This window comes from Marmota flaviventris, chromosome 7 (assembly GCF_047511675.1).
Source record: "Marmota flaviventris isolate mMarFla1 chromosome 7, mMarFla1.hap1, whole genome shotgun sequence".
NCBI lineage: Eukaryota > Metazoa > Chordata > Mammalia > Rodentia > Sciuridae > Marmota > Marmota flaviventris.
The window spans coordinates 1,214,707-1,342,343 of NC_092504.1; the positions used below are offsets into that span (position 1 = coordinate 1,214,707).

Here is a 127,637-nt window from a genome sequence, read left to right on the forward strand (position 1 = left end):
GGAAGGGGAGGGGAGGGGAGGGGAGGGGAAGGGCAGGGTTGGGGGAAGCCGGGCGGCCGGGAGCCGGAGACACTCGGGGTGGGAGCGCTGGTGCTGGGGAAAGGTTGGGTAGGGGCCGGAGGTGGCAGCGGGAGGCAGGCGAAGGGGCTGGAGGAGCAGGGGGCGGGTGAGGGGTAAGGGTCAGGGGATGGGACTGGGAGGAACGGCGCGGAGGTGGGGTAGTGGGCGGGAGAAGCGGGCCGTGAGCAACGCCAGGGGGACTGAAGACTGGGCGCAGGCGCACTTGTTCCCACACATTCTGTGGTAGCTGCACCTGTCCATGATCCCTCCCCACTGCTCACCTCTCCCGCCCTTCTGGGCCACCTCCTCCTTCTGACCTCCCCGCACTTCACAGCCAACTTGAGGAACACCTGGCCTTAGCAGCTGCACACCTGTTGGAGCTCTTCACAAACCTGCCTGTGAAGTCTAGCCCTACCCCGTGCTAGCCCAGACCTCTCCACTCACCTGCCCATTTCGTCCTGGAACACCTGTCTGTGAGACCTAGCCTCAGCCCAGCAGTCCTCAGGTGCCCCAGAGGCAGGGTCTGTGGACTGCTTCTGAGATAGGGCCCTCGGGTGCCAGTCTGGCTTCCTACATGCCCGGGAGGACTGCCCCATGGGCACCTAGACCTTAACCCAGGGTGCCATAGGCTTGCCTCCACCCACCTACCACTTGCCAAACTGGCCCAGAGATAGGATTCTGGGTGAGGACAATGGCCTGCAGGGCCTTCCCCAGCTCAGTCTTCCCTGGAAGGCTTCCTGGAAGAGGGGACCTCTGAGCCCAGAGAGGCGAGGCTGGGTTCTCAGGGAAGAGCAGCAGGCAGAGGTCCCTGGAGCATGGAGAAGGCCCTTGGCAGAGGGTGATTTGGTCAGAGTGGAGGAACAGGAGACATTGTGTGGGTAGGCCCCAGGCTTCCAGGCCCTCAGAGAGGTGATGGGCTTGTGTTGAGGAAGCCAGGAAACACCTTGTAAAGTCTTGATTGTGACAAGGTAATGAGAGGAGACACCATAGGGAGTTAGCCTGAGAGGCCAGAGAGAATTTAAGGGGTGGGTAAGGGAGTCCCTGTTGGAGGGAGGTGGGGAGGCTGTGGAGGCAGTGAGTGCCTGTGCTGAGTAGGTGCAGCGGAGTGGCTTGAGTCTGCGCCGTGTCAAGTCGTGGGTAACTTACCTGTCCTCTCTGAGGCTGTTTCTTCATGGGTACCAGGGGACACCAAGACACCTGCCTGGTGGAGAGGACAAAAGAGAGTGTCTCTCACCTCTTCCTCCCATTTATCATTGTTCTTGTCCTTGTGATCACTATCTTTAGTTGGTGAATGGCAGGGAAGCCTCCAGGGGGCTGTGGGACCCTACCTGCCCTGGTAAGGGCACTAGGTAAAGCCAGGCATCTGGGGGAGGACCTCTTTGACCTGCATCACCCGAGACTTGTCATCCCCGTCCCATCCAAGAGTAGTTTGAGGACACCTCGCCTCCCAACACTCCCCAGGTCGCGAACTTCCAGACCCGGGAGCTCCGTGTGGCTGTCCAGATCGCCTCCTCCCGGGCTGAGGATCGCCGGGACTGGAGATGGAGCGGCAAGGGCCAGCTCCCGGACAGAGGGAACTCGGACCCGGGCGCGGGTCGGTGCGGTGTGGGGTGGGCGCCGCAGCCCTGGACAGCTCTGGTGGCGCTCAAGGCCGCGCGGGGGAGCTGGGGGCGTGATAGGCTCAGCGGGGCGCTCCCCAGGGCGCTCCCTGGGGAGCCTCCCGCCCGCACCGCGAGGGTTAAGCCTGTAGCCCAGCGAGCGCGCTAGCGGATTGGAGCAAAGTTGCGGGGTGGGGCGGGGCGCGGGGCGGGGCGGAGCGCGTGGATTGGCTGGAAGTTGTGCGGGGCGGGGCGCGCGGCGGGCTCGGCGCTCGCTCCGGGAGAGTTGACAAAGCCCCGCAGGGAAGGACGCCTCGCGGCGCGGCGCCCCGGGCCCCTCGCCCCGCCGCCCCACGTCCTAGCCCGCCGCCTGCCGACCCGGACGGCACACCCCGCGCCCCAGCCCGGCCCCGGCCCGAGTCACCCGCGCCCAGGTAGCGCCTCCCCGCCCCAGGCCGGGCCCGGGGGCGCGGGGGGCGGGATGCGGCGCCCGGGGCGGCGATGACCGTGGCGCGCTGTCCGCGGGCCCGGCCCTGACCCGCTGCCCGCCGCGCGCTCGCCCTACCGCCAAGCCACGCCGAGGTGAGCCCTGCCGCGTGCCGGGGACCCCGGGTGGGCGTGCTGGGAGGGGCGGGGTGCGGGCAGGGACAGGCGGTGGTGATCTGGGTGCGGGGCGGGGGCCGGGCCGCGGCCCTGCCCTGAGCCCCGCCCCCCCGCACCCCATGTGGGCCCCCCAGCGCAAATTTGTCCGCTAATGGCGCAGGCGATTATCTGCGGGGCCCTCGGTGTTGTGTGTCCCGCGGGCAGGGCCCAGTTACAAGCGCCAGGAATCCAGACGGTGTTTGGAGAGGGGGCGGCGGGGGCGGCCGGTAATTAGTGTAAACCCTTTGTCTGCCTTTGATACGCACAGCTTCTCGCTGCCGAACTTCCTCCGCCTGGAGCTCGGGCTCGGAGGGGGGCAGACCCCGACCCACGGCTGTACAGGGTCTCGAGGCCCTGGGCCCTGCGCCGGTGACCGCGCCCCCACCCTAGTGGAGACCTGCGAGATGTTGCCGAGCCCCACGCTGCCGCTGCTGCTGCTGCCGCCGCTGCTACTTGGGGCCCTCCCGCCGGCGGCCGCAGCTCGAGGTGAGTCCTGGCGCCCAGCCCGCGCCCTGGTCTCTGCAGCGCCGCCCCTTTCCCGCCAGCCCTGAACCCTGCCACAGTGCCCGCCTGGCACGCGCCGCTCCACCCTGCCTGCCCCACCTTACCAGGCCCCCTCACCCTCCTGGTAACCTCAGCTTACCCCTGGGGTTCCCTAGGCTCACCCTGGTGGTATCCCTAGCTCACCTGAAGGGTCCAAGTCTCACTTGGTGGGCTCTTACGACCGCACCCCCCCCACACACACACACCACATTTCCACACATACCTGCAGTAGAGGGCAGCTAGTCACCATGTGGATTCTTGGGGAGTGGGCTGTTTGTGGCCACATCCCACACAATTGGGTCTAAGAAACCTGTAGAGACCCCCCACAGTTGTCAGTCCATCTTATGGGAGACATTGGTGACATTTTTGCCATCTGGGACTCTTCCTGACCTAGCCTCCCAGTCAGCCCAGCGCCCTGCCTTGGGCCTGGTGGCCCCCAGCAAGCAGTACAAGATGGGAGCCGTGAGGAGGTTGGGGGAGGCTGCAGAACAGCAGGGTGGACCTTGACGCAGACACCTGCGGACCACAGATTTCAGGGTCACACACTGCCCATGTAGCTCAGGCCCACAGTGGCCTGGGCATAGCCTCATCCATCTGATGTCCAAGTGGGCAGTCTCACCCAGGACCTGCCCCTGCAAGGGGCATCTGTGGCTGATGGTTGTTGCATGTCTGCAGACTCCTGCCCGCCATATTCAGGATCAGGAGGGCAGTGTTGGCCTCCCCCATGGTTAGGTGGGACTGTAGCCAGGCCAGCCCTTTGGGTGTGTTGACCACTCAGGATCGTCCTTGCTCTGTCCACCAGTCCTCTGAGGCCTCGCACCCCTCCCCCACCACCCAGTGAGCGCACCGAGCCCAACCTGGCCTTATATGGCCACATTCGGGCGCGGGCGTTGACCCAGGTGGGCCTTATGCCACCGTACAACCCCCCCCCGCCCTCCGCCTGCTGGGGACTGGCTGGCTGGAGGGTGGGGGCTGCCCAGGAGGGGCAGGGCTGGGCACTGCCCAGGGCACCACGGGTACTCGGGCCATGCCGGGTGAGCCCCACCAGGGCCAGTGGCCCAGGCTTGGATTCCTCTTTTATCTGCTTGGACTCCCCTATCTTTGCACCTGCCTGTTCTCTGACCACTCAGCCAGAGAGGCTCTGGAGGCCTCTGTCCTGCCATGGTTACTGGCCAGACTTTGAGGCTGACTGGTGGATGGTGGTGGGTAGACAGGGCTTGCCCCTTTGCTGAGGGACTCTGAGGGGCCACCCTTGCTACCCTTGTCCCCCTTGGCCACGGCCTTGGGGCTGCCCCTCACCTCCGGCCCTGGCAGCATAGGGAGCCAGGAGGGGCTGCTTTCCAAGGCAAGGGCCTCTGTGGTTTGGGGTGGAGGTGGGGAGGACCGTGTTTCCTGAGTGGTGCTCACTTCCCCTTCAGGCCCAGCCTGGACTGCAGGGGTGAAGTCCTCTGTGTGTTCCACTCCTCAGGAGCAGGTCCAGCATGGACCTTCAGTGGAACCGTGGAGCTGGACGTGGTGTGAGGCCGTTTTGAAAGCTGTTTCCCTGGGGTGGCACAGTTTCTGGACTGGGTACATCTCCAGATCCAGATTCTGCTTTAAAAGTTCCCCTTTGCCCCGAGTTTCACAATCTTGGTGGGTTTGTCTTAGACTGCTTTTTCATATTTGAAAAAAGATAGGATTTGGCTTTTTCCATTCCATTTTATTCCTCGCAGTGGGGACTCCAAGGTTTGGAGTGAAACACCTTCCACACACAGCTATGAAAGAAGTCCAGTTGGGCCTTCTGAGAAGTGCTGCTTTGCCTTTGCAAGGACACCCTGGGGGACAGACACTGAGTAGCTGGTCCCTGGGGTCACTCCCTGCCCTGTGGATCTAGCTGCCATGCTCGGGGCAAGCTGGTCCTAACCCATGTCAGAGTTAGGAACTCAAGTGGCCATGGTGCTGTGGCCACCCATGCTGCAGGGCTGGTGTGTTATGGACAGTGGACATTGAGGCAGATGGGTGATGGCCAGTGTGGTGTGCAATGCTGACCTCTGCCTCTGGCCTGGCTGCAGGAAGCCTCCTCCTGTCCAGGCAGCGGCTGACCAGTGTGTAGCTGGGTCTGAACTGGGCGTATGGGAGCAGGGCCCAGGCACTGTGGGGTGGGGTTGCGGGCCAACCTCTCCATTCACATCTGGGCCCCACTCCTGTGAAGGAAAATGAATCACTGTCCCCTTCAGGGGAGGGGGGTCGGGAACAAAGTCGCCTTTGGCTGGCTTCTTTGTCCTTTGTGCGGGAGTCAGTGGGCCTCCGGGATCTCGGAGCCGCCTTTCAGCCTGCCTGCCCTACGCGTGGCCCTGACTGGGGAAATGTTGGTTTTTCCCCAGCTGAGGCCTCCAGCCCCGGGCTGCCTGCCCCCAGCTCAGGCTTTGCTGACGGTGCTGGGGCAGTGGGCCGTGGCCCCAAGAGCTTGCCCACGCTGCTGACCACCTGCCTGCCATTCAGCAGGGCCTGGTGCCTAGCCCATGCTGGTAGGCTCTGCCCCATTCTGGGCTTTGTTTGGTGACGCCCCCCCCCTCCAGTGGGCGGAGGAAAAGGTGTGCCCAGGCCACTAAACCCAGACCTGGAGGATGCCCTCCCCTGCCTGCCACCCACTCTTCGTAGCACTGGTCACTGCATACTCTTGGCCAGGCCTCACAGTGCCCAGCCTGGCTACCCTTGGTGGAGAAGAGTAGGGGCTGCTTTGGGGTGGGTGCTGCCGCCCCAGGCATCCACAGCCCAGGATGGCTGAGTGGGGGCAGAGCAGGGCATGGGAGTGGAAAGGGGTTCATGGGGTGAGGCCAGGCAGGCCTAGGAGAGGTGTGTCCCTCAAGAACAGGAGGCAGCCTCAGCCAGACTGGTGTCTGCCAGCCTGGGAGCTGTGTAGAAGGCTTCCCATTTGGGAGCAGGACCCCTCTTCTTCCCTCCTGGAGAGTTTATTCCTGGAGAGGTTTATGTGAGCTGGCCAGGGGCTATGGAGACATGGACAGGGCCCTAGGCAGTGGGTGGGAAGGGAGCCCTGTTCTGCCCTGTCTGTGTGCAGGGCTAGCAAGCAGGGGAGGCCCAGGCTCAGGGCATGGTGACAACTTAAGGGGCCCCTCAGGGAACTTGGGCTCCTTGTCCAGAGTCCGTCTGCTCCCTGCAGCCTACCCACCTGGCTCCCAGGTGACTGTGGGGCTCCAGCCCTTTTCCACTCACTGGCGGCAGGCAGCACTGTGTGCTCAGGACCCTACGCCCTTCAGGGACCCAGGGAATCCCTGCCTGGGTGGCTTGCTAGCCTGGCACCCTCACATCCTCAGCCTGTCCTTGAAGAGTTGGTCACGTGAACAGGACCTGGGCTGGAGGTAACTAATATGCCCAGACTGCTCCATGGGTCCCCTGGTCCCACCTGGGAGCTGAGAGCCCCCGTAGGGGACTGCACATCAGCTCAACATCTGACCTCTGTCCGAGAAGTCTGTGCTCAGGAAACAGCCTTGTTGACATGTCTGAGGTTTGAGGCTGCTGGGGCTAAGGGTCAAGGCTGTGCAGGAGGTGAGGCCCCTCTGGGTGGCTGTGATAGGAGGCCTGAATTTTAGGATGTGGCCTGACTGGTTGATGTTTGTGGCATGGGGGGAAAGGGGTGGGTGGCTCTTTGTCTAGTGGGCCTGCTGAGGCCTGGGCCTGGGCCTGGGACTGCCTGGCTCTTTGGGACATTCCCTGGGTAGGTACTGTGGCACTAGGCTGTGGGCAGGGTGTGTGCATCCCCTCCAGGGAGTGGCCCATCTGGTGACGTGGGTGCCTGCTCTGTGTGTGGATCAGTGTGTCAAGGAAAAGTCTCTGGGAGCCCAGAGCCCACAGATGTGCCAGCCGAAGGCTCCCAGGAGGACACAGACCTGGAGGCTAGGCACTATCTTCAGGGTGCCCCCACATGCCTACTGTCTTGCCTGGTGGCCACTGCTGGGCAGCAGAAAGGGCCAACCACTTTGCCAGCTTGCTGGGCACAGCCTCCCTTTGCCATGCCCAGAATGACCTGGTTTCTGGGGCAACCACCTGTCCTGCGGGTCCTACCAGTTCAGCAGCAGATCCCGTGGGTCCAGCCCCCAGGGTGTCCTGGGCTCCTGGTGACTGGCTCTGGGCTGTGCACATGTGTCTGGCACGCGCGCGTGTGTGTGTGTGTGTGTGTGTGTGTGTGACCCACGTGTGTCTGGGCCGTTCAGGGACGGGTAGAACCTGGCCCCAGACACCTGATGGGCAGCTGGGCCTGTGATAGTCACCTTTGCCTTCTCTCCTGGGGGACGGCCCTGTTCTTGTTTCTCCCGGCAGTGGCTTCCTAGTGTGGGTGCTGGCCCTGGGGACCTTGTATGTGGGACTTCTCACCTCACTCCTGAGCTGGAGCCCCAGGTATGGGTGACGAGGTGCCAGCTGCAGAGGCTCACACCTGGCAATCTGATCCCATTGGGAGATGCCTTGGAAGCCCTACTGGGCTGGCTTGTGCTGTGGCCCCTTCTAGAGGCTGGGTTCAGGGTGGGCCCGCCTCTCCTCAGCTTCCTGAGTCCCCTACCAGGCCATTTTCTTCTCTAGGAGGGGCCCACAGGTTTCTGGCTGGTTGACCCCACCCCGCAGCTAGGCCCACTGGCTGACCAGAGAATTCTTTCTAGCCTGGGAATTCCTGGGGTTGTGCAGGGCTTCTTGGGTACCAAGCTGGGCTTGAGCCGGGTCTCATAGGCTCACACCTCCATGGTGTCTGAGGCCCCTGTGCCCACACCTAGAGCAGCCTCTCTGGGAGGGAAGCTCAAGGTCCTCAGGTGAGGTCCTGGGGTGGGGGACTGCTCTATGGTCCGGAACCCACTCCTCTCCTGGGGCTGGAGGGGGGCCTGTTCCCCTGGTTACCCCCCCCCAGGCCTGGTCAGGTGTCTGGACTCTGATGCTATGGCCACGTCTGCCCTCCAAGGGAGGCTCCCACACGGACCCAGCATGCCTTCTGCCTAGAAGCTCCCTTGTCGACTTGTCGATCGGGCATCCCAGCTGACCTGGCCGGGCTGCGCTCAGCTCTGCAGAGGTGGGGGCGAGGCTGACCTGGCTCTGGAGGCCAGGCCCCACCTGAGCCTAGCCTCCAGGTTCTGAGTGTTGCTGGGCAGCTCCAGCAAGTGGGGTAAGGCGCCAGCCCTCCCCCGGGTCTGGCCTTTGTCCCCGCAGACACAGTGGTGTGCGTCTAGCTGTGCGTGCCTGCCTTGCTCACCCTTGCTGTGCCTAGGTGTGGGCCTCACAGGTGGGTTTTATCCTGGGGCAGACTCTCCTGCCTCCCGTGCTGGAGCTGGGCCTGACACTCCAATGTCCAGACCCCACTGTCCTCATCAGAAAAGCACCGGATCCTGTTTCTACCCCATGCACAAGCTTCTGCATCCTGCCTGTGTGGGCCTTCCTGTGCCTTCGCCAGGAGGCTGGGCAGGCTAGGTGCTCCTGCGTTCATGCAGGGCCGGGGCTGGGCTCGGCGAGGCTTTTGGACCCCAGCCCCTGCCCCAGAGCTGTCTCCCAACCAAGCTGACCTGAGGCAGAACATGGGGTGGTCAGTTCCGTTGCTGGCTGTGGACCTCAGGTCTTGCCTCAGTTTCCTTGTGGGCTGAGTGGGTCCACCAGCCAGTCCAGGTGGAACAATGAGGCTTGTGTCTCCTGAGCTAAATATAGAGCCGAGGCAGCCATGCTACAGGCACAATTCCCAGGAATCTGGGGGGCCAGGCTTCCTGCCGGGCGGGCCTCGCGTGCAGGGTGAGGTGGGTAGGGTCAGGCCCAGGGGGGTTGCTGTTTGCTTTAGGATAAGGCTGGCTCCTCTGGCCAGGCTGTCGCCAGCCTATCCCCCAGGATTGTGTTCAGGCTGGCCCTAGGGGCCATGCTTCCGGCCATCTGGTGGTCACTTGGCTCTGCCCTTCTTCTCAGCAGTGACAGTAGGCAGGGGTCTGTCCGTTCGTCCTCTAGGCTCCTTCCCACACATGCGTCCTTCCCCAGGCTTTTCTTCCTTCTGACGGGTGAGGAGGGCCTGGGGCTGGGCAGACCCTCCTGATACTGGCTGTGCAGCAGCCTGGCCTTGGGCAGCTCCCAGGGGTGCCCAGGCTCTTTCTAGCAGTCATATGCACGTGCACATGTGTGTGTGCTGCCTGGTGTGTGGTGTCTGTCCAGGAGACCCTGGGCACTGGGCCAGCTGGGGTGGCCAGGGCAGGGTCTTGGCCCCTCCTTCATTGTCCTGTAGCCTGGGAGCCCTGTGAATGGTGGAATTCCAGATAGTGACAGGTGGTGGGCAGGGTCTGCCTGGGAATGGGGCTGGGATCCTGCGAGGGCCGGGGCGGGACCTCAGAAGGCCCCTGTGTCTGTGGGCCTGGTAGCCCCTCCCACTGGGAGCTGTGGGCTCTGGGTCCCTGAGACAACTGCATGGGCTGCTGCCAGGGGTGGTCTGTGGGGGTGAGGTTAGTGGGCAGGCAGCTGGCAGCCCCTTCCCACCTCTGCCATCTCTCCCCTTGCAGGGGAAGCAGGGAGGCTGGTGAGGAGGGGTGCTGTGGGCCCACGCAGGGAGGGGCCCATGTCAAGGGGGAGGGGTGGGCCAGAAGAGTCCCAGGAAGGCAGGAAGGGGCTGGGCTGGGCCATTTTGTGGGCAGGAGAGCAGGGGCCAGGAGAGCTTCCTCCAGGGACCCCGCCCCGCCTCCTCAGGGCTGCACTGTGGCCCTGGAACCCCTCCCCTGGGCTCCCACACTGTGGAGAGGAGGAGAGCTCCATCTGGGGATGCCCGTGGGGCCCTGGGCCACGCCCCACGCTGCAGCAGTCAGCTGGTCATGAAACGCACTGGCCCTTGGTCCTTGCTGCCACAGCCACATCCTCCTGGTGCCTCTGGCACAGCCTGACCTGGGTGCCAGAGATGCGCCTGGCCAGGGGGTAGCCACAGCATGGGTGGACACCCTCATCCTGAGCGGCTGTGTCTTCTGTTCAGGGGTGCAGAGGGGGAGAGGACCGGAAGAGTGACATACACAAAGGTCCCCAGCCTCTGTGGTCCTGGTTCTGGGCTCCCTTCCCGGAGGTGCTTGTGTAGCCCATGTTTCTGATGCCCACAGGTCCTGCGTTCTGGACCTTCATCCCCAGCCAGTGGTCACCTGTTCCCGCAGTTCAACCCAGAGGCACCTGGCTGGGACTGGGTGGGTGGGGAGGAGGCTGAGCTGGGGTGGGCGTGTGGGAGTCTTTCTGCCAGCAAGGGGCACCAGGCCCAGGAGGTGGCTTCTCTCATGGGCGGCGGCCTGTGGAGCCTGGTCCTCTGCCTCGGGCCCCTCCTGCAATGCCACATCAGGGGCGGCTCACTGGGCCTCCTGATGCTGCCATGGACTCAGAGGGGGCAGCAGAAGGAACTCTGGGCATGTAGCCTGCCTGTGGCACCCTTGCTGCTGTTGGCACACAAAGCAGTGACCGCTTTGAGCACCCTGGGCTCTCTAGTGAGTGGCATCTCCAACTGACCCCTGTGCCCTCCAGGTGTGGAGGCTGTGAGGTTGCTGCCCTGGCCCAGGCCTGGCTGGCCCCAGGGTGGACGTGCCCAGCCTGGAGCTCCGCCTGCTGTCCCATCCCTAGGACCCCATCCTCCTGGCCTGGGGACCTTGGCTCCTGGCCCTGTGACCGGGAGCTGGCCCTGTTCTCTGGGTGTGTACTTGGAAAGGCATTGTTGAGCACGCTGTGCCCACCCCTTCAGGGACCCTTCCTCCTGGGTGCTGGAAGCTGCCCCAGCCAGGAGCTGGGTGGACAACCCATGGGCTCTGGTGGACGTCGGCTACTGTGGTCCAGGAGGCCTGTGCTTGGGGCCTCCTTGCCTCACTGGAACTCCTGAGGGGAATCAGGTGGGGGCCAGGCAGGGAGAGCCCTTGTCCCCTCACATGCCCCTCCCTGACCAAGCCCTCTGGTCCCCACAGGCCCTCCAAGAATGGCAGACAAGGTAGTCCCACGGCAGGTGGCCCGGCTGGGCCGCACTGTGCGACTGCAGTGCCCAGTAGAGGGGGACCCACCACCTCTGACAATGTGGACCAAGGATGGCCGCACGATCCACAGTGGCTGGAGCCGCTTCCGGGTACTGCCCCAGGGACTGAAGGTGAAGGAGGTGGAGGCGGAGGACGCGGGCGTGTACGTGTGCAAGGCCACCAATGGCTTCGGCAGCCTCAGCGTCAACTACACCCTCATCGTGATGGGTCAGTTAGCATGGGCCAGAGGTCGTGGCTGGCCAGAGCTGGTCGGGCCGGGGGTGTGCAGGAGGGCATGGTATAGCTGGGGAGTCATGCCTGGGGGCCACACCTGGGCAGGTGAGCCAGCATGGCCCTGAGCAGCATATCCCTGTGTTGCCCTGGCCTGCTCACTCAGCCTGCGCTCCGCCCACTGGGACATGACAGGACCCAGGAGGACCTGAGCTGCCACCAGCTGAGCCTGCCTCAGGCAGCCTGGACCTTCTTCTGATCCCCAGGCCCGGCCTCAGCCCCTCCTCTGGCATCAGGGGTAGGATGGGAGGCCCCAGGCGGTGGTCCTCCCCAGTGAAGGGCCACCAACGGGCCCTGGGCTTGGCAGGGTGCGCCTTGGCGTGGTCAGGGCTTTGAGGATCGGGTTTCGGAGTTCAGAGGGGCCGCTGGGAAGCAAAGGGCCTTTCTGTTCTCTTCTGCCCCTGGGGCCCGGGCACTGGGGAAGGGACAGGTGTCCCAGAGGCACGCCCCTCCCCTTTGGCCCCCCGGTGTGGGGCCCAGGCGGGCCTGTGTCAGTGACCATCCAGGGTGGCAGCCTGGCCTCGGGTCCCAGGCTCAGTGGAGGCGGCTGCTGCTACAGGCGGGTGGAGGGACATTCCTCAGCACTCCCTGTCCCCGGCACTCCCGAGGCCGCCTCTGGTGGTGGAGTGGGAATGCCACGCAGCACCCCCACTGTCCTCAGAGAGGGGACGGTGACCAGGCGGAATGTCAGCCACGTCTCCTCACCAAGCCCTCGGCCCCTTGATGTGGGCTAGGGTTACTGCAGCTGCTGGATGGGCCCACCCCTCCTCTCCCTGGTCCTGCAGACCCCTGGAGCCTGGGGCGGGGAGGCCCTGCAGACACACCCATGCCTGTCGGGGTCACCTGCATGCAGGCAGTGGGCTGGCGGGGGCCCTTGCCCAGCTGTCCCTGGATTCTGATGTGGGTGTGCCCAAGCCTCCGCCTGGGTTCCAGGGCATCCCAGCTGGGGCGTGTCAGGCCTGGTGGGGCTCTGGCGCCCCGTCACCTGCCCCTGTGGGCCCCTCTCTCTGCAGATGATGTCGGCCCAGGGAAGGAGAGCCTGGGGCCCAGCAGCTCCTCAGGGGGCCAGGAGGACCCCACCAGCCAGCAGTGGGGTGAGTATGGGCAGGGTGGTGCCATCTGCCTGGGGCAGGGTGATGCCCTTCCTGGTACCACCCCTGACCTCAGGCGCCCTGCCCCGCAGCGCGACCCCGTTTCACGCAGCCCTCCAAGATGCGGCGCCGGGTGATTGCCCGGCCTGTGGGCAGCTCTGTGCGGCTCAAGTGTGTGGCCAGTGGGCATCCTCGGCCTGACATCATGTGGATGAAAGATGACCAGGCTTTGATGCGGCCGGAGGCCAGTGAGCACAGGAAGAAGAAGTGGACCCTGAGCTTGAAGAACCTGCGTCCTGAGGACAGTGGCAAGTACACGTGCCGCGTGTCCAACAGGGCAGGCGCCATCAATGCCACCTACAAGGTGGATGTGATCCGTGAGTGTGGCCGGGCAGGGTGGTGGGTGGGGCCCAGCGAGCCGAGGAGCCACGCCAACCGCCCGTCCTTGCCACAGAGCGTACTCGCTCCAAGCCTGTGCTCACGGGCACACACCCGGTGAACACGACGGTGGACTTCGGGGGCACCACCTCCTTCCAGTGCAAGGTGCGCAGCGACGTGCGGCCCGTGATCCAGTGGCTGAAGCGTGTGGAGTACGGGGCTGAGGGCCGCCACAACTCCACCATCGACGTGGGCGGCCAGAAGTTCCTGGTGCTGCCCACGGGCGACGTGTGGTCCCGGCCGGACGGCTCCTACCTCAACAAGCTGCTCATCTCACGGGCCCGCCAGGAGGACGCGGGCATGTACATCTGCCTGGGTGCCAACACCATGGGCTACAGCTTCCGCAGCGCCTTCCTCACCGTGCTCCCAGGTGCGCGGCCCCCTGGGGCGGGTGCTCCCTCCCTGGTCCCCGGCACAGGCTGCCCTGCCACCTGGGAAGTCCTGGGGAGCTGTCCACGCAGCCGCCTTCCCCTCTCCAGCTCTTCCCTCGGTCTCTCTTGCAGACCCCAAGCCACCGGGGCCACCTGTGGCCCCCTCGTCCTCGGCCACCAGCCTGCCGTGGCCTGTGGTCATCGGCATCCCAGCGGGCGCTGTCTTCATCCTGGGCACTGTGCTGCTGTGGCTCTGCCAGGCCAAGAAGAAACCCTGTGCCCCCGTGCCTGCGCCTCTGGCGCCGGGGCACCGTGCCCCCGGGGCGGCTCGGGACCGCAGTGGTGGTGACAAGGACCTGCCTGCCCTGGCCGTTGGGCTGTGTGCAGAACACGGGCCCCCGGCTGCCCCCCAGCACCTGCTGGGCCCAGGCCCGGCAGCTGGCCCCAAGCTGTACTCCAGGCTGTACACGGACGTGCACACACACACGCACACACACACACACACACACTCCCACGTGGAGGGCAAGGTCCACCAGCACGTTCACTACCAGTGCTAGGCAGCAGCCACCTCAAGGCTGGGTCCCCGGGTGGGCAGGGAGGCCGGAGGGAGGCAGGTCAGGACTGAGGGAGAGAGGCAGCATCCTAAGTGCCCTGTGCAAGGCACACGTTGGCCACGCACATGGACATGCTGGCAAATGGACACACACAGGCCATGGACACGTGTGGACCAAGGGGCACACACACACCAGGGGACACATGTTTACCAGGAGACACATACACCAGGAGACACGTGCAGATCAGGGATACACACATCAGGGGACACACACACAGGACACATGTGCAGACCAGGGACATACACACCATGGGACACACACATACCAGGGGACACATCCTCATCAAGAGACACACACACACCAGGGGACACACATCAGGGGACACACATCAGGGGACACAGGCTTAGCAGGGGACACACCAGGGGAAACAGGTTTACCAGGGAACACTTCCACCAGGGGACATGTGTGCAGACAGGGGACACACACACACACCCTGGGGCATACGTGCAGACCAGGGTACAAATCCTCACCAGGGGAGACATACACACCAGGAGACACATCCTCACCAGGGGACACAAGCTTACCGGGGGACATACATACACCAGGGGACACATCCTCACCAGGGGAGACACACACCAGGGGACACGGGCTTACCAGGGGACACATACCATGGAACACATACACACCAGGGGACACACACACAGACCGGGTGTTGTGACCGTGGTGACATGTGGCCATGGCTAGTAGATGAAGGACTCTCCCTGCCCTGTGAGGAGGGCTTCACGGTCGCCAGGGTCACTCTCCCACGCCTCCACCTGTGTCCTTGCCCAGCTTGGTGCTGGTCTGCCTCTACCACTGTGTGCCCAGGCATCCACCAGCACCCTGGCCTGGTGGGTGGAGGGGCTGGGGGAGGCTGGGGCTGGGGGGACGTGCCGTCCTCCCCCACTGCCAGAGGGAGGGGCCTTGATATTTATGTTTAGATGAAGGAGGTCTGGGCTGCAGGACCCTGGCCTGGCCTGCCGCCACGCTGGTGCCCACACCCACAAGCCCTGCCCGGGCAGCCCGGGCCTCTGTGAGTTCATGTAGAGTCTGAGCTGAAGCCTCGTATATTTAATTTATTTTGTGAAAGCCGTGTGCATCTGTTCCTCAGTGCTGTTTCTGCCTGGGCTGGCCGCGCGTCTCCTCCGGGGTAGGCGTGGGCAGGCCTTCCTGGGGCTCACCAGGGTGGCCCAGCAGCAGTGTGGGACCTGGGGCTCAGGCTGGTGCTGTGTGGGCCCAGCCGCATCCCTGCACAGTGGGCTGGCTGGTGCCCGCTCCGCCCTGGGCCAGACCCTGCCTCTGACTCAGAGGTGCCCTCTCTGCTTCCCTTCCCTGGGGCCTCCATGGCCAGGCCCAGGTCACAGTCACTGAGTGCCCCCCCCACTTCTGTGGCAGTGGGGTGACAGTCCGTTTTTCTGCTGGGGAAGCGGGCTCCAGTCCACTGGACCACCCTGGAGGTAGGCGCCTGCCTGCCCTGGCCCAGAGCCCCTTGTGAAGAGACACTGCCCCCGTCCTAGGGGCAGTCTGGCCATGTGGCCAGCAGGACGGCTGTGTTCTGGTGTGCAGGGGCTGCCTGGCCAGAGGGGTAAGGCTTCCCCTGTAGCCATTACCGTGTCCTCGAGGGGTGTGTGGCTGACTGGAATGTGTGAGGTCTCTGGGGGGCTGGTGGGTGCTGGTGTGCCCTCACGTGGACGCCATGCACCCCAGGACAGTCCCTGTTCCCCTGGCCCTCCCCAGGCCATACTCACTGCTGTCCTGAGTACACAGGCCAGCCCTGGGAGAAGCGGACAGGGGTGTCCTGACTCCGTGGGGATAGGAGCCCTGTGTGCCTGGCTGGCAGATGCTGGAGAGGCCTGGCCACGGTGATGAGGGCACAGGTCGGTTCCAGGCGGCTCGCAGCTGGTGACCAGCAGATGTTGTCCAGATAAGACAAGCATCGCCCGCTGCCTGGTCGGGTTTCAGTCTGGAGAGGGGGATGGTGTCAGGGAAGACCCCGGGGGTGGGGGGCCGTGCAGAGCTGCATGTGGGAAGCAGTGAGCTTCCTGGAGTGGACAGAGGGGAGGCACCTGAGAGCCCAGCCCCAGGCCCTCACTGGAAGGAGGTAGCCCTGGTGAGCAGGCAGACTGGCCCAGGGCCTGTGTTCTCACCAGCCCTGGCTGGGCCCTTTGGGGTCCTGGGGAGAGATGGCAGGTGGTGGGCTGGCCTCAGCTCCTGGTCAGTTTGTGCCAGGTGCTATGCAGGGCAGGGAGATCCCAAGGGGGAGGCCCCTCCTTGCCCTCATGGGGCCCTTGGTCTTTCCAGCCCCCTGAGTAGCTGCGCTGGGGCTAAGACCCTTCTGTGATCGGCCTCTTCTGGCTGCCTGAAGGGGTAAGCCCTCCTTGGCTGCTGCCTCTGCCGTGAGCCTAGAGACCCTGGCTGGACCCTCCTGCCACGCCACAAGGACACCTTGGCTGCTGCCCCAGCCCCAGCCCCCTGGCAGAGGTGCACACCAGCACCCCACCTGTGCCCCTGGCCCTAGCACCCCAGGTCCCTTAGGACACTCATGGCTGCCTGCGAGTACAGGACGCAGTTGGGACATGGTGGCCCCAGGCTGAGACTGTGTGCCTTGGGCCTGGCAGGAGGTAGGGACCATGACCTTTCTGAGGGGGACAGTACTGGAGCCCAGCTCCCCTGGCTGGGACTCTGGGGCTTGGCTGCCCATGTGCAGCCATACCTGCCCTGAGTACCTGTCTCACCAGACATCCCGTCCCTCTGGGGGCTCCCAGGCCTGGGGGGAATGAACGCACTGCAGGCTGGGTGTCCTGGGGAGTGGGGTGGGGGCTGTGGTCAGGACACTTCAAGGCCCAGGGCTGAGGGACGAGGGACCCCGGGAGGGGACAGGGAGCCCAGAGCAGAGGTCCCCTGAACCCCTCCACTGGATGAGGCCCCAGTGCCCTTGGCCACCATGAAGGTCAGTGCCTGGGGCTATGAGACAGGGCAGGGTGCATGTCTATGCCACAGTGCTCCCTTCCCTGAGGGTCCAAGCTGGGGTCAGAAGAGGGGCTGCAGCTGTGTCCTCGGGGTGACCCCCGCACCAGGCCAGGCGGGGTCCAGGGGCTTCTGAGGGACCTCAGGAGGCAGCTGTCCTGGCAGGCACGGGGGTGGCCAGCGTGCGTGCAGGTTGTGGAGCCAGGCCTGGTTCCCCTCCAGCAGTGTCCTGGCCAGCGAGACGCTGGTTGCCTGTGAAGGCCGGCAAACTTGAAAGGACGGCTGGGTCTGACACCCTCGGGTGTGACCGTCCCCCTCCCAGCCCTCCCGGCTTCAAAGGGGTGTTGAAGGCCAGTCTGCAGCTGTCCCCAAGGGAGGGGCCTGAGGTGACTGCTGGGCACAGGGTGCTGTGTGAGGCGGAAATGAGGGGGCATGTGTCAGTTCCACCCCTGGACCTGTGGAAGTGCCCAGCCAGGGGTCAAAGCCTATCCCCAGGCCTAAGATGGAGACCCAGGAGACCTGGGATACAGAGGAGGGAGCACGGGGCGGGGGCCCCTCACAGCATGGACGTGGCTGAGGGACACGGGGGTCCAATGTCGAACAGGGAGGGACCAGCCAGGGTGTCCCGAGCGCCTGGGTGTCAGCCATGGGAACTGGTCCGCCCAGTCCCTGGGCAGGACAAGGACCTGGCCTACAAAATGGACACCAGTGCAGGCCCAGGCTGTGAGGCTGGACCCCATGAAGTGGGCTGGCTTGGGAGACAGGTAGGGCCAGGAGGCTGGGCTCCTGGGGGCTGGCAGCTGCTCCGGGAGGGTCTATGGAGTGCAGCGAGTGGGGTGCAGGGCCAAGGCTGCTCGCTGCAGGAGGGTCCCGGGTCTGGGTCCCCTTGGCCGCTCGGAGGTGGACCCCGACCTTGCCTTGACCAGGTTGACCATCCTGGGCTCAGCCACACAGGGCCAGGCGCGCTGCTGCCTGTGCTTGGGCTGAGGACCTCGGTCCACGAGGGGTCTGTCCTGAGGAGTGCAGTCCTGGGTGAGGGTGTTGGTCCTGCCTAGGCCACAGCCAGGGGCTGGCAAGGGCCCTGTCAGCCACCTGCGTCCTCTGCCAGTTGAGCTAGCCCTCTGCCCCACCCTTCAGGGCCCCTGATGATGCTAGCAGAGCCGGCTGGATGGGGCATTTGGTGAGAGTGGGCTCCCGGGGGCCTGCAACCACACCCCCAGTCCTCATGGGGCCCCACTGGGTCTGTAGGGAGAGGGCTCTCATCCTAACGGGGCAACCTGGTCAAGGCAAGGTCGGGGTCCACCTCCGACTGGCCGTGGGACCCAGACCTGATGCTGCACCCCTGCGCCCTGACCTCCACTGAGAGGTGCGTGCAGCTGTGCAGACAGCTCTGGAGCCACCAAGGCCCTGGCGTGGCCGGAACGGCTGGTGCCCATGTGGGTCCTTCAGCTCCTCGCGCCTTGCAGTCCAGCCAACTTCTTGCCCAGGACTCTGGGCGCTTCCTGGCCAGCCTGAGTTCCACGGGCCTCCTGTCGCTCAGGTCTTGCTGGTGACTGTAGCCCTGGTTCTCTGTGGGGGCGGGACCTCCAGCACCAGCCCCACCTTCCAGGGCCCCGTGGTCCTTTGATGCTGTCCTTCCCTGGTCCTAGCCAGGGCATCTGCAGCCCTCGTGAGCCTTCTCCAGTCTTGGCCTGGGCTGGGGTCATTCAGTCCAGCTGCCCTGCCCACTGACTGCTGGGCCTGTGAGGGATGGAAAGGGAATGTCGCCCCCCCCAGGCTGGCACACCTCGTGCCCAGGCAGGGCTGGCCGAGGCCCAGGAGAAGGGGAAGGAGGCCAGAAGCTGTGGGAGGACTGGGGACAGCTACCAGGAGTGGCCAGCCTCTGGGGCCTCTTCATGGCTATGGGAAGTCATCAGGACGGTGGGTCAGCAGGCAGCACCCTCCACACCTAGAGTCAAGGGGTGACTCCACCTCTCTGGCCCCATCACCTTGAGCCTCAGCTGAGGGGGAGCCTCTGCTTGGTGGGGTCAGGCCGGCGCGGCAGGGGTGTGCTCAGGGTGCGCTCCTGCACACAGTGGAGCATGGAGACTGGCCGCTGGTCACTCTACTCCCTTAACAGGGGGTCCCAGCCACAGTTGGGGAAGGGGCTGTGATTCTCCACTTTCTACAGCAGGGCTGGGGGTTGGGGGAGAGCCAGGTGTAGGGGCCATGGGCTGTCCTGAGCTGCCAGGGTCCAGCTGCTGGGAGCGGGGGTGCTCCCTGATGGGCACATGGGTCAGCCTGCCTCCTGTGGCAATGGCTGCCCTGGCCAGCTGCCTGCAACCCCAGTGTCATTGGACTTCTCCAGGTAGGACTCACACTGGCCTGGTTCAGTGTGCCTGTCCACCCCAAGGCTGCTGCCCACTGAGGCCCAGCCTCTGGGCCACCCTCAGGGTAGCCAGGAGCAAAGTGGGGCTGTTCCCAGCACAGGCTTGAACCCAGCTCACGCTGGCAGACCTGGGCCGGGACTCGCAGCCCAGGGAGGACCAGCGGGCTCGTCTTCTTCAGGTGACCCGACTCTGGAGTGTGGGGGTGACAAGGCAGTATGGCGGGTCAGGACCAGTGGCTCAGGGGAGCTTGGGGTAACGGCCATCCTGCCCTAGGCAACTACAGGGGCTCTGCCGCCCCCGTGGCACCAAGCCTTGCCGTCTTTCTAAGGGCTGGCCAGCCTAGGTTCTGCTTGGCCAGCGAGGCTGCCAGGGAGGCGGGAGGGATGTCAGGAGGGACGTCCACCCTCAGGGTCAGTTGTCTGTGGCCTAGGAGGCTTGGCGCAGGGGACTGGGGAGCCTGACCTGAGGCTGCAGCAGCCCAGGCAAGGGCAGCAGAGGGGAGGGGGCAGGCCCCAGGCCCAGGCAGCTGCAGGCCACCTCTGCTCTGCCCTGACAGCCCCAGGCATCTGGCGCTAGGCCGGCAGGTGGTGCCAGCTGCCAGCGCTGGCCGGGGGCTCCCAGGCTTGGGTGGGTCTGGCTGGGTCCACAGTCCACAGCCTCCTTCAGACTTGTGCCTGGAGAGTGGCCGGGAGGTGGAGTGGGCAGGGGCAGCACAGTTGGCCTGGCTGGGCCTGCGGAGGCTCTGTCTGTCCCCGAGGCCCCCCAGGGTCTGGGCCTTCCCCAGGAGGGGCAAGGCGCAGCAGAAGGCGGATGAACGGGGAGCAGGCAGAGGGCACCCTAAGGAGTGCCCCCTGTCCTCCCCGAAAGCCGCCACCTCCCTGGGCCCCAGGTCTCTGCCCAGACTGAGGGGGCAGGCGGGGCAGCTGCAGGGCTCATTCTCCTGGGGCTGGGACCCCTGTCCCTCCAGCCAATGCACACATGCCCCAAGTGGTCCCAACCTCCCTCACCTGGGCCCCAGCCAGCCACACCCTGGAACAGGTTGGGGGTGCCAGGAACTCAGGAACCCCTGATCCTTAGGCAGGACCCAGTGATGGAGGACAGATGGACCTTCTCGCTGAGTGGACGTGCTGGCCTGGGCCCCAGTGCTACTTGCCATCTGCAGATGACAATGGCATTGCTGCCAGATGCCTGAGGACCCACAGTCAAGCAGTGGCCCAGCGTCTGCCCTGCCACTACTCAGGGGTCAACTCCAATGGCCAGTGGTCTTCCAATGCAGCTGGTGCTGGGCCTAGACCCTGACCCTCTGACATGTGGCAGAGAGGTAGGGGTCTTGGGGGTCACCCCCACTGGCCTGGGCTTCAGTGGGCAAGGACTCATCATCGTCTGTCTGCCCTGCCGGGTCAGCTCCCTATCCCAGGGTACACAGCTCCCTGGGCATGGGCCCCTCCTTGTAATGGCACCCCACACAGCTGCCCAAACACTGGGACCCTCTGTATCCTCATTTGTGACAGAGGCTGGAAGGAGCTGGTGGTGACCACATGGACTGAGGTGAGTCTAGGCCCAGGGAGGGGAGGCGGCTGGGGCGGGCCAGTCTCCACAGAGGCAAATTCCTTCTCAGTTCACAGCTTTTTCCTGTAATTTTTTCCCTCTTTCTTCCAAAAGCGGTCCTCTGCGTTTCCCTCCTGGAGCACCTCCAAGGCAGCCAGGGCCAGCTCGGCTCGGCAGTCCACAAAGCCCCTTTGACAGGCAGCAGGAGCTGGACCCACAGCGAGCAGGGGCGGAGTGGCTACAGGGCCAGGAAGGGGGCAGCCAGTGGTAGGGGGCCCGGGCAGCGGTGAGGACCTAGGGTACACACACATCCAAGTGTCTTCTGGAGAGTTCCATGGGGTCTGAGTTGGCTTGGGGGGAAGGGGAGGTATTTCTTGCTGGCGAGGGTCAAGCCAGCGCTCCCCTGCCCAGGCTGTGAGGTTGCCAGCCCCCGCCTCTCCGCCCGGCCTCGGGGCTCAGTGCCCAGAGCCCAGTGCTCCATCTGTGCTGTGCTGTCCAGGGCCTGCACTGCGACCCCAGCCCCAGGTTGCTTGGGGCTTGCCACCTCCTGTCCTTGGGCTAGGTGTTCCATCCTGGGCCTCCTCCAGAGGTGCCCTGCGAATGGGCATCTGGCAGATAGGACCTGGACTGCCTGCTGGGGCTGGAGTGGCTGCAGCACAGATCCGGGTCCACCTGAGAAATGGGGTGCTGTTTCCCTGCGGGTTTTATGCCCCAGCTAATGGCCCCGACCTCGGCTTGGGCAGGCTGCCCATAGTGGCACTCACTAGAGGCTTGCGCAGAGGAGGAGCTGATGGACCCACTGATGGGGTATGGTGCCAGGAGCATTCATGGGGCTGTGGCCCCTCTAACCTGGGAGCAGGGACCTGGCTCCTTCGGCTCCCCAAAGCCAACATCCAGCACGGCATGGCCCCAACACCTGGGCAAGGGGAATCTGGCCACAGATGGGCAGCAAGGGCTCCTTTGCCCCTGGTCTGCCCAGGGCAAATAGACAATGGTGGGGCAGAGACCCCTGGGGACTCCAGGCTGGGGTGGGCTTGGCTGGACGTCTTGGAGTCAGGGCTTGAGACAGGAAGTGGCTTTTGGGCTGGGTGGGGGCAGGCTCAGGGTGGGGGGCAGGCTCAGGGTGGGGGGCAGGCTCAGGGTGAGGGGCAGGCTCAGGGTGGGGGCAGGCTCAGGGTGGGGGCAGGCTCAGGGTGAGGGGGCAGGCTCAGGGTGAGGGGGCAGGCTCAGGGTGGGGGCAGGCTCAGGGTGAGGGCAGGCGCAGGGTGGGGGCAGGCTCAGGGTGGGGGGCAGGCTCAGGGTGGGGGCAGGCTCAGGGTGAGGGGCAGGCTCAGGGTGGGGGGCAGGCTCAGGGTGGGGGCAGGCTCAGGGTGGGGGGCAGGCTCAGGGTGGGGGCAGGCTCAGGGTGGGGGGCAGGCTCAGGGTGGGGGCAGGCTCAGGGTGGGGGGCAGGCTCAGGGTGGGGGGCAGGCTCAGGGTGGGGGGCAGGCTCAGGGTGGGGGCAGGCTCAGGGTGGGGGGCAGGCTCAGGGTGGGGGCAGGCTCAAGGGAGGCAGCCCGGCCCCTGCCACTGCTGGAGTGGAGGTGCCAGGAGGAGCCCAGGGCTGCCGGACGGGGTCCCAGCTCCCAGACTGCGGGAGGCAGTCAGAGCAGCCTGCTGGGCTGGAGGCAGTCACCCCCAGGCCCACAGGGGCAGTGGCAGGAGCACCTCGCCCAGGGCTAGAGAGGCACAATCCACCCTTTGTTCCCGAGGCAGCCGGGCCTGCGGGCCAAGAGGAAATGAGAGGAGCGCCAGCCAGCAGCCCTCGCCCGCTGGGCAGCCTGGGCCGCCAGCTCCAGCCCAGCGAGGAACTGTGGGGGCCCTGCTCCAGGGGGGGCCCGGCTGTCCCACCCTGCCTCCTGCCCAACTCAGCCCAGGCGTCCACAGGGGAACTTGGCCTGGGGGCTGGACCCCAAGGAGGGGCCTGGGATTGTTGCTGCACAAGTGGCCCCAGCCTAGCCCTTGGGCAGAGACTGCTGGACACGCCTGAGGGAGCTTCTTCCCCACTGTGGCCCGGGGTGAGTCCAGCTGCATGAGCTTGGAAGCTCCTGTTCCCCACCCCAGGGCTCAGCCCCTGTCCACACGCCCCTCCTGTGCTCAACCTGTGGGCAACTCCGCAGGGGCACCGGCGGGTGCCTGGTCTCAGGCTGAACCTGCAGAGGGCATGAGGCCCGGGGGCCTGCTCTGGGTGGCCACGTGCCGGCTGTGGGCTGCTCCGACATGCTGGACGGGTCCCAGCTCCCTGTCTCCAGACTGAGGACGCCCCATCCTGCTGGTGGCCTCCTGGCTCTTGTCCCCTCTGCCTTCTCTGACCCCAGGGTGAATGGTTGGGGGTCTGGCAAAGTCAGGTGCTCAGCCAATCCCCAGGGACCCCTCCTGGGCAGAGTCCCTTCCACCTGACCCAGCTCCCACTCAGATGGCCTGCAGCCGCTGCAGAGGGGAGCGTGCACGTGTTCCAGCCCTGGGCACACATTTGTACACATGTATACCCGCACACCACATGCACAGTGCCCCAGGGTATGTGTGCATGGGTGCTGTGTGTGCTCGCATGTGCATGTGCATGTACGTGCCTCTGTGGGGGACCCCTGCTTCGCCTGCTTCACACCTGCCTCTGCTCCATACTCTCCCACGTGGGCCTGGGCAGGGCTGTGAGGCTAGTGGCCGTTGGTGGGCCTTGTCCAGGTCGAGTCCACCAGATGCCCCTCATATAACGGGTGCCCTAGGGCCCCACATCCACAAGGCTGCCCTTTGGGTCTCCTGGGCAGGGTCTCCGGCAGGGTCTCCTTGGTAACAGCCAGGAGGCCGTACTTCCTGCCCCAGGACCCTGCTCAGCCTGGCCTGTGCAGGGACTGACCCCTGGGCTCTGATGCCCCTCGTGGGGCTCGATGCTTATCTTGCGGCTGGGCTCCTTCCCAGACCTGCTTTGCCAAGCGGCGGGCCTGGCTTTGATCCTGGCCGACAGGTGCTACTAAGGCCAGGTCACCCGAGGGGGCTGGCCCCACCTGGAGCAATGGCTTTCATGTTTCTAGTCATGGGACCTTGGACCTCTGTCCTTGTGCTGGATCCTCTGGGACAGCCTGGGGCCTGAGGCCCACCAGGAGGTGGGAAGGCTGGGGAGGGGCAGGAGGGCCTGAGGAGCTGGGGATTGTCACTCATCCTGGTGGCTCAGGCTTGTGAACAAAGCCAGCTCCTAGGACTGTGCCCCGAGGCCAGTGGGAACCCCGAGATGCTGAAGGCCCACCCAGGCAGGGCAGCCAGTGGCCTGAGGAATCCGTGCTGAGAGGCCTCAACCTCGACCACCCTTGGGCCCAGGCCGACCCCAGGCCCAGCTCCAGCAGCTGCTGAGAGGAGGTGCCCGACCAGGGGCCCAAGAAGGGACCCCGCCCTGTTCCCACAGGGCCAGCTCACCAGACTGGTCTCCCTCTGGCTACCACACTGCACGGCCCACCTTGGACAGCAGGCCACACCTGGGTGGCTTCCTGGCTGTGGGGGCCCAGCCCTGCATCCTCTGCAGCTCAGCCCAAACCTGAGCGGGCAGCCCTCAGCTGCATGAGCAAGGGCAGAGCTGCCCGGCACCCCGGGGCCACAGGGGGGCGGCCAGAACAGTTGAGCCTGCCATGAGGGCGGGCCCAGGTCTGGGCCAGGCGCCCACACTCGGCACAAAGGCCTGTGTCCCCATTTCAGAGCAGCATGGGGGGCATTGGTACCCTGCCTGCCTGGGGCTGGTCCCAAACCTGCTCATGTATTTTAAAGACAGTCCCCTTGTAACCTATGCTGAGCAAGAGTAGGTCCTGGACAGGGGTGTGGGGAGTGGACAGGTCTCTGGAGGTCCCAGCAAGGCAGAGAGCGTGGGCTTTCCCCTCATGCCACAGAATTTTAAAAACTCTGGAAAAAACTTCACTGGGTGGCTTGAACCATTCTCCTTGGGCCACCTGCCAAGAGAGGCACCACCTGGGCCTGTCCTTGGGGGACTCCTGGTGTCTTGCTTGCTGGCCTGTGGCCCCATGCATATGCACACTGTCTGTGGTGCTGGGCATCATTGGGCCAGGAAACGGGGGAGGTTGTCACCCGGATCCTGGGGACCCAGAGACCCCCCTTCCCACGTCCAACGGGCATCTCCATTCTGAAGGGCTAGGTGGAGGCCCCGAGTCTGGCAGGTGAGAACAGAGCCCACCTGGGGGTTGGAGCCTCTGGCTGTAGTGGAGTGGACCCCAACCCTTCCTCTGGGACTCAGGCTCCTTCAGGGATTCACTCAGGTGAGGGCCCAGGACCAGGGAGGGCCCAGATGAAGCTGAGCTGGACAGGCCACCCCACTTGGCATGACCCAGGGACCTCTGCTGATCCTTGGCCAGCCGCCAGCCCCTGGGCTGCAGAGGGCCAGCATTTACTCAATTCCTTCCGCCGACACCCAGGAGGCCCCCGGGGCTGCTGCTGTGTGCCGAGGTCTGCATCGCCTCTGTCCTGGCTCCTGCTCTAGCTGCACAGGGTGGGGTGGTGCTCGCAGGGGGACAAGCCGGCACAGGTTTGGCCCAGTGGGCGCAGGCCTCTACCCAAGGGCACAGCAGCCACGGAAGGTTGGCTGGACACATGTGTTCTTGCCAAGCCATGGCCTCGCCCTGGGCCAGGGCTGCACACCCTCACTCTGCCGGCTCCGTCCAGAGTGTCTTGGCCGTGAGGGCACCCTGGAGGTGGGGCTCCACCCAGCTCTTCTCAGGGGGTCTTCAGGATCTCCTTGCCAGCGCCCTGCCTGCCCTGGGCCCTGCCCTCCCCACGCCTTCCTGCACCCCGCTTGGAGGGCTCCAGTGTGTGCAGGGAAAACAGGTCAGGGGCCGCCACGGGTGCAGTAGCTGCCCTGTGTGGCCTGAGCAGGGGTACTGGCCTTCCTTTCTGTGAAGGTCACCAATGGCCTGGGTTCCTGTTCATTTCCACTGGGAAAACTGCCCCATTTCGGGTGCTGGCTGCAAGCTTTTGAAGATTGCGAATGTCTTCTGCTTCCCAAGTGCGTTCTCCCAGGAGGTGGGTTGTCCCTGCCTGACCTCCCCAGGGTGGGTGGCTGGCCCCAGTGGACAGATAGGCTGGGGCCTCAGGAGGGGTGAAAGTCCAGTGGGCAGAGTGGACACCACAGTTCTCAGGAGATACTTCTGTCGGCCTGGCCAAGGCAGACTGGGTCTCTGGCACCTAGATGGGCACTCAGGGCCTAAGCCCAGCTCCAGGGAAGTGGGGACATTGAGGATTCTGTGACCTGAAGCCAGAGGATGAATACCGAGTGGTCATCCATGTGTCCTATTCAGACAGCATGTGGGGCAATGCTTGCCCACAGCATGTGGTACCTCTTGTGAGGAATTCACCCCACGCTGCAGGCACAGTCCCCAGTGCTGCTCCATACTGTGGGCATGTGGGAGACCGTCATCTGTGACCTCAGGGCATCCTGCCTGGACAGCCTCACCCAAGACCCAGTTCTGCCCAAGCTTGTCACCTGGTGCTGTGCTGTGGCTGGAGTGTTGCTTGTGTGTGTGAGCATGGGGCACACACGCATGTGTGCACAGGTGAGTGTGCACACGTGTGTCTGTGCACTAACATGCGTGTGTGTATGTGGTGTCGAAGTGTGTGCTTGCATGGACGTGGGTGCCCCGTGTCTGTTCCTGGCCTCTCTTGCAGCACAGGGGCAGGGCAGGGCTCAGGACCCCTGTGCCCTGTGAACAACAGGGAGACCAGGCTGCGGCACGATGCACTGGGCAGGGGCCCAGGCGAGCCGGCTATGCTGGGCGCTGCTGGCTGGCTCCCGACTGGTCCTGTGTCCTTGGGAAGGTGGGTCCCAAGGGCGTCTGCTAGGCTGGGGCTTCAGGCCTGTAAAAGCCGCCGAGGCTACGGCCTGGCCCAGGCCTCCCACCGTGGCTTGATCTCTTCAGAAGAGCTCCCACCGGCACCCGGGGTAGAGGGGCTCCCCCCAGGGGATGTTCCAGAGGACATCCTTGGTGTGCAGGGCTGGGTGTACCAAGTGACCAGAGCCCTTGGCAAGCTGGAGGCCCTGCTGGCTGCGCCCTGGTCGCACAGGAGCCCCGTCGGCACACAGACGTCTGGAAACCCTTCAAGGACCAGATCAAGCTCCTGGCATTTGGAAGTCCAGCTGCCCCAGGGGGCTGGGCAGTGGGTCCCAGGAGGGCCAGGTGGTGGATCCCAAGAGCAGGAGCTGAGGTGACGGGGGTTTACGAGCAGCATGGGCCTCGGGCAGGCTCGGGGGGCGCTGTCACCGGCCCTCCCCTGGCCTGCTGGGGTCAGATGGGAGGCCAGCAAGCCCTCCACAACGCAGGTCAGACCCTGCCGGCTTGGGAGCAGGAGCCTGGGAGCCCAGGAGAGGTCCAGCAGGCCATCCCTCCACAGCCCCTGCCTGCAGCCAGTCAGAAGGACCCAGGAGAATCCCTGGGCTCATTCTTGCTCCACGGCAGGGCCCTCCCGCACCGGCGCCTGGCCATACCCTCAGGTGATCATCGCTGTCCCCCCAGGGGGCTTGGCTCGGGGGCCCTGCCGTGGACAGCTTTCCTGCCAGTTTCAGGGGGAGAACTCAGAAGTGCTGAAGATGACGGTGACGAGAGAGCTGTGGGCAGCAGAGAGTGCGTCCTGGCTGTGGCTGGGTGTGCTTGAGGGACCAGGGGCCAGGTCCATCCTGCAGGGGCTGCACAGGAGGATGCTGGAGGTGGGCATCCCTCAGAGGCGGGCCAGGGCGGGTGGTGTATGGGTGGGGCATATCTCCCTCTGCAGCCCCCAAGACAGAACATGTCCATGCCACCGTTCCTGTGGCTCCGGTACCTGCAAGTCCACGATTGGACTCCTCTCGTGCAGACGGGTGCCTCAAGGGATGAGTCACGTCCCTCCATCGGCCTCCGGGTGGGGGCTCCTGGCCCTCCTGGACCCTCACGAGGGAGGTGAGTCACTGAAGTGATGCAGCCCCTGCGTGGGCTAAGCGCTGACTCACCCTGCACCCAGTCCTGGCCTCCCCCACCCAGCACAGGCCTGGGCTGCAGCTGGGCAGGACAGCAGGGCCCGAGGGGAGGGAGCTATGGGTCAGGGAGGTGGCAGGAGGGCAGCAGTCTTTGTGCCCGAGGCTGGCCTCTGCGCCCCCGACCCGTGGCCCATGTGCTTCCTCAGCTCTGCTGCCGATGAGGGGCCTTCCCCCCCTGTTGAGAGCCTGCTTCCCAGGGTTCCTGCACAACACTGCACCAGGGACCCCGTGGGTGCCGGGCTACACCAGGCTTGGCCCCTCCGCCCTGGTGTTCTGACAGGCCCCATGGGCACCCCGACCCACCAACACCCGATGCCCCATGCACACTCTCCATCCCTGGGCCTGAGGGCAGACGGCCTGTGCCCAGGGAGCCTTGGGTCACTCCCAGTGTTTCTATGGGGGAGAGAAATGCTTCCTGACACGGCTCCGAGGTTCCTAAAGGGCCCCGACTGGCACACTCTTCCCTCTCCTCTGAGGTCTGCATCCCCTCCCCTCCCCTGGGGGAGAACCCCCCTCAGCTGAAGACCGCAGGAGCAGCCCTAAGGGTTCCCTGGTCCAGCCACTCGAGGCTGCTCAGTGGTGCCCTGTTTTGTGCTGGGGATGGGAACAGGGACTTTAACCACTAAGCCACACCCCCAGCCTTGTTGCGTTGCTTACTGCCTCACTAAGCTGCCGAGGCTGGCTTTGCACTTGCCATCCTCCTGCCTCAGCCTGTTGAGCCTCTGGGACACAGGTGTGTGCCACTATGCCTGGCCAGAGCCGCCCCTTTAAGGTGCATCTGCGGCAGGAGCCAGTGTGGGTGCAGGGCAGGTCAGCCACACTGCCACGGGGTGTGCTTCATGATCCCAAGACCTCACAGCCTCTTCTGAAGGCAGTTTTCCTATTAGGAATCACGGTGATTGAAACACACCGCACTCAGAAAAACGCGGAGCCCAATCCTGCAGCCCAGGTCCTGTCTCGCCAGCAGCTCTTTGGGAATCTGTGGCTGCCTCTGGACTCTCTCGCCCCACCCAGGGTTGTCCAGTGCCTAGTTCCCATGCTGAGCCTGTGGACTGCAGCTACCACCCCTGGCAGCAGCTGTGTGAAAGCTCCAACCCTCAGCCTCCTGCTGACCTTCTGGGGTCGGGGACACCCCTGGCCAGGTGTCTGCCTGAGCCCGGAGGGCAGAGCAGTGGCCCTGGAGGGTGGGACCCTGGATTCCCCACCACCTGAGCAGGCGGGCGGCCTCGTCCCCAGCCTGGCTCTGCTCCTTGTTCTGCTCAGCTCGCAGACTTGGGCAGGGACTCCCTCCCACAGGTGGGGACCCCAGGCCCCATCCCGGGGTGCACTGAGCCCCAGTGTCACCCTCAGGGTCTCTACCTGTCAGCCTTCTTGGGGGAAGATGCTGCAGAGCAGGGTCTGGACCTGGGGTGGCTGCCTCTGCAGATGGACCCGGCCTATATGTCAGCAGAGGGCAGAGGAGGGACCAGCCATGCACAGGTGAGGAGCAGAGATTTCAGGAGCACAGTCTTAGAGCATCGTCCTAAGTCATTCACTGCTGTTTCCACTCAGATAAATTGTGTTAAAACTAAAAAGTTTAAGGTATTGCTGAGGATGGACCTGGGACCTTGCTCATGTGAGTGCATGCTTCCCTCTGAGCTACCCGCCAGCCCCATGAGCTCCTGGTTTAAAATATTCACAGAGGAACCATGTGAAGAAGTTTTGGGAGGAGCCAAGAGCGCGGTGTCACTCACTGCCTCAGACAATGGCCTGAGTCCCCAGACGGGCTTCACGGGAACACTGTGGCTGGTTAGGACCTGGGACCTGGGCTTCGGCCTCGGCGCCTGGGTGGACCTGCACACGGCGGGAGGCACAGGCCTGGGCGACACTGTCGCTGTCACTCGTGGTCACACTGCCCCCTTCCTGGCTGTGCTCCAGGGGAGGGCTGGGCTCGCCCTCAGGTCATCACACCCCTTTTCCTGTGCCCAGCGCCCAATCCAGCAGGGCTGGCCCTGTGCTCCACTTTCTTGGCTCTCTGAAGGCCTAAGGGCTGTGGAGCAGCGGGACCCACCCAGGTGCCACTGACCGGGGATGAGTCTCACTCTCAGAATTCATCTGCACGTGGCAACCCTCCTGTCCTCGGGGCACATGCCTGTACGTTTAGGTCTCCCTCAAAGGTGCTCATGGCTTTGGGCATTTTCAAAGTCATCTGATGCACCTGTCCACAAACTCCCTGGGCTGGTCCCTATGGAACATCCTGAACTTGGGGCAGACGCCACCTCCTGTCTTTGGGATCCTGTTTTGCCAATGTCCTTCAGAACTCGGACTTCTTACCAAGCAGCCTGGCAGTGACAGGGCCTTCTCATCAGCTCACATCGAGGAGCCACGCAGGACAGCCACAGCTGGGAAGGTGAGCCTGCCACAGGTGCTGACCTGTCCCCTTCCCCAGCCCTTGGCCCTGCTCCCATCCGAGGTCACAGAGAGTGGGACTGGGAGGGACCTGGGGCCACAGAGGTGTGCTTAGAGGCAGAAGTCCTGGTGAGAAGGGCTGAACCTCTACACTCGCCCCAGCAGGACACCTGACCCACTAGCCCAAGAAGGCCTCGAATGACAGGCCTGTCTTGGCAGAAGCGGTCAGTGTCAGGAAGACAAGCTGTGGCAATGTTCCACGTCCCCACAGGACAGAGGCCTGCACAGCCGGGGAGGAGCCCCATGTCCATGGGGATGTGGGATTCCACTGGGCTGTGGAGGCTGATGTGCACTGGTGCTGGAGGACCTCGGGTGGCAGAGTGAGCCAGGCAGTGGGCACGGGGCTGAGGCCTGGCTGGGTCCTTGTGGGGATAGCAGGAAGCAGGGGAGCAGCCAGCGGCCGGCCAAAAGCCCAGGGCATCTTGAGCTGCAGGGCTCACACTCACCAGCAGAGGGCGCCCCGGAAGCCCTCACCGCCTCCTCCCAGGCTCCCCTGGGGACTCCCTCCTCTGCCAGGACACCCGTCGGTGCTACCTTACCCAGGACTCAGAACCAAGGCAGGTGGAGTAAGGCGTGGATTTACCATCCAAGAATTTCAGGAATTTCCTCTTGGTCTGAAAACTTGTTCAGAACCTGTGTTTACGACAGCTGGGGTTGAGCAGAGCTGCGTGGCTTCCCCAGTCCCCGCGTGTATTTCTGAGGAGTGGGCTTGCCCCTTGGGTTGCTGGCCACAGCGCCACTGTGTCTAGGTTCCAGGTTGGGTGGGCATGAAGGTGATGCTCTGGGAAATTGGCAAGGACACACAGATCTTCAGGCCTGGCTGGGGCAGGTCCAAGTCTGGCCATGGGTGATACTCCTGCCTGGAGGGCAGCCACAGGGGCTGGGACCCCTCAGGCCCCGGTGGGGAGGGAGCTGCAGTGTCCAGTGGATGCAGTGAGCATTCCTCAGCACGGGGTCAGCCTCGGCCAGGTTCGGGACCCACCTCATCTGCCCGCCCACTTCCTGATCACGGCTCCTCCATTGGTTCCTGGGCTTTCTGTATTGTTCTCTCAATAAAATGCTCTGCTGGGGCTGGTGAGGGGGAAGCTTCTGGGGTCCCAGGCTCATCTCTGCAGGCCTCGCTGTGGTTGGAGGGAGGGCTCTGGTCTTGTAGGTCCACCCTCCCGTCTCTCCACAGCTGCTCTGCCTGTCTCCGGAACAGTGCTGTGCTATGTATCCTTTCACGTAGGAAAAGCACAGTTAACAACTGTGAATCAATACCTCACACCACGCTCTTCACCCACGGAGAATTTAAAGCTAAAATTGAAATTCCTGCCAGATGGCAGCCAATTTTGACTCTCAGAAATGAAAGCCAAGAAGGGTGGGGGTGGCAGTGTGCAGCCGCCCCATAGGAGCAAGAGGGCCCGCACGCTCTGGAGAGCTGGGGTGAGGAGCAGTGGCCTCTCTCCAAGCAGCACTGGGGGCCTTTGTGGCAAGCTGGGGAGGGAGGTGAGCGGGGGAGGTGGAAACAGTGCAGAGCTCAGGGCTTCTGCCCAGGGAGGTGCCCTCTGGGCACGCTGGCCCCACAGTGTTTGCAGGGCTGAGGGGACCGGCATTTGCAGGGCATGCTCCTGCTGCCAGCCAGAGAGACCAGAAAGTGCACAGCAGAGAAGGGCACGGTGCCGGGGGTGGGGCCTGGGCTCCCGGAGTTTCCTGTGGGCTCCCTGAGTCTTCCGCTGCCAGACTCCGACAAATCAGGTTGAGAACCAGTTCTGGACGAGAAGAGCCCAAGGTCACCCCGTAGGTGCTGGCTGGAGGTGTCCCGGGGGAGGCTGCAGGGAGGGACTCAGAGGTGGCCTCAGCCCTCCTTGGCCCCGTGACTTGTAGGGAGTGTGTCCCCCCACGACACTCTCCCCTCCATAGACCAGCAGGCCCACTCTGGTTCTGCCACCGCGTCTTCGGGCCTGGGCCTGCCCCCCTCCTGCCCTGGCCCACCTCACCTGCCATCTTGGCTGGACCTGGGGTGTGGCTGGTGACCCCCTCCTGTCCCACCCATTCTCTTCCTTCTCAGCCGGGAGGGTGGCAGAGGATCAGTCAAGCCAGCAGCCCCTGAATGGGTCCCTGGTCCCTTCTGCACACCCAGGTCTTCTTCACTTCAGCTGCTGGCTGTTTCCCTCTGAGGTTGAGTGACACTCAGACCCATCTCCCCACTTGTGTCCCCAGGCCTACTCTCCCGCCACATCCTGCTTTGGGGATCCAGAACCTCTCGGGCCACTGTGGAGTCCCTGATCACCCTCGGTACCTCTAGACTGTCTAAATCCTCTGCCACCCTCCTGGCTGAGCACCGTGACCTGGTCCTGTCTGCTGGGGTTCTGCCAGTCTTCACCAGTGCCAAGCAGGCGCCCTGCTCCTCAGGTTGGGAGCCTGACAGCAAGCCCCAGGCCTGGCTTTCCTGAGGTGGGGCTTGGGGCACCTGCTTATGACCTGCTGGATCTCAGCCTGCCCCCAGCTGTACCTCCTGTGTCCTCAGGCTTTTGCTCTCCTCAGGTGTCACTTGTGGCTGCTGGGACCACAGGCTGCAGGCTGAGGGGCCACCTATCTGCTCTTGGGGCACATCCTGCACCAGTTGCCAAGCACCCCACACGGGTGAACGAGGCAGCACCTGGAGGAAGACCAAGGTTCAGCGCAATGCCCACACCTCGCACCCACACCCCATGGGTGCCTGAAGGAAAGGATGTTCTGTGACAGGCAGTGCATGCTTGGGACAGGGAAGGGTGAGGGGACATGCAACCATGCTCCCTCCGTGAGCCCTGGCAGGAGCCCAGTGGAGGGCGGGGCTCCATTTGTATTAAGAAGACATACAGCCAGACCCCACACAAACAGGAACCATGAGAGAGGAGGAGTGGGCCTGAGGAGGCTCTGCCCCAGGAGAATGATGCCCGTGCCCGGGGGGCTGGGGCGTCCCTCAGCCAACGCCAAGACCCGCGAGCTGGAGTCCAGGAGGATCGACCGCTACTCACATCTGCAACAACATCAAGACAAAGAAGAGACCACGGCAGACCCATGGTCGTGTCTACTGAGCACCTGCACCAAGAGCATCAGGTGCAAGCTCGCAGCAGTGGGCAGTCTGAAGAGACCACATCGTGAACAGCAGCACGGGGCCCAGCTGCCTGACATGACTCCATGTCCGGGCCTTGTGCAGGCTTCCTAAGGAAGGACTCCTGTGAGAACTCTGTCTAGAGTGGTGACCCGAGGCTCAGCTGGGACTGCTCCGTGATACCGCATGCGTCTGGCCACTGCCTCTCCTCTCTCTGGATGCTGAGTACCAGCCTTCACTTGAGTTTCCTGCCCAGCCCCTCCAGGGGGTGCTCTCAAGGTACACCTGAAGGGACACCCTGTGGCTCCCCGGAGTCACTGATGACTTAGCAGCAGTGGGCAGGGACATGTGGAGCCTTCCCAAATGTTTCCATTTCCTCCTGGATATTGTAAAGAGCAGCACTGGAGAGAGGGTTTTTTCTCCTGTGGAAAGAAGCCCACTGGACCTGTGGCTCTAAGCGCTCAGGCCAGCGCCACCTAGTGCCCCAAAGCCGCACTGCAGCAGGGCCCCAGAGCAGGTGTGTAAGTGGCGAGAGGCCACTGCCAGCCAGGAAGCACTCCACCTGCTCAAGGAGATGAGCCCTCTCACAAGCACTGGAGATGGCGGTCTTCACCTGTGTGTCAGGCAGCACTGGTGAGTAAACCCTCGGAAGGGAGCAGCCTGCTCAACTTGAGCAAGAGTCACGTTATTGCCCCCATAAGCCTCCTGTTCACTCCCTGATTCTGGTTCACTCCTGGCACGGCCTCTCCTGGGGTGTCTCCCCAATCCCATGTGGTATCAGTGACATCTGTCAAGCCCGAGCTTTGGTCTGAAAGGCTTCTTCATCCCAGAACTCGGAAGTGCAGCAAACAAAGAACAAGCATGGGGCAGCCATGTCAGCCCCCTGGCCTTCAGAGCCCTTCCCTGACCCCTGCTCCCAGGCCACCTCAGTCCAGCCAGAAGACGAGCCCTTGTGCAGAGGGGATGGAACTGGGGAGCCACAGCTGGCAAGGGGGTCCATGCATCCCCTCTAAACCTTCTGCACAGTGCTGGCATCTGGTGGCCAGTGTGTGACCATAGGACGGCCATTGTGCCTGGGAGCAGAGCTTGGTGGCTAAGCACCAATGGCTGGGACTGCAGGGCAGCAGGAAAGGTGCTGCCTCCTCCAGCCTGGGACAGGCAGACCCTACACAGGCTGCTTCTGTGCCCATAGCTGGCCCTTGGCGTCCACATACCTTTGCTGCCCTAGCTGAGACGTCCCCTCTGTGCCCACAGGCAGCGCTTGGCATCCATGCACCTTTGCTGCCCCAGCTGAGAAGCCCCTCTGTGCCCACACATGGCTGGGCAACTATCTGGGTGTTTTACTACCTTGGCCCTTTCCATGAGTTACTGGAAAAGAAAAGGTGCTGGAGTTGGTGCTGATACGCAGGGGTGGAAAGGCCAACCTGACAAGCATCCCGCCTCCACCAGACGCCTGCTGGACCTCAGCAGCTGGCCTCGTCCACTGTACAGATGACCAAAAAGATAAGTGTGAAGTGCTGAAAGCATGGCATTCAAGTTCATGTCTGGAAGGCAGTGGGAGAGGTCACTGGAGAACATGGTCAGCCACCAGCCCCAACAGGGACCCTGCTGGCCAGAGGGCAGAGCACGGACCTCCTGGGAGGTTTTTAAGAAGTCCCTAGAAGCACTGAGCTCGAGCACAAGAGCCCTTCTGCTCCCCTGCAGAACGGCCCCCGCCAGTCCTCAGGTCCGAGGCCAACTCTGCGTCACTGTGCCCGTGCCCAGGAGCTTGAGGAAGAGGCAACTCAAATAATCATATTCATTTTATAAGACGCACAGAGAAAACTCCATCATCAGGGACTCTGTAACACTTAAAGTCTCTGAACCCACCTACAACACACACTGTCCAAGACCTCAGGACAAAGTGCACTCCAGGGGGACGGCCAGCCTTGGGCCATGCACAGGACACAACCAAGAGGGCTCCTTCCTGCCCAGCAGCCCGGGTGTCACAGAGTCTTGAGGTCCAGGGGAAACACTGGTGGCTGCAGGTGGCCCCTGTTCCCTGGACAGTCAGTGTGCAGCCCGCCTGCGCCTCGCCCATGGCAGAGGCACTGCTCCTTCCCGCTCCACAGCTGCTGTGGGACCAACCCATGTCCTTGGCAGTTTTTAGGTAAATGCAAAACAGAGAACCAGAGTTGGTGCCACAGGCCTTTCTCGCCCTCGGTGGGCAACACCATGTGTGAGGCAGCTGCACGGCAGACCTGGAGGCTCCCACACCCAGGCCTCGCCTGCACAAGGCTCGCCTCTGCAGACAGGGACCGTACGTGTCCCACAGCAGCACAGGGGGTCAAGCATGCCAAGAGCAGAGCTGCAGGGCTGGCGGTGCCGAGAGTGGCCGCTCTCCCCTGTGGAACGCGAGCTGCGATGGGGCTCAGGTGCAAGGCCCCTGGCAGGGAGCCATGGACAAGGGTGCCCACTGTGCCTCCGCACCACACTCAGGGAGGAGCCTGGGCTCAGGAAGAGTGAAGCCAAGATGCGTCACATAGGAGGCCAGACGATCAGGTGGAGCTTTATTCAGTTATGCTACTTAATCACCGCATCCAGAAAGAACTGCACAGTCACCGTGGAGCGCACGTGCTGGGGCGGCTGAAGAGCAAGAGCTGGGCAGGTACAGGGCAGGGATGTGCTCACCGTCCATGTGTCAATCCCCCGAAGGGAGCAGACCCTGCAGGAAGCATGAGAGTTGCAACAGAATGCTACCTTTGAAACTCCTTCCCTTCCCGATTCCCCCTGCTGAAGGAGACAAGAATGCAAATGTCCAGATGGAGTGCCAGACCTCAGGCCTTGGGCATGACGCTGGGTGTGCCTGGGCATCATCTAAAACCAGAGCGAGGAGCAGGCACCACTGGGTTCCCACGTGCTAAGGAGAAGCACAGACGCACTTCTGGAGGACGCTGTTCCCGCTGCCCTCGTCACATGCGTACTTAGCTTGAGAAGCACCACGGGCGGCTGAGCACTTACCTAGGCACTGTCTCTGCAGCAGGCCAGAGATGCTGATGGGCGGCCGGGGGGGCCGGGCCTGGGCAACACCGCCGACGGGGGAGCCGCCTGGCGCCGCTCTGCCTGGTCGCCAGGACGCTGGAGCTGGCGGAGCTCCCTTGCAGGGCATCTGCACTGGTGGGACCCTAGCAACACAGTCACAAGGAGTCATGAGCACCTGAAGCCTCTAGTGCCACCATCGTTTGAGCACTGACTGCATGTGGCTTTAGAGGCCACCGTGATTCGCAGCATGTCCTGAGTACCCAGGAACTGCAGGTGAGGGGCAGTGGTGGCACACGTGGTGCCCACTGGGCAGCCTCTCAGGGGAGGACTTCTCTGGGCTCAGGTGATCAAGGAGGATCTGGAGAGGAGGCTGTTGGAGCCACTGACAGCCCCCTACACAACCCTCCACTGTACCATGCTGACCAAAGTCAAGAGCTACGCTCCATAGCTTTCCCTAAGGTCACTACTAATAAGCAGCTGAGCAGGAACAGCAGGGGGCCCAGGACCTCTGGGACCCTGTGACCACTACCCCCTGGACCCGCTCTCTCTCTGAGACCAACTTGAAGCCTGTGCCCCAGCCCCTCCTGCCTACATTCTTATTGGGCCTACCTACTGACAATTCTGGCCCCTTCTCTCCACGGGTCCCCCCACTGTCCCTGCCGCCTCAGTCCTGTTGGCAGCTCACCCTCGGCTCACCCTCAGCATGCAGAAGGCTCTGGAAGCTCATCCGTCTCACACTTCGTCTGCGCTCTCCAGGGTGGTGAACCCCAAACCATGGGTCCCCGCCTGCAGGCCCTGCAGCCTGCTGGTGCTGCCTGTTACTGGGCCTCCTGCTCCACTCTGCCCTGCCCTGCTGTGGGCTGACCTCCGGCCCTCGCTGGTCCTGCAAGCCCGGCTCCTCGGGGCGGTTTTTCCGGAGCCAGCAGGCCTTTCACAGGCAGCCCATCACCCGCCTTGTCTAACCACCGCTGTCCAGCGTCCTGCCCACATGTGCGTCCCAGAGACCTCAGGCCACTCCGATGTGCTTGCCCTGAGCCTTTCCCAGAAGGCACAGTGCAGGTCTCTACCACAGCCCCTGTCCCTTCCACCTCCTTGAGAACCCCTGCGTGCCCTTGCCTTGGAGCTGTGAGCAACGGCCTCCTCCTCTAAGGCAGTGGCCTCCGTGGTCACCTGCTATACCCAATTCACATGAAGCCTAAATCCCCAGCTTCTCTCCTGCCAGGGCCCACTGTGCTCACCTTCTGTGTCCAGAGGACAGACAGAGAACACGGGGTCCCAGGGTGCGATGACAGCACCACACAGTCCCACTGGGGACGCAGTGGCAGGCAGCGAGTGCCAAAGACAGTGCTGCGGGGCTGCCTCCTGGGTGGGCAAAGCTTTGCATCTTGTCAGGCAGCCTGGCGTGGACAGCCTCAGGGTCCGAGGGGGCAGAGTGCCCAGGAGTAGCTGCATGGGCCAGGCCACATGCTCTCTGCAAGGCGGGCAAGCCAGTGGGCAGTGAGGGGGCACTTGGGCCCAACCAAGGGGCTGGCAGGACAGTGTGTGCCTTTGGAGGCTGGCTACCCTTCCCACACTCAGAAGACATCCGTGTGCCGAGAGAGCAGGGCAAGCAGGAGACCCGCCTGTCAAGAAGCAGGGCATGGCGGGCGTCCTGTCTACTCAGGGTCAGCAACCTGAGCCCTGGGCCTGCCCCTGTCTCTAGATGAAGCCTACTGAGACAGAGCTCCTAAACCTCCTCGCTGAGGACCTGCCTTGGGCCAGCATGGCCCGGCCGAATCGTGAGCGCACTTCACTGGCCTTTAGTCCCACACTCTGCCCCCTCTGTAGGACCAGCCCCCTCTCCCAGCCTGATGGTTTTCCTCTTGATGTGGTTTGCCTATTTCTACGCAGGCAAGGGGCCGAGCTGCCAAGGGGACCTAGGTAGCTCCCAGGCTGGCTGTGGGACATTCCTGTGGAACATTGTCCACTTACTGCCATGCCACCTGTGGCCAGTTTCTCCACAGAAAGGCAGGGATGAGAAGGCTCCAGAGAAGCAGAGCATTCACTTCCTGACCTCTGCAGAGAACACCTGTGCCCCAGCCCCCTCCCGCAAGGAAGCCCTGTGTGGCCACTGGGTGGTTCTTGTGGGGTTCTCAGCAATGGCCAATGCCTCCGTCACACCTCAGCTTCAAACACGCCAGCCACCAAGCAGTGCAGACAGGTTACCTGGCTGGAAGCACACACGAGCAGGAGCCAAGCGCAGAGTGCTGACTCTAGCAGTAGCCACTCCTCCCAAGCAGGTCACCAGTGACCTTCTTTTGTTCCCATTTCCCCTCCAAACATCATGCACAAGCCGTGCTCGGGACGCTACCTGAGAGCCGCTGCCATGCCCACTTGTCTGGGTGTCAGGCTGGGATGTGGAGGGCCTGGGTAGGAGACGCTGCCTGTGGGGGAAAGACACAAGGTGCTGGAGGGCGGTGCTGCAGGCTGCCTCCTGGGTGGGCAGGCTTTGTGCCTTGCCAGGGAGCCGGGATGCATCAGGTCCCTGGAGGCCAGGCTTCTCCAGCTGTTGCGAGGCTGAGGACAGGCAGCACCACACACCCCCTTCCTGCCCGCCCGCACCCTGAGTGTGCAGCAGCCGGAGTTCCTCCTGACCACAGAAGCAGCAAGTGAAGCTTGTGTGCCTGGGACTCGGCTCGTAAGCCCGAGGGAGTCGTGCCTGCCTTCCGCTCCCCTGGAAGTGGGCGAGGGGAACATGGCAACTCTCCCTCCATGGGGCGCCTGAGCCTCGGGACACCCTGAGCATGGTGGCCCTGTGCGCTGCAGAGTGGACAGAGGATGCTGGCCCATGGGGTACGAGACAGCTCTGCACCGGGACGGCTTTGTCTCTGTTCCCTGGACCCTGAGGCAGCATGGTGATGCTCCCTCAGAAGACCCTGCAGAACAGCCAGGGACCAGGAAGCCAGGACCCTGGTGGGCTGCACCCACCCTTCCATTCTCATGTGGCAGGGCCTGGCTGGTCCGCAGGGCCTGCCCCTCCTGGGAGAGCCTGCTCTGACTCAGGAACTGCTTGCCTGTGAGCTCCCCTCTCGTGGAAGCCAGCCTGTCCACATTCCCCAGCCCTGACCACTCCAGGCCATTTATCGGACATCCAGGGGCAGCCCACACCCTGGAGCTGCTCAGTCATCAAACCTGCCAATCCCAGCGGTCGGCCTGTTCTGTCTTCCCCACTCGGTCCCTCTCCAAGGAACCACAGAGAAAGCCATCTGACAGCCACTGTCCCTCATGGCAGCTGTCCCCCCTTGATCTGCTGGTCTCACTACCATGATTAAAATAGATCCCAGGTACATCTCAACCACACATAATAACAATGGCAGGTAACTGCATGCCACACAGCTGCACTGGCTATCGGGGACCCTGCTGAGATAACTCATCCACACAGGCCCAAGTGGACAACCGCCCTGGGTCCCGGGGCCTTTGGACTGAGGAGCAGCCCCATCTCTGTGTGTCTCACAGACAGCAGCCCCCAGGCCAGGGGAGGGCACAGCATAGCCCTCTAGACACACCCCAGAGGACAGCAGCACAGACGGCACAGCCAGGAGCTGTGGAGGAAGCTGGCGACTGGCATGTCACCACATACCCAGGGCACAGCAAGGTCAGGGCAGCAGGATGGGGTGAGCCTCCCAGGCCTGAGGGGCATGCTGGGAGATCAGGGTAACCACCCTCCCCAAGACACCCTCAAGTTAGGTGTGGGAAGCATTGTCGCGGGCAGTTAGAAGAGGTGTGTTGGGGAGCTGAAGCAAGAAGCACTAGTGTTCCCAGAGGCAGGTTTGGCTGCTGCTCCCAGAGCAAGCCTCTGCCTTCTTGGGCAGGACCAAGTGCTGCACTCGGCGTCCCCAGACCAGTGCTCAGGGCTTGGCAGCACAATGGGACACTGGACAGACGTGCCTGGCAGCCTGTGGTCATCTGGAGACGGGAGAGTGTGCACATCCAGTTAGCCAATCCATTCGCTAGGCATTTGCTGGGGTGGGGCTGCTGGTGTGTTACAGTAGGAACCAGCAACTATCTAGAAAACCAAGTGTGAAACTGGAAAAAAACTGTAAAGCAATCAATTTGGGGTTCAACTGCATTTGGGGTTCAACTAAAGGCAGATGACAGATGGAAAAGCAGTTATTCTTGAAAGCCTCCTACAGTTTTGGGTGAGCAGGGGGGCTGTGGAGAGGACAGCAGTCCTGGGCAGGGTGCCAGAGGCCGTGGGCTCAAGGCAGGAGGAAGCACTTCTGTAGGACATGGCCTTAGCTGAGGAGGGCAGGGCCAGCCTGGGAAACCGTGAAGATCAGAGGAGACGCTCCCCACGCCACAGTAGTGGGCAGGGCCAGCAGGTGTGAACTGGGCCTCCATCCCCACATCTCATCAGGGTGCAGCCTTAGGGACACAGCTGCTGAAGCAAGTCTCAGACAAGCCCCTCCTGGCCCCTAACTTCTAAGGCAGGGGAAACCAGGAGGACACAGGACCATGGCAGGTCCACGTCCGTGGCTCAGTGCCGAGCAAGTGCATGGCCCTCACGCTCATCTCAACAGGCGCAGAGAAAACATCTGGGAGATCAAGGACCACCCTTGCACAGGCATCTCCAAGAAACCCAATGTCATACTTCAATGCTGAAAATGGGAAGTTTCTCTCCTAAGGCCAGCAACAGGACAGGCAAGAACTTTCTCTTACCATTGTTTTGTTTGTTTGTTTAGTAGGAGGTGGGTCCTCACTCAGTTGCCCAGGCTGGCCTTGCACTTGTGACCCTCCTGCCTCAGCTCCAAGGAGCTGGGGTCACAGGCATACCCCTATGCCTGGACTTGCTCTTGCCACTTTTATTTAACATTGTACTGGAGGTTGTTGCTGAGTATTTAGGCAAGAAAAAAAAATTATTCGGGTTAAAAAGGAAGAAATAAAGCAATTTCTACTTGTGAATAACATGACATAGTATATAGGAAATCCTAGGGAGTCCACAGAATGTCCCTAGATAACAAATGAGCTCAGCAAATTTGTAGGACACAAGATAAATCTACAAAAGTCAGTTGTACTTCCACACACCAGCAATGAAAATCTGAAAAATGAAACTGAGAAAACAATTCCATTTACAATAGTTTTAAAAGAATAAAATAGGGTTGGGGTTGCAGCTCAATGGTAGAGCACTTGCTTACCATGTGTGAGGCACTGGGTTCGATCCTCATCACCATATAAAAATAAATAAAATAAAAGTATTGTGTTCCTCAACAACAACAAAAAAAGAAATACTTAGGAATAATTCTTACCAAATAAATGTCAGTTTTCTTCACTGAAAAGTACGAAACATAGCTAAAATTAAAGGACCCCAAAAGGGGAAGTCAGCCAATGTTCATGGACCGGAAGACCTAATATCTTAGGATGGCAATACTCATAAAGTTCGTGTTCAGAGTCCATAAATCTCTCACCCAGACACCCACCCCTTCTTAGCAGAAACAAATAGGCTGATCCTAAAACTCACAAGGAAGTGCAAAGAACTCAGAATAGCCAGAGCAATCTTGAAAAAGAACACTATTTCAAAAAATCACGACAGAGTTACAGTCAGCAAAAGACCAAATTAAATGACGATAAACAAAACCAAGAGCACCGACAAACGTTAAAGCAGTAAGAGGAAAGCAAGTCATCATGCACAGGAGTGCAACTGAGTGGTGGCTGGCCCCTCTTCAGAAGGAGCAGAAGTGGAGGTGATGCTCACAAAGCACCTCACACAGCTGCCACTTGGTCCACTCAGTGAAAGCATCCTCAAGGTGGAGACAAATGGAAGCTATTCCAAGATGAACAGAAACGGAAAGACCTAATGCTAGCCAATCTTACCTATGAGAAATGAAAAAGTGCTTCAGCCAAATCTGCAGGACGCAAGGTAGAACCTCAGAAGTGGCAGATGTGCTGCAGATGTGAGGCATGCATGTGTGTGCACGTGCACGCGTGTGTGCACACGCGCACACATACATGTGTGTGTGTGTATTTGCACATGTTTCCAAAGTTTTAAGGAATGTAAGTTTGTTTAATTAGAGAATAATTGCAGCACTGCCCTGTGAAGCTTGGAACACATAAATCACACATACACATGCACATACATGTCTTAGGGAGGAGGGAAGGGGAAGCGGGCGATGCTGCGCTGGAGCACCCCGCTGCCCCACCTGCGTTAGCCCAGCACTGACCTTGCACATACTGTGGTAAATTTAAGATGCATGATACAATCCCTGGGAAAATCACCAAGAAAGTAATACAATCCACAGTTAAAAGAGCAGAGGAGGAATTAAAATGTGCACTTGTCTGCCTGGGCGGCATGACAGAACACCAAGCCTGGGTGCTTCAACAACCATGATTTGGTTTTCACAGTTCTAGAGACTAAGAAGTCCAAGATGAAGGTGCTGGATGATTTGGTTTCAGGTGGCTAAAACCGTCTGGTTCACAGCCTTCTCTGCTCTCAGGTGAGGTTTTGTTTTTCTGAGCTGGGGGTCAACTTCAGGGCCTCATGTGAAATGAAAAAGTGCTTCAGTCAAACCTGGAGGACGGCAGGGGAACCTCAGAAGTGGCAGATGTGCTGCAGACAGGCTCGGCAAGCATTTCACTGAGCCACACCAGCACCTCCTTAGCCCCTTGAGTGCTTGTAAACAGAGTGAGCTGTCTGGTGAGCACTTCAGTGCACCATCCAGGGCCTGAAGCCCTTCACTCCCTGGTGCAGCATCTCCACCACTGTCTCCAGGAAAGCAAAGCTGAAACTCCATCCCCATAAGGCACTGACTCTCTCATTCTGCTGAGCCCCTCGGGCCCACCGCTCTGTGCAGTCTGTCCTGTGACTGCTCCTGCACTCGGCACAGTGCCCTTGGAGTCCATCCACACAGGAGCATGCATCAGAACTGGCTTCCTCTTAAGGCTGGGTGGTACTCCACCCAATGCAATGCCAAGTCTGTTCATCCATCTTCTGTTGGCAGACCACAGGCTGCTTCCAGGCATTAGGCTGTGCATACTGTGCTGGAAACCTGAGTGGACGGCATCTCAGCAAGACCCAGGCACAGGAGTGGACGCAGCCACCACAACTGCGTGGAGTCCCATTCTGTGGCATCACCTCATCTTCCCCCCAGCGTGCACAAGTGCCCGGCTTCTCTCCACACCTTCACCAGCAGTTGATACACGTGTTTCTGAAATAGCAGTCCAGGAGGCGGGAGGTCTCTCTCACTACGATTTGGTTTGCATTCCCTACGAGTCAGCGACGGGCACCTTATATGCTACTGGCTGTCTGTATTTCTTCTTAGCCCACTAAGTCCTTTGCTCACTTTTGAACACTTTTGTTGCTGTTGTCCTTTATATATTCTGGGTCTTAATCTCTTACTAACTATGATGTACAAATATTTTCTCCCATTTTGTGGGTTGCTTTTTTTTAAAAAATCTATTTTTAGTTGTTGGTGGACCTTTATTTTATTTATTCATATGCGGTGCTGAGAATAGAACCCACTGCCTCACACATGCCAGGCAAATGCTCCATCACTGAGCCACAATCCCAGCCCTGAGGGTTGCTTTTTTGACTCTATTAATAGTGAATTCTGTTGCACAAAAGTTTTAGATTTCCACGAGGTCCCATCTGCCTACTTGCTCTTTTGTCATCTGTGCCTTTGATGCCACATCCAAGAGGTCATTGCCAAGTCTAAGGGTCATGAAGCTTTTGTCCTGTTTTCTTCTAAGAGTTTTATGGTTGGGGTGTTTGGCCCATTTTGAGTTAATTTCTTGTATAATGCTAGGTAAGGGTCAAACTTAGCTTATTCATTATTCTGCACATAATGATATCCAGTTTCCCAGCACTGATGGTTGAAAAGATTTCTTATCCCATTGAAAAGTGTCTTTTCTTTTTTTAATGTTATTTTTTAGTTATAGTTGGACACAACACCTTTATTTCACTTGTTTATTTTTTTAATGTGGTGCTGAGGATGGAACCCAGGGTCTTACATGTGCGAGGTGAGCGCTCTACCGCTGAGCCACAATCCCAGCCCCGAAAAAGTGTCTTTTCTTATACAGACATTGATCCTACTTAATTAGGGGTCAACTTTTATGACCTCATTTTATCTTAATAATCTCCTATAGGTCCAATCTCCAAAGATAGCCACATTGAGGGTTAGAGCTTTAAAATATTAATTTTGGGGGAATATTATTGAGTTCATAACAAAATGGTACTCTAAAAATATCTGATGCAAATAAGGGCAGTAAGGATACCCAAATAAAATCTGTCTTACATAACACACCTTGCAAGACCACAGGCATAGGTCAAACCATGTTAACAGTTACATTAAATATCTAAATAGTTACATTAAATAGTAGTCCCAACCACTTAACCAGAGGGCACAGATTAAAAGAACGGATCAAAAAACAAGACCAGAGCATACAAAGAAGTGCACACCTGTCATCCCAGTGGCTTGGGAGGCTGAGGCAGAAGGATCACAAGTTCAAGGCCAACCTTGGCAACCCACCAAGGCCCTGTCTCAAGATCAAATTTAAAGAAAGGGCTGAGTATGTAGCTCAGGGATGGAGCACTCACTTAATACGTGCAAGACCAACGGGTTCAATCCCCAGTACCACCAAAACAAGACACGAGGAACCAGGATTATCACTGCCGCAACCTACCAGGGCCTCCTTGGATGCAAGGGTACAAAGAAGCTGAAATCTGAAGCATGGGTGAGGCTGACTGTGTGGTTTGGATCTGCAGTGTCCCTGAAAGGCTCACATGTTGAAGGCAGCAGTCAGAGGTGGGGATCTCGGGGACTCTGACCTCAGGTGGATGAACCCACTGATGGTGTTACGAGAGGCGGCGGAGACTGGGGGAAGGAAGGTTGGAGGAGGCAGGTCCCTGGGGTATCTCATCCTGGACCCTTCTGCCCCTCTCTCTCTGCCTCCTGCTGCCATAACTGACCAGCTCTGCTCTACCACGTGCTCCCCACGTGATGTTTTGCTTCACCATAGGCCCAAGAACACAGGACTCAGCTGTCTGTGAAACCAGGAGCCAAGGAACCTCTTTCCTCCTCTAAGTTGATTTTGTCAAGTTTTCTGTCACAACGACAAAAACTAGCACAATAACCATGCAAACTACTACCAATCTAAAAATTAAATGAAGAAAACTCCAGAATAAGAAACACTTAGATATGAATTTATCAGTAAAGTATAAGACACTGTACACTGAAAACTACAAAAAGGTTCTTGAGATAAAATAAAGTAAATGGAGAGACAGATACAGCATGTCTACAGACTGAATTACTCAAAATTCTTTAAGATGGCAATTGTCCCCAAACCGATGGACAGACTGAATAAAATTCCTATCAAAATATTGGCAGGCTTTGTACAATTTGAAAAAAGAATCCTAAAAATTATATGGAAATGCAAAGGACTTAGAATAGCCAAAAATTACTTTGATAAGGTAATAACAGAGTTAGAAAGACTTACACCATCTGATTTCAAAACTTACTGTAAAACAAAAATAATCAAGATCACGTGGTGTTCATGAGAAGCAGACATCATTGCTCAACAGAACGTAGTCCAGAAGTGTTTTAGTCAGCTTTTTCATTGCTGTGACTAAGGGACCCAACCAGCACCAGTGTATGGGGAGGAAAAGTTTACTTGAGGACTCACGGTTTCAGAGGGCTCAGTCCATAGAAAGCAGAACATCATGGTGGAAGAGTGTGGCAGAGGGAAGCAGTTCACATGGTGATCAGAAAGCAGACAGAGATACTCCATACTCTATAGCCATACCCCAATGCCCACCTCCTCCAGGCACACCCCACCTGCCTCCAGCCACCACCCAGCTAATCCCATCAGGGATTAATTCATTGATTAGGTTAAATCTAGAACCCAATCATTTCTCCTCCAAACCTTCTTGCATTGTCTCAAACGTGAGCTTTTGGGAGCCACCTCACATCCAAACCATAACAGGAAGGAAGCCCTCAGAACTATGATCCAGATTGCTTCCTGTGAATAGAGTTGACTTTTGTGTGTTGACCTTGAAGCCTGCGACCTAACCACCTCCACGAATTCTAACAGTGCCCACAGAGAGTCCTCCTCATGTCCTGCTTATAATACGTTGTCAACAGCCACCTGTCTTTACCTCCATGACTCCCTCCCTCCTCCCTGCTTCAGGCTGGCCTTGAACTTGCAGCCTGCTCAGCCTGGGCCCGGGGCTGCAGGCACAGCCCGTGCGCACGCTTGCCATTTCTTTCTTTGCCTCACTGTACTCGCTGGAACCTCTGGACCAGTCCTTGATTCATTCCTGATCTTGGAGGAAAAACAGTCCATCTTTAACATCATTTTTAAAAGAACTGTTTTGAGATGGGATCTGGCTATGTTGTCCAGGCTGGCCTCAAACTTGCCATCCTTCTGCCTCAGACTCCCAAGCAGCTGGGATTACAGGCATGGGCTTCAATATTAATTTTGATGTTGGTTGTAGGTTTTCTAAAGATGTCCTTTTATCAGGTTGAGGATGTTCCCCTTTATTAAATGTTGGTTGAGAGTTTCTACCATAAGTAATTATAGAATTTTATCCAATTGAAAATGTTATTCAGGGGCTGGGGATGTGGCTCAAGCGGTAGCGCGCTCGCCTGGCATGCGTGCGGCCCGGGTTCGATCCTCAGCACCACATACAAACAAAGATGTTGTGTCCGCCGAGAACTAAAAAATAAAAAATATAAAAAAAAAAAAAAAAAGAAAATGTTATTCATTTTTAAATTTTGCTAATATGTGTTAATCTATGTTCAGATGTCAAATAAACCTTGAACACCTGGGATAATCTCCACTTGGGAATGGTATAATAATTACCCATTTATATGTTGTTAGATTTGACAAAATAGTTCTGTATCTTTGTGAGGAACTTTGGCTCAAATTTTTTCCCTCTTGTGTTGCCTTTGGTACCGAGTATTGCCGACCGTATAAAATGAAGTGCAAAGTGTTTGAAGAGTCATGTAGGACTGGTATTATTTCTTCCTTAAATGCTTGATAGATTTTACCCATGAAACCATTAAGAAACAGGATTTTTCCCTGTCCAGTTTTACGACTTCTTCTTGAGTCAGTTTTGATAATCTGGTCTCTTTTTGAAGAACCAGCTTCGGGCTCCACGGGCCATTTCTATGTTCCTGTTTGCTGCTTCATGGACTTCTACTCCACTGTCCTGGGCATGAGGCTGGGTGACCGAGTGCAGGTGTTCCTTCTAATTCAAGTGTTTAAAGCTATGAGCTTCCCTCTGGGCTTTCCCTGCATCATCTCCAGGGGAGTCAGCTTTCTGTCCCTGGGACAAATACCAGAGAAAAACAATCTAGGAGGAAAGATTTATTTTGACTGTGGGTTCAGAGGTTTCAGTCCATGGTCAGCCGGCTCCAGGGAGAAACTTCAGGAACGATGCTCACCCCATGGCAAACCCAAAGCCGGGATGGGGAGGGGCTAGACAAGCTAGACCCCGGGAACCCTTCCTCCCACCGTGCGCATCTCCTGCAGCCTCCACCACCCCCCACAGCCTCCACCACCTCCCACAACACCGTCGTACTAGGACTCCATCCATGGATTGACTCACTGTGGAGGTCGGAGCCTCGGGGTCCAGTCCCTTCACAAGAGCCCACCTCTGGATGCTGCAGCTTCAGGGGCCAACCTTCAGCCCAGGAGCTCCTGAGGGATGTTCCAGGTCCAAACCATAATGACGTGAAATATGCTGTATTTTCATTCAGTTCAAGATACTTTCTAATGTCCCTTGTGATTTTTTTCTTTGATCCATGGAGTAGTTTGAGTTGAATTGTTTAATTTTGAAATATTTGTTTTAATCTCAGATTATTTTGTTGATTTGCATCTTAATTCTCTGCAGTCAGGGTACACACTGCATGATCAAAATCATTTGAAATAACTAGAAGTTGTCTTAGGTTCTGATACATGATTTATTCTAGAACATCCTACTTTCACTCAAAAAGAACATGTACTCTGCTGCTGCTTGCCCGGGAGTCAGTGGTTGATGGTGTTGAGTCTTTTATCTCACTGCTTACTCGTCCAGTTTCCAGTTGTTTTATCAGGTATTGGGAATAGGCTAGTGAAATACCCAAATCATAACTGTTGAATCAGTGATTTTTAAAATTCTGTCAGTTTTGTCTCATATTTTAGAACTCTCTTTTTTTGGTGTGTATACAATGATTATTCTATCCTAATACATTTAGATCCTTTTTGTCATCATGAAACGGCCTCCTTGGGCTAGGGTTGTGGCTCAAAGGCAGAGCGCTCACCTAGCACCTGTGAGGCACTGGGTTCGATCCTCAGCACCACATAAAAATGAAATAAAGATATTGTATCCACCTACAACCTAAAACATATTTTAAAAAGAATAAGAAAAAATAAATGGACTCTTTATCCCTAGTAAATTTCCATCTTAAAACTTATTTTGCCTGACATAAACAATAGCTACTCCAGTTCTCTTCTGGATCTGTCGCTTGACACATCTGGGGTATAGTTTGTCTTCAGACCTATTTGTGACTTTGAGTGGAGTGTCTTTCTCATAGACAACTTACCAATGGGTCCTTCTTTCTATATTAGAGGAGGAAAAGTTTATTTCAGCTCCTGGTTTCAGAGGTCTCAGTCCATAGTTAGCCAACTCCAGAACTCTGGTCCAAGGTGAGACAGAATGTCCTGGCACGGGGGACCTGGTAGAGAAAGCCGCTCAGGACATGGCAGTCAGGGAGCAGGGAGAGCTCCACTTACCAGGGACAACGCCCTAGAGACCACCCGTCTACCATATCAGTGGATCAGCCCACAGATAGCTCTCCTCATCTAATAATTCACCTGTGACAACTCTTCATCGTCTCACACATGAGCTTCTGGGGGACACACCCTGTCTAAACTATACATTCCAACCTGGCCCCCAACAGCTCATGACCATCTCACAATGCAAAATACAATTAGTCCATTTCCAACAGCCGCCACAGTCTTAAAAGTTCCAGCACTGCCTAAAAGTCCAAATCCAAAATCTTACCTGAGACTCAGGGCAAATTCTTAGCTATTTTCTCTCGTAAAGATCAAAAGAAGTTACATATACCCAATATATAATGGCAAAGAATGAGCATTTCCATCCCTAAAGGAAGACACAGAGGTATACAGAATGAAGAGATAGGAACAAAGCAAGACCAAAAATCTGGCTGGGCAAATAAGTCCTGTAGCTCTGGGTCCAGCATCTGGGGCATACGGCATTGTGATTGGTTTAATAAGCTTTTTTTGCCGTTCTGACTAAAATATCTGACCCGAACAACTGTAGAGAAGGAATAGTTTATTTGAGGGCTCACAGTTTGGAAGTTCTTCGTCCACAGAAGGCCGGCTGCATTCCTCAGTGCTCACGGTGAGGCAGAGCACCACGGCAGAAGACTGGCAGAGGGAAGCAGCTCACATGATGGCTGGGAAGCAGAGAGACTCTACTCACCAGACACAAAACACACACCCCACAGCCACGCCCCACGGTCCTACTGGCATTCCACCAGCCACACCCTACCTGCTCAGGGATTAACTCACTGATTAGGAAAGCCTATAACCCTATCATTTCTCCTTCAAACCCTGCCTGGTCTCACGTGTGAGCTTTCTGGGGACACCACATCTGAATCATAGCAATGATGTTCTCTCCAAAGGACTCGTGTCGCTCCACCCCAATGACCTTGTTGGTTACCGCCACAAGCTTCTCTCTGGGCTTGTCTCTGCTTGATTCCTGCAGCTTTCCTTGGCAGACAGTCCATGGTATGGGGGTCTCTGAACCGTGGGGGTCTGCACTGCAGCACTGGCTTCCTTTCCACGTCTCCACACATCACCCTCTCAGGGCAGCCCCAGGGACTATGACCCTGCTGCACTCTGCCTAGCCTCCTAGGCCTTGCTTTGAAAAATCTCGGTGGAAGCCTCCATGACCCCCTGATCCAGCATCCTATAGTCCTCCAGAATCAGGACCATATCACTGAAACCAGCGCCTGCTGCCATATCAAGCAGTAGCTGAGCCTCCTGGGACCCTGAGTGCAGTGGCCTCTGAGTGCCTGGGCAGCTGAACACGGTGAAACAACATCTTAAGCCCCCTGTGCAAGCAGAGTGCCCCAGTGGTCTCTTCTCAAAGGAGTTTTTACTTTTATAACCATGAGCCTAAGATGGGCATGGTTTTACCAATTCCTGAGTGGCACTCAAACCATCCTTCTTCTTATTTCTTTTTTTAAGTATTTATTTTTTAGTTGTAGTTGGACGCAATATCTTCATTTTATTTATTTATTTTTAGGTGGTGCCGGAGATCCAACCCAGGGCTTCACATATGGTAGGCGAGTGCACTACAGCTGAGCTCCAGCCCCAGCCCCGCTTCTTATCACTTAACCTATGTAGAGTATTTAGCATTTCTTTAGTGGTTGAAATCTCTTTTAACAACCACAATTTTCTTAGTCCCAATTTTACTCCCACTGTCTAGCCAAACTTGAAGTTTTTAAAATCTTTGCTCTCTGCTTCTGATTATCACAGTATACTTGGCTAAAAACCACCAGCAATGTTCGTTCCACTGCCTGAATGCTGCGCTCCCTTGATATTTCCTCTGCCAGATTAATCAGTCCATCACCTTTAAATTGAGCCTCACAGAAAGTCTCAGGGCAAAAGTAGAGAACTGCTTTGCCAGAACATAACACAAATGGCCTATAGTCGTACTCCAATGGAGTCCTCCTCCTCAGAAACTTCATGATCCCAGTCTTTACTGTCCACAGTCCTACTGGCATTGAATCTGTGATCCTCCTGCCTCAGCCTCCTGAGTGGCTGGGATTGCAGGTGTGCACCACCATGCCAGGCTGTATCTGGGAGAATCTGAGCGGAGAAACTAACGCACTGAAGAAAACAGAAATCTGATTCCAGAGTGTAATGAATCAATAAAGCCTGACTTGGGAAATTGCAGTGGAATATGGAGAAGAAATTATGGACACAGAAAAATGCCGTGAGGCGGTCCTGGGAGCTGGTCCTGGGAACTAAGGTTGAGTGTGGTTGGAGGCCAAACAGGCATCACTGTCAGGGAGACTCTGAGATCCACTCATTGTGGGCAGATGGAACTGCAGTGAAGTGACCAATAGATGGCAGTGTGGTCAGTGTCCCCAGGGAGGGGACAGGGCAACCTGTATGCCCTGGTGTGAGTTACCAGGAAGAACTGGCACATTCCTGCCACAACAGCACATGGGGTCACAGGAGGAAACTCCAGACAGCCCAGGCTCCAGGTCATCTTCAGAATTTAAGGTCTATATTCTTTAAGGACAAGAAATGGAGAGCCCGGGGGAAAGTGTGGAGGATGATGGAAAGACACTCTGTTGAGGGCTCTGGCTGGAGGGAGAGCAGGGCTTTGTGGAAGCCAAGGCTGGGCCAGAGTGCTGGGTGCTCTGTTTTCTTCAGGGGCCTCAGGCATCAGGTTTGTGACATGCGAGACACCAGTGACAACAGGGACCAGCTCTGACAGAGGTTAGTGGTCAAGGAACCTGGAGGGGATGTTTTTACAAAATTTCTGCGTGTCTGGAGTAGTTTCCAGTAAATTATTAAAGAAGCAAGGTGGATTCTCATCTTACAGTATGCTTCCAGACAGAGGCCTAAGAATCTGGACAAGTTTCAGAAAAAAAACTCAAAGAATCCTGCTACGCAGAAGACAATGTCAAGGGAGTAAACAGACAAGCCACAGACAGGAGAAGATATTCGCAAAAGACACATCTGATAAAGGACTGTTACCGGAAACATACACAGAATTCCTCAACAGAAAACAAGCAGCCCGATCAAAAAATGGCCAAAGACCTGACACATGTCAACAAGGTCGTCCAGACGGTGAACGTCCACGAGAAGATGCTCACTGTGCATCACCAGGAAACGCCAACCGCCATGGCAGGACTCCAGGAATCGCCTATCAACGCGGAGGCCAGCTCATGCTGCAGGGCGGCACTGCTGGTGGAGGGCACCGTGGCAACCTGCAGCACGGCAGTTTCTTTCAGAACCAGCGTGCTCTCCAGCAAGGCCCAGCAGCAGCCGTCCTACTTGGTGTCGACCACAGGAGTTGAACACTGGCAGCACATTACTGCAGCAGTATACGTAGTGCCTCGACTGGTGTTGAGGATTGAAGCCACAGCCGAAGGGGCCCCAGCAAACTTCCAGCTGCCAGCAATCCAGCTGCCGGCTGATGACTGGGAAGCAGCTGGGATGGCTGCAGGGTATCCCCACAGGCAAATACGATGCAAGCCTAGAAAGAAAAGAGCATCGAGCCTCGGAAGGAGAGGCGCAGCACTCAAGAGCACAGACTAAGCCAAGAGGACAAACTGAAAGGCCACACTCAACTCCAGCTGCAGGCCGCACTGGACAAGGCAAAACTGGGGACAGTAAAAAGACCAGGAGAGACGAGGGGCAGCAGGGCACAGAGGGCTGCTGCCACAGTGGAGACACGCGTCATCACAGCCCTGTCCAGACCAGAGCAGAGAGTCCCAACTGGGGGCTCCCATCCAGGCTGGCTCTGCTCTCACAGCACTCTGGTGGCATGCTGTGCGCTGCGGCCACAGGCAGACAGCAGCCCTCTACCTTTAGCTCAAAACCACTGTAAAAAGTAGTCTTAAAAAAGCCAACTAGGAGAATGATTTAGTTATGCACTTGACCACCTTATCAAATGAAAAGGGCAACAAATTTGAGTACACAAAAATGTTAAGTTTCTAAAACCCAAAAGTCAAATACAGAAGAATTGCAAAGCAAATTGGGCAAAAAGGTCAATATCATTCATATCAAGGATTTCATATTCATAACGTTCAAAACATGAAAATAGATAATTCAGAGAAAAAAACGAGAGGTGAATAATACCAAGACACTCAGAACCATCAACACTCAGGGAAATGAACATCAAAATAATGTTTTTCTCTCTCAGGTTGGCACAGAAGAAACAAGGGCATCAGGTCTGTCTGAGGGCACCTGGGTGGTGCTCAGCCTGGAGCAGTGGCGGCCAGTGGGGGCAGCCCTCGTATGACTTCTCAGGACATCACTGAGCATCCAGAGGCTTATGTGCTAAGCAGGATCCTGTGAAGACAAGGGTCCGTGCCCCAACATGGCCAGGCCCTGGCAGCACCACACCACGATGAGTCAGCCACTACCGCCCCTGGGAGGCACAGTGAGAAGTGTCACGGTGGGGGTGGCAGCCTGCACAGGAGGCCAGGGACTGTGCAGAGCCCACCAGGGCCTGGAGGCTCAGCAGTCCTCGCCAGCAGGGAAACAGAGCAGCCACAAAGCCACTCCCTGCCAGCAACCTGGCATCACAACTTCCAAGTGAGGCCAATGGGGACAGAGTGCCACAGGACCAGCATCTTCCAAGGCAACCCAAGAGCTTCTCCCACAGGGCTCTGGGGCCACACCCTGCACCTGTGCAGCCTTCTGCTCTCTCTGCCAGGACAGCCCTCACCTGGGGACCTTCTTACGACTCTGCCAACATGGGGCTTTGGAGGAGCGGTTTAGTTGGTGTGTGGATCTGGAACTTTTACTTACCCATGCGTCCACCCTGAGGTGGACTAATCAAAGAGATTCTTGTGGGACCAGCTGCTACTTCAGGCTAAGTATGAAAAAAGAAAACAACTATTAAAATTCCAAATGCCACTTGTGAGGTTTAGAATCTGCTGACGAGGAACCTCTTCCCTCGAGCTCTGCCTCCTCAGTCCTTCCAGGACAGGTTCCTGTCTGACGTGGCTGGGCATTTGCCTCTGGCCCTGGCCCAGGCTGGCAAGGGGCGAGGGATTCCCAGCTCCACTCTCTCTGTCTCACCGGGGCCAGAGGTGGTGAGTGGAAGCAGAACTACACTCCGTGTGGAAGCGTTTCAGGAGAGACAAAGTCAACAAGTCCTGATAATGCTAGGGACTTATCTTGGGAGGAGCCTCCTATGCTGAACCCTGCTCAGTGCCCCCTGTGGCAACATGAGCCAAGCGCTTCAGCTTCCCAGCTTGACCTTCGAGACTGCCCAGGTCACGCAGCTGTGACTGAGACCCTTCACGCTTGGTGTGACCTAGATGCCAGTCCTAGGCACCTGGTCTTGGCACATCTTATTACATGAGCCCAGGCCAGAGACAAAAGGCCAGAAACAATAAGGCTGCACTCCAGCATCTGAGCAGGCCATGCCCTGGGGCCACCCTCCATACTCCCTCAGTGTGTCCGCCACCCTGGGCACTCGAACCTCTCTGAATCCTTTTGCTTCAACTGTTACCAGGCTGTCTCCCAGACAGGGCTCAAGAGCTGATCCACAAGTAAGACCTCTTTCTCGCTAGGTGCAAGATGAGGAAAAACGACTCACCCACCCTAGTCTTAGCTTTTCTCTGTGAAGTTTCAAATTGTACGGCCTGTGCGTGCCTGGCTGTGACCTGTGGAGGGCAGAAGGTAAGGCACAGGAACTAGAGGGGCCGTACGAGTAGCAACTGAATGCTGCTGGATATGAGCTGTGGATCTTTGCCTCACTCCCCATCGCATGCCCAGGCCTGCTGGAGATGCCTTGGTACACAGTGAACCACAGGCACCTGGACACTTGGACCCACTGAGTGGCCACAGTTGGGGAGCCCACAGAGAAGGGAAGGACTGGCTGCAGCACTCAAGGATGACTCCCAGTGGAGCAGTGAAAGGAACCCAATTCAAAGAGGAGGTGGTGTCAGGGCTTCTTCAGCAAACCATGTTAAACTCAGCTGGCAGATGGGTGTAGCAATGGTGGAAGGAGGGTGGGCGCTCCTGACAGGTGAGAGGGAGTGTCCAGAGCTGCCCCATGAGGCCAGAGCATGTCTGCCATGTCCACAGTATGCAGGCTGCAGCTGCAGTTCAGGGAGAGAAGCTACCAATACCCCATGTTTTGGTCTTGTTGGGCGTGGGCGAGGTCACCAACTCCTAGTAAATGGGGAGAAGATGCAGGTGGGAGTAGAGACAGGGTAGGGAACATGCCAGGGGCCATCCAGTGGACAAGTGGCCTGCTCAGCAGGCCAGAGGCCAATGACATCCCTATCCGCTGCCCAAGTCAGGGCTCAAGTAGGGTGGCTGGTCCCTCCAGGGCGGGGTCACCCCTGAGCCAGTGGAGAGGTCATGGGGACACAGGCAACTCTCTGGTGGCTTGGAAGTACCTGGATCACAGCATCTGTAGGGTAGGGCCAGGGAAGATGGTGCCAGGAGGCCCAGGTGTCTGGGGTGTCTCTGGGAACTGCCATCCTGGTCTGGGGCACTGGCTCTGCCTTCAGCTGCGGCAGTCTCAGCTGTCACTAGAACCCAGCCAGAGCATGTTCCTACTGCCTGTTGGGCAGCCAGGCCAAGGCAGAGTGCAGGACCAGATCCCTCCGAATGGTTCTGGGAACAGAGAGCTGAGAGCCCAGGGAGGGGTCCCACATTGGGGCCACCTTCTGGGGAGCAGGTCTTCGAGCACGGAGGCCTCTCTATAGGAAGCTAGGCAGCCCCAGGAAATACGAGACAACTCAACCCATCCAGAGCACAAACAGGTGGCACAGCAGACCAGCACCCCCCAGCCTGCGTGCCCACCTCAGGACCAGCTTCCTGCAGTGCCCACTTGGCCCTATCAAGCACCTGGGAGTCTTGACTCATGGGTGATCCAGCAGACTGACCTCCCTCCCTGTTCCCAGCGTGCTTGGAGCAGGTCTCTGCTGGGCACTCCTGAGGCCAGAGAGCAGGGGAAGTCCCTTCGGCTGGAGCTTCCCGTCCACGGCCTCAGGGGCTCTCCGCCTCTGCGGTGCTTGGTTCCCCACACCCGACTTGCTCTTTGGGCTCCTCCATGTCAGAGTCCTCATTCTACTGCCTCCCCTCACTGATGGGTAGATGAGGCATGTGAGGAGTGTCTGCTTTATATCTGGAAGATGTATTTTACTTCAGGTCACTACCACTGCCGACTGCACAGGAGGAAGTCCTTCTCATTAAGGTGAGGCCTGGATGGAGAAGTCACCTGGCCGCCTCTGCCCCTGGAGAGAGGCATGACTGTGCTGAGGGCAGTTAGAAAGACCTGGCTTCAGGCAGCACTCGAGGGCTCTGCAGAGCCTGCTGCAGCAGGGCTCCCAGAAGTACCTTGCCTGTACCCACTACAGGAGAGCACCCACCGCACCCAGAAACCTCCACACACCCACTCCAGCGCCACAGGGGACTTCAAGGGAGAAAAACTGGTCTTAGACGTTTTCCTTGAAACTTCGTATCTTGCTGGCAAGCCATGGCCCACGTCTGGTTTGCGTTGACAAAGCCTTTTAGGGATGGCCGTGCCCATTCATTTGCACATGGCCTGCGGCTACTGGGGTGCCAGTGGCAGAGCCAAGAAGCTGCAACAGACTGCAAAGCCCTTCACTTTCACCATCTGGTCCTCTCTAGTAAACATCTGCCAACATCTGCCTGGGCACCTGGCTCTGGAGTTCCATTCACTGTATCTTGGCCCTTCAGCTACCCTGTGACACCTGGTGACATGCTGCTCAATGGAGCCTGTCAGTCTTTCAGTGTCCAGCCTGGACTAATTTCCTGGTCTTGAGGAAAACCGGAAGCTGACCCAATAGGAGAAAACCCTTCATTACCCTGTGGGTCTAGGAAGCCTTGGGCATGGGGTCATCTCTGAAGCAGGCACAGATGGAAGCAAGTGTCTAATCTCTGAGGAGCCAAGGTGTGCTGAGGCAGGTGGGCGGCAGATGCCTAGAGCACATGGGGTGCACCACAGGAAGCAGGCATGGACAGAACTGCAGGAGGTGAGCTGGGCAGGGAGGGGCAGCCGTCGCCCACACTAACTGCCAAGGAACTGGAGTCTCTCCTCTCCAGAGCTGCAGGTGGCTCCACGTGCCCTACTAAGCGAAGGCCCCCTTCCTGGAATCCAGGCTCCTCCACAGCAGGTCCAGGTGACTCCCTTGGAAGTGGCGTGATTTCCCACCAACAAGCCCCCAGGACTGTCACACCCACAGAGTATGTAGGACAGTGCCTGCTGATAAGCAGCACCTCAAAGGGCTCAGGAAGCTGCACATGCTGACAAGCACACATCAGAGTGGCACCCTCCCTGTCCCCAGCCTACGGTGTCCTGCCTTCGACCTTCAACCTGACTGTCCCACCAGCTCTAGTGCCCTCTTCCACCTCCTCTGAACTGCCTAGTGCCTGGCTGACTTGGCTGGCTGCGTAGGAGACCCAGTTCTGACTGAGGTGCCGCCCACCTGGCATGACCAAGGGTTCCTGTCCAACCCGCAGCCGTGTCGGTTTCTCAGTCCTCAGATTTCTGACCTGCTTCCCTTCCGGGCTGACAGGGTTCGCTTTTCTCCAGCAGTGTGAAACAGGTGAAGCCCCAGCCCCTGCGGCCGCCCCCTCGGTGACCACAGGCCTGGCCATTCAGACAAGATGCATTCTCAAGTCTTTCAGGACGCAGTTCACTCACCCCGCCTCCCAGGGGCCAGCAAATGGCAACAATCTGACAGAAGTCAGGCTACTGTTCAAAGCATGGCCAATTCACAAGTACCGAGGACAAGGGAAGACAGTAGCATGTGGGCTTAGGACAGGAGAGACAAGGTGGCCTGCTGGACTTACTTTTCTCATTGGGGAAGGAGAAAGGTCAACTTCCATCGACTCCACTCTGTTAAACAGTGAAATGCATTAGTGGAGCCCAGGACTTATCTATAATTTAAAAGACACCAGTTTAAGCACACTTGCATGTACAGACCCCGCGAGTAGGTCTGACCCTTCCGCCCATGATGCCTCGATCCCGCTACCCCTGCACTCCCTCTGGCTGCCCACTGTCTGTCAAATCAGTGCAGCCTCTCCAGGACACAGGGACCTTGGCAGGTTCTTCTCTGCCCTGGCTGCCCACCTCTCAGCTCTCCCAGCTCTTCCTGGACCTGCAGGACTGGTCCACCACCCACTGCCTGGCCCATTTCCCAGCATTAGAGCCCAGTATGTGCTCACCCTTCACCAGGAGAAAGGTGGACAGGAAACATCACTTGGATTTGTTTGGGGGCTGGCCCTCCCCTAGCCCGGCCATCTGACAGCCAGTGACTCCAGAGCAAAAAGACCAACTCTTTTCTGACAGCCTCAGTGGGAGTCCAGGGTAACTCCCATTGGTCCAGCCTGAGTAGAAATTCTCCTAATCTCACTTTGCTCTGGCATGTATTCTCAACACAAGTTTAACTTTCCCACACCATATGCAGAACTCTCTTCCTGGACAGTTCACAGTTCTCCACCTTCCCCAGCTCCAGGGTGCTGGTCCTAGATACCTGCTCTGCATGACTTGCTCGTGGTGACACCTTCCTATGGGACTATGAGGTACAGCCTACCTGACCAGCCTGCTGACTCTGCACCCCACATCGACTGCATGGATATGCCACAGTGACCACCTCTCAGTCACGGTGTGACCTCCTGGAGCTTGTGCCTGCTTTCTCTAGACCCACCAGCTATAACTCCCACAAGAGACCTGTCTGGACAGTGCCCTGACCCCCATAAAGGCCTGGCCATGGGTGCCTCCCTCTGTGCCTTCATTTCTGCTTCCTGGAGCCCAAGGATGGAGGCCTGCCATCCTGACCTGTCCTCCCTGCCCAGGATCTGTAAGTAAAACCTTTGTTCTTGTCTCCTATTGTGACAGTGCACCCTTGGAAGAATGGGGGGCTGCCCCAGGCTAGGTTTTCCCTAAGACACCAGGGGAGCACAGTTGATTCCTGTGCTAGACGAACGGTCAGGCAGGCATAAATGGAGCATGGATCAGCCAAGTGTCACAAAGGTGTGTGCCAGCGTAAACAAATTCTCCTGGAAGGACCCTGGTCAAGGTCAGAGGAGAGTCAGCTCCTTGATTCCCAGGGGGGCCCAGAGTCTGCCTGCTTTCACACCACCCCACAGCCACACACCTGTCAGGGGCTGAGGAGTGAGGTGGCAGCAGCTGGCATCCACGTGGCTTTGCTGGAGGGGTGACAAACGCATTCAGGTTAGTGCGTGTTAGTGTGGTCGGCAGCATGCATTTTCTGACTGCCCCCAGCGTTGTTACTCACTTGAAATGGAATTCTTTGTTGTGCTGAAAGCTGTGTGCTGTGACGATCTCATACTGAACAGATGGAGAAAAGGTACTGAATTAAATGACAAAAATGCACTCCTACTAATTCAACCCTGCTAAGAGTGTGAGAAGACTTTGAAACAGCACTTGGTGCTTGCAAAAGGGCTCTGGACAAATCTAACAGCTCCCACACACTGCTGGTCTGCCTGTCCAGCTGCCCCTATCCTGGAAGCAGGAGGAAATCAAGCTCCAGCCATGCATGTAACAGACTCCTGCTGCTGCAACTGTGTGACGAACAGCCACTGGAAGGTAGGTGCCAATCATGATCATGACAGACAGCAGGAGCCATGAACACACCAGGCTTCAGAGGCTAGTAGAGAAATGTGGGAAAGTTAATGGGTTGCTTTTTCTGGTCCAGCCAAGCCCTGGATTTCTGACAGGCACTGCTTGAGGCCCGACACCTGGCCCTCCAGTTCAGGCCCACTGTGTGCTACACTTTCTACCCAGGCAGGCTGTGCACCCCAGGCTGGCCTGTCTGCCCCCCTGAGCCTGGCAGATGTACTGGGCATGTGTGTGATGTGCACCCCAGGCTGGTCTGTCTGCCCCCTGAACCTGGCGGATGTACTGGGCATGTGTGTGATGTGCACCCTAGGCTGGCCTGTCTGCCCCCTGAGCCTGGTGGATGTCCTGAGCACGGGTTTCCACAGACAGAGGAGGTACACCCAGCGCAGACAAGAAGCACCATGGCCTAGGCACCCTACTCAATGTTCTGGACTGCTGTGCCCACAACAAGTTCTGTTGGGCTGAATGAGCCAGGACAGGCAATTGTGCAACAGTGACACAGCTTCTGCTCAAGGGTGGCCTCCCAGGGCCCTCCCAGGCACCTGTGCCCAACCCCTGCCTGACATGTAAGCTCATTCCCTGTGCCGCCCTGAAGCAGAGCTCAGGGCACAGGCCTGATTCACAGGAGAACTGCCGAACCCCAGGACTGAAGAATGCACCAGGCACTCCCTGAACTGCTAAGTGAGCAAGCCCCTACCGGCTGCCTCAGGAATCGCTGGGTGCCTCCAGAGCCCTGCTTTTTTTGTTACTTTTTATTCCACTTTCTTCTTTTTGTCTCCCTATTTTTCCTCTAGCTTTTGCATGGATTTTTTTTACCTTGACAGAAGTTTCTAGTAAATGAAATGCTCTCTCCTTGGCTCCCTCTTTCTCGGTCTCAGAGGTCAGAGGCGGCTGGCTGCCCACTGCTCCTAGGGAGGGCCTTACCTTTGCAGCTGCTCCACCTGCAGTGCTGACTTCCTGAGGGACTCTTCCAACTGAGAGATCTAGACACAATGAGAGGACTTCTGTTCTCAGCCAGACGCGCCAGCAACCCTGTGAAGAACCCATCTGGCTGCTTCTTAAGTAAGCATGACACCATCCACATTAGCTAGCAAGACTTGGGTCACCAGCACAGCTGAGCCAGGCGCACACTAGACTCAGCAAAGCCCTGGACACCACTAGTGCTGAGGGAGTGGGCAGAGACCAGGAGCGCCCCCACTGTGGGGTTCCTCCTGGGGACTCAGTCCACGTTAGGTGTACCTTCTACACACAGGTTATTAAATGGCTCGGAAAGCAAAATGTCAAGATCTGGACCTGTCACCTGCCAAACTACAGAAAGAGACTTAATGATCAGGTCCCAAGGTCATGTCTGTGCAGGTGGCTGACAGCACCTGTCCTCTAGGTGTGTAAGAGGACTGAGAAGGTAAGTCCCTTGGTTATGTGTGTGCAGGTGGCTGACAGCACCTGTCCTCTAGGTGTGTAAGAGGACTGAGAAGGTAAGTCCCTTGGTCATGTCTGTGCAGGTGGCTGACAGCACCTGTCCTCTAGGTGTGTGGGAGGACTGAGAAGGTAAGTCCCTTGGTTATGTCTGTGCAGGTGGTAATGATCAGGAGGAGATAGCGACAATATTATGTTGCCTGATAACTCATCTTCACGGTCATGAAATTTGAATCAAATATTAAAGGTGCTCCAGTGGCAACAGGTCATTTGATTTACCTTTGCTCTATAGAAGGCTAACAATCTCTTCCTGTGTTTTTCTTGAAATTCTGAAACCTGAGGAGACAATAAGCTCAATGTAGGTGCTGCTCAGGCTCACCCTACACTTCCCGAGGACACACTCAGCTGCAAAGGACTGCAAGTGTGGGGACCAACACACTCCGACTTGCCCTTCCCCAGCAGACCCCCTTCTTTACCCACAGGCAGGCTCCACTTGGTAGGGAGGCTCCTGCCTGCTGCCCATGGCCAGCTGCTATCCAGAATGGATGCTTGGCACAGATGTCCCTCCATAGGGAAGGCCAGCAGGAGGCCAAATGCAAACACAGATGAGCCTGTTCCCTGCCAAGGGCTGTGTCTCCCTGGTGATGTTCCTGTTGCTCTCATGTGGAAAGGCACAAGACCCCACTGACTGGACCTCAGCATGTCGTCACTCTGACAAGGGGACTAGCTGGAGGGACGGCCTCCTGGCCAACCAGGATAGCCAGAGGAGAACCTGAACTTAGTACGTGGACTGGGGTGGGTGGGTAGAAGAGCAGGAGCAGAAGCCCAGGGAGCCTGTGGCTGTCTGGACTGGAGGCAGCTCCAACTGGAGCCAACACTGCTGTTTCACAGGCTTCCGAGCACCCATGTGGGAGATGAACAGTGCTCTGCGACACTGAGGAGTGAAGCTGTGACCTGCAAGCAAGGCTTCAGACCACGGGTCACACCCGACACATGCACCCGCTACCATGTGCCCAAGTTCTACCACCATCTGGCGCACCTCCCCAGGGAACATGGCTGCCTGGGGGCTGAAGTGGGGTCAAGTCGGCTTCCTGTAAATCTCTCATGTCACCAACCTCGACCATCTGCTGGTGACAACAGATACACTGGAGTGCTCTGCATCTCCCATGATCCTTAATTTGGTATAAACAGGATCCAACTCTGCTGTGAACAGATACTGCCCTGACACTGCGCCTGCGTCCTAGGGACAAGCTGTGCTGGGAGCCACCTCCAGGTCAGTGGGGTCAGCATCCTCCTCAAAGCCTCTGAGCTTAGGACTCAGGATCTAAGAGAGCCCATGGCTCTAGAAGACCAACTGCAGAAGACGACCAGGTGCTGCCCACCAAGGCTGGTGAGGAGTCCTCATGATGCCGCAGGCCATGACCCTGAGGGCCATCCGTGACTGCGCTGGGAGGTCTCTAGTTCTCTGGTGGAGGTGCCTACCTGTATCAAACACTCCCCACAGCCCAGCTCCTGCAGCTTGTCTCATGAAGCCACTCCAACCCTGCAGGGTGGGCCCCGCTCCTCTGGCTGCCCAGGCTCACGGGGCAGGGGGCTCCGTGGCAGACACACCTGCCTGACTGTGGAGGGCCTACTGGTGTCATGTCCACACTGGCAAGACTTGACCACAGGAGATTTGTTTCTCCTGTCTTCTCTGCCTCAGACTTGTTCAGGGAAGGCCAGATAGAGCCCTCCGGGCTCTAGTCCTGACTGGGGCCAGTGGAGCTGGGAATTCCTGGCAGCAGACTGATGACCACACACAGCTGCCTGTCTCCCATCCATCCACAACAGGTCCTGCGCCTGCACAGGACGGAGCTTCATGTGATGACCTAAACCACACAGTGCTGTTAGCTTTGGGGAACCCTTAGGGACCAAGTGTGTGGGCTCGGGGCAGCGGGCACTGGGGCAGAGGAATGCTGCTCCTGCTTTGTCATGGTTGTTTCCAGGAAAGGACTGGGGAGGGCAAGGCCTCAGTGGTTGACCTGCCCTGTGTAAGGCACATGCTGATGGGGTGACAGGACCACAGGGAGGGTGTCCCTGGGTCCCAGAAAGCTCACTGAAGGGAGGAGACAAGCACAGGCCTCAGAGAGGCTGGTGAGCTGTAAAGGGACTGTGGTGTGGAGTCCAGGGAGTCTCTAGAGCAGATGGGGTAGACTGGACCCCAGGCATCCAGGCCACCAATCTGTATCCCTCTGAGGCCTCACCCAGGCCTGCAATCTCACATCGTCCCCAGGGTTTCTGTAGTCCTGACCGTGGAAGGATATTGAGCTCCACAGACTAGAGATGCTAAGAAAGAAACTGAGGGCTGGGCTGTGGCTCAGCGGTAGAGCGCTCACCTGGCACATGCGAGGCCCTGGGTGCAATCCTCAGCACCACATAAAAATAAATAAAAATAAAGATATTGTGTCCAACTACAACTAAAAAATAAATATTAAAAAAAAATAAGAAAGGGGCTGGGGATGTGGCTCAAGTGGTAGCATGCTGGCCTGGCATGCATGAGGCCCGGGTTTGATCCTCAGCACCACATACAAACAAAGATGTTGTGTCCGCTGAAAACTGAAAAATAAATAAATAAATATTAAAAAAAAAAAAAAGAAAGAAACTGAGAGTCTCATTTTGAAGAGAATATGCCTTCTGGGTTGGATGGTACTGGGTCAACCCCAGGGCTGAGGAGGCGCCACACTGGACCAGCCTGCTCAGAGCGCTGCCCAGGGCTCACACACCCCCACACGACAGCACACAGCCTGGCGAGAGACTGCAGGAGACCGAAGGCCATGAGGTAGAACAGGCCGCAGGAAGAGCAGCATCCCCAGAGGCACCTCAAGGTCCTGGGCACGGGTGCTGGGTGTTTCTGGGTCGAGAGCAGTGGCTGCTGGGTCAACACATGCCCAGGCTGACTGGCTGGCTGTTCAGCAAGAGGCACGTGTGCCTGGGCTGCAGAGCCAGAGCTGGTAGGCCCTCCTCAGGCAGAGGCCGCCACGGGAGGAGGAGGTTGGGAAGGCAGGGGGCCCAAGGGCCTCTGGAGGGTCCTGGCCCAGGTGATCCCTTGATGCTGTCCTGGTGCAGGTCCCAGGACCTCAGCGATGGCGCTCGGTTTGGTCTCCAGCCAGCTTAGCAGTCTAAAGTTGCTGAGGACCCAGAGAGCTTTGTGAGGGTTTACCTGTCAATATTCACCCTACTAGAAATGGAGGCTGACAGAAATCTAGGAATACTGTTTGGAGGCAGTAAGCCCGTTACGTCACGTAAATAACCACTGCACCATCGGTCTCTGGAGAACTCCACCCTACGCTTACAAGAAATGTGAGTGCAGAGGTCAGCACAGCCACAGCTCAGCTATGAGGCAGCCACTCAGAGGTGGGGGGAGGTCACCGGGCCAGCCTCTGCCACCCAGGCTGGAGCCGCAGGCCTCCATGGCTGGCCTGAAGCCCATGAGGCACAGGGCAGAGTGGAGCCAGGTGGGCATCCCAGGCAGCTCTGGTCCACTGTCTTCTCTCCTGAGAGGCACTGGCCCCTGTGGAGGCTGCTCGGGGAAGTGCCCAGGAACCATACTGCCTGTGGTCCTGAGTCTGTGAGGACCTTCTATTTCACCAACTCACATAACTTCTGGCCTGCAGGGACTCAGCCTGAGTGTGGGGCCTGCAGGATGGAGCGGAACAGGTGGGCAGGAGTGTCCTGCTCTAGGCGTCCAGGTCATGCTCACCTTGCATTCTGGGGCCTGTCTACCTGTGACTCAGCTTTTGTGTGTCCCTCCCTGGAGGACATGACTTTGGCACAATTTGAGAGGGGAGTCGCATTGGAACAGCTCTGTCCTGTGGGAAGTTCAGGCATCATTTTGGAATGGGTTCCTGGAGAGGGAGAGGTGGTGTGGAGGCCTGGCTGGCCACAGCCTGAACACAGGGCTAACAGCCAAGGAGGACGCTGCTGAGGTCTACTGAGGTGGCTGCCTGCTCTCCTTGGCCTCCTGCACTGCTGGAGGCAGTTCCTGGCTGTCCTGCACTCAACCTGGCCCCAGGTGGGGTAGACAATGTCGGTGTGCACCATATCTTTCACAGAACGGGTGCAGGAGGGATGAGCTGGGGCAGAGGATGACCCTCCTTCCTGGATAGTTCCCCTGCAGACAGAAGACTGCAAGCTGTTCAGTGACATCCAGGGCTGGCAGAGAGGACAATGACACACATTAGTCCACACTGAGGTAGGAGGGCATGGACTGAAGCACAGTGTGTGTTGGTGGGAGGAGGGTCTGGAATAAACAGGTGGAGGAGCTCCCGGGAGGCACTCCTCAGAGGAGCTAGAGAAGGGGTGTCTGGAAGGGAGGGGCCCTGGAGCCAAATGCCACCAAGACTCAGACGAGGTGGGGACTTGGGTCCTGGGTGAGCATCAGCAAAGGACAGTTTCAAGAAGAAACCTACTGCCTGAACCCAGAGAACCCAGCCCAGGAGCTTCTCAGGACACAACAGAGGTGGGGAGTCTCAGTGTGCCACCTAAACACAAACAGCAGCAAAATGGATCAAACACTGTGTCAAAATCTAAAGTTTTGTGCTGGAAAGGCTGCACCTCCAACACGGTGAAAGGCATCACAGATGTAAGTACCTGCTGCCCTACCAGGGACTGGCCCTGTCTCGGAGGTGAGCAGCACCACGGCTCACCTGGGCGGTCTCCTGGGAGTACTTCCTGCAGAGTCCGTCAATGCCCATGAAGAAAGCCTGTATGTCCGAGTCGGTCTGAAAGAGAAAGCAAAAGACTGTAGGCTTACTGCTTCTAGAATTAACCACAGATGACCATCCCTGGCCTCCAGGTGCACAAGGAAGGTGGCTGCCCCTCTAGGACTGTGCAGGGCAGTGGGAAGGACTCAAGTCAGAGCCAACTGGCAACCCCTGAGCCTCAGGGCCACACTCCTTATATGCCCAGGGAGAATATGCTCCAAGACAAGGGGAAGAAAAGGAGGGGAACAGGAGGTTGTGGCTCAGCAGTAGAGTGCTTGCCTAGCATGTGTGAGGCCCTGGGTTTGATCCTCAGCACCACATAAAAATAAATAAATAAAATATAGATGATATTGTGCCCAACTACAACTAAAAACAAGTTAAACTGGTGTCTTCTGTAGACAGGACCAAAGGCATCATTTCAGGCCATCCCCAGCAGGGTTTGGACTCCTTCACCTACAGGACCGCAGGGAGAGCCTTCCCCTCTCAGGGAGCCGGCCTAGGCTGGAGCCATCGTTCCAGCCCACTTCCACATCCAGGGGCACAGCACAATCCAACAACCCTGCACAAGGCTGATCTGGGCCCAAGAAAGGAAGCTGTGCTGAGGTTTTAGAAACAGGATCCTAACTGAACTCTGATTACCCAGATAGAAAATCCAGTTAAGTTAGTAGAACAAATGAAAATTTTAGTACCACACATGACTAAAAATCTCAAATTAAAAGTACTACTGTGATTAATACTTGAATTCCACAGATTTCAACTTACATGTTTTGAGAGCAAAACTGTACGGCAAGGAACTTTACAAATCAAGCATTCATCCTTTTTACCTATAAAATAAAACAGACTTTATTGCATTACATTGCAGTGCTTCTAAAGACATACAAATGCGGACATGCTAATGCTCCTTTAAGAGACTTGCAGCACCACAAGTCCAGACTCGGGTGAGGGTAGCTGTGGACAACTAAACACTTTACACAACCATCCCTTTCCTCCTGCTTTGCAAATACGCCAACACAGAGCCCATTAAGAGAGAACACTTAAGTTAAATCCACCACAGTTGCTCCTTGCAACTAGATCATACAGTGATGTCCTAATTTAAAATTCCAACTATTTATAATGAAAATGACTCCTACAACCCACCCAAAAGATGAAATGAGTTTTGTTCTTCCCCACTGGGCTTCCCCACATGACATCACATGAGGCCTCCACCCCATGGAGGGCCACGTCCCCACTCACTGGGCACCATCTCACTGCTGTGAGCCGGTCCTAGGGCCTGAAGAGGAAAGGTTAGCATGCCTCGCCTGCCCACACCCAGCTCACCCAGCTGCCCAGCTCCAGCTCCAACCCAGCCCTGGTTCACCACCTCCTCTCCGTGACACTCACTGTCATTCTGGAAAGTGGGGCTCCAGTAGCTGGCCCTCAGCACTGGCTCTCCATGGAGAGACCCATGCCCAGGTCAGCATGTTGCCTGGTCACACCTTGGACCCCCACAGCACTCAGCATCATTAAGAAGTCAGCCCCTCCCAAGCATGGTGGAAAACCCCACCGGCCACCTCCTCAGACCCTCTGGTTTCAGTTCTCCACTGGTCAGCATGGAGCCTGGGGCTGACAGCCATCACCAGTTCACAAGCGCCCTGCCCTTCTAGGGAGCACACTCCACCCAACTGGACGAGCCCAGCTGGTCAGTGTAGCTGGGAACGGGGCACTCCACTGGAAAGGTGGTGCGGCAGATCTGCAGACTCCAGTCTCCTGGGTCCGCCACACTGTGCTGCAATCCATCTGCTTTTCTTGTGGTTTTAAACAGCGTCTGTGGGGATGTTCAATGAGGGGCAAAAGCAGACCCCACTTGCAACCCACTGTTTCCCTGCCTTCTGCTCTGGACTCACCAGCAGAAACTCCGAGCTCACTGCCTCTTTCCTCTCCATCTTGCAAGTCTGTGTGGTCATCACTCTGCCCCAGTTCCCTGCACTGAAGGGGGCAGGGTGTGCATTAAATGGTCCCTTCCCCAGCCTCAGGAATGGCCTCCTTCCCTCTCTTTTCACACTCAAGGCACCCCCTCCTAAGAACATCCACCTTCGACAGCATGCCCCTCCCCACTTTCTTTCTCTGCAGATTCTGGAGTTAGGAAATTCCTCTTGTGCAACCCCCAAACCAGAAGCTGCTCAATTAAGATTACAGAGCTGTCTCATAAAAACCCAAGTGTTCTGGAGTGGGAGGAGGGCTGAGGCTCAACAGTGGAAATCATTCACAGCTCAGACAAAGTGGCTGATATCTGATACACAGGGCTTCTGAGGCAACTAAAAAGAAGCAGTCCAAGAAGAGGACCCTGATGAGCAATCAGCAAAAGTGCAAATAGCCGGTAAGCGCATAGAAAGAAAATCCAAGCCACTAATGAACTGCGAAAGCCAGCATGACATGTCATGACATGTGACAGGCACCCACATGTCATTACTGGGGATCTATACGGATACACCTTCTCTAGAGGGCAGCTGGCCTACCTTAAAATGTACATACCAAGCTGGAAATTCCACTAGGATGTATATATTTCAAAGGAAAAAATCAAGTAGGTGAGCAAGTAGTGTGTAGCAACAACATTTCAGGAGATCTAAATTTCTAGTAGAGAATCAAATAACTCAGGGCACAGTGACTAAAGATCTTTTAAAACCTTAAAAATGATGATACAAACTTATTTTAAAGGGGAAGATGCCCTAGTAATTAATGAAAGCAAATTACTAAATGCCATACACACATGTATCACTCTTTATTTAAAATTTTGCATCCATAGGAAAAAGTCTGGGAGGAGGTACACCAAGAGCTTAGAGGGCTTATGAGCAGTGGATCGTGGACAGCCATCTCTTTTCACCTTTTATTGTGTGTCCCTGAACTTGTTGTGCCCCCAGCACTGTGTCTATGACCTCAGCCAACTGGAACCTGCTTTAGCCTCAGGCTCCGAGAGCCAGAAGTCCCTGGGAATTTCCCTATGTCCTAGGACCTCTACCAAGCAACTGCTAACAGGGTACTGTGGCCTTAAGAGTTGACACTGAGCCCTGTCTCTGTACCTCCCAACACCACAAAGGCAAGTGTCTTTGTCATTCTAATGTCACCTTAGATCATCAATGATGGATGCCACAAGTCCAGCAGATACATCCAAACACTGATATTTGTCTTCACTGGGAAGTCCAGTTCATTGACACCTCTACTTTCTACCCGTCCCCCCCCCCCAACAACCTTTGGAGGAAGCAGGCAGCTGAGGGTGTGTTTGTGAAGGGTATATCATTTCCCCAGCCCCCAGCTTCCCATCTGCCATGAGGTGGGCCACTTTGTGCTTCCAAGTGCTCCCTGACATGATGTTCCTCTTTACCATAGGCCCAGATACAATGGGAGACAGATGATCATGAACTGAAACCTCTAAAACCATTAGTCAAAGTTAACATTTTATCCTTTCAAGTATGTCTGGCATATTGTCACAGCAATGGAAAACTAACACAGAAAACTGGTACCAAGAAGTAGGGTTGTTGCTGTGACTGTACGGAAGTCTTTGTAGGTGGTTTGTGAGGAGATTCAGAAAAGTCTGAAAATGCAGGCTAGAAAAAACTTAGAATGCCATAAGCACAACTTAATGGGCAACTAGTAGGATCTCAGAAGATCAGAATGCTGATAGGAATAGATAGTAAAGACTATGCTCATGAAGTTTTGGCTGGAAATGAGGATTCTACTGGAACTGAACTAGAGGCCACCCATGCATTCTGGCAAAGAACTTGTCTACATTTTGCTCATGGCCTGAGACTGTGTGTGAAGCTGAGTTTAAAGGTGATGGACTAATTAATCTGGTGGAAGAAATTTCAAGGCAGCATTCAGGCTGTGGAATAGGCATTGCTGGCTTCTTTTAGTCAAATTTATAGTAAGAATTGGAAGCAAAAAGCTGAGTGGAAAGATCTGAAAAACTTGCAATTTGGCCAGAAAAGGAGCAAACATAAAGTTGCAGGCAAGAAGCGTACAATTGCTAAAGGGCTTAGCACCAACAAAAAGAAACCAAATGCTTTACACTAGGACAATAGGCAAGATGCCTGAGGACATCTCAAGAACTGGCCAGACCCTACCTATAGTAACCCAAGAGTATGAGAAGAATAAAACTTGTTTGAAAGACTTTTTTTTTTTTTGTGAGTGCCTGAATGCCCTGCCGCCCCCCCCCCCCCCCAGGTAGGAAGTTGTTTCCCTGGGATTTGTTTAACTGTGTTCAGCCATTCAAGCACTCAAAGGCTACTGCAGCCACAATCTGAGGGGGCCCAGCTGCTGTTCAAACAGTCCCTGTCTTTGTTCACGAGTTGCTGGTTTTGCAGGCATGCAGAATGTAGGAGTTGTGGGGTTGCAAAAGTTTCTACTCAGGTTTTAGGCAGTGAGGCAGGCTTACAATGCCTGAAGGCAGTCTCAGAAAAGGTAGTATGTGGAGCTTTAAGAATAAAGCTAAAGATGCTATGGAGAGCCCAGAAAGAGATTCCAGAAATAGACCATCTCCAGAGCAAAGCCACAGATAAGGAGCAGAGCCAGTGCAAAAGAATGGCCATGTAGGATGGATGCAGCTAGCAAGGCCACAGGGGCAGGGCTGCCCAACACCTTTGGGGCCCACATCCCATTACCACACGGACATATGCTGGACATGGAGCTACTGGATTTAATGTTTGCCCTGTTATGTTTTGGTCTTGTTTTGTTCTGATCCTTCCTTGGCATTCTCCTATTCCTTTCTTTTGGAATGGGAATGATTATCCTGTGTCATTGCTTGTTGGAATAATGCTTTTGATTTTCACAGGGCTTATAGCTAAGAGTCTCAGAGGAGCCTCTGGACTGGACTTTGGAGTAATGACGGAACTGTTGACTATGGGAATTCTTGGAGATGGACTGAATGCATTTTGTATTGTGAGGAGGACATGAGCCTTTGGGGACTAGAAGCAAAATGTTAGAGTTGGACCTGGAATATTCGCCAAAGGCTCATGTGTTGAAGGTTTGGGAGGTGGTGAAAACTTTAGGACTTGGGCCTTAGGTGGAGGAAGTAGGTAACTGGGAGCATGCCCCTGAAGGGTATATCTTGTCCCCAGTCTGTTTCCTAAAACCAAGGGTGAGCTTCTTTTCTGTACCATGTGCTCCTCACCATGATATTGTCTCACCACAGACTCAGAAACAAAAGAGTCAGGTGACCATAGACTGAAACCTCCTCTTTTTGTTTTACTCAGGATCACAACAAAGGAAAGCTAACCAACACAGCTCCCAGAATACGCTCCAGGCTAATTCCAGATCCACATGTACAACTGCCTCCGTTTCCTCCCAGGACAGTGCTCACATATGAAGTTGTGAGCCTCATTCCACCCAGCTGGTCCCTTCTCCAGAGTTCAGCAGGGAAGCCCCTGCTTAGTTCCCTGCCTTGCTTAACTCAAGTCTGCTGAAAATCCACTTAATCTCTTCCAAACCCATCACTTCTCTCCATCTCACAGTCCCATCCTATCCTCAATCACTCTCACATGTTCCATTGTACAGTTTTTCCTGAAAAATCTTCTCACTCCAAAATACTTTTCCCCAAGCTGCCACAGAAACTTTGGATTTAAATACATACCTGAAATTCAGCAACTCTACTCTTGGTCCTACCTACACCCAACAGAAATCAAACATGAGCAAGAGTGTTCACAGTAGTACCATCTGCCAGACAAATCTGGAGGCAACCTACATGGCCATCAGTCCATCCGTTGAGTAAGGTGTGGTGTACCATACAGCAAGGAGAGCAGATGAACCACAACACGCAAACTGAGAGGAATCTTGCAAGGAAAGCATGCATGCTGTATGACCCCACTGGTGGTATTCCAGCCTACGGTCATCCAGGAGGGAGTCAGGCAGCAGTGCCCAAGGGCCTTCCAGGGTTGGTGCTGGACTATATCCCTGACCTTGACCCCATTTCTCAGGTTGTGCTGCTTTGCGAATTTTCACAATTGCTCTTTTTCCTTGTATAAACTCTACCTCATCAAAAAAAAACATTCTCAGAAAGAATTTAGCTCGTCCCTGGTTGTGTAACCACCTAGCCTGCTCCAAACCAGGAGTTCCCGTCCCCTGCGGGGTTTCCTCCTTCCGCGGGGGCTTTGTAGTTCCCATACTCCGGGTTCTGCCCTTGGAACCTCCACCCCATACTCCTCACTCCATCCGGTCCCTCAGGGACTTCTGCTCCTGGGGACCCCCGCCCCACACTCCCCCGCCCTGCCCCTCAGGCACGCCCGGCCCCACCGAGACCTTTGCCGAGGCAGGCGTCACAGTACACGTGCCCACAGCTGGTCAGGCTGAAGGACGATGTCCTTCTAGGCGACTGGAAGCAGTAGTTACAGAACACCCAGCTGGCCATGCTGCTGCAACTGCACAGCTGGTGGCGAGGCCCAGAACAGCGCGAGGTCCTCGAGGTTGGGATATGCTTCCAGGCCGGCAGGCAGCTCTGCGCCTGCGCACACATGGCCCTGCGCCTGCGCACCCAGCGCGTCCCGCCCAAACCCCAAACCCACGCTAGGGTGTACCTACAGCGTGGGTCGGGAGGCAGGTAGCTCTGCGCCTGCGCACACACACGCCCTCGCGCCTGCGCACCCAGCGCGTCCCGCCAAAACCCACGCTGCGGCCCTCTTCACTGTTTCGATCCTCGCCTCCTTGGCCAAGCCCATGAGGAGGAAAGTTTTTGCTTTGTTTCTTGGTTATTGTTTTGTAGTTGTAGATGGACAGCATGGCTTTACTTGTTTATTTTGTGCAGCGCTGAGGCTCGAACCCGGGCCTCGCTCGTGCTGGCGAGCGCTCTGCCACTGAGCCCCGGCCCAGGAGCAAGGGTTTTGAGGAGGAAAGAAAGCGTTTTATTGAGCTGTCCCAAGGCTGGTGCTCCCTGCCCGCGGCGCAGGCTCGGGTCTACTACCCAGCGCCTGCGCCCGTCCGCGGTCGGGTTTCTTCCTTCCGTGGGTGCTGGGGCTCTTCCGGGCAGCGAAGGACAGGTGGCTTAGGCTGGGAGGGGACATGTGCGTCTCGCTTTCCTGGAAACCCCTCGGTTTCAGAATGAGCCCCTGCGTCCTCCCGGGGTGGCCCCCAGTGTGCGCCAACGGGGCCTGGGTGCTCGGTTTCTGGCCATCAGCCTGTCCCATTGCGGGGTAAGCAGCAAGGGGCGTGGTCTCCATGGCCACCATGACTGGAGGATAGCCATAGGTGGATGGCCAGAAGATGGGGCAGAGGGTGGTATAGCCTTGTCTCCGTGCGCCCTGGGAACAAGTGGACAGGGTGACAACCACAGAGACTGGCCAGAAGGCAGAGCACACGTGAGCTCCATGCCCACTGGGACCTGGGGTGGATGGTCATGGCGGTGGCACACTGGGCCAGCCCTCCATGCCCACAGTGAGAGAGTGGATGAGGAAGAGTGGATGGCCAAGTTGGGGACGGGGGGCTCTGCATCCCGTTGAGGGTGGTACATGGGGGGTGGATACCAGGCTGATCAGGGGCCAGAATTAGCTATACCCATCTGGATGGAGGCTCTCTCGCCCAGTGAGGAGGTCCATGGGAACAGGATAGAGGAGAGTGTGGCTGCGGAGTGTCTAATCAAGACCTCCGGAGACCAAGCAGGAAGCAGATCTGATTTTATTGCACCTGTATATATACTCAGGCAGTAGCTAAGCAGATTACAAGCAGCCACCAGTGCAATTTCTGCTAACTGTCCTTGCAGCAACCAATAAGGAGTGGGCCATAGAGCAAGTGCAGGGACTGCAACACACGGCCTCACGCACAGGGCTATCCCTATGGGGTAACCAGCCTGGGTCTCACGTTCCTAGCTCAAGGGGAATGGCCTGCCACTCAGACGCCCTTAAGGTATGCCATGTTTGCAGTACTCCATGTACCTGTTCCCACACCCATCCTAATGGGAAGGGGCAGGAGATTAGGGGACCAGAGAGACTGAGGGAGCTACAGGGTCCTAGCCTTGAAATGGTGGGAGACCTGGAGATTACCAGGACAAAGAGGAAGGAAAGTGAGTCAGGCCAGGGGACCAGGAGGACTGAGTGAACCAGGATCTGGGAGTGACAGGCCCACTGTCTGGGCTGGGGACAGAAGCAGATTGGGATGGGGCAGAAGCTCAGCTTGCCTCCAGCATATGCATATGAAGGGGCTTGAGAAGATTGTTTCCCTTTTAAAATAGTAGTTGGGGGAAGGGACTCAACTGTATTTGCAATTTCTATTTTAAATATTTTTAGTTGTATTTGGACAAAATATCTTTTTTTTTATTTTTTAGTTGTAGATGGACACAATATATTTGCTTATTTATTTTTATGTGGTGCTGAGATTTGAACCCAGTGCCTCATGCATGCAAGGCAAGTGATCTACCACTGAGCTATAACCCAAGTCCCACAATATCTTTATTTCATATATTTATTTTATGTGGTGCTGAGGATAGAACCCAGGGCCTTGCATGTGCTAGGTTAGCCCTCTACCCCTGAGCCACAACCACTGCCCCACAAAAGTAATTTTTTAAAAATTTTGAGTTGTTGATAGACTTTTTTTTTTTTAACTATATATGCAGTGCTGAGAATTAAACCCATATCCCAGTCTCAGTGTCTCAGACATGCTAAGCCAGCACTCTCCGCTGAGCTGCAGGCCCAGCCCCCAAACATTACTTTTAAAATAAGAGGTCCATTCCTTGACTAATGCTGGACCTGCCTTAGTTTGTGCTGTCTGCAAGAACTGGTGGAGACCTAGTGAGAAAACATGGCTCAGGAAAATTGCCTTGTTTGTGTGGGGAAGGTGCCTCTCAGGGAGTTAGGAACTAGCAGAATGGAAGGAAAGGGTGACTATTTCTTGGATGTGGCCTGGGGACAGGGTGTATTTGCTCTCGGTAGTACTGTAGCTGTGAGCCTCAAGTGACCACTAAGTGCTTGGAAGGTGGCTGGTCCAAATCAGCGATACTAAGAGTGCAGCCTATAACCTGGTTGTATGGTTGAAAGACGATAAAATATCTCATTAGTAACTATGTTGAGTATGTTTTAAAATGGTAATATTTTTTATATATTGGATTAAATATATGTCACTAGAGTTGATGTTACTTTTCTTAAACACCCTTTTTATTGTGGTGACCAGAAAACTTAAAGTCACATATGTAGCAGACATTGTAATCCTACTAGAGAGTGCTGATTTAAACCAAGTTTAAAAAAATAAGATAATGTGCTTACTTTATAAAATTCAGAAGCTACATTGTTAAAGAAATATTTGATCAATGTTGCAATCTATAACATTAATTTCAACCACTGGTATCTTTGAAATTATAAGTAATACATATTATCTCAGTAGGTAGAGTGTTTGCCTCACATGCACAAAGCCCTGGGTCCAATCCCCATTCAAGCCCCAGCACCATAAAAAAAAAAAAAGTTATACATATTTATGCATGTATTTGGTTTATTCATTCAAACATTATGCAGATTATTTGCCTTTACCTGTAATGTTTTACACAAGCTTCTTAGCTATAAAAAAGTCTTTAAGATACTTCATTTGGAAAACTCCAACTGAGATGAAGATCAACGTTTGTGCAAAAGCCCACCATAAAACATTGCTGTTTGTATCTTCACTGGTCTTTCGAAAAATTTCTTCACGGTCCTATGCATAAGAGAGATGGATGGATTTAGTTTCTTAAAGAACTTAATGTGTGATTTGGAGGGGAAGGTTGCTGTATGTGTTCAAGATATTTGATATTACCCAGTTAATATATTATACTAAGGTGTACTGTAATTTCCTGAGCTTGAATCTGTTGTTTAACTGAGTATAAAAGAGTAAAAATCAACCTTATAAAACACACTGCATTTTGGAGTGAAATACACCAAATACGAACTGTATGAAATACGACTTCATACATTTTATTTGCTACCATCAAGCAGAGCAAACACTGCCTACCCAATTGGGGTGATTCCCCTGTTGGAGTTCTTCCTTTGTGCCACATGCTTGCCTTACTTAAGTTCAGTCCAGTCCTTATTTTCCAGATCATGACACCCAAGCTTAGTGAGGACACAAGGTGGTGAGTGGTAGAGCAGATTTGAGCCCACTGAACCCAGTGACTCAGGAAGCAGGGTCGAATGACAGACTGATCCAGAAAGGGGGCCCACTTGGCCCTACAGACATATGGAGTGTGTTGGGAGCATTGTTCATTCCCTCCGTAAGTTCCCACCTTCTGCTGCGGGTGCTTTGCTGGTACAGGGATAGGAAGAGAGCAGTGCCTTTCCCAGCAGAGCCCAGCCAGCACCTCTCTCGGCACTGCCTGCCCACGTGGTTCTACTCAGGACACCAGGAAACAACTGGCAGTTCCTTCTTTCCCTGGTCCAGGGGCTTTGTGTTGAGAAATGCATTCCCGGCAGGAAGAGATCAAATAAGCTGAGTAGGCAGACTGACCCTTTGATAGTTTTGTTCTTTGAGTATTTGCTCAATTTGTTCCATTAGATGTTCAAGCTTGAAGGTAACTTCATTAACTTTGTCCTTTGCCTGAGCAATTGCAGCATCAAGGTCATGTTCTCCAACTCGAATATCCAAGTGGATGCGCTGCTTAAACAGTGAAGAGGAGGAAACGAGCATTGAAGACAGCTCAGTGTTTCCTGCATCCTCGCTCCCTCCTTCCACCTCCCTTCCCTTCTTGATGAGTGGGGGAGTGGGGAGTGGGGTGCCGCTTTGTGCCTGGTCTCCCTTTTGTCCCTGTTCTACTCAGTTGCCTTTTTTAACAATGATGCTGTAAGTGCCAGCCTAATGACCTGAGGGTGTATTTATACCTTCCTGCAAATCAGATTTACTATGAGGTGCTGAGAAGATTTGATGGCTGCTCTCAGGAAACTTTTCTTTATGTATAACAGAATTTTTTATACTAAAGTACAAATTCTCTTCATCTGTCCTCAACACATTTAGAGAAGAGCCACCCACCATCCTCCTGCATGGGTTTCATTTATTGGAATCCATTACTAACTCCCCCTCAGCCTTCCCCTGCTGTCAAGTCTGAGGGACCACAGTTCTGTTCACCTTCCCTCAGCTCTCACTTCCCCCGTCAGTCGGCTTCACGGCTCCCTTTTGAAAGCCTTCCTAGAGACCAGAAGGGACCTTCACGAGTTTCTCTAAGGTGTCAGCAAGGCCTCCAGAGGTGCACACTCACCAGCCTTCTCTCTCCAGCAGACACGAACCTTGTTGAATTAGATTCTAAGCAAATGATGTGTTCACCAGGTGAATATGAAGTAAAATAGAATGTTCCTTCTGGACCAAATAATTTTGATAGTAGTACCTAGGGTTAAGGATTTCCATAGTTTAAGATTATCATTCTCTACATTTTAAAAAACAAATCTCCCTACATAAATCTGTTCAAAATAATGCAGTTCCCAGAGAAGAGACCTAATAGCTAATAAACATGAAAAATATTCAGCCTTGAAAGTAATAAAAAATCCAAACTAGAATAAGGCATTCCTTGTGTATTATCAGATTGATAAGGGTTTAAAACTACTCAGGTAGTATGGAGACATAAGAACTCTCCAAATGCTGTTGGAATGTAAACAGAACGACAGTTGTAGAGAGTAGTTAGGTGATATGTATCACAAATTTAAAAGTTTAAATCATAGAATCATAAATTCTGCCTATATAAACTTATTCTAGTAAAATACATGAAAAAACAAAGTTACACGTAAAAGGATATTCACTGTGATGTTTGTAATAACAAAATTGTATTCTTGAAATAACGAATACCTTTCAGTAGGGAATTGATTAGATAAATTTAGGAAAGCCCCTAAAGGAGCACTGTGTGTCAGTGAAAAGGATACTAAACCCATATCTCCACCAGAGGTGTCCCTCACACAGCTATAGAGGATGCTGTTTTATAAAAAGTATTTTTTTATAGAAGTATACCTGCATGCATATGTTCCTTTATGCATAGAAAAGAATGCCGGAGAATACTCACCAAGCTGTAAACAGTGGTTACATCTGCTAGGAAACTTTAGTTTCCTACTTAGAATATTTTATAGTGAAATAAATGTCTCAGGATTTCCATAGAAAGTCACAGGGCATGCTGGACAGCAGGAAACACAGTTTGAAGAGACAGAGCAAGCATCAGAACCAGATACAAATATGGTAGAGATGTTGGAATCATCAGGTCAGGAATTAAAAAGCAACTCTGATTAATATACTAAAGGCTGTAATGGGAAAAGTAAACAACATGCCAGAAAAAAATGGGAAATATAAGCAAAGAAATGGAAATTCTAAGAAAGACATTATAGAAATTTTAAAATACTGTAAAAGCAATGAAGAATGCCTTTGACAGTAGGTTCCTTAGTAGACTGGGCACAGCCAAGGAAGGAGTTTCTGAGCTCGAGGCTCTGTGAATGGAAACTTGCAAAACTGAAATGCCAAGCGGGAAGAAGGGAGGGAAACCCAGGAACTAGGGCATGGCAGAAAGCAGACTTGGGCATGATGGGGAAACTAGGAGGAGAAAGAGAAAGCAGAAGGAATACTTGAAGCAATAATGGCTGAGAGTTTTCCCCAAGTTAATGTCAGACCAGGAAGCTCAGAGAACACCTACAGGATAAATACCCAAACAAAACAAACAGTACCCCCCACACAGTCTATACCTCAGCATGTCACACACACGTCACACAGAAGGTCAGAGCTAAAGAAGACCTTGAAATGAGCCCAGGCAAACCTTGCCTAACAAGGGGGAAAAGGCTCGAATCACATCTAACTTCTCAGAAACTGAGCAGGAAGAGATGAAGTGATGAAATACTGTACTGGAAGAGAAAGACAGACCCCCAGCCCAGGCTCCTGTGTCCTGCAGAAGCACCCTTTAAGAATTAAAAATAAAAACTTTGTTAGAAAAACAAACGGAGGAAGATTGTTACCAGTTGAACTGCCTTTCCAGACACGTTAGAGTAAGACCCTGAGAAAGAAGGAAGATGATGTAGGCAGAAGCTCTAGTGCATAAAGGGCAGCCCTTCTCTCATTTCTAACTGACCGACAGGTAACAGCCTGTTCAGTAAGACAGCAGCAGGGCCTTCCGCGGTGAGAGTTCATGAAAAACAGGAGAAGAATCAGAAACACTGTATCAGAAGGCACTTGCACACCTATAAAGTGGAACAGTGTGCTCTCTGAAGTGGACTTGGGTTTGTTGTAAATGGGTGTTGCAAGCTCTAGGGCAACTACCTTTAAAAAGTTGTTTAAAAGTACAATTGATATGTTAAGGAGAAAGAAAGGAGTCATCGAAAATGCACAATTAAAACCATAAAAAGAAAAAAGTTGAAAATTGGAACAAAGAACAAGGGCGATGAATAGAAACAGAGCAAATCTTAGAGAATGTGATCAAACTACATCAGTGATCACTTCAAATGTCAGTGGTCTGAACGCACCAGTTAGAATGACAGATTGTCAGAATGGGTCAAAAAACAAAACCCAATTACCTGTCTACAAGAAAAATACTTAATAAAGACATATAGATTAAAAGTAATGGTACAGAGAAAGATATGCCCTGCTAACCTTGAAGAAAGAGAAAGGTACAGTAACTATATTAGTACAGACATTTAACTTCTGAAGCAAAGGAAATTATCAGGGCCCAGTTGTGATAAGGGGCCCAGTTCTCCAAGAAGATGTGTGATCCTCAATATGCATGCACTGAAGAACAAAGCTTCAGAACACGAAGAAAACCGATAGAGCTGCAAGAAATACATTAATTCACTGTTTTAATTGCAGACGTCAACACTTTTATCAGAAATGGATCTATCGTGGAGAAAATCAATAAGGACATAGTTGATCTCATTGGCGTCATCAGTTGGCTGGATGTAATTGACATCTGTGCACTGGTGCAGCCAACAAAAGCAGAATACAGGGTTTTTGTTTGTTTGTTTGTTTGTTTGTGTTTTGGTCAAACTCTCATGGAATATAAACCTTCTGGGCCATAGGTACACTAAACAAGTTTTAAAGAATAGAAATCATAAATGTGCACTCTCAGACCACAATCTAATTAAACTAGCAATCAATAGCAGAATGGTAGCTGGAGATCCCTGAAGTCTTGGAAGTTAGCATGCTTCCATCAACACATGGGTCAAAGAGCAAATCTCAGGGGATATGTACATGTGTCTCAAAAAATTAAAATACAGCTTAACAAAGTTCGTGGGATACAGTGAAAGCTGTGATCAGAGGGAGATTTAAAACACTGAATGCATATATCAGGAAAAAAAGGTCTAAAGCCAGCAATCCAAGGAAAAGAAGAGCAAATTAAATGCAATGTAAGAGAAGAAAACTAGATTATGAACAGGAAATGAAACATCAAAAAAAAAAAACTAAAAAGCTGGTTCTTTGAAAAGATGATAAAACTGGTAAGCCTCTTGACAATTTAACTATGGGGAAAAAGGAGGACACAGGTTACTGACATCAGAGGTGAAGAAGGGGCATTTCCACAGACCCCAGGGACACCGTGAGATGCTGCAGGAGTGCTGTGGGTGACTCTGTGCCTGCTGGTTTGATACTGATATGGCTTGAGTCTGAAAGTTCCCAAAGGCTCCTGTGGTTTGGGCTGGGGTCTCGATGCAGCAGTGCTCAGAGGTGAGATCTTAGAGGCTCTGACCTTGTGGGAGGCCAAACTAGCACGTGACCATGTCTGTCTCCCCTTCTGATTGGTGTGGCATCGTTGTCCGTCACTCTGCGATCTGGTGCCTAGGGAACCCAGACGATAGCCTCAATCTTTAGGGTTCCAGTGACTGTCTTCTTTGTGCCTGGGCTCGCCTTCCTACAGCCCCATGGGTGGAGCTATGCTCACCTGTTCCTTTGTAATATTACCCCTTGCCCTGTTTGGGATAGAATGTTCCATGGAAACACCTTTGTGTGTCCCCTTCTCTTGCTTTGCCCTTGGGTGTGGCCTACCTAGGTGTCAGTTAACCTGCTGACAGTGGACATCAGGAAGCTAGACTCAGCCCCTGAAACCTGACCCCTTGCCTCATTTGAATGGCTTCTCCTCAATAAAAGGGGTCAGCACGTGTGGGCTCTCTTCTCTCTCTCTCTCTCTCTCTCTCTCTCTCTTTCTGCTGACCCTTAAGATCAGAGGAGCCGTCACAGCACCCCCAAAGAAAAAGGTATTTCTGTCTCTTGTGTGGTTATTTCGCACAGCCCAATTAGCCCAGGTCCCCTGGAGTGACCCTGAGGGTTTTAGTCGCGAGCAACCCGGCAAATGGCGTCCCTGGGTGGGCAAAAGGTCTGAGTGTTTAAGTCGCCGGGAACCCAACATGACCTCACCAGTAGATGAGTCCATAATGGTTCATAACTGAAGGGACCATTGGACGGTCCATTTTGAAAGGGTAGGAGGTGGGCCTACCTGGGGAAGCTCACTGGGTGTCCTGGCGGGTAGATCTCGTTCCTGGGTGGGTCTCGTTCCTGCCCTTTCCTTGCTTGGATCTCTGCTTCCCAGCTGCCATGCATGAGCAGCTCTGTTCTGCCACATGATCCCAGAGGTGACATTCTACTTCACCACAGGCCCAGACATTGCAGGAGGGGCCAGCAACCATGGACTGAGACCATGAGCCAAAATCAATGTCTCCTCCTTTGTTGGTTTTCTCACTATTTTGTCACAGTGTGAAAGTTGACTAACATAGATGAAATGGACCAACTTCTTGGCAATCTTCCAAAACACATGCAAGAAGAAATAGATGATCTGAATAACCCTGTATCTAGGGATTGAATCAAGGATGAATAACATGGTCTGTGGCTATAGCTCAGTGGTAGAGCACTTGCCTTGCACATATGAGGCACTGGGTTGGATCCTCAGCACCATATAAAAATAAATAAATAAAATAAAGGCATCGTGTCCATCTACAACTAAAAAAAAATTTTTAAAGGATGAATAACCTTTTAAAACAGAAAGCATCAGACTCATATGGGTTCACTGGTGAATTCTACCAAACACTTAAGAAATAAATTATGACAATTAACTAAAATCTCTTTCTAAAGAATAGAAGCAGAAAAAATACCTCCTGATTTTTTTTAACACCTTAGCCCCCCCAGTGTTGGAACTGCAGGTATACACCACTGTGCCTAAGTCTTACTTCATTTTATGAAGGTAACATTACCCTAATACAAAACCAGACAACATTATAAGAAAAATCTATGGATGCTTCTCTCTCCTGAACATACATGCAAAAATCCTTCCCAGCACAGGAGCAGAGCAGATCTAACACCATGCGAAATGAATCGTACATGTGAACAAGTGGGGCTTGTTGCACACACGCAAGGCTGGCTGAACATCCAAGTGCTACAACCATCCCCACAGTAGGTTGAAGAACCATGTGTGCACCATCTGAAAAGCCTTTTGACAAGAGATGCTGCTCATTCATGATAAAGACTCATTAAATCAAGAACTGAATGGAACTGATTCAATTTAAAGAAGATTGTCTACAGAAAACCCACAGCTAGTGTACTGAATGGTGAGAATCCAGAGGCTTTTCCACTAAGGTCAGGAGGAAGACAGGATGTCATCTCTCACCATTTTATCTAGCATACTACTAGGAGGTCTAATTAATGTGACAAGAAAAGGAAACAATAGGAAAACAGACTGGCAAGGAAGAAATAAAACTTCCTGACTCACAGAGGATATGATGATATACAAAATACAAAAGGATTCCCAGTAAGTTGGGAGGCTGAGGTAGGAGGATGGGAAGTTCAAGGCTAGCCTCAGCAACTTAACAAGACCCCAGAACAGAATAAAAACAAAAAGGGTTGGAGATGTGGCTCAGTAGTTAAGCACCCCTGGGTTTAATCCCCAGAACAAAAAAAAAAAAAAAAAAAAGAAAAAGAAAAAGAAAATGACATTGTGAAGAAGAAAATGAGACGACGAACCACAGACTGGGAGAGAGTCTCTGGAAGACATATCTAACAAGGGATGACTGCTCAAACTACACAAAGAGCTCTTAAAAGTCAACAAGGGGAAGGCAGCCCAGCTTTTAATTGGGCAAATATCTGAAAAGACACCTGGCCAAGAAGAATGCAGGTAGCACATAGGCATATGAGAAGAGACTCAAAGCATGTGGAGGGCCCTGCAGTGAGATGTCCCCACACACCTATCAGAATGACCCAGATCCAAAACACTGACCATACCGAGTGCCGGCAAGGGTATGGAGCCGCAGGAGCATCTGTTCACTGTGGAGGGGGGCCGAATGTCGCACAGACTTCAGGAACAGCGTGGCATTGTCCTGGAGAGCTAAGTGTACGTGTGTTCTATAGGAATGTCCTTGGCATTTGCCAAGTGGTCTGGAAACCTAGGTCGGTCCACACAGAGACTTGCAGGTGGGTATCCATAGCAGCTCTGGGCATGATTGCCCCACCTTAGAAGCAACCACACTGTCCTTGCATGGGGGGATGTGTAAGCTGGCACAATGGACACGCAGTGTTCCCCAGCACAACCAGGCCAGGAACCTTAAGGGCACATTATCAAGTGGAGCACACTGAAAAGAGAGCTGTGGTTCCAGTGGCATGATACCCAGGGACAGGAAGACCAGTGGTGTCAAGGGCTGATGAAAGGGAGGTTCTACTGGAGCACAGAGCATGTTCGAGGTGGAGAAATTGCCCTGCGACACCACGTCTGTCCAGACCCGTGAAACATGCATTACCAAGAGAGACATGCTGTGAACCCCTGGCCCTGGGTGCACGGGTTGTGGCAAAAATCCTCAGGGGCCAGGAGGTTGCTGGTAGTTGGGGAGGTCGTGCCTGAGTCAGAGCAGGGAACTCGCTGTGGTCTGCTCAGTTTTGCTGTGACCCTAAAACTGCTCTACCATCGCAAAGTCTTAAAAACATATTACACAGATAGAAAAATGCAGTCAAGATGCTTGGTAGGGCTGGGGTTGTAGCTCAGTGGTAGAGCACTCGCCTAGCACGTATGAGGCCCTGGGTTCGATCCTCAGCACCACATAGAAATAAATAAATAAAATAAAGGTATTGAATCCAACGACACCTAAAAAATAAATTTTTTTTAAAAGATGCTTTGTAAATGTCTTTCAGTTTTGATGTAGAGAAAATGAAGAACATTGTCACGTACCTGATTCCTTTCAAGAGGACCTCTGAAAGGGAAAGTTTGTCAATAAGTCTGCGGTCAAGGGTGAGGTTTATTATTACTTCCTATTTTTGTATGAATAGCAAAACCTTTCTCTTCTCTGAGGAAATGTTCAGTGACTACTCACTACCTGTTAACACATTCCTGAGATTTACTTTTGTATTCCAAAGCCTTCGTTGTCTTGTTTCACTGAACATGAAATTCACCAAACAGCTTTGAATGCTATTCCCATGGTGAGCTGGGGAAAATGCACACTTGAGTTTGAATCTCAGTGCTTCAACTTGATGACAGTCTGTAAGTCATTGAACCTTTGAGCCACATTGCCTCTGCCCAACAGAATATTGGAAGTGGAAAGTGGGATGGGGTAGAGAGGTCCGTGTGGTACACCACGGTCACCACCTGCTCTGCCCACTCCGCCAGCCACTTCATTCCTTCGGGTTGTCCCTCACTGGCGCAGGAATGGGTAGCTCATCAAGACTGGCAATGTGGACAGTCCCGAGCTCTGACACTGACCAAGAGAAGCAGGGTACACAGGGACTGGTCTATCCAAACTGATACCGCCAGAGCCGGTTCTTGTCACCCCATCTCTATGTGCAGAAGCCCTTCCTGAGAATAAGGCCCGTGGGAGGGATTCTGCCCTTCTCCTAGGCCAAGAGAGGCTCGGGCATGCTTCCCACGTGCAGTGTTTGGTGGATGTCTACAGAATGGATGAAAACATGTCTCACTTCTAAAAGGGAACGTTCTCAGGCAATGGTGTATTTATGTTTTCTTAAGAGACAACATACGCTGCATTTTCTAGCTGGCCTTGACCCGTGGACTCAGACTCCTGCCTCTGCCTCTCATGGGGCTGGCCATGCAGTGTGTAACTGACCCAGTGGACGAGTGTGGGTTCTAAGGAGGTAAGTGTCTTCTGAAGACAACAGACAGGTTTTAATTTCTCCGGCCTACACAGAACCCTGTCCTTGTCACTGAGAGGCCCGTGCCACTCTCCGGGGATTACCCACCAGCACCTGCTGCCCATGAGCTGATTTCTAGGACCTCCGTTTTTGCGGCCCTGGACTCAGGATGCCAGAGCACCTGTGGTACAGTGGGATCTGGATGTCACTGTTACACCCATTGTACAAACGAGGAAACTGAGGACGAACCAGTCAAATAACCTGACCAGGGTTTGCCCTCAGATGACAGTGTGTGCTGGAAATTGTCTCCCCTCCTGGATCTGCGCTCTGTCCCTTTGACCATGCTGAGTTTTCGGCTCCTTCACTGGTGCCCCGTGGCGACAAGGTTCTGTATGACCTGGGGCTTCTGAATTACTTGAGAAAGCCTCTGCCAGAATCTGAGGAAGGAGATAGGCAGTGGTTTTTCTGACCTTTGGTTTTTGGGGAAGCCGTGGCTCTGCCAAAGATGGGGCCCAACCCAGGCAAAATCTGCAAGTCTCTGTGTCCACAGAAGCCCCCACGTGACTTCTCTTGAAACTTCCTATGGGAAGAGTGTTTCTGTTCCTCATCTAGACCACGGGTCTTTGAGGGTGAGGTACTGTCCTAAATAAAAAGCTGCAGGTGAATGTGGTAGTGCACACCTGTAACCCCAGCAACTCAGGAGGCTGAAGCAGGAGGATTGCAATTTAGTAAGGCCCTAAGCAACTTAGCAAGACCCTGTCTCAGAAGAAAAAAAGGGGGGGGGGGGGCTGGGGACATGGCTCAGTGGTAAAGCACCTCTGAGTTCAAACCCTGGTGCAAAAACAAAAAAAGTTGTTAACGCTAGCTGATGGTGCTCAGGTGCTCAGTTATGCATAAGCAGAAGTTGTAACACTATGGGCACGAGGGGCAGGTGGTTCCTGCACGAGCAGTTAGTATCTCAGCACAGATGCATGCTCACCTCATCGTCGTATGTTGTGACAGTCACGAACATCCCCAGACCAGGGCCCGGTTCTCGGAAGTCGAGTTTGCCTGTGTCCCACTGCTGGATCTTGAAAGTCCCTGTGTCATAAGCAGGAGGCAGTGACTGTGTGTGTGGAAAGCATCAATAGGTGATGACCTCTAGGTTAGGCCAATCGTCTTTCTCTGTTTGTCTGTGTCATGAGGACCCTTGCCTGGGGCAGCCTCCGCCCTGGGGGTCTGTGCGACCGGCAGGACAACTCTGGGCAGGCAGCAGGGCTGGGTGCCTGCTGAGCTGCTGCACCACCCAGCCTTGGTCTCCCACACTGGAGGGTGGGGCAGGCTGTGCCCTGCTCAAACCCCAGGATGCTGAGGCTGCCAGTCGAAAGCCTGGGAAGGGTCCCACCTACCGGTGAGCCCTGCTGTTCAGTATCCCCGGTGGCCCTCCCGCCTTTATGCTCCCCCACAGCTCTGCCCCAGGCCTGTCCCCAGGACTCCTGCCCAAGCACGCACGAGTCCCGGGGTCCCCTCATGGGCCCTGCAGATCTGTTCTTTGAGCATGCATGCGCCGGTGCCCCACGTCTGCACTGCGAGGGGCTAGAGAGCCTCAGACATTCCATTCCTCCCTGCGGCCCTTTGGGGTCTGGCAGTAAGCCTAGGGAAGTGTTTGGCTCCATGGTAGGGGCTCAATAAATGTTTGTGGAATAAGTGAAAGGGTCCCACAATTCAGGTTCAACAGAGGACTTGAATGAATGGGTACCAGTCATCCCTACCCCCACTGCAACACAGCGTTCCTGGCATGCTGCCTGAGTTCTCAGAACAGGCCAGGGTGACCCCGCCTGCTTCTGTGGGATCCTCCAGCCTCAGGCCCAGGCCTCCCCAAGGTGCCCTTCAGGCAGGAGGGCAGCTTAGAGGGAGGAGTCATGGCCAGGGAGGCCAGCAGACGGCAGAAGAGAAGCACTGCTCATGGGCCAGTCGGCTGGAGAGGGTCGCTTCCTGTGGGTGAAGCAGTCCTGAGACAGAACACCCGCGCAGCCCAGCACAAAGCCCCGTGGAGTTTCTCACCACGTGGCCATGGAGCTGGAGGGCTCACTGGCTAGGAACAGGGATACGACTTTAGGTGGGCCATCTGGGGCACTGCACTGGGCTGCGGGTGCCTCAGTTTTCCCGCTGATAAAGCAAGGATAATATGTTATATCAGCCAGGCCACAGTGGTACACAACCTCTAATCCTAGCTACTCCAGAGGCTGAGGCAGGAAGACCACAAATTGAGGCCAGCCTCAGAAACTTAGGGAGACTGTCTCAAAATTAAAAATAGAAAGGGCTGGGGTGCAGCTCAGTGGTAGAGCGCCCCTGGGTGCAGTCCCCAGGACCCCAAGCCAACACCAACAGCGGTAACATAAGGGTACACCTCCCTTTGGGTGTGAGAGCAGCAAGTCAGGGTTGTGTTCTCCCTAGAGTGGACCTGAGCACACCAAAAGCTCTCAGTAAGGCCTTGATTGGCAGCTCCCTGAGCCACCATGGGCCTGAGCAGAGCACCTCTCTATCAGCTGACCACAGCAGGCGAGGAGCAAGAGGACTGCCCACAGCCACCCAATGTGCCACCAAGCCAGAGTCACACTTGGGCCGATCACAGGACCTCTGCAGCACTCACTGCCAGAGCCTTCCTCCTGGCTCCTGGTGAAGGCCAGTACTGTGGGGCGAGGGCCTCACGCCCTCTCCTGGTGCCTGAGGTCACCGATGGTCATCCCATTCCTCCAGACTGCATCCTTGAGACCGCAACTGTGGGTCACTGGACTGTATTATAGGAACAACACACTCATTGTAGGAATTTCGGAAAGTGCAAGTCCCTCCAGGAATTCCTAGTACTGGTGTCAGCCGTCTAGCCTTTTTCCTATAAGTACCTGGTATGTGTTTATCAAAAATGAGTTTGGAGCCCAGCACAGCTGGGGAGGCTGAGGCAGGAGGATCGTGAGTCCAAAGCCAGCCTCCTCATTGTAGAAAGGCCCTAAGCAACTTAGCAAGACCCTGTCTGTAAATAAAATATTTTTTTAAAAGACTGGGGATGTGGCTCAGTGGTTGAGTGCCCCTGGGTTCAATCCCTGGGGGGGGGGGGGGGAAGGAGGAGAAGAGAGAGAGATTGGAACGTGTATGCTATCTGTGCCTTGATTTTCCAACCCAGGTTTTTGAGATCCGTGTACCATGTCTTAAATCTTCTTCTGTAACCTTTAATTGAGGCCTATTCAGAGAACATGACCCAGGGCCGAGCGCAGGGCACGGCAGAGAGCAGGTGGCCTTCTGAGGACAGGTGGGGGACCACGGAACAGGAGCCCGAGGTGTGTGGTTGGAGGCCACGTGGGCTGGCAGACCTGGACCCCCACTCACAAGCCATCTGCCCCTCCGGAGGGAGCCAGGCATGGAGGCCACGCTGCAGCTCCTGGGGTGTCTTGGAGGAGAGGAGCCGCAGAGCTGAGAGCACGGCTGGCCCTCGCGGCCATCCAGACCTGCAGCCACACAGCGGACAGTGCGAGGGACAGAGGAGGCTCCACATGCACTGACGACCTTGCTCTTAGGAGGAAGCCCACACCGGCCACGTGCCACATCCCCCAAGACCCGGCCCTTCTCCTCACTGGCCACACTGCCTTCTCCTATCTTGGAAGTACCAGGGCCTGTGAGGAGGGCAAGGGGCATATAGACTGAGATTCCAAGCCAGGAGGAGGCTGCCCGGAGGAGGCCGCTGGGAGGAGGCCCGCAGGATGGGAGGAGGCCCGGGCACTCCCACAGTCGTGTCCAGGGGCTCTCGGTGCTGAACACTGTAGTGGCCTGGGGCCCTCAGCCCTGGGAGCACCTGGCTCTGCCGAGTGTTCTGATGACCTGATGGCAGGCACCTGGGCGTGGACAGCAGTCGTGTCAAGAGTGCTGTGAACACACTGATCTCTGAAACACTCCAGGGTCCTGGAGGGCCTGGTGGGACTCCATCAGCAGGGTGCTGTGCACAGGCCCTCCCTGGAGAGCTCACACCAGTGCCGACTGACGGCTGCTGTCAGAACACCAGCAGCAGCCCAGAGGGCCCCAGAGGCCAGCAGGACTGATGTCCAAGACAGTTGTGGTCCTGCCCTGTGCTGCATGCCCATGCCACTGTTGGGCTCCTGCAGGGACCGGGAGGGGCGTCTGCCAGGCCTGGGCTGTCCGCTGGCCCCCGAGCAGGGCTGCTCCAGGAATGTGTGTCTCTGGGCACCAGGGGTGTGCGTTTCAGGTGCTGCGTGGCAGGCGGGGGCCTGGGCACCTGGTGGAGTTCAGCAGCATGCCCACGGGCCCACTTTGCACTCGCCTGGTGGCTGCCCAGGTCACTGTTGCTTGACAGGCTCCCTGTCTTGCAGATCCTCTGGGCGACGGGTCTGTTCACCGTTGGCCTGTTTTCTCCACCCAGGAATGCGGGACAGCCTCCATGTGCCATCCATTCCTAGAAAGTCGTGGACTTCTCATCCCCCAGGGAGCTGCTGAGCTGTCCATCAGGTCTGTGGGTAGACCTGGCTGTTACGAATGACAAGTGCCGCCATAAACACCGTGGGGTGTGGGAGGGAGGCCTGGTCCCAGGAGTGGGACGTCTAATCTGTGATCGTCCTGTGCTCCTGAGCTCTGGGGCCCGGGATGAGCCTGCAGCTGAAAGCACCTCTGGACTTCTCCCCTTGTCTGGAGCGTTTCTGTGGTGGACGCCTGGCACTTGAACCCTTGGCTCAGGCCTGCTTCAGAGGGCTGTGTGGCCTCCAGGAGGGCCTGTTTCCCTGTGGGAGTCTGAAGGACAGAACTCGTCTGAGCAGAGCCCTCTCCTGCTGTCCCTGGTCTCAAGGAAGAGGTACTTGAAGGGCTCGCCGTGTAGGGCCCTTCCAGAAGGTGCAGCCAGGAGCAGACTGGGTGGACCATGAGGCTCTCCCTCTCAGCAGCAGACCCTGCCTGGCCTGCGCCTCAGACTCACATGGAAGGTGCTCTGCCCTCCCGACTCCAGATGGCCCGGAACTCACTGTTGAGGGACGGTCATGCGGGACTGAGGGAAGTGAGGTCACAGACACAAAACACCTGCTTGGGGCTTCCTGCAGGTGCACGGTGCTGGGGTTCGCCCTGGTGTTGGTGGCAGTGCCGTGGCCGGCAGCTCCCAGCACCCGAGCCCCTCCTCATCTCCCACTCAGACTCTTGTGGGAGCCTCTGCTTCTTGGGGAGGGTTAGGCCCAAAGCACCCCGCTTCTCCAGAGGTGCGGGGCGAATAACTGGAGGCCGAGCCAGAGAGGTTGGAGGCAGTGTGGGTGGGGGACTCCCTTTACGGAGCACCTGTGGCACTGGAGGCCAGACTCAGCCGCCTCCAGCTCGGGTGGGACACCCACAGTCACCAGCATGGGGCGGTGCCGGTGGGTGCCGGTGGGTGCCAGAGCTCTCTCTCCAGCTGTTCTTTATTCCTCTGTGGCATTGAGTCACCTCCATCAGGGAAGGTGGACACCTTCCTCATGGCCTATGGTCAGTCCTAATGAGAAGCACCTTCAGGCAGATCTTGGCCTGAAGGTGTTCAAAAGTCGCCCCTTTTGGACTTCCAGATGGCCCTGAGCTGGAAGGAGGACAGGACAGTGGGCATGGGGCTTCCTGGCCTCGACTCCATGAAGATTTTAGGTTTGTTTTTAACAGTGATCTCGTGAGTGGATAAAGGTGCGTTCTCGCTACCTCTCACCTGGTGGCACTTGGCACTGCATTCGTGAGCAAGTGGACACTGAGTCTTGGCTGCAGGGGTGCTGAAGGGAGCAGGTGAGGGTCGGGTGTGCGGGGTGCGAGCCACAGGCCTCCCAGTGCCCTGCAGTGGGAGTGCATCCACTGGTGTCCAGCCTCCTCCTGTAGAGTCCTCCACGCCACCACCCACTGCTGCCCAGCCTCCTCCTGTAGAGTCCTCCACGCCACCACCGTCGCCCCTTGGCTTCAGCATGCTGGCGTCTGAGGTCCCTGCTCCTCCCGCCGGCTGTGTCCTGCCCTCGGCCCTCCTGTCCTTGGAGGCCGCACAGATGCTGACTGCAGGCTGAACACCAGGGAGCTTCGCGTGGAGTCACCTCCTCCACGTGCCACTTCCCCAGCCATCAGCTCCATCCTGACCCTGGGCCTGATCTTGCTCCCAGGTGGTGGCCCTCTGCGGTGTCCACCACAGTTCCCCCCACCCTGCTGGGGCTGGACCTTTGCTCTAGGTCCATGCGAGGGGTGAGTCCTCTGCTCTGTTCCTGGCCTCTGAGTGGCTACTACTCAGTGGCGTGGGCCCTGAGCTCCCCCCCTCCTGCTCCCTGAGTCCTGAATCTGCAGAGCTATGTAGGGGTGACAGGTAAGCAGACCTCAGAGTGGGGTCACTGGCTCAGAGGTGCAGAGGCAGGGAGGAGAGGGCCGCTGGATTTGGGGAGGAGCCAGGGCAAGTGGCAAGGGGGAGGGGTTGACAGCAGTGGGAGGCGGGCAGGGCCTGAGGCTCTCACTGCGGTTGAGGGCTGAGGCTGCGGCCAGGGTGCCTGTCAGGCCACACAGAGGCCCCGGCTCACACAGCTGCTGGAGCCCACATCAGGCACCTCCAGGTTCTGTGAATACAGCCCACTGCCACGAAATGCTGCTGGCCAGGTCTGTCCAGCCAGTGTCTGAAGGGCAGCAGGTGGGCAGGAGCTACTCTATCCCTCTTATTCCTTCGGGGCCCCTTGAAAGGAAGGCAGAAAATCCATGAGCTACCCTGAAGGAGACCAAGGGCCCAGGACTCCCCCGGGCAGTGCTTCCTCTGGGCACACACCGGGCAGAGCCTGGTGCCCTCTGTGTGTGGGTGGGCTAGAAAGGCCTGCAGATCTCACACATCCCCACAGCTGGAAGGAGCAGGCGCCACCATCACCTGCCATCACAGAGAGGCTGAGGAGTGTGCTGGCCGTGGCCCATGGCAGGAAACAGTGCTGCTCCCGGTGCTGGCCCTGACAACAGGAAGACCCCAGCACTGCCGGCGCCTGGCCTGTCCGCTGCCCGCGTCCTGGCCCTCCCCTCCTGGCTTGCTGCGTTGCATGTTTGCAGGCGGGGCCACTCTGAGAAGGAACCCTGAGGCCCAGCGGTGGAGACAGGCTGAAGGCAGAGCTCAGCTCCCCCTGGTGGGGGTGAGGGGCACAAAATCATGGAATGCAAAACGCGACTTAGGACGCCTCTAGATTGAGATTCCACCTTCCCCCCACCCCCCCTTTTGCATGGAAATCAGAGTTGGAGATTGATTCTGACTGCAATGTTAGCTAGCATGCTGGATCTTCCCATACAATTCTGAGACTAGTAAGCACTTCTTTCTTTCTCAGAAGGTGGGCCAAGCTCACCTGTGTGAGGATGTGCTTGCAGCACAGGAAATGTGCAGACTCACTGTGGTGACAGAATCTAAGGACAGTCTGCCTGGCAGGCAGTCCTGGGTCTGCACGGGATGCTCCTGCCCATGGTCTCCAGAAGGCACACGGACTCCTGGTGTGTGTCCTGCTTTACTGGACCCGTCCAAAGACCTCTCCTGTGTTTGGACTGCTCAGCCACCATTAGCATGTTAAACGGCAGCAGAATTTCTTGGCTCAAGTAAACCTGACCACCAGAAGAGCAGATTAAGCTTGATGTCAGGTCCAGTCTCCTGCTTTAAAAAGCATACAGTTCCCTCCTTCGTCTATCCACATCAGCTTTGCCTCACTTGGCAGACGGTGAGGAGGGAGCCACTCAGCGTCACACTCACTGCCCAGGGGCAGCCGCGAAGAGAGCCGTGTCAGCCACCTACCTGATACCCACGTGTCTCCTGGAACGTCTTCTATGAGGCATTTCTGCTCTCGTTCCCCTGCGTGGAGATAGAAAGCAGCTGAGGGTGGGAAACTGAGACACAGCAGAACTGCGAGCACCTGCATGGCCCTCTCCGTAGCCGGCAGCAGAGCGTTCTGTGGCCTGGATCAGAGGCACCTGACTGCTTCTTGCAAGCGTGCATTTCCTTGGGTGACCTTGTAAGTAAGATTGATTGCTGTGAGAAGGGACACATGTGTCTGTGCTCGGGCCGTGACGCCAGCAAGTCCCAGGGACTTCAGGCCTCTCCAAGCTCTGTGCCATCAGCTTCAGTCCGCTGCTCTTCAAAGGTTGGGAAGTGTTCTTTGGGGTGAGAGGCAGTGCCAGGGCCGGGGAGAAGCGCTGGGAGAAGGCGAGTCTGGGCGCCCGGCACCCTGTGGCGGAGAGCCAGGAGCAGGCCTTGGCAACCACCTGAAATAGTCATTTTCTGATGTTTCCACTGCCTGGCCGAGGCAGGGGAGGGGGAGTGAAGGGGCGGCTGGAGGTGAGAGTAGGAAGGAGGCGGGGAGGAGCCTGTGGTGATTCGGGCAGCAGGAGGAGCAGGCTTCTGCAACCAAAGTGTTCTGGACACTGGAGAGGAGGCCAGAACCTCACTGAGGCCTCACGCTGAGGAGGCTGTCTGCTTCCTGTAAGGAAGGGAGTGACATCGGGATGGGGCTGGGCTCAGGGGTAGAGTGCTCCTGGCAAGGGTGAAGCCCGGGTTCTACAACAAACAACAAAAACACAGGCAGAGGAGTGAAGTCACTCAGCAGTCAACTAGGTCCTCTTGGTTTTGGCACCTAGTGTCTCCTCTTCTCATTTGAAATACTTGTAAACTCTCAGAAATTTTCAAGAACAGGCCTGTGTGCCTGTAACCCTGCCTTGCTCTGGGAGCGTCCAGCTGCAGCTCCACCAGCCCTTGAAAAGCCACCAGCCACCCTTCACCACCTCCCTGATGATGCCAGGCAGAGCTGAAGACTGCGCACCACTGGCTTCCAGTCCCACAAGAGCAGAGAGGGCCTGCGACCGCTGCCCCACCCCCCAGCGCAACTTCCTGCATGAACGAGGCAACTCCATAGCTGCATCCAGAAACTGGGCTGTGGCACTGGCACAGGGCAGTGACCTGGCCACAGACCTGAGCGGGTGCCACCAGCTTTTACACACGCTACTTTTTAGTGTGTACGTGCACTCTGTAAGAATGCTTCAATAAGCAACTGCAAACACTCTTGAAACAAGTGGAAAAATGCATGAACTCAGGCTGCAGTAGCCCTGAGTGCCTGGGTCACTGAGCATGGTGAAACAACTTCCTAGGCCCCACTGTGAAAGTAGGGTGCCCCACTGGTCTCCTCTCAAAGGAACCTTTTCTTTCCACATGTTAATTCGTGCATTATAGTTATACATAATGATGGGATTTATTGTTACATATTCAATACATGCACAAAACATAACAATATAATTTGGCCTGTATCACTCCCCAACTCAAAAGAATTTTTATTTTTACACTCTTGAGACTGAGTTGAGTCTTGCCAATTCCTCAGATGCCTTCAAACTATTTCCTATTGTTTCTGAGTTAAGTACTAGGATCACTCTTAAAGAGTGGCGAGAGTCTCTTTAACAACCACAACTTTTTTTTTAGCCCCAGTTTTCCACTTACTTTTCTGGCCAAACTGCAAGTTTTTCAAATCTTTTTGCTCTGCTTTTGCTCCTTATAATCACAGTTAATTTTTCTAAAAGCACTACAGTATCCCTTCCACTGTCTGAATGCTATGCTGCCTTGACATTTCCACTGCCAGATTAATTAGTTTATTATCTTTAAATTAAGTCTCACAGAAATTCTCAGGGCACAGGTAAGACGTAGACAACATCTTTGTCAGAATATAACACAAATGACCTCTAGTTCATTTCCAATAACCCTCCTCTTCTGAAACTCATGAGACCAGTCTTTACTATCCACTGACCTTTTGGCATTCTGTCTCAGGAACACCCATCAGAATCACCAATTCACCTTCATTTACAACATTCTAAAGCCATTCCAGCTTGCATCTCTAAACTTTTCAAACCCCCACCACCAACAACCATCTCCAAAGGCTTTTGGACTATATGGTCAGGTTAGTCACAGCAATGACCCCACTTTTTGGTATCAATTTCTGTTCTAGTTATCTTTTTCATCACTGTGATTAAAAGACCTGACAAGAACAATGTAGAAAAGGGAAGTTTATTTTGGCTCAAGTTTCAGAGGTTCAGTCCATGGCTGACTGTCTCCATAGCTTTAGGCCTGGGGTGAGTCAGAACATCATGGTGGAAGAATGTTGTGGAGGGAAACTGCTCAAGACATGGCAACCAGGAAGGAAAGGGGGAGGCAGAGGGGGAGGGGGAGGGGGGAGACAGAGGGGGAGGGGAGGGGAGGGGGAGGGGAGGCAAAGGGAGAGGCAGAGGGGGAGGGGAGGGAGAGGGGAGGGGAGGGGGAGGGGGAGGGAGAGGGAGAGGTGAGGGAGAGGGAGAGGGGGAGGGAGAGGGAGAGGGGAAGGGAGGGAGAGAGGAGGGAAGAGGGAGAGGGAGGGGAGGGGAGGCAGAGGGAGAGGGAGAAGGAGAAGAGAGGAGGGGAGGGGAGGGGAGGGAAGGGAAGGAAGAAAGAACACTTTGCTCACCAGGGACAAAATATAAGCCCTAACATGCCCCACCCAGTTACCTATTTCTTCTAGTCACATACTACATACCTACAGTTACTACCCAGTTAAGCCATATCCACGGATTAATCCACTGATAAGGTTAAGGCTTTTACAACCCAGTCATCTCACCTCTGAATATTTTTGCATTGTCTCACACATGAGCTTTAGGGGGACACCTCATATCCAAACCATAACACTGCCAATGACAGGACTTCACTCTTTTTTGTAGCTGAATAATACTCCATTGTGTATGTATACCACATTTGAAAGGAAAGTGACCAGAACACTCGGAGCGACCAAGAGATCTTTTTGTAGAAGTGCAACAGAGGAGAAAAGAGAGAAAGAGAAGAAAGAGAGAGAGAGAGAGAGAGAGAGCGAGAGAGCAAAAGCAAGAGCAAGAGAGAGCAAGAGGGTAAGAGAGCAAGAGAGAGAGGGGCCCAGCAGGAGGGAGTTTTTATAGCTCAAATCTAATGGGGCCTCTGGTCTGCAAGCTGCCTTGTTGGCCCAAGGGGGGTTGAGTGTTGAGCCTTGAGTGGGGGTTGAATGTTCAGCTTTGATGCAAACAGGTGATAAAGGACCAGACAGAAGGAGGTTTGAGTGCGTGGGCCATCCTGCAGATAACACAGTTCAGCCTGTTCTGCACCCAACAACATTTTCCTTAGCCATTCACCCTTCAGTGAACACCTAGTCCGTTCCATACGCTGGCCATTTGTAAATAGTGCTGCAGGAAACATGCCAGGCCAATGTATCTTCAATATCCTGGCTTTCCCCTCCTTTGGCTATGTACCCGGTAGTGACATTGCTGAGCTGTGTGGCAACAACTCTCAAGCTCACTTTTGGGGGAACCTCCGTCCTACCTTCTGTAGCGGCTGCACTAACTGCTGTCCATACTGCAGTGGGGTTTCCTTTCTACACAGCCTCACCAGTATTTGTTATTTTTTGTCTTTTTGATGACAGCTTTTCTAACTAGGGTGCAGTGACATCTCACTGTGGTTTTGATTTACATTTCCCTGATGATTAGTGAGGTTGAGAATTTCTTCCATGCTTATTTTGGCCATTTGACTATCTTTTGAAAAATGTTAACTGGGTTAGTTGTGGGTATTTTTCTGTTAGTTATTTAAATAATATGGAAATCAATCACTTGTCAGATGAATAGTTTGCAGATATTTTCTCCCATTCTGTAGGTTGTCTCTTCAATATGAACTGTTTTATCTACTGAACAGAAGCTTTTCAGTCTGACATAATCTCATTTGTCAGTTTTTACTTTTATTGTCTGTGCTTTGGGGGTCATATCCCAAAAAACCAACAAAAAAAAATTTCATTCAGACCAATGTTCTGAAGCCTTTCTCCTATATTTTCTTCTGGCAGTTTCATATTTTTGGGACTTACATTTAAGTTTTTAATCAATTTTTAGTTTATTTTTGTATGTGGTGGGAGGTAGGGGTCTAGTTTCTTCTGTATATTCTGAAGACTCTCCTTTCACCAATGGAGACTCTTGTTTTCTTTATTGAAAAGCAGCAGTTGGCTGTAAATATGTATATTCATTTCTGGCTTCTGTGATCTGTTAGTATGTGTGTCTGCTTTTATGTCAATATCGTGCTGTTTGGATCACTATTGCTTCATAGTGGTTGGTTTTTTTTTATGTCACAGCCTTTCTTTTTTTCCTCAGGATTGTTTTGGTCATTTATGACCTTTTATGGTTCCATAAAAATTTTAAGTGCCTTTTTTTTAAGTTAATAGACCTTTATTTCATTCACGTGGTGCTGAGAATTGAACCCAGTGCCTCGCACACATGAGGCAAGTGCTCTACCGCTGAGCCACAGCCCCAGCCCTAAGTGCCTTTTTTATTTACTATTTTGGTAAAGAAGACCATTACCATTGAGATATCTAAGGAACTGCATTGAACATACAGACTGATCAATTTGGTAGTACAGACATTTTAACAATATTAGTTCTTTCAATCCATGAGCATGGGATATCTTTCCATTGTTTTTGTGTATCCTCTTCAATTTATTTTATCAGTACTTTCTAATTTCATTTAGAGATCACTTCCTTGGTTAAGTCTATTCCCAAGTATTTTTTTATAAGTATTGTGAATGGGATTGTTTTCTTTTTTTTTAATATTTATTTTTTAGTTTTAGGTGGACACAATATCTTTATTTTTATGTGGTGCTGAAAATCGAACCCAGTGCCTCACGCATGGTAGGCGAGCACGCTACCACTGAGCCACATCCCCAGCCCGGGATTGTTTTCTTGATCTCTTAACAAATTCATTATTGGAATATTAAAAAGTTAGTGGTTTTGTATGTTGGTTTTATGTCCTGCAAACTTTTTTAAAATATTTATTTTTTAGCCATAGTGGGACATAATATCATCTTTATTTCACTTATTCATTTTTATGTGGTGCTGAGGATCAAACTCAGGGTCTCGTACGTGGAGATGAGCGCTCTACCACTGAGCCACAGCCCAGCCCCTTACTCAGGCATTTTTTCTTCTTTTTGATAAATTTTGCTGTGAGATTCTTCACTATATTTTTTTTAGATTTTTAATTACTGAATTCTTTAGCACAAGATTTCTGATAGTTCTTTCTTATGATCTCTCTTTGCTAAATTTCTCATTTATATTGTAAATTATCTTCTTAATTTTGTTAAATTATCTGTGTATAACCTCTTACATTTCATTAAGTTTCCTTAGAATTTTCCTCCTCCTCCTTCTTCTTCTTTTTAAAATGGGGTCTTTCTTGGTTGCCAGACTAGCTTCAAAGTCCTGGGCTCAAGCAATCCTGCCTCATCCTCCATAGTAGCTGGGACTACAGGTGTATTAGGCCACCACACCTAGTTGTTTAGACCACCACACCTAGTTGTTTAGACCACCACACCTAGTTCAGGCCACCACACCTAGTTTGAATCATTATTTTTGATTACTTTTCAGATAATTCTTTTCTTTTCTTTTCTTTGGGGTCTCTCGCTAGAGAGTTGTTTTCCTTTGCAGTTGTCTGGTTACCTTGGTTTTCACGCTTCTGGGGGCCACAGGAGAATGGGTGGGGCCTCCTGGCTGCTTCTCAGGACTGAGGGCTGCTGGGCAGGGCTGTCTGACTGCCTCCAGGGAAGTGGGAGGGAGGGCGGGGACACTGGCTGCTTCCTCGGGGTCTCTGCAGGCTGAGCCACTGAAGGTGGGCTGCTCATGTATTTCCCAGGTGTGAGAGAGTGGGAAAGAGCTCATGACTGGGCAGGACTGGGCAGGCCAGCTAGGGGCCTGCTGATCAGCTGCTCGTAGGATCCCGGGGCACTGCCTCAAGGGGGCTCCATGGCAGGAACCTGCTGGGGAGGCACTGTGTAGGTCGGGCTCTCTGTGGGCAGTGCAGTAGGTGGCACCCTGTAGGTCTCCACCCTGGGCTCAGGGCCTGCGAGGGCTGCAGAGTGCCCCAGATGCCTCTGGTGTCCGTGTGAGCAGTGGGGACTGCTGGTGCCTGCTGGGGTGGAGTCCCTCTGGGCTCAGGCAGCTCTGGAGAGATGGACCAATGTTGGGCTCTGCACCTGGAGGCTGTGGCGCCCTCCTGGGAGCCTTGGGTGCAGATGAGCATGCTGAATTCTTTAGCACAAGATTTCTGGTAGTTGTTTCTTATGAAAGAACTTCTGACACCATTAGTGACCCTCCTGTACCGCTGTCCCTTCATCATTATTCTTGGTGGCCACGTTACTCTCCTTTGGACAGTGGCGGCTCCCCAGTCCTACGTCCTTGTGGGAGAATAACCTTGGTTCTCCTGCTGAAAGCCTGGCTGTGAAGTGCCCACTTTCTCCAGTGTCCTCAAGCTGAACCTCCTCAGACAACAGTGGAGAAAATGTGTTTAAAACAAGTGTTTCTCGGGGCTGAGGCTGTGGCTCAGAGGTAGAGCTCTCACCTGGCACGTGCGAGGGCCTGGGTCTGATCCTCAGCACCACATAAAAATAAATAAAATAAAGATATTGTGTCTAGTTACAACTAAAGAGTAAATATTAAGAAGATTAAAAAAACAATTTTGAGCTTTTAATTGAAATATAGGAGTAGGGAATTTTACTTAATTTTTGTATCACAAACCACTGATTGTGGTGAGGATATCTCAGTGGGTGCGCCTGTCCAGGGCCTCAGCCTTCCCTCGGGTGCCCTCGGCAGCCTCTCCAGCCTGCCCTTCTTGCTAGTGCCAGGACTGCATTTCAGGGCCTGTTATTCTTTCACCATTCTCTTTCTCTTTAGCATTTCCTAGGGAAAGATGCAAACCCTTCAAACATTTATACCTTTAAATGCATGTATTAGAAAGTGTAAAAATGTCTACCCAAATTTCCATGTTCAAGCGGTAGCGCGCTCGCCTGGCATGCGTGCGGCCCGGGTTCGATCCTCAGCACCACATACAAACAAAGATGTTGTGTCTGCTGAAAACTAAAAAATAAATATTGAAAAATTCTCTCTCTCTTAAAAAAAAATAAATAAAAGAAAGTGAAAAAGAAAAGCACGTTATACCCAAAAGCAAGAAGAAGGAAGGAAATAGTAAAGTGATGCTAAAGTATGGGAATCATCAAAGCAAAATGTACATACGGTAAAGAAATTTCATTACATAAAAAATTGGTTCTCTGAAAAGATTAATAAAGTCAATAAACATTTAGGTGGACCAATAAGGAAAAAGGAGAATAAAAACCATAAATCACCAGTGTCAGAATGAGAAAGGGACATCACTATAAATCCTTCAAGCATAGGATGAAAGAGAAGGAATATTATGAATGAGTTACTTTAAACAAAATCAACAAGTTCCTGGAGAGCACAGATTTCCAAAACCCACACAAGTACCATAAGCCACCTGAGTTGTGTGGTCACTAGTAAAGGAGCCGCACTGTAACTAGGACTCCTCCCACAAAGAGCACTGGAGACTGCACTGGGGCAGGCCTCAGAATGTCCTGTGAAGCACTTGAGGAGCAGCCCAGTCAGTGCCTCTGTCTTTCCCAGGAGCAGGGAACAGTGGGCGCACCGTAGGACACCAGCTTTATCCAATGACAAAATCACAGCGGCATCATAGAACCTGGTCAGAAAGTCCAATTCCCTGAGCTTCCAGAAACTCCGTGGTTAAAAACCCGCCTGGCACTTTGAATCTGTGAACCTAAACTTCCAGCTTAGAGCTTGTCTTCCCGGGGCTGCTGATTACTTGTGATTTTACCCTGCTGTTCGACTCTCCAGATTTTGCTGTCATTTTCCCTCCATCCTCGGGGAAGTTATGCTTTTGCTGACTTAAGAGTCCCAGACCATCCTTCTGGGGTAGTTTTGCTCTGTCCTGAAGCACATTGAGAACTCCCTCAGTGGGGTTCTCCTGGGAGGAAGCACTTGCAGTCTTCGCCATGCTGGGCACAGCTCTGGGTTGACAGTTGCCCTCAACATTCAGGAAGTCTAATCCAGCCATCTTCCGACTGCACGGCTGCTGCCGAGCAGTTCTGTACTGAGTAGCGGCACCTCTGTGGGCAACATGTCCCCTCCCCTGGGCCCTGAAGGTCTCTGTGTGCTCTGCGCTCAGTTCCACATGCTGTGCAGACAAGACTGCCCTCGTTTGTTCTCTTTGGGACATGCTGTGCTGCTTCTGCACACACCTTTTTACGCTAACCAGTTCTCTACACTGCATTTTTTTTTCACTAAAAATCATGACTCTTCTTCATCTTGTCTACCATCTCCTTTAGACTCACAATTTTTTGAAATCCTGGAATTTCCCATTTTGTCTTCCGCATCTTTTTTAAGGGTTCCCTCTGCTGTGTCTGTGCTGCATTCCGGGTCTCAGCTCCATCTTTCTGCTCACCAGCGCTCTCTAGCCACACTTCTCCTAGCCACGCCCAGCGCTCTCTAGCCACACCTCTCCTAGCCACGCCCAGCGAATCTAGCCACACCTCTCCTAGCCACGCCCAGCTCTCTAGCCACGCCCATCTCAAGCCACACTTCTCCTAGCCACGCCCAGCTCCTTCTAGCCGCTATGCGTACTCAGCTCTTTGGTCCACTGACAGCTTTTGTTATTTAGTAGTTTTTCCTTTCCAAATTTGTTTCTTTTTTGTTTGTTTGTTTGTTTTTTAATTTTTTTAAATTTTTTTATTTTTTTTCTTCCAAATTTGTTTCTAACAGCCATTCATCAACTGTCCTTTTATTCTACCTGCTTTACATTGTTCTGCAGTTCCCCTAAGTGATGGTGACTGTCTGGCTCTGTTGGACTCTTCTGCTGATACCATCAGTGGTGGAGACTTTTTTCTGGTTATGGGATGATCTGTGTGTTGTGCCCATGACTCACTGTGATTGTGAGGCTCTCGGGGCCACCCTGGGGACTGGGGAGCTTCCTGTAGACAGTCTGCACTGGTCTTCCCTACTGAGGGTGCTGTTGGCTCCTTGTTGCAGCTCCCATTCAGTTTGTTTCTTGGCTTACTTTGGGAAGTGGGGAGGGGAGGTCTTCTGGAAAAGGCAGTGTCTCAGGTGGTGTCTGCACCAGAGTGCAGAGTCCAGCTGTTCTGGGTAGGTGGAGGGCATCTCTCTAGAGCACCTGGCCAGCCCTGGGGTCAGTAGGGGATAGTAGGCAGACTCTGGATTGTGCCATCTACACGTCCGGTCCAGAAGCTCCCGTGGAGTGGGGTGGGCGTGTTCAGTCTGCCATCTGCCAGGAAGTCCCTCCTGTCACTTCTCAGGCCCTGTCTTCCCTTATTCCTGCCCTGCCACAGACTGACCAAATCTGGCCTCCATCACTGCATATTGCTGAGCACAGGGGCCATTCTCACGATTTTCCCCTGGCTGACCACTTCCTCCTCTCACTGCACACACTGGGCCTGGCACCTCTTGGCCCCCAGTGTGTGCACAACGAGCTGATGGGCAGCCCGCCTCTGGCCAGGGGTCCCTCAGCTACCCTGAGATAGTCATTGTGTGATGGGGCCACCGACTCCACCCAGGATGCTCAGCTGTGGACAGTGTGGCCCCTCCTTCCACTTCTCTCCCCAGGTCTCCAGGACGGCAGGCCCTGCCATGGCCCGGGGTTGGTGACACGGGCTGTAAGGGTCCAGGGCTGCAGTGTCACCAACCCCGGGCTGTTGTGTCCAGGTCTAAGCTCATCAGCTCGGCACCTTCCCACTCTGGGCGCGAGCTGTGGTCTACTTAAGAATCCCAGACTGGGCTGGGAGGGTGGCTCAGCGGTAGAGCGCTCGCCTAGCATGGGCGGGACCCGGGTTCCATCCTCAGCACCACATAAAAATAAAGCCAGTGTGTCGTGTCCATCTACACCTAAAAAATAAAGATTAAAAAAAAAAAAAAAAAAGAATCCCAAACCATCCTTCTGGGGTAGTTTTGCTCCTGACGTAGGGTGACCCTAACCCTAGCCGGCAGTCTGGTGGTCCTGCAGTTTGCTGATTCATAGCTGAGGGTGTCAGGGCCGTGTGCGTCTTGGGTGGTGGGTTTCTCTCGAGTAGGCTCGCTGGGTGCCTGGCCTGGGGCAGCGAGCATCCTCTTGGCAGGGTCCTGGTCGTGCTCTTCATCTCCATGTGCCTCGGGCGTTGCCGTGCAGGAGCCTTGGAGGAGAGCTGCTAGCCAGCCCAGGGCCCTGTGAGCTTGGGCTATGTCCAGGACCTTTCAGGACGACAGGGCACAGGGTGATGGGAGAGGATCTGGGTCTGACTCTGGAGGCATCAGGGGTAGGGTCTTAGCCAGCCTGAGAATGGTCTAACAGGTCCCCTCGGGGCAAGGGGCCCATCTCCCATGCCCGGCCTGCTAGAGGAGGGCTGTGCCAGGGTCCGTCTCCTGAGTCCTCCACCTCATGCTGTGGCCCGGCCCGCTGCAGCACTAGGGGCCTCTGGCATGCACGGGAGAGACAGGAAAACCCATGGCCAGTTCTAGTGGACCTGGGGTGTCCCCAGCAGCCTATGACTGAAGTCTTGTTCCCTGGGGTGGTGCTGTTGGAGCTGGTGGGTCCTTCAGGAGGTCTTAGGTCACGGGGGTGGGGGGTGTGCCTGTGACAGGGACAGTGGGACCTGGCCCCCTCCTCTTTCTTCCACTCCAGCCCTGAAGTGAATGGCTTTGCTCCTCCACACAGCCTCCTCACCACAGGTCCCGAAACAATCGTTCTGCCAGACCACGGGCTGAAACCTTCCACAGCGTGAGCCAAAATAACCTCAGGCATTCTGTCACTGTCACAGAAAGCCAACAGCACGCAGGCATCGGTGAGGCTGGAGGTTGGGGCCCCTGAGCTCAGATCCCCAGAGGTGCCTGCTGGTGGCCAGCAGAGCTGCTCAGTGCAAGGGGACAGTGCGAGGGCTGGTTGGCCCAGCCACCTGTGGGTGCTCTGGGTTTCTGTCACTTGCTGCCTGCACATGACTCCAGGTTCCTGGATGAGCCAGCAGCCCTTCATGCTGCTCCGGGGCTGATGCTGGCTTCAGAAGCTTTGACCTCAGGTCTCCCCACTCCCCACCCCCAGGTGCTCGCAACCCCACCCTGCCTCCCAAATGTGTCTCCTGTCACCACACACCCAGCAGCCCTCTGCCGAGGTGTCCAGGAGAGGCGTGGGGATGGCCACTGGTGTTTATCAGGGACAGACAGCCTTTATTCCAATGCAAAGAGGTCATGACAGGAAGACACCCAGGTTCTAACGCTGCCCCTCTCCTTGTCTCTCATGGGCACCCTGCTCCCAGGTGGCAGGCATGCCCAGGAGTGGGGGGTGGTGGCCTGGGGCTCCAGGTCTGAGGTATTCTGCAACCTTGTGTGCACAGGGCTTTGGGATTGGGCGTCCCCTCTTGCTCTTGGGGTGCATGTTCTCGCCTCAGAGGCGGCCTCCCAGAGGAGTGATAAGTTATGGGGGACATAATGCAGAGCAAGACCCTCAGGACCAACGAGCCTGAGGAAGCGCCTGCCACAGCCCTGGGACCCCACCTCTGCACAGGCTCTCCATACCCAGGAGGGGCAGCCGCCCTGACCCTCCGAGAGCCCTGTGTGACCCAAGCCTGAGGAGGCCGTGGAGTGCTGGGCTGTGGGCTTAGACACAGTTATCAGGCACACACTCGGCCTCTTCCTCCAGCTCAGGGCAGGGCATCCCGTGGTTGGCCGGCTGGACGCGGACATAGCGAGTCCTTCTCTTGGTGCTCAGCTTCCCACAGGGGCCTCCGCACAGTCCCCAGGATGACCACAGAGAAACCTCACAGTCCAGCGGCGTTTCTGGGACTGGACCAAGCACAGGGGAGAGGGTAGGGCAGCGCTGAGAGGAAGCAGAAGCCAGAAACTGCTCCCCCCTGCCCCGCAGCCTTTCTGCCTGGGTCTGCAGTGCCCTGGGCTTTGGCACCAGTCCCTGGGAGCCTCACAGGAGGCCGTGGGGTGGGGTGGGGTGGGGGTCTCTGGTGGAGGGTCTCTGGCCAAGCCCAGCCCTCAGGCCACAGCAGCCCTTGGAACTGGCTTATTTCTGAAGACAGAGGACCCTGGGTCTGGGCTGCGGGAGCTTGTCCTGGTGGCACCCAGACACTTTGGTCCTTTCTTCCTGTGGCCTGTCTGTCCGTCTTCATTATATTCATAAAGTTTAAAATCATCGATTTGGGGTTCTGGTCCACCCACCTGGTAATCTCCACTTTCCAGCCAGAAGGCCAGTGCTTGCCTTTTTTTTTAGTTTGCTTTTTTTTTTTTGGAGGGGGGTACTAGGGATTGAACCCAGGGGCACTCATCCACACCCCCAGCCCTATTTTGCATTGTATTTAGAGACAGAGTCTTGCTGAGTTGCTTAGGGCCTCACCACTGCAGAGGCTGGCTTTGAACTTGGGATCCTTCTGCCTCAGCCTCCAGAGCCGCGGGGATTCTAGGTGTGTGCCACTGCACCCAGCTGGATAGCACTTCTCTGTGCCCATTGCCCAGGGGAGGGTCTCCCCACACAAGGGGCCAGGAGCCCAGGTGCAATGTGTGTCAGCAGCCAGCAGCAGCGTGGTGGCCTCACAGTGAAGGGCTTTGTTATCACATATCTCACCCTCACCATGCCACCTGCACTGTGACTGCTGAGGACCAGGCCCCAGAACAAGTCACAGCGGTTAGAAGAACCAGGGAGGAGGGTGGAAAAGACAAGGGGTTGCGTTGCGGGGCACAGGACCTGGAATGTTCCAGAAGCTCCAGCCAGGCCTGTGCCTGGAGAAGCCCTCTCCACAGCACAGAGGGGTGGGACAGGGTCTGCAAAGACCCTCCAGAGCGGGGCTTCAGAGAGGCAGACTCCCCCGGCGCTTCCCAAAGCCTTGCCTGAGAGCGAGGGCCCTGGGCAGCAGGCCAGGGGACAGCAGAGCCCAGCCAGCACAGGACCTGCTTTCCTGCTCCCCAACTGGGACGGCAGGCAGTCGGGGCCTGGCCTGGGCTGTAAGTGCTGCAGCAGCCCTGGGCTCACAGTGGACCTCTCGGGCCTGGAGACAAGGTGTCCACTTGCGAGACAGGAACAAGTGGAGCCCAGTCTGGGCCTGGTGGGAACTTCCTGGATGGCACCCATCACTGCCCAGCATGGCTTCCACCTTGGAAAGGTTCTGCTCCCCCAGGGATAGTGGCAGGTGCCAGGCAGAGAGCCCAGGGCCTCAGCTGTGGTGGACATGAGGAGCCAGCCTGCAGGCAGGGACCAGGAGGGGCTGGCTGTGAGGCCCTTCTTGGGGTCTGGGGATGCCTTGGGCATGTGGAGAGCAGGGCACCAGAGCCTTCCCTGTTGTGCTCCTCAGACTCCTGGGGTGTTGGGTGGCAGGGCTCAGCTTGATCCAGCGCCCTCTAGCGACATCTCTCAGTGGAATTCTCTAGTACTGCACACTGTTCACTCCACACTGTGGTCCCTGGCTGACCAGCTGGCTCTGTCTACCCTACCCTCCCTTCTCCGTGTCCCTCCTCCACACAGATCTCCCCTCCTCTCCCTGCCTTCCCTTTCCTGCACTGTCCCCTCTGCTCCTGTCCCTGACAGCCCCATGTCCCACACCCCATGTGGCTGGATGCCAGCCATGGGTGGGACAGAGCCTCTCCAGTGACCTGCACTAGTCGCTCTTCCGGCCAGCCTGCAGGCACAGCTGGTGGCATGAACGAGTGACATGAGGCTGTCCACCCAAGTGGGGCATCAGATCCTGGAGCGGGCACCTCGTTGGGCAGGTGGGGCAGTGCTACCTTCCAGCATCCCAGGACTGCCCTCTGAGAGGAGGGGCAGGAGTCGCCAGGACCACAGGGAGGTGCTCCGACTTAGGCTCTGACTTAATCTCTGGGGTGCCAGCAGCTTCCTATGTGGCCCTGACCTGCCCCCCATGAGGTCGGAGGCCCACAGGAGAGGCTGGGCTGTGAGGAGGCCCGAGCCTCCCTCCACTCCAGCCAGCGAGGCACCGGTGAGCAGGCCCCCTGTGACCAAGGCTCTCGGCATGCCAGATTTTGGTCAGCTCCGTTTTCCCCAGGAACTGTCCGTGCAGCCTGCTGAATGAAGCCCTGGCTCCTCCAAAGGCCTATGAGCAGGTGGGAGCCTCGCCCTGCCCTCTTGTGTCCATGCAGGGGAGCCCCAGCCTTGGGACGGCTCAGCTGCTGTCCACCCCCACCTGGGGCTAGAGGTCACCGTCCAGCAAGGGAACTGAGTCCAGCTGCATGCACCATCGAGTGCCACGGCAGCTGGACCCACAGGGACATTGGGCCACCAGCACCTGCCCCACCCCAGGCAGGCACCTATCGCCTGTTGGATGGAACCCGAGGCCCCGCAGGAGCCCTGTGACAGCTGTCACCTGTGGGTGATGACACCTCTGCCACTGCCTTCCGCTCCTTTGTGAATGGGGAGAAGATGGGACCTAACTTAGCAGACTCGGATCCATCCCCATGACTGGGATGTGCAGGTCCCTGGGGCATCTCCAGTGGACATTGTCTCTCGCCTCTCCCTGGGTCCTTTCTAACCCCTGGCCATAGTGGAGGGCGTTTCCAGCTGCCAGTGTGAAGAGCTGGCGCTGTTCAGAGCAAGCCCGTCCTGAGTCGCTGAGAGCTAGCCTCGTGGCCGTGAGGGCCTCGGTGCCCTCTGCCGACTCAGACTCGGGTCTGGGACCCATGGAGCAGCAGTCCCTCAGGTGCCCAGAGAGGCCCCGTCCCTATAGGGACTGTGGAGGGTGAGCCTAGCCAAGTAGGGCTGCCAGGGTGGTAGCACATCCCATTGGGCGCCACAGAGTGCCACGTGCCCCATGTGGTCAGGACAGACTCAGCTGTGACTTCTTTCCAGTGTGGCTGTAGTGGGCACAGAGCTCCCCTGGGTGAGCTGGAGCCACCTGTGTCCCCTGCAGGCTCCCCTGCACTCCCCAGCTCTGTGCCCACCCTGTCCACCTGCAGTGCGCAGGGGACTGGAAGCCTGGACATTACCTGAGAGGCTGTCCACGATCTCATTGTCTCTGCTGGTCAGGTCTGGGGCAAGTGGAACAAAGGCCCTGGGGCTCTGCCGGAGCCTCACCAGGGTCACTCTGGCCATAGGAGGCAAGGACTTCAGCCGCGGGTAGTAGAAGGAATTCGCAGGGTGACTGGGAGAGGAAGACGTTATCTGGGTTGGAGGAAGAGAGGGAGTTGGCACAGGGTCCAGGAAGCGCACCTTCCTGTGTGTGCATGGCCCACTGGGCAGCACCCAGTGTCCAGCCAGGAACTGCTGGAAAACAGACCCCGGTCTGGACCTCATCTGAGCAACACCCACACCCAGGACAGCCGGCCACGCTTGCCATGCCCTCTGCCTGGCCAGGGGGCAGCACAGGCTCAGCTGAGACGCTGTGGTGCTGGGCTCCGCCCCAGGCCGGAGCTGGGAAGCTGGGAAGCAGGCCAGGAGGGGGCCTGCAGGACCTCGTGTCTCACTCTGTTCCCTGCATGTGGCCGGCAGACAGGTGGGACTGCACCCAGCTCACTGCAGCACCAGGACAGGGCCCTTCCCTGCAGGAGCCCAAGGCCCAGCCCTGCCCCCCTGGCCCACTCACCTCAGTTACCGTGTCCTGAGGGATGGTCGCAAAGTTGGGGGAGGAGAAGGTGAAGCCACTGTCTGTCCCCGCGTCATGGGGGTAGAGGTCCAGGGAGGCCTGCTCCTTCCAGCGGCCTCCCTCACACAGGTCCAGGCTGTCCACACCCACAAACCAGTCAGGACTGGGGACGATGCGCACCACGAAGGACACCTGTGTGCAGCAGAGGCTCAGTGGGCGGCGGCCTCAGGAGCACCTCCCGCCCTCTCCTGGCCACAGCTTACCAGCGAGTGCCGGGGCTGCACCTCCAGCTCTGTGGAAGTCTGGCCCGTGCCGCTGGGGACGGCAGGGGCTGAGAACACGGCCAGCACGCTCTGGACCTTCTCTCCGGCGGCCTCCAGCTCCTTCATCAGGGCCCAGGCCTCCCCGCGCTCCGCGAAGTCCCGCAGCCCGTTGCTGACGTAGGCATCCTTTCTCCACATGCTGTAGTCAGAGCTGTGCGAGGCCCCTGTGCCACAGCCAGGCCGTGTGAGCAGGTGGCGGGGACACGCAGCCGCCCAGGCTCAGGTCCCAGCTGGCCAGCCCAGTGGACACCTCATCCTTCCCTTCCTGATCATCAGCTCCCCCAGCTGGGAGGCGAAGAACCACGTCCACTCCACGGTGACATTCTACATCCACACACTGTAGGGACACCCGGCTGAGTGACGGATGGCCAGCCAACCTGGCCCATGACTGCCCCCCTGCTGCTCACTACATCCTGAGCCCAGACCATCATGGCTGGCACACAGTAGGTGCTTAGCAAGCATCTCAAAGTCTGTTGGATGAGAGTGCCCCAACTCGTGAAGCACTGCGCAGAGCCCTCCCAGGTGGGGCGTCACCACGGAACATGCCGGCACGGGGAGAGGGATGCCTTACCCAGCAGGGAAGACCACTGCGCAGGGGGCCGGAACAGCGGGTACTGCTTGGGGAAGGCCGCCTGGCTCCACTTGCCCGTGAAGGTGAGGCTGTACTTGGCTGGAGGCCGGGCTGTGCAGACGGCCTCTGCCCCCAGCGGCTGGCTGGCAGTGGAGCCAAGTGTGGCCAGGAGGAGGGCCCAGAGGCTGCTGCCCGGGGCAGCCGTGGTGCTCAGGTGTTCCATCACCTACAGCACAAGGAGAGCAGTGCTGGCACTGTGGATCCCAACAAGCCCCTGCCCACATGTCCCCCCCAGGCAAGAGCAGAGAGGGTCCCGGTGGTTGTGCACACCCCTGCTCCCCAGAGCCCTCAGCTGTGAGTCCCCAGACCCTGCACCCAGAGAAGCCTTAGATCGCCACCAAGTCTGCCAGGACCTCAGGGAGCCAGCAGCCTCAGAGCCCCCGGAATGGCCAGCCGTCCTGAGAGTGCGGAGCCAAGTGTGCCCGGGCCCTCGGGGGGGGGGGGGTTGGCACAGGCCAGCAGTGGCTCTCTGCTGCGTCTCCAGAGAGGAGCCCCATCGTGGCACGGGTGGTGTGCACAGTGTGTGTGGGGTGAACCAGCAGAGCTCGGTGGCCATCCCCGGGTGGGGTGGAGGAGGGTGCCCTCTGCAGTGCCGCAGGTTCCAGGAGGCCAGGGCTAGTGTGGTCTGCACTCCCCAGGGACCCGGGTGCACCGTACTAACCTGAAGGAGCGGCAGAGGAGATGCAGGGCGGGGCGAGGAGCTGCTGGCTGCTGCGGGTCCCACTGAGAGCCCAGAGCTCCTACGTATGCCCTAGGCTGGAGCTCGGCGGGCTGGCTGTTCCTTCCAGAGCGCGGCAGATGGGACAAGGGCAAGAGGGACTCTCTCTGCCTGGGGCCTGTGGGGCTGCTGCTCCCCAGCCTCCCACAGGCTGACTGCAGTGCTGACCTGCTCCCTGGAGCTCACTCCCGCCCTGGCTGGCCCTGGCCGCACCCTTTCTTTGTCTTCCCTCCCTCCCTCCCTCCTCCTGCCCTCCTCCTCCCCTCCCTCCCTCCCCGCACTCCCGCCCCGGCTCCCCGGGTGGTGCTGTGAGCAGCTGTGCACTCAGAGTCAGAGAGCTCAGGGCCAGGGGCCACAGAGGCGCCTGTTCATACCTTGCCCACAGGTGCGACCTGAATGGCCCCATTCACAGCCTGACCTGAAAAGAGAGAGAGGGCTCTCAGCTCAGCATCCCAGGACTTTGGGGCCCTGGGTGTCAGCCAAACACAGCTGCTTCCTTCCCACTGCAGCCTGCAACTGTGCAGGACAGCCCAGGAAGTCCACATTGCTGGCCAGAGGGCAGCGGGAGTTAGTCCCTCCCAGAGGGACTCAGAACCCAGGAGACCACGGTAAGGTGCTCAGGGCTCAAGGATGAGCCACGGAAAAGGGGGCACCCTCCCTAGGATCCCACGTTGGTGGGCCAATGTATTCTGCAGCCACCCCATGGACACCCCCGCCCCCACCCAGAAGGTGGTGGGGCACAGACAGGAGGAAGGCTGGCATGGGCCTCTCCGGCTGGCCCTCCTTGGAGACGGGCAGACAGTCTGCAGGTTGTTGCTGCCCAGTGTCAGGAAGATGTTTACAGAACCCTGTTGGGAGCTGGGAAGTGAGGCGAGGCGTCTTGCTCAATCCCCAAGCCCGCCCTGGCCGTCAGAGGGGGCTGTCAAGTCTGGACAGAAGGCATCTGGGTTTCAGAATCCTCTTAGCATTTCCTATTCAGACAGACCAGACAGTGGGAATAAATAGAATCAACGAGAATAGAATGCAAACACCGATGATCTAACCTGCATTCAAGTAAACACCAGGACCTCAGGGAAGTGACCCACCGTGTTGAGCCTCGGCAGGAGTCCCCACAGGGTTGACCTCAGGACCAGGAGCACTTGTGGGTGTGGGCCTGTCTGTGGAGCTTACCATATTCTAAATACAATACTTATTAATTCACTTGAAAAGAACAAAATTCAGCTACTACATGTTAGCATAAACAGCATAATGTCTTATAAAAAGCAGCTACTTTTCAAAATAAAAGCCTTAGGAGCGTGGCCTGCTCTACCAGCGCGACCTCACTGTCTGGCCTAATAGGAGACAGCTGTCTTCGCAGCGCTGCTCTGCAGTCCATCTGCTGAGATGTGTGGGTGAAGCCACGAAGACACCAGCCTTGCAGGGACACTGGGAGAGGCGGGCTCAGCTCGGCAGGACCTTCCGACAGTACAGGCCTGCGCTGCGGAGGGGCCTTGGCTCGGGGACCCTCGGGGATCCCTTCTGCTCCCAGCAGACGCTGAGGGCTGATCCAGAAGCCTGTTTCTCACGGAGGCCCGGGCGGCGGTTCTGCACTGCCCTGGGCTCTAGGACCCAAAGGACAGCAGTAACAGCCCCTGGGTTCCGGCTGGGAGCAGCAGCCTGGGACAACAGGCCCAAATGCTACCGCAGGGCTGCCCCAAGTGACAGGATGGGACAGGGAAGGGACCCCCAAGGAGGCCAGGGGACGGAGGAGCTTCCTTCCTGTGACGCTGGCCCTGGCTTAGGCTGGGCTGGGGTCTCACAGGGCAGAGAGCCTGGCTGCAGGAGTAGCTCCTCTGTGCTGTCACAGGCTGGCTGCAGGGCCCCGAGTCTCGGGCTCCTCTGCGAATCAGGCCTGGTGCTCTCCTATGAAGGCCACACGAGGCGACGCTGTGCAAGTGACCCCCATGTATACACAGAGCATGTTCATTCACTGAGCAGCGTCTGAGGGACCCAGAGGCCCTGGGCTGCAGGTCTGGGATGGGAAGGACACTTCTCCTGACCAAGTTCTGTAACTCAGCAAGAGTTGGGTTAACTGGTCGGTTCTAGCACCAGGGTCCTTTGAGGACAGGGCTTTCCTGGAGGCCACTCAGCTGTGGCCTGAGCTTCTATTCAGGGGACGTGGGCAGGGCTGTGCTGTGGGCCAGGTGTCTGGGGTGCCCTGTTGATCCCTGGCCCACAGGGCCCAGGCCTGCTGCTCTGCCCACACCCCTAGGCCTGCTCTCAGCCTCCCTGCAGCTCAGGTTGGCACAGTGTGGGTGACCGTCAGGCCGGCACTCCCAGGAGCTGGCACTTCTGAAAGTGCCTGTTGGACAAGGAGATGCCCGTGTGGCCACTGCCAGATGCTCTGAAGGCCCTCCCCACCGGGGGTGGGAGGACCCCATGAGCAAGCCTTTGGCTGAGCGGAGCCCACAGGGGCGGGTGCGCTGGCCCAGTACCCTGCCCTCCCAAGCCTGGCACAACAAGGGCCCTCTGAGGGCTCGCCCAGGCCCCTCCCTGGGGCGTGGCACCGGCCCTGAGCGGACCTGGGCAGAACCCAGCTCCCAGGCCACATCTGCTGACTCAGACCGGAATCCCCACCAGGGGGGAGGCTGTCTCTTGCAGGCGGCACGTCTGGTGCCCAGAGGGGCCCTGCTGTGCATTTAAAACTTGCCCACAGATACCACACACCCCGCCCTCCCAGCCCTCTCCTCTGCTCACTCTCCCACTCCACACACATTTACCCAAGGCCTGGCTCCTGCCAGGCGCCCAGTGTCTGAACACACATGCTTTCTACAGGCCGCTCCGACCCTTGGGGGCTGCTCTCGGAGGAATGGGGCACACAGTCTGACTCTCCCTCTAATACCACCCCTTCTCCTTTCAGCACCTCACGGCCTTCCCTTCACGAGGACCTCCCAGCTTGCTCATGCCCCAGGGCCTTTGCACCCACAGCTCCTCTGCCTGAAGAACTCTTCCCATGCAGCTTCTTCCTGTCTTGCATGTCTGGGTCTCAAACAGAAGCCTCTGACACCAGCCCAGAGGAGCACCTGGGATGTCCTACCACACACGCCATGCTTTCATTTTTGATGAGGGTTCCTGCAGAGAAGGAACTCCATTGCAACAAGAAGAAGCACACGGGGTTGTGCTGCAGGTTGTTAAGGGGCTGGAGGAGCCTGGATTTCCAGAGCTGCACACCAGGCAGCGTGGTGCAGCCGATTCCTGACGTCACCTGCTGAGAAATCAAACCCACGGTGATGCTGCCCTGCTAACCCACACCCACACCCAGAGCACACCTCCTGACCTCCCAACTGGGCCACGGTTGTCTGGGTGCTTCTGACCCACAGTCTGAGCAGATCCAGGAACCAAGTACTGAGCTCAGCTCCAAGGCCTCGCCCTCCAGGGGAGCACCTAGAGGAACGGTGGAGGGCGCCCTTCTCAGCACCCGTGGCAGCCTCTTCCCTGTCTAGTGTTCAAGCTACTGCAAAATGCAGCCACACACAGCTGCCCTCATTTGTGCCCTGGACACCCCACCGTGTCTGGACCCTGCACTCTCACACGTTGGCCCCGACCCCCCAGAGGCACAGGGAGGCCAGGCTGTGCCTCTGGCTGCAGGTCTGGGAGGAGGATCTCGTGCTGCCGGGCGCTCTCAATACAGCTTTCCTCAGCTGTACCACTGTCTGGCTTCCTCAAAGGGGGTCTGTCTGTTTGGAGCAGCATGTGCCATGAGGTCCCCTAATTCAAAGTGAGATGCCATGACCTCTGCACAGTGGCCAAGTACGGGCTTCTGGGAGTCCTCTCCCCATAGAGTCGGTGAGAAAACTGGCAAACATGTCAAAGCAGACGTTTTTCCCCCTCACCTGGAAATTAACCAGAGGCTTGCAGATGTCTGTAGATGTTTTATTCTGTTAATAAAATAGGCAAACTCTGGTGAAAATAGCAAGCTTTGGTGCCTTCCCTTGCCCCAGACCCCACCCTCTCTCCAGCTCTGTGGAAGCCTTAGAAACTGACGATCTGTGTCCATCTGCCCCAGGAGACCCCACTGGGAGGTTGTGCTTGACTTGATTCAGAGTTCACCTGGTGGCTGCTGCCCACGACACTCGGGCAATTGGAGGAGGCTGCAGTTGCCCAAGGTGGTGCCCAGACATTGGCTAAATAATAGACTAACCAACAAGCTGGAAGAAAAGGCTTGGGAATGGGATGTCCCTGGGGAACTTTGAGAAATTCCAACATTTTCCAGGTAAACTAGAGGACACTCATTGCCAGGGCGGTGCTTATGCTCAGGAAAGACCTTGGAGGGTCCAGGCTCTGGCTCTGAATCTTAGACTCTGTGCAAGCAGGACTTGAGAGCTAGTGCAAGGTTCTTGTGGCTCAGGGTTGAGATCCCGCCCAAGGAACATGGAGAGGCCACAACAAAAAGAGTTATCGGTTCCAGGTAATTAGGGAGAACCCTTCCTAAAAATTAACCAATCGCTGAGTTAACCAAGGAGAGACACTGGGCACACATGGTAAAGAATACAGGTTTCATACAATTGATTTAGAAAAATCATTAACAAACCACAACACGGAGAAAAGCAACAGACCCTAAGTGGAGGGTAGAATCTGATTCCACAGTCGCCACATTATTTTAAATGTCCATTTTCACCAAAAATCATGAGACATGGAAAAACAAAGGAATATGGCATTGGGGAAGATAGAACCAATAGGAACTGTCACTGAGGAAGTCCAGCGGCTGGACGTGCTGGACAAAGACTTTGGCTATCTGAAGCACGGAGGATTTGGAAACGGGTGGCCCCAAGACAGTGTGACCTGGGGGACAGGGGGAGGAGGAAGAAGGGAGAACATTGACCCTCTCCCAGTAAATCCTTTCCCAGTGATGAGACAAATCCCTGGGAAGGAAGCACAAATCAGTCCTGAAAATGGCAGTCCCCAGATAAACATGGACCCTTTATAGTGACCCCGGAGGAAAAAGATGAGCACTGAGACCCTCATCCTTTGCCAGTAAACACAAGTTTCAAATTCTCACGACCTGTTTCCTGAGTGCCCAAACTGACCCCTTCTGTCAATAATTAAGTCACCTCTCAGTGTGACCTTCAAAAACCCAGACCCCTCTTGTAACCGGTGGCCCCCCGCCTCCTGACTCTGCTGAAGGAGAGGCAGCCCTGCCGTGCGTGAGGCCTGCTCCCGCCGGACGGGCGCCTGGGCTGCACTGTGTGCCGACCGTTCTGGTCAGTTTTCTCACAAAGTGTGTTCAAAGCCTCCAGGGGCCACGTCTGGAAAGTGAAGTCCTGAGTGACGTGCACCAGGCAGGAGGCGAGGGAGCAGGGAGGCTGCGCAGGAGAAGCTGCTGCAGCCACGGACCTGAGCAGACAGAAGGAAGCAGCCCACGGGCTCACCCAGCCTGGGAAGGGAGAGGACAGGAAAGCAGGGCTGACCCAGAGGCAGGAGGGCCACCAGCAAGATGCGGGGCGGGTCAAGGGGAGACGTCACCCAGAGACCTCCCAGCACTGAGGAGAGCCGCCACCTGCCTGTCCAGCAGCCCTGGGCCCACACGAGGGCGTGGAGGAGAGGCGCACTGGGAGCCGCCAGCCAACGGTCCAGCCAGCCAGACTCATCGCCCACTCAGAGTGAGGCCTGGCCTCTGGCCAGAGGCTGCGGGGCCAGGGGGTGGTGAGCTGGCACAGAGTCCTGAGGGCAGAAGACCACACCCCAGAAACGAGGGGACGCTGAGGCAGCCCCGGTGACCACAGACAGAAGCACGTGAAGGAGAAGAAGCTGGGGCCTGGCTGGTGCTTCTGTGTGGGAAGCGGGTCCTCAGGGAAGCTGTGTCCAGGGGTGGGGCTGATCAACCCAGGGTGGGTCCATAATGCCAAGGGGCTGTGGGAAGGAGGTAGAGACAGGTGGGGAGGGGACCCTCTGCCCCCCTCCACTGCCAGGAGCCACGTCACTTGCTTCCATCTTGCCTTTCCACCCCTCAGGCCCAGAGCCATGGAACTGGCCAACACAGCACAGAAAGGCAGCAGCCCAAGTGTGTGGCAGGGGCACGCGGCAGGGGCACGCATCGCCCACAGCAATAAGTGGGCAGGGAAGCAGATGGCGCCTTGTGGCCAAAGGTTCCCAGTGGAGAAGATGCGAGGTCCCAGACCTCTGACACCAGCAACAGGCCCCAGACTGAAGGACAGAGGAAGCTCTGGGGCAGGACTGAGGCCCGGACGCCGTCCTGCATAGTGGGGGAACGGCCAGAGGCCAGCAAGGACCGCTCAGCTTGCCACCCCGAGCACTCTGCCTGCTGTAGCACACACTGGGGCCCTGGGCCGGGTGCCTGGCCGGCTTTCATGTTGGGACCCAGGTTGGGAGTCCCCAGACCCTGACGGGGGTCGGAGGCCTCAACAGAGGAGTTGAAGGGTCCACAGATGGGTGGGAATCACACCCCACGCTCTTGTGCAAGTCCAAGAAGAGCTCTCAGAGGAAGGAGAAAACCCTGGAGGAAGGCGGACCCCAGTGACAGAGCCATGGGCACAGCCAAGGCAGAGCCACGGAAGAGACTGCAGAGACTCAGCGGAGAGCAGAGGCTCTCAGGGCCACGCCGACGCCACAGCATGAGGACCAGAGGACAGCAGGCCGTGCTGACAGCAGGAGGGGACGGTCCAGCCGACACGCTAGAGAGCCTTGAAACAGACACGGCCAGCACACCAAGCCCGTCCTCTGAGCAGGTGGACCACATGGACGGCCCCGGGCCAGCTGGGCGGCGAGGAGGAGCCTGCAGTCCCCATGGTGGCCATGACAGTGGCGTTGCATAAGTCCACAAAGACCCAGGGCCATGAGAGCAGCACGGAGCCACAGCCCAGGAAGCTGGAGACCCGTGGAGGGACCGCCACAGGACACTCCTGCCTAGGCTGATGCGTCAGAGGAGGGAGCTCTGCAGGGCTGGGCTGGCGTGGGCCACGTTAGCGGTGAAGTCCCCTCAGGGAGCCAGGGCCTGCAGCCACCAACGCGCAGGGGACAGGGAAAGTCAGTTCCTGGAATGTCCACGGAAGTGAAGGGGAGGAGCTCGTTTCTGAGGCCAGCATCACCCTGCACTAAAGCCCGAGGGAGTCTCTGCAGGAAAAGGAGGCCACAGAGCAGTGTCCCCGAGGATGGCATGAGCCCAGCCCTGCAGCCTGCTAAGACAAGCAGCTTCGGCTGCCCGCTGTGTGGAAGTGGGCCTGCACAGCACTGGGAAGGGGCAGGAGAGTCCACGTCCGGTCCACGTCCCGTCCACGTCCCGCCCACGTGGTTAACAAAATCCATGCATTCATGACAGGCTAGGAATAAAAGGAAACTACATCTGGGCTGGGGCTGGGGCTGTCGCTCAGCGGTAGAGCACTTGCCTAGGACTGGTAAGGCCCTGGGTTCTGTCCTCAGCACCAGATAAAAACAAATAAACAACAACAACAAACAAATAAAGGGTAAATTCTTAAAAAAAAAAAAAAGGAAACCTCACCATAACGGCCGTGTGTGAAAAGCCCACAGTGAACATCTCAGGAGTGAAAGACAGAAAGCTTTTCTCCCGACACCTGATTCCCCTCGCTTCCCAAGCAAGGCTGCACATTCAGATCCAAGCCGTTGGGCAAGGGAGGGGAATGGCAGCCTCACGCTGTCAGAGGAGACGCACGATTGTCACCATCTGCAGATGATGGGACCTCTTCTGTGGAAACCCCGGGTAGCACACACGTGCTCACATGCACAGGTCCACGTGTCCAAACTGCAGGACCAGAAAGTGAATTCAACCCGGGAGCAGACTGCAAAGCATGTGCTCAAGAACCAGCTACATTGCTGCAGAGGATCTGTGAGCAATCTGCAAGGATGTCAGAACAGTTCCCTGTTCAACAGCCTCAGAAGTAAATAAAACATGCAGACATCACCCGGGAGGGGACAGACTCGTACAATGAAAACCACGACACGTTCCTGAAGGTTGTGAAGTCCGTCTAACTAAATGGAAGCTCACCCCCAGTTCACAGATGGGGAGACTCGCGGCTGGATGCTCACAGTATGGAGCGTGATCTACACATTCCATGCCCCCCTAGAACAGTCTAACAATGATCTTACAGAAATAGAAAAACTCATTCTAAACTCCATATGGAACCTCCGGGGACCCTGGATCTCTACAGAAAGAGAATGATCTGTGCTTCCTGACTCCAGAGCTACACAAACCTGCAGTGACAGAAAGTTGGCACACGCTCCAGGGTCACCCCACCAGGAACACAGTGGCAGGTAGTGGTGCAGGTCGACGGGACAGAGCGGAGCGCGGAAGCAAAGCTCTGCACAAGTGGCCAAATGATTATCAAGGAGGTGCCAAAACATCTGGGGAGGAAAGAGCAATGACCATGCCGGGAACCGGGTTCCCGCACGGAAGCGGCAAGTTGGAGCCGCTGAATGCACTGTGGGAGAGCAGCTGGGCCGGGGGAGACCTGACCGAGTGGCTGGGCTGGTGGGAGACCTGAGCGAGTGGCTGGGCTTGGGGGAGACCTGAGCTGCTGCGCTGGTGGGAGACCTGAGCGAGTGGCTGGGCTTGGGGGAGACCCGAACGGGGCTCCTGGCCCTGGGCTCTGGAGAGAAGCCTGAGGCAATGCTCCCTGGTGTTGGTGGACAGTACTTGCCTGGTGACGACAAAAGCCCAGGAAACAAAGGAGAGGCCCAGTGGGTTTGTGGAAGTCAGCATGGTGCCTGACAGACGGCATCCACAGGGTGAAGAGACACTTGCAGAAGGGACGAAGCATATGCATCTCTTGTCTGATGTGGCACTGACCCCAGAGCACATGCAGAAGCCCGAAGCCCAGCAGCCAGTGGACAAAGGCCCCTTCACACCCACAGGAAGTCCCAACATCTATCTCTCCTTAAGTGGCCCACAGGTGGCCACGAGCCCAGGTGCTGCCAGCATCGCCCACTGCAGGGCAGTGCCACATGTCATGGAGATGGCCACAGCAAACAACCAGGGAAGACAAGAGTTGAACAAGACAGGAAGACCAGGCGTCGTCTGCACTGCCGGGATACAAGGTGGGAGGACAGAGCTCCTGAGAGAGCCAGGGACAGAGCCGCTCTGGACCCACGGTCCCACACGCACAGGCCTGAAGGCAACTGGAGCCAGGGTCTGCACGAGGGGCTCAGCCCGTGGTCATGGAGTCCCGCCCCCAGCACACACGTGGAACCAGCCCAGGTCCCGCAGTGGATGCAGGGTGTGCCAGGACCCGGGTCCTCCTTGGAGGTGATGACTCCCTGCCCCTGGAGGAACCTCGCGTGACCTTCACAGAAGCTGGCCCATGGCTCACCTGCAGGGAGCACTTGGTCACAGCCAGAGACCCACAGGACGGGGGCTGCCTGGGGTGGAGTGGGGAGCTCCCGCTCGTGAGGTGAGGTGGAGCATCAGGGCTGCGAGACGGGAGAGTGGTGCAAATGGGTGGTGGCGACGACCCCACGGCAGTGTGGACCACTCAATAGCATCGAGCCAGGCAATTAAAAACGGAGGCGGGGGACATAAATTTCATGAGTGTTTTACTATAAGACGGGCGTGGAGTAGTGTGGCGGCCACACCTGTGATCCCAGCAACTTGGGAGGCCGAAGCAGGAGGGTCGCAAGTTTGAGGCCTCAGCAACTTGGCAAGGCCCTGAATCAATGTAAAAAACAAGAAGGGCTGGGGACGTGGCTCCGTGGTAGAGCAGCCGTGGGTTCAATCCCTGGTATAGGAGCAACAACCACCAAAACGTTGGGGAAAGCACACACAGAGTTCATGTTTACGGCTCTTTTTCTTCTGTTTGAAAGACAGGTTCATGGACGATACCTGTCAATCTGTGCAGAGGACAGACAGGGGTGAAAGTTCACTTTCTGTTAGGAGGACAGCCGCGGGGGGGGGGGGGCAGGAGAAAGCGCGTGTGAGGTTCATGTGCCCTTTATATCAGATTGACCCCAAATTGGTTGTCACAAAGCAAGATGTTAACTGTGGTCCCCAAAGAAAGACGACTTGTGAAAGGGAGGTAAGAAAGCAAGAGACGGGGAAGGGGAAATGCAGCCGGAGCCAGGCGGAGAGCTGACAATAAAGGCACCTCTCTAGGGGGGAGCCAGGCCGCAAGGTGTTCAGGCTCAGCTTCTGTGGGGCGGGGTTGGCAGCTGGGGACAGGCTCCGGTGCTTGCTGCAGAGATAGCACGGGACGGGGAGGTCAGGGCACCGGGCTTTGCAGAGTCCAGGGGTCGTGCCTTCTGGGATGGGCTTAGGGTTAGGGTCCCGTGGGTAGGTCCCTAATGGGGGTGGGGGAGCTGGGGTGAGAGGAGGTACGGGAAAGCGGGACCTATCTCATGAGATGGCACTTAACATTGAAGATGGCTGCTCGAATGTCAATCAAGACCCTGTAACTTGGACGGCACGACGTGTAGGCCTGGCCGACGCCTGTGGAACTGGCCACCCAACAACTAGAACCCGTCGTCCCCGTGTGCAGGGTGCGTCCCACAGACAGACCTTAGTTCACGCTACAAAATAAGTCTCAACAAATTGAAGACAATTGGGCAGGGGCTGGGGTTCAGGGGTAGAGCACTCACCTCACACCTGCGAGACCCTGGGTTAGATCCTCAGCACCACATAAAAAAAAAATGAATAAAATAAAGTTATTGTGTCCAACTACAACTAGAAAATAAATATAAAAAAATTTTAAGACAATTAAAATCAGGCCACATATGTCTTCTCACCATGATGGAATGAAACCAGAACTCAGTGAACTTAGAGACACAAAAGCTCACACACGGTGAGCGCCAGCTTGGTTGTCCCAGGAAGGCACTGCTGCGAGGCCCCCTGGGAAGGACCCACGTGGCCTTCCCAGGAGAGACACTGACAGGAGTTCAGCCACCTGTGCTCCCTGGTGGGACGCGGCCTGACCTCCCCCTGAGACCCAGGGCAGGCGCCTCCCTCTGCAGCCCACCCAGGAGATGGAGGTGGAGCCAGGAGTGTGGCCAGGAAGAAGTAGAACTGTCTCCTCGCAGATGACGTGATGCCGCACGTGCCCAGCAGCCATCCTGGAGCGAGAACCTCCGTTCAGCAAGATGACAGACCCAAGCAACACGGGAACAGCATAGCCCATGTATATACCAGCAATGAGCACGGTGAAGAGCACCCGATTCCATTCACAGACCATCAACAAGAACAGAATACTGAGGAATCAGGGGAGTGCAACTTGTGCACCAAAAACTGCAAGACACTGTTAGAAGAGATCAGAGACCTGAATGAGTGGAAAGGCATCTCAGGCTCAACCAAGGATATTGCTGGATAGCAGTCTGCCTGCATTCAGCTAGACGCAGAGCACCTCCTCAAAAAGTTGCAACTGCCTTGTTTTTGAAGAAAATGGAAAAACTGATCCTAAAGTTCATGTGGAATCTGAATTCATACAGAGACACCTGGAGATTCACATGCAAAAAGAAAAAAATTAATTCACACTTCTATCTCACACCATATACAAAAATTAACTTAAAATAGAGTAAAGACCAAACAGTAACACTAAAGCTATACAACTCCTACAAGAAATCATGGGTGTAGATTTTGTGGCCTTGTGTGATCTTAGATAGGACACCTAAAGCACAAGCAAAGAAAAACAAATTATGCTTTGTCAAAGCTAAAAAAAAACATTCTTGTATTTCAAAGGACACTATCAGGAAGGTCAAAAGCATGTCACAATATGGGTAAAAATATCTGTAAATCATATATCTGACAAGAGTTTAGGATCCAGAATATATAAAGAGCCCTTTTAACTCAATAATAAAAGACAGCCCAACAAAAAATGGAAGTGACATTTCTCCAAAGGGATTGGAATTTCTGCACGGCCTTGTTTTGAAGAAAATGGAAAAATATACAAACAGTAATAAATAAATGAGAAGATGCTGAGTACCAGTCTTCAGGGAAATGCCAATCAAAACCACAGTAGGAGGCTCGTAGTAAATGAGTTGTCAAGGATGTGAAGGAATCAGTCTCTGGCGGGTCGCCAATAGAAAGGCAGCAGAGGGCAGCAGGACAGTCTGACAGTTCCTCAAAATGTGAACCTGAAGTCCATGGGACACAGCAAGTCCACTCCTGGGGGTCTGGCTGACGCCCCTTGGAATCTGCCTTCCACCTGGGGAGGCCTCCGAGTGCCAGGAGAGGCTGGGTCCTCCTACCCACAAGTGTGCCGGGGCCACAGCTGTGCTCTGCAGCGCGGCACCAGGGGCAGCTGAGGAGAGCTCCCGGGAAGGGGCACAGAGCCCCTGCACCTGGGCTCTGCCGTGCATGGCTGGCGGCCGGCACCAGCCCACCCTCTGTGAGAGAGGGAGCGCGGCTGGGCTTGCACAACCAACACACACCCACGTGCGACTGTCACAGTAGCTCTGTCCAAGTCACCCAGAAGCACGGACACCAGTCATGCACCTGTGGGCCAGGTCAGAGCCATCTCTCCACACAAGACGCTCCCTTCCCCTGGTGCCTGGCGGTCACACAGCCCTGGGGCCGTTAGGGCACTCAAGTCCAGCAGCAGATCTGGGGAGGCGGCCTGGGTCGCGGCTTTGGGGCTGGGCCGCAGGAGAGGCCCCAGCACACAGCTCACCCCCAGCCCACAGGGAGGTGCTCAGGCTGGGAGACCAGGGGTGACCCAGGGCCCAGGGTCCACCCACATGGGTGACCATCAGTCCAGCTTGCGGATCTACTGTGGGGACTGCAAGAGGCCCAAGGGCAGGCCTTTTTGGCCCCTGGCCTCCTGGCCGTGGTGTGCCCAGCCTCTGGCACTGTGGGGTGTGCCTGTGGACCCTGGGCGTCTGGGCTGCGGGTCTTCCCTGAGGGAAGTGACCCACTCCCATCCTGAAAGCCAGAGTGCCCCTGGGCCTCAGCAACGGCCATCTTATACATTGGAGTCTCGGGGCGTGCGATCTGTCTATGATGGGATCTGCAAGTTGCTGGCCACCCGCGAGACTGAGCATCTGATCCTCATTTTATTGGCCTCCGATGACCTCGCTCACGGTACTGTAGGTTTCAAATGGCACACTCCTTCTGGTTGTCTGTCCGATTCTCCGCGGGCAGCCAAGGTACACACCGTCTGATTCACCCTCCTGCTCTTAAAGTGCTACTGGTGGGCAGAAAAGTCTTAACTGTAACATAGGCCAGGTCATCCATTGTTCCCTAAATGCTACTGCATCCAGGACCCTTTGAGGGATTTCTGCCTCGGCCTTGTTTTGAAGAAAATGGAAAAATATACAAACAGTAATGGAGGGACTGGGAGGGAGGGACTGGCTGAGCATTCTGGGGAGCACTCAGGCCTCTGGCTTGTTTCCTCAGTGTAAAATGGGATGAGAATTAGGAGCCCATGGCACAAAGACCCTTGGAAGAGCCCCTAGCAGAGCAAAAGACCCGACTGCCTCACACATCACCATAGAATGTTCTAGAAGCACAGCAGTCCCAGGGAGCTGGCTTTAGGGCTCACTCACAGGAGGCTGAGTGAGGTCCACAGTGCCCCTGTAGGCCTCTTGGGCTCGGGCAGGACTTCACACCCAGGACTGCAGATCACTACATCCTGCCCACAAAAGGGTCCAGGACAGGAGCCACGTGGGGCAGTGGGCAGCACCAGGACCTGTGTGAAGTCTGCCCTGGCCACCTCCCAATGAAGAACAGCTCCCCAAACCCAATGGTTCCAAGCCAGAGCAGCCGTTTCGCCCAAGCCCCCACCAGTACAGGGCTCAGGCACACAATGGTCTCTCTTGGTGTCCCCGAGGTGGCTCAAAGGCCCGACAGGTTATCTGCTGTGCGCTCACTAGGCCGGTGACCAGATCCCCAATGTGAGGCCCTGCTAGGCTTGGGACATGTGGACGTGTTCCTGAAGGAGCAGGAGCCAGGAAGGAGGTGAGTAGCTGCTCCGGGTCCACCTTCCGGATGGAGAGCGAGCGGCAGGGTCCCAGGTTACACAGGGCTGGCGGTCACACAGGCTGGAGGTCACAGGCTCCATGAAGCAGCCACATCCAGGGCTGCAGGAGCCCCAGGACCACTCCCGCCCCCCATCAGCTCCTGCCGACAGCCAGCAGGAGGTGGTGCAGGGGACCAAGCTTTACGACCTCTTCCAGTCCTGGGCCCACAGGGTGCCGGGCCAGGGTGGGGCCACAGAGAGCTGGGGCTCCTGTTGTCCTACCTGACCTGACATCTGTGTCTGCGGGCCTGTCCTAGGGGAGGGAGCCCACTCTGAATTCCACTGGGGAGGCCTGGGGACAAGAGGGGTTCACCTACCAGGCTCCTGCGCAGAGGACAGGAGAGAGGCGCTGGGGGCTGCCCGGGGCGGTTGGGGGGCTGGCAGGGTTTAGACCCTGATGGCTTGCAGCCAGGGCCCAGGACTCCTGTCCTGGGTGCAGGGGCTCCCAAGCAGTGGCCCCTCCCTCCAGACCTGTGCCCCGGTCCATGTGGCCCCGTTTCCAGGGCTCTGGGTGTGGGCAGCAGGGTTCACCCATGAGGAGCCGAGCTCGCCTTGCCTGCTTCTCCTCGGCCTGGGCAGGGGCCGGGCCATGAGGGTTCTGCAGCCCACTGTCTTCCCAAGGCCTCAGTTTCTCAGTGTGGCTGGACCTGGGCTCACCAGATGGCCTCGGCCCCTGCAGCCTGACATGCTTCCCCACAGAGATCACCCGCTTCTCGTGACTCGCAGGCGGACTGAGTGGTTTGCCAAGAGTGGACTCGGTCCAAGCTCTGAGTCAGCCCAGCCCCTCGCCTGGCCGAGTTGGCCGTGCTCCTGGGAGGGGCTGCACCTGGGCCAGGGCTGCGACTTGCACATGGCTCCCGGCTCTCTGCTCACCTTCTCTTGCCCTGGCAGAGCCAGGTGGCATCAAACCCGGGAGCTGGCTGGGGGGTGCACCAGGGTGCAAAGGCTGCGTGTCCACAGGAGAAGTCTGTCCACATCTCCATGTTGGAAAGGGTGGCGGTGGCAGCCACGGTGACAGGGAGCAGAGGGCGACCCAGGCAAGCCCAACGCCCCTGGGCAGAGGCAGCGTGGTGCACCTGTCCTTGTCACACCAACTGATGGCTGGATTCCAGGAAAGCCAGAGCACAGACACTGCTGGACGGTGCTGCTGAGGGCCACAGAGCACCTGTCCTGCCTGGTCCAGCTGCACCAAGACCACACCACCTCACCCTCACCGTCACAGACACCCCGGCAGGCGGGCACTCGCCGGAGCCACAGCCTAGGTCCTGCCAGCAATGAGGCCAGCACCAAGAAGGGCGGAGCCAGGCCACGGTGGCCAGACCTGTGTCCAGGTGCAGAGGCCAATGGTCAGGTGGCAGCTCTGCCCCCACCTGCATGGGGCAGGGCCATGGGATGCAGATGTGGACATCCAGCCTGTGGCCCTGCAGGCTCACGCATACCTGGTGTGCTGCACGGGCTGCTCCCGTCACACACATGCACAGCCAGTGTCCGAGGCTGACCCTGCCGCTGTCCCTGGGGAACACGTCCTGGTGGAGGCCCTGAGCTCTTCTGTGGAGGGGCTGCCTGGGACACTGCAGCCCAGCAGCCTGAGGGCCTCCTATCAGCCCTGCCCAGGCCTGTCCAGGGCCCCACACACCCCTCGTCACTGTGTGACCTGGGTAGCCATCATGAGGGGGAGAGCCATCCTGTAGGCCAGGGGCTGACCCTTCTGCAGGAGTCCCACCCGGGGGAAGGATCTGGACGGGAGGCCACAGCTCAGAGGAAGGCCAGGGGCTGGAGTAAGTCAGGAGGCGGGCCCCTCTCTAGAGGGAGGGGGCTGCGTGCTCCCCAGGCTGGGGTCCCCAGGTCCCCCCTCCCAAAGAGTGCAGACACTCCTGGGACCTGCTCCACTCTGGCAAGGGACAAGGACGGGTGGTGGCAGGGACAGTGTCCGTCCTTTGGTCGGCTCCGAGCAGCTCCCTGGTGCTCCCAGCAGCTGCTCCCACGGCCTCATGGCCCCCTCAGCCCCTGTGGGGAGCTGGGCCCTGGCAACGTCAGGAGGCCACATCCCTGCTGTGAGCGCAGCCCAGGGCCTGTGGGGGCAAAGACCCCTCCACTGGCCACCATCCCGACCCCCAAGAGGCAACGGGCTCCTCTGGGTCTCCAGTTCGTGTCCAGCCTCACGGGTCCCGCTGGGTGGGGTGCCGCGGCCCACACCATGGAAAGAGGGACTTGGGGGCAGAGCGCGGCAGTGGAGCAGCTCCGCCCCGTCTGGCCCTGTGCTGCCTGCGCCCGCCCATCCCCGTCCACCCGCAGCAGGACAGTTTCTGGATGGGTGGGAGGACAAATAGAAGGACAGCACCCCCACCCTCTGGCCTCGGGCTGCGCAGCCACTGCCACCCCCAGCCCAGCAAGGCCCCGGTCAGGGGCCCACAGAGGCCCCTCCCGCCAGGCCCCCCTCCCCAGCCTGGAAAGTCTGAGCAGCCTGCTGGTGGCCCACTTTCCTCCCTGCACACTGGGAATGTGGGTCAGGGTTTGCTCACCCGGCCCGCGGCCAGGCCAGTGGGAGGAAAACCGGGCCCCAGCCCCACAGCCGGGCCCGCCCAGGCCAGCAGCTCAGGGTTGGGGCTGTGGGGGAGGGTGCCCTGGTCTGCCCGTCCACCCCCTGTCCTCCTCTGCACCAGGGAGCGCATGGCTGGCGCACCTCCTCATCCTGCCTTCCTTCCCGGGTGTCCCCAGACCGTCTGGCAGGGGTGTGGCCCTTCCAAGGAAGGCACACGGCTCTCCCCGTCCACTTCTCCCCAGAGGCACCCAGACCATCTGCCACCTCTCAGCAGCCCCCAGTGGGGCAGGACTGGCTGACCTGGTGGCCTCGTGCCCTGCAGAGCTGGGAAGCGTGAGCTGCCTACCAGCACCCAGGGCCAGGGCACTTCACGGTCTCTCCAAGTCCTCAGTCCCTGGGACAGCTCCTGGGTGCCCTGTCCCCCGGGCCCTAGAAGAGCCCCCAAGCCCCACTGAGGGCTGATGCCCTCAAGAGGACAGCCCTGTGGCGGGCCTGCACCTAGTGCTGCGCCCTCCTATGGGGCAGGGTGGGGATACAGAGCCCGCGCGCCCACCTGGGCACAGGGGACATGGCCTGCGCAGGCCTGAGCCTGGGCTTCCTGTCTGGGCAGGCGGTGTGCCTGTAGCCCCTCTGAGGGGAGCTGGGTGTCCTCCGGGCAGAGTGAGGCACTGGTCAGCCTGGAGGGAGGGACAGGCACAAGGCTCCACCCCCAAGGCGCTGAAGATGTCCGAAACACGTTTAGACTTAGAGAAAGTCACAGAAAGAGCAGCGCCTGCCCTTTACCCGGCATCCCCCCACTCACGGCCACAGCCAGGAGCGCAGCCCCTTGCCCTGCTGTCCCGCAGGGCTCGGCCTTCAGCAGCTCCCCGGTGGCCTCCGGGGTGCTCCAGGCAGGCCAAGCCCTCAGCTCCACCGATTCTCCGTGCCCGACGTGGCTCGCGGAAGCCGTTGAGGTTTGCTGCACCCTCATGACCCGGGGGACTCCCCTTCCCGGGTGGCTGTGCCCACCCCTGGTGGCTGCATTTGGCCTGGGAGCAGTCCCAGGTCAGCTGATGGAGCCCAGAGCCACACACGGGCTCTGGACATGCCCGAGGGCAAGGCTGTGCCTCCCTGGCCCCTCCACAGGAGACCTGGCCCCTCTCCTGTCCGCCCCCAACAGAGGGCGACGCATGAGCTACTGTCATTTACGTCCAGGATGTGCCAGCCGTGAGAGGGTCCAGCCCAGGTGACGAGCGGTGAGGGGCTGGCCCAGTACCAACCTGAAGGGCCACATTCCCGGGAAGCAGAGCTGACCCAGGCAGTGCCAGACCCAGCAGGACCTGTGGCCACCACTGCCCCTGCTCCAGTGGTCTGTGACAGGCCAGGACAGATGGTCTGGGGAGGGCAGAAGGGAGAAGGAGAATGAGCTCCACAGCTCGAGAAGGACGGCAAATGGACAGGTTGAGGGGACATGGGCAGAGTGTCCTGCGCCACAGCCAGTGCCCCCACCCCTG

The 127,637-nt window shown here is 56.3% G+C and overlaps 5 protein-coding genes across 15 annotated transcripts; 2 read left to right on the forward strand and 3 right to left on the reverse strand.

The window, feature by feature from the left end:
- The first annotated feature begins 1,945 nt into the window (after positions 1 to 1,945).
- Fgfrl1 (fibroblast growth factor receptor like 1) lies at positions 1,946 to 14,692 on the forward strand. The gene is made up of 7 exons (XM_027937408.3): positions 1,946 to 2,240; positions 2,569 to 2,786; positions 10,775 to 11,047; positions 12,124 to 12,204; positions 12,294 to 12,578; positions 12,656 to 13,009; positions 13,143 to 14,692. Exons 2-7 carry the CDS (start codon positions 2,705 to 2,707, stop codon positions 13,565 to 13,567), a joined length of 1,500 nt encoding a protein of 499 aa, XP_027793209.2. The 5' UTR covers positions 1,946 to 2,240; positions 2,569 to 2,704; the 3' UTR covers positions 13,568 to 14,692.
- Positions 14,693 to 22,038: 7,346 nt separating this feature from the next.
- LOC139706391 (uncharacterized) lies at positions 22,039 to 46,644 on the forward strand. 9 transcript variants are annotated; one of them, XM_071614060.1, is made up of 7 exons: positions 22,039 to 22,543; positions 25,421 to 27,448; positions 28,413 to 28,667; positions 28,876 to 29,004; positions 29,823 to 29,914; positions 32,176 to 32,367; positions 32,500 to 46,644. In XM_071614060.1, exons 2-6 carry the CDS (start codon positions 26,743 to 26,745, stop codon positions 32,239 to 32,241), a joined length of 1,248 nt encoding a protein of 415 aa, XP_071470161.1. In that variant the 5' UTR covers positions 22,039 to 22,543; positions 25,421 to 26,742; the 3' UTR covers positions 32,242 to 32,367; positions 32,500 to 46,644. The 9 variants fall into 9 exon arrangements, with proteins under 9 accessions (XP_071470161.1, XP_071470164.1, XP_071470163.1 ...); XM_071614063.1 differs by lacking the exon at positions 22,039 to 22,543 and having other exon boundaries at positions 25,091 to 27,448; positions 32,500 to 35,696; positions 35,828 to 46,644; XM_071614062.1 differs by lacking the exon at positions 22,039 to 22,543 and having other exon boundaries at positions 25,091 to 27,448; positions 32,500 to 33,682; positions 34,304 to 46,644.
- On the reverse strand, positions 35,612 to 71,960 carry Rnf212 (ring finger protein 212). The gene is made up of 12 exons (XM_027935210.2): positions 71,852 to 71,960; positions 66,347 to 66,408; positions 65,528 to 65,602; positions 61,122 to 61,178; positions 60,351 to 60,409; positions 59,083 to 59,135; positions 58,942 to 58,993; positions 57,635 to 57,680; positions 53,606 to 53,669; positions 38,421 to 38,493; positions 36,050 to 36,213; positions 35,612 to 35,688 (listed from the first exon to the last, which is right to left on the reverse strand). The coding sequence occupies exons 1-12, from the start codon at positions 71,958 to 71,960 to the stop codon at positions 35,612 to 35,614; spliced, it is 891 nt and encodes a 296-aa protein (XP_027791011.1).
- Positions 71,961 to 75,058: 3,098 nt separating this feature from the next.
- Positions 75,059 to 92,534, reverse strand: LOC114093137 (transmembrane emp24 domain-containing protein 11-like). 2 transcript variants are annotated; one of them, XM_027935861.2, is made up of 5 exons: positions 92,331 to 92,534; positions 85,542 to 85,642; positions 76,752 to 76,877; positions 76,007 to 76,153; positions 75,059 to 75,220 (listed from the first exon to the last, which is right to left on the reverse strand). In XM_027935861.2, the coding sequence occupies exons 1-5, from the start codon at positions 92,452 to 92,454 to the stop codon at positions 75,071 to 75,073; spliced, it is 648 nt and encodes a 215-aa protein (XP_027791662.1). In that variant the 5' UTR covers positions 92,455 to 92,534; the 3' UTR covers positions 75,059 to 75,070. The 2 variants fall into 2 exon arrangements, with proteins under 2 accessions (XP_027791662.1, XP_071470872.1); XM_071614771.1 differs by having other exon boundaries at positions 76,007 to 76,156.
- An 11,090-nt stretch (positions 92,535 to 103,624) lies between these two features.
- On the reverse strand, positions 103,625 to 110,202 carry Spon2 (spondin 2). Of its 2 annotated transcripts, XM_027938928.2 has the most exons (7): positions 110,025 to 110,202; positions 109,594 to 109,713; positions 108,873 to 109,098; positions 108,242 to 108,465; positions 107,979 to 108,170; positions 107,383 to 107,557; positions 103,625 to 104,226 (listed from the first exon to the last, which is right to left on the reverse strand). In XM_027938928.2, exons 3-7 carry the CDS (start codon positions 109,093 to 109,095, stop codon positions 104,042 to 104,044), a joined length of 999 nt encoding a protein of 332 aa, XP_027794729.2. In that variant the 5' UTR covers positions 109,096 to 109,098; positions 109,594 to 109,713; positions 110,025 to 110,202; the 3' UTR covers positions 103,625 to 104,041. The 2 variants fall into 2 exon arrangements, with proteins under 2 accessions (XP_027794729.2, XP_071470873.1); XM_071614772.1 differs by lacking the exon at positions 110,025 to 110,202 and having other exon boundaries at positions 109,594 to 109,808.
- Positions 110,203 to 127,637: the final 17,435 nt, after the last annotated feature.

What these genes read in the sequence shown, in the direction of transcription:
- Spon2 (XM_027938928.2), bottom strand. Translation starts at nt 109,095, where the DNA reads ATGGAACACCTGAGCACCACGGCTGCCCCGGGCAGCAGCCTCTGGGCC. An exon ending in TGCAGCCCCGGCACTCGCTG is followed by an intron (nt 108,171 to 108,241) that starts GTAAGCTGTGGC and finishes TGCTGCACACAG; the next exon opens with GTGTCCTTCGTGGTGCGCAT. An exon ending in GATCGTGGACAGCCTCTCAG is followed by an intron (nt 104,227 to 107,382) that starts GTAATGTCCAGG and finishes TGCTTGGTCCAG; the next exon opens with TCCCAGAAACGCCGCTGGAC.
- LOC139706391 (XM_071614060.1), top strand. Translation starts at nt 26,743, where the DNA reads ATGGGCCTCGGGCAGGCTCGGGGGGCGCTGTCACCGGCCCTCCCCTGG. An exon ending in CCTGGACCCTCACGAGGGAG is followed by an intron (nt 27,449 to 28,412) that starts GTGAGTCACTGA and finishes TTTTCCTATTAG; the next exon opens with GAATCACGGTGATTGAAACA. An exon ending in GAGGGACCAGCCATGCACAG is followed by an intron (nt 29,005 to 29,822) that starts GTGAGGAGCAGA and finishes AATGTCCTTCAG; the next exon opens with AACTCGGACTTCTTACCAAG.
- Fgfrl1 (XM_027937408.3), top strand. Translation starts at nt 2,705, where the DNA reads ATGTTGCCGAGCCCCACGCTGCCGCTGCTGCTGCTGCCGCCGCTGCTA. An exon ending in GCCGGCGGCCGCAGCTCGAG is followed by an intron (nt 2,787 to 10,774) that starts GTGAGTCCTGGC and finishes TGGTCCCCACAG; the next exon opens with GCCCTCCAAGAATGGCAGAC. An exon ending in CCCCACCAGCCAGCAGTGGG is followed by an intron (nt 12,205 to 12,293) that starts GTGAGTATGGGC and finishes CCTGCCCCGCAG; the next exon opens with CGCGACCCCGTTTCACGCAG.
- Rnf212 (XM_027935210.2), bottom strand. Translation starts at nt 71,960, where the DNA reads ATGGCCAGCTGGGTGTTCTGTAACTACTGCTTCCAGTCGCCTAGAAGG. An exon ending in AACAAAGAATTCCATTTCAA is followed by an intron (nt 58,994 to 59,082) that starts GTGAGTAACAAC and finishes TCACCCCTCCAG; the next exon opens with CAAAGCCACGTGGATGCCAG. An exon ending in GCTGCAGAGACAGTGCCTAG is followed by an intron (nt 35,689 to 36,049) that starts GTAAGTGCTCAG and finishes GTACCTGCCCAG; the next exon opens with CTCTTGCTCTTCAGCCGCCC.
- LOC114093137 (XM_071614771.1), bottom strand. Translation starts at nt 92,454, where the DNA reads ATGCAGGTGCTCGCAGTTCTGCTGTGTCTCAGTTTCCCACCCTCAGCT. An exon ending in CTGCTGGAGAGAGAAGGCTG is followed by an intron (nt 76,157 to 76,751) that starts GTGAGTGTGCAC and finishes TCACTGTTTAAG; the next exon opens with CAGCGCATCCACTTGGATAT. An exon ending in AAGAACAAAACTATCAAAGG is followed by an intron (nt 75,221 to 76,006) that starts GTCAGTCTGCCT and finishes TCTTATGCATAG; the next exon opens with GACCGTGAAGAAATTTTTCG.